A 144,179-nucleotide genomic window follows, 5' to 3' on the forward strand; every position below is an offset into this window, starting at 1 on the left:
GTTTAGAATCAGAATTTCTATATATCCTAGGAAAAGTTTCATTTCTTCCAATTTCGCATACTTAGCATAAAGGTTTGAGAAGTATTCCCTTATAATATTCTGAATCTTGGTTGTTTCTGTGGTAATGTTTCCATTTTCATCTCTGAGTTTATTTATTTGGGTGTGTCCTCTACTTTTTCTGATAAGATTTGCTGTCTGTCATATTTGTTAATACTTTAGAAAAACCAACTCTTGTATTGATCTCTATTTGTTTTTCTTTTTGGACACTAATTTGTTTAATTCTGATTTAATTTTAATTATTTCTTTCTATCTACTGGATTGAGGTTGATCTTGCTGCTCTTTTTCAAGGAGGTTCAAATGTCTCATTAAATTGATGTTTTCAGATCTTTCCAATTTGTTGATGTAGGAACTCAGAGCTATAAACTTGCCTCTGAGTATTCCTTTGCTGGGTCCCAGAGGAGCTGGTAATTTGTGTGTCCATTTTTGTTGAATATCATAAACATTTGAATTTCTTCTTATCTCTTCCATGACCCACTGGTGATTCATAATTCTGACTCCATGTGTTACAGGACTTTCTTTGGTGGCTTTTGGTGTTGAGTTCTAATTTTATTCCCTTGTGGTCTGAGAGAAAGTAGAGTATAATTTCAATGTTTCTGAATTTGGACGTTTGCTTTGTGACCTAAAATGTGGTCTATTTTGTAAAATGTTCCTTGTACTGCTGAGAAAAATGTGTACTCTGATGCTGCTGTGTGAAATATTTGGTAGATACCTGTTAAATTATGTTGATCTATGCAGTTGTTTAGAGCTGCGGTTTCTTCGTTGAGTTTTTGTCAAGTGGATCTATCTAGTGGGGATAGTTGTGTGTTGAATTCCCCAACAATTAATGTCTTTGGATCTATGTGAGATTTGAAGGAAATATAGAAATTCTTTGATAAATTTTGGTGCTCTGTTGTTTGGGAAATAGATACTTAAAATTGTAATATTCTCCTGAAGGAGAGATCCCTTAATTAGTATGTGGCAATCTTCTTTATCTCTTCTAATTTCAATTTGAAGTATATTTTATCGGATATTAGTATTGCAATTCCTGCCTATTTTGGAAGGACAGTTGCTTGGTAGATTTTATTCTAGCCTTTCACTTTCAAAGTACATTTGTCTTTATGGGCAAGCTGTGACTCTTGAAGGCAGCAGATAGAAGGAATTTGCTTTTTCATCCAACTAGAAAGTCTATGTCTCTTAAATGGAGAGATTAGTCCATTAGTATTTTGAGTTAGGAATGAGTGGTGTTTAGTAATTCTGCCATGTTACGCACCTTCTTGGGGTGTGTGATAACAGGGTTCTTCCTATGTTCTTGGATTCTGTTTGGGAGCAGTTTCCTGCCGTTTATTGTGGTCTGTTGGTTTTCTATGTGTAGGACATCTTTAAGTATCTTTTGTGGTGTTGGTTTTGTGTAGATATATTGTTTCAGTTTTTCTTTCCTATGGTAGTTTATTTGACCTTCTGTTATGAAGGAGAGTTTAGGTGGGTACATTATTATTGGTTCATGGTTGTTCGTCTTTAGGGCATTTCATACATCATTGCAGGCTCTGCTTGCTTTGATTGTCTCTGCTGAGAAACCTGAGGTTATTTTCATTGGTTTTCCTTTATAGGTGATTGATCTTTTATCCTTGACAGCTTTAAGGATCCTTTCCAGGGTCTGAATTGTTCCTGTTTGGATTATACTGTAATGGTGGAATGTCCAGTTCTGGTCTGGGTTATTTGACATTCTAAAAGCTTCTCGTATTTGAATAGGCCTAGCTTTTTGTATGTTTGGGAAGTTCTCTGCTAGAATCCTGTTAACTAAATTTCCTAGACCATTAACTTCTGCCTCTAGTTCCTTTTCTACACCTATTATCCTCAGATTAGGCTTTCTGATAATGTCTTTCAAGTATTGAATAGATCTATCATATTTCTTGGATTTGTCTTGAATAGTTGTATTTTCTTTATAATATCTAGGCTGAGCTCAATCCCCGAGTTTCAATCTTCTGCATAGTCTAACCTACTATCAAGACTTTCTATTTTTCTTTTTTTTTCTTTTCTTTCTAGTTGGTCAGATTTGATGACTTCAAATTATTTTTTGGAACTTTGTTTTAGGTCTTGTATGAACTTCTTTACTTCCTTAATATGGTGTTCAGTATTTATTCTGAAATCACTTAGTAGATTGATTATGGTTTCCTTTGAATCCCTTTACTTAGGTCAGGCTATATTCTGCATTCCCCTTGTAGTCTCCCTGGATTCCTTCAGCTGTTTGTTTATGGATTCCATGAAATCCTCTACTGATCTTTGTCTATTCTCATCCCCTTCACACAATTCCTGTCTTACTCTTTGATTAGCTTTCTCACACTCATGCAACTTCTATATTATTCTTTGACTCTTCTCAGACTGCTTACAGAATTCTTGTCCTTTATCTTTGAGTTCTCAGTCTGCTCATGCAATTTCTGTCTTTCTCTTTGACTGTTTTCAGCCTGGTCACACAATTTCTGTCTTTCCTTTTTCTGTGCTCAGCTTGCTCACCCAATTCTTGTATTAATCTTTGAGAAGCTTCCTCATGCTCACGAGATACTTGTAGTATTTTTTTTGTATAGGCTCAACATGCTTGTGAAATTTCTGTATTAATCTTTGGTTTGCCTCCTCTCACTGCCTATCATGCTCACACCGAGTCCTTTGCAGATTTTCAATCTTGTCTTTCACCATGTCTACCAGTAGAGCTTTTTGAGAACTCTCCTCGGAATTATTCATTAACTGTTCTCTCACCTGGTTATTATGAGTGGGAGTTGAGGTACATTGACTTGCCATTTTTCTTTTTTTCCAGCTTGTTCTGCCCATTTGGTATGAAAGTCACACCAATTTTGTGTTAGAATACTATTTTAAGGCAAACATCAACTAGAGTTCTGTCGTAGTGCAGTCAAAATGGCTGCAGATACAATCTAGTTCAACAGATAAAATCTATTCAACATCAAACAACTATGGATTAATGGGCTAAGAGCAGTAAAGAAGGACTTGGCAAACCAGAAATTACTAGGTTTAGGGTGATATAGGGGGGAAATAGGATTAGAGGGATGTGGAGAAGTAAAAGGATAGTGAATTTAACCAAGTCCTGATCTCAGAGAGGGAAATGGATTGGACAGAATGATAGGATAGGGATTAAAGAAAACAAGAAAAAAATGAAAAAAATTAAATTTAGAAAATTAAACACTTAAAAATTAGGTAAGCATATAGAAATTTTGTTAAGAGAAGGAAAGGATAGGATGAAAGGAGGGGTGGGATAGAAAGAAAACATGAAAAAATAAAAATTAAAAATTCTTAAAATTGGTTCCTTGAAACTTATATAGGTATAAAGAGATAAAACTGATATTAAAGAAGTTAAGCCTAAGAGATTGTGAATTGAATTATAAATTTCTAGATTAAGTACGTACACAATGGGTGATAAGGTCTAATAATTGACAACTGGTCTACCTAGAGATGATCAGAACAGCAATTAAGTGATACAAAAAAGAAAGAGAAAAAAAGAAAAGAAAAAAAAGAAAACAATGACCAAAAGGTAAAAACAGATGTTTACAAAGCACACACATAAACACCTAAAATAAGAATTATGAGACAAAAATACAATAGAAAACATTTACAAATAATAAAAATGTAAAAAGGTAGAAAAAAGAGTTCTGTGATGGAGAGGGTAGAAGAAAATCGTGAATCTCCCATGTGTACATAACTAGTCTCTTGGTGGAGTTTCTGGTATGTTTGTGTTGTTTGGTTTTTCTGTGGCTTGATTGCTTTCTTATGTTAGTTTTTTTGGGCAGGCAGAAAAATCCTCTATGTTATGCAGGATTTGGGGATCCTCCTCTCAGACTAGTTCAGTGGGAGGAAAATTGGCTCTGAGTATCACAAATGAGGGAGATAGCTACTTCCTCTAATTTAGAGATGGTGTGATGAGGTTAGGTTCTGGGTAGTGTTGAGGCCTTTCAGCTTTTCCCTGAGGGGGTAGCTCCTGAGACACTCACAGGGCCTTGCCTGGAGCCATGCTCAGCACTTATGTTTACTGAGTTTCAATTGTTTGTCTACACTGCTATAGAGAAGTGCAGCCTCTGGGTCTATTTAACCAATGAAGAATGTCACTTCTCCCAGGGAAAACCTCCTCTGCCTGGGCAGGGTGACTTTTCCCTGGGTGGAGCTGAGCCTGGCAGGGAAGCTCAGGTTCCTGTGACCTGCTAAATATCTCTCTTGTTTTCTTCCAAGACCTGATTTGGAGCTAGCTACTCAGCCAGGACTTTGTCTGTATCAAAGATGGAGATCTTCATTGGTGGGGGAATGGTGGTCTTCCCACCTCTGCTTCCTGAAAAGGGGTGAGGATGTCAGGGTTCTACGGTTCTACTCACACCACAGTCTTGGTTCCTGGGCCATCTCTGATCTGTGATCTGCACGATGAGGATTTCTGCTCCTTGTCAGTCCTTGCTGGTGGTGAGAAAAATCCGCCCCCATGTTTTTCTTGCACCTGTCCCAAACTCTTTCCGCTGGTATGCTGGTCATGGCCACCATTGCTGCTGCAGCTGTAGCTACCAGCAATTGCTCAGATCTGTCACTTTGCCTGGATTTTCCCACTCAGGCCACACTCTCTGTACTATGATAGTACACTTGGTGTGGTTCTCTATCCTAGGACTGTTCACTGGAACACTAAAACTGCTTTCCATGAGAGAACTTGTTTAGCCACCAGCTTTTCCTCCACAATCTTCCTCTGAAACCTAGAATGGAATCTTTCTATACTAGAGCTGCAATTACCACAGTCCCAAACTGTCTTGGGTTGCTTCCATGGACCAGGAGAGAGAGGCACAGGGCTGGAGAGTCTAGCTTCTTTGCCACTGCTGCCACCACCTTGGCTGTTGCTACCACCACAGGCTGGGCTGGCCTGCTTATCCAGCCTTGACCAGGGAGGCACTGTGTCCAGAAGTGAGTCTGGGGTCACCCTGGGCTGGGTCCAACACTTAAAATTGCAGAAACATGTTTGTTGTGCTGCAAGCCCGGCCTTTTGTAAGTTCCACTGCAATCACACAATCCCCAAACAGGGTTAGGTTGCTTCTGTGGGCTGGGGGAGAGATATACATCACTCAGGAGTCTAGGGTACTTCGCTTCTGCTACTGCTGCTGCCACCCCATGCTGGGCTGGGTTGCTTATGCAGGCCAATGAAGAGAGGCACTGTGCCCTGCAGCAAGTCTGGGGTCACGCCAATCTGGGCCTGATACTTATGAGGGCAGGTGCAGAAAGGTGCCCTTTTGTTGTTGTGCTTGGAGCTTGGGGTTGTTTTCTGCTGCTACTGCTGTGGCCTCTGTCCTGGGTTGGGCTGGGTTGTTCTTGAAGGCCAATGTGGAGAGACAGTGTGCCGCACATCTGGGATGGTTTATCACCACTGCCACTGCCACCGCCACCCACCAATGCTCTGTACTCACTGGCTCCATCTCAGAGCTGGGCTAGGCTCTTTATATAGACTGGGCTGAGTTGCTGCACCATGGGGGGGTCTTTAAGCTGGTTCTATGATCTGAGTGTTATGTTTGTATTCTCCGCGGTGGCACTGGCTCGTGGAAGTCTTCTTAGAGTCTTGGGATGCTTGTGGCTTGGTGGTCCCTGGTGGATCCGGAGCTGGGCTACTTAAATGGCTCAGCAAGGTGTCCTGCCTCTGGAGTGGCTAGGCATGTAGCCCTGCTGCCTGCATGGGTGGGGGAAGGGTCTTCCTACTTTATCTTCTTTGTATAGCTTCTGGAGTGTTTATTTTTTTCTTTTTTGTACTTTCTGTATCTCTTTAGGTAATCACACTTTTGTTGGTGGTACTCTTTTAAAGAAACTGAGTGTTCAAAGGCATACTCTATTTGGTTGGAGAGAGCTGTGGTGTCTTCCTACTGCTCCATCCCCATCTTGGACCTCTTCTGGGATAAAATTATTGAGCAAAATATTCAATGAATGAACATGACAGAAAAAGCAGCCATCATTATTTAAAGTGAGATTCATGATGAAAGAAAGGAAAACTAAAGGAACTTTTTATAGTAAACTCAGTCATTCTAAGATAAAGGACATTGCCATGTTAGCAAATATTGTTGGCTACACGAGCAGGTTAATAGTACATCAAACATTGCAAAGGTATAAAAGGACTGCGTTATTGTTGGACTTGTGCTAGAAATGAAGCTTAAATATTCTCTCCTTTTAGACTTTTCTTCCATCAAATATCACATATGCTTATAATTTGATTCCATGGAACTCAAAAGTGAAATTTGAGAGAATACATAGCCAAATTGACAGCAATGTCAACATAATTCCATGCAACCAATTTTCTTAGAAAAAAAATAAACTTTTTTATATTTTGATGACTAAAGTTTGTAGAAACTTTTTAGATTATGGATTACAGCATTAACAATTGAAAATTACTCCACAAAATTCTCAATCACACACTGTGGACCAGTAGAATTATGAAGAGCCCTTTCCCAGTATCATGTCATTTACCCAAATTATAGCACAGTCTTGTAACTCGATTAAGAGCTAGAAGCATAACTTACCAAGTTCTTGTGAAAGATTTACAGTATAAATGTGAAGAAAGTGAGGGAATATAGAGCTTCACTTTCAGAGGGAGAAAACATTTTACATTGTGTAGTTAGTTGCTTGGAGTTACATTAAAATGTAGGAAATAGAATAAGCCACTGAACTTGTGAGAAGGTAAGCCACTGACTTTAGAGAAACTGAGGACAAATTATGTTAGTTATGCATGAAAGAGTGGTGAAAAACATAAACTAGTACATGCTAGGAAATTGAAAGTAAATTGAGCCCTCCTGATGTGTGTCAAAGTAAACAACCAAGCAGAGCAGAAAACAATATCTGGAGAGAGAAGGGCTAACATCAGGTAGGTATTTCCACAGAAGTGGTCAGTTGCTTGCAGTGTGCCTTCAGGAAGGGACTGCAGTTACTCCATCATTGATAGAACCATAATATTTTTGTCATGATTACTCGTTTTATTGAACATCATCCCACCTTATGGCAAGTCAATGGTTCCCTGCAAGTACAAATGTTAAAAGCAAAGGTCGCATAGCATGCTCTATTTTTTCCCTGTCAGATTTCCTAATTCTGCTATTGTTCAGTGGAATTGAACATGGTTTGTCTTTCCTACCCTTTCTAACTCACATATAAAAGGATCATACTGCTTATATCAATTTGCCTGTGCCTACTTTCTGTCTGGTTTGATTGGTGCACTCACTGCAGTGAAGGTTTTATTCTTTTTATTGGCAGCTTGCATAAGAACAGGAAATCAGAAATTTTTATGTTATATTATTATATTATATTAATATGTTCTTTTATTATAAATTAAACGTAAAACTTGGTCTATAGGGCAGTAGAAGACCTTTCTTCATAATGATTCCTTCAAAGTCTCAATCACGTACTGAATACATGTAGTCATATGAAGAAGCTTTTAACACTCTCAAGTCATTTTTTCCAAAACTTACCATGCTCTTCCACATGGAGTATGAGGCTATAGGAAATACTTCAGTTTCTTTTTAAAATTTTTATTATAAAAAAATATTGTGCAGAGGGATTACTATTACATGAGTGAGGTAATCAATACATTTCCTATCGAGCATTGTTACCTCCTCCTTTGTTTTTCCCCTAAAACTCCTTCCAGCCCCACCTCCCCAACTCCCCATATACCCCCAAAATTGTAAACTTCATTTCAACATCTTGTACTTCTCATTGTTAAAATGTGTCAACCAATAAACTATTTCAGCATTTTGTTATTTTCCTTCCCTCCACAAATTAGAAATAGATATGCAAGATGCAGGGCACTGTCGTCAAATACACTAAAATCAGTGGTTATATTGGCGCAAGAACATACAAGAAAAATAAATAAATCACATAATACATAATATCAGGAAAGTGTGTCCCAATCTGGGGGTTCATTTCACTTAATACATTTTTATATCATCATATGTACATTACTTTTGAAATTTTCTGCTTTTCCTGGACTTACACTATTTATTGCAAATAAGGAAAACCATGGGACCTATGTTTCTTTGGACCTGACTTAATATAATTTTTCCAAGTCTTTCCATTTCCTAAGAAATGGGGTGAAGTCATTCTTTCTGATGGAGGTATTGAATTCATTTTTAAATGAGTTTTAGAAGCATAAATGGGGATAGGAAAAAATAGTGAATGTTGTGAAATAATTAGTTTGTCCAGCCTTGAATAAAAGTAGTTGTTTACAAGGTTGTCTTCAGAAAGGGAATATTAGCTGAGAAATATGCATCACTGTGTAGATAGGAAATAATGTGTAGAAACTGTGTCTAATCTTAAACAGGTAAACTTTAGCATCCTTTTAGAGGTATATCTTTTCTCAAAATACAATGATTAAAAAGGAAAAACACAGGCTATTAATGTAAAATCACTTAAATAAATGAATTCTGTTCAACAGAAAGATGATTTCCCTACAATATCTTTAATAATTTTGTCAACAGAGATTCTGGAAGTTGGTGGAGGAGAAGCTGGAGGCTAAACAAGCTCTCACATAGGAAGCAATTTTAGAGTTTCAGAGAATCACACCAAGTGTGCCATCAAAAGACGGAGAGTTAGGTCAGAGAGGGAAAATCCATGCAAGGAGAGAGATCTGAGCACTTGCCAGTAGCCACTGCTGCAGTGGCAGTGGTGGCGGCAGCAGCCAAATCAGCCATACCTGCAAAAGAGAGAGTCCGGGACGAAGGAGCCAGATGCAGCGAGCGGGAAGATTCTACTCAACATCAGCAAGAACTGACAAGGAGCAGACATCTTCATCCTGCAGTTCGCAGACCAGAGATGATCCAGGAACCAAGACTCGGTGTGAGTAGAAGCCTGACGTCCTCACTCCTTCTCAAGGAGCAGAGGGGGGATGGCCACCCCTTCCCCCAGCCCCCACTACAGGAGATCTCCATTTTGGATACTGACAAAGCTCAGTGGAGCTGCTAGCTCTAACTCAGGCCTTGAAAGAAAACTAGAGACCTTTAGCAGGTCACAAGAACCTAACCTGACCTGCCAGACTCAGCTCCACCCAAGGAAAACTCATCCAGCTTAGGCACCAGACCCATGAGTGGCTTTCTTCACTGGGTAATCAGAGCCAGAGGCTGCCCCTCCCTATAGCAGCATCCACAATCAATTGAAATTCAGTAAATATAAACCCTAAGAGTGGCTCCAGGCTGGCCTTTGTGAGTTTCTCACAAACTAGACCCCGGGAAAAGCTACTGTTTGCTAAAAGGCCTCAACTCTACCCAGAACCTAGCCTCATCACAGCATCTCCTAACTTGAGGAAAACGCCATCTCCCTTTTTTGTGACACTCAAAGCAGGTCTCTCTCCCATTGAACTAACCGGGGAGGAGAATCACAAAATCCTGGGTCAAGCAGAGCATTTTTCTGCCTGTTCAAACAAACTGACTTAAGAAACCAACCAAGGGGCGGGGTAAAAAAAGAAAGAAAGAAAGAAAGAAACCAACCAAGCCACAGGAAAATCAAACACCACAAGTAGACCAGAGATTCCAACAAGAGGCTGGTTATGGACACAAGAGAGAGACAGGATTTTTCCTGTCTCTCTCCCCTCCCCAAAAAAACAAATACCTTTTTTTCTTTTTACTTTTGTACCTTTTATAAAAAAATTATTTTCTAAAACTTTTTTTAAAATTTTTAATTCTTACCTTTTTTGAAAAAAATTGTTTTCTAGTAATTTTTTTCCTCTTATAATTTTTATTTTAGGGGTATATGTGTGTGTTTTTCTCTTTCCTTTTTTTTTCTTTTTAAAAACTTTTTTTTTGTTTAGCTCTACTGATCTTTTTTCTTTCTTTCTTATCCTTTTCACCTTTTCTTCTCTTTGGTTCTTCTATAGGTGACTTAATTGTTGTTCTGCACATCCTCAGATAAACCCATAGTCGATTATAAGACCTTATCCCCCATTGTGTACACACTTAATCCACAAATTTATTACTCAATTCAAAACCTCTTAGACTTAAATTCCTTAATAGCAGTACTACCTCTTTATATATATATATATATATATATATATATATATATATATATATATAATATTATATAATATTTCAAGTATTTTTATTTTTAAGTTTTTCACATCTCCTTTATATCCCTCCCCTTCTCTCATTATATCCACGTTCTTCTCTGAATATTTTGTTCTTGGTCCTGAATAATATTTTTAATTTTTACTTTTCTGTTTTTTCTGGTCTCTTTTTTCCCTTTCTCTTTCTTCTTTTTCTCTCTCTCTCTCTACTTTCATCCTATCTAACCTATTTCCTGCTTTGAGATTGGGAATTAGTTAACTCTCCCTGTGCCTACCCACACCACTCTATTCCTATTTTTTTACCCACATCTCTCCCTAAACCTAATAATTTCTGGTTTGCCAAATTCTTCTCTGCAGTTCGTAGCCCATTAATATATAGTTGTTTGAGGTTGAATAGATGTATCTGTTGAACTAGATTGTATCTGAAGACTATTGACTGTGCAATTACAGACTTTGGTTGATGCTTGCCTTAAGATAGTGTTCAGCACAAAACTGGTGTTATTTTCATACCAAATGGGCAGAGTAAGCCGGAAAAACACAAGAAAAATGGCAAGTCCAGGTATCTCATCTCCCACTCATGATAATCAGGGGACAAAACAGATAATGAATAATCCAGAGAAGAGTTCACTAATAGCTCTACAAATGCTGCTGGCAAACATGATAAATGAAAAGATTGAAAGCATACAAAGGAATCTGTATGAGCTTGACCGGGAGAGAGAGGAGGCAATCCAAAGGTTTATACAGGAATATCATGAGTGTGAGGAAGCTACTCAAAAACTGATACAGGATTTGTGTGAGCAGCTTGAGGATACTCAAAGAGAAAAGCAGGAATGGATTGAGCAGGCTGAGAACACTCAAAGAGAACTAAAGTAAACTTGTCCAAATTTAGAAACATTGAAGTTATACCTTGCATTCTCTCTGACCACAAGGGAATAAAATTAGAACTCAACACCAAAAGCCACCAAAGAATTTCCGGTAACATATGGAGGCCGAATAACACACTGCTGAATCACGAGTGGGTCATGGAAGATATTAGAAAGGAAATTCAAAAGTTCTTGCTCTTTAACAAAAATGAACACACAAATTACCAGCTCCTCTGGGACACAGCAAAGGCAGTACTCAGAGGTAAATTTATAGCTCTGAGTTCCTACATCAACAAATTGGAGAGATCTGAAACCAACATTTTTTTTTTTTTTGGTTTATGCAACTTTATTGAAGAAAGACAAATCAGTTACTAGCAGAGCTATTAGTGGATCACTCATCCATTTACAACTTGCATCATTTATTCAGTGCTGTATTAAACAGTGTATTGGAAGATAGATTAACTAATATCTCCAAGGCTCCTAACAATTTAAATGTAAATTAAAAAATGTTTGAGACTCTATTTTGGAACACAAAGGGTGTTTCTCTTCCAATTTCCATTATCTGTAGAACAAGAACATTCCTTTATTGACATGCAGATAATACATCACATTTTCTGTTCTGCTGATGCTATGAATTCAATACCAATTCTCCAGCCATATCAGTTATGAGCATAAAGTATATCATATAACCTCAAATCTCTAATAGTGGAAGGCTTAAACAAGAGTGAATGCTGCAAGAATGTTATTTCCTTTGATGTGACAACTGAGCATCCATCTCCCTCCCTCTCAGATGGCATCTTCAGCATGTTAGAGCAGTGAGGAATGGTTTAGTCTCATAACCGAGTTAAGAGTGAAGATATTGGCCACATAATACACATGCTCTATTTAAAAAAAATATTCTGAAGCTTGGGCAACTGTTCTCTTGTAGCTACTTTACAGTTTCTAAAAGCAGTTATTGTCCAAACCTGGAAGAACTTAAGTCTTCTAAGATGAGCATGTGAATGAATGGAGGGCGGTAAACAAAAAATAAAATAAAATAAAAAAAAAGATGAGGTCTGATAGAGTAGCAGCCGGAAGACAAATCAAAAAAGAACAATAATTTAAAGTTTATTCCAGCTATAATGCAGGTTATTCTGACTTTAAGGCAGTATCACATGGCATACTTCTGAGTCCATTCCCGAGATATTCTGTTGTACTTATTTCTGTCTGTTTTATAGATCCGTGCAATCTCTAAGACTAGGGGGTCATCAGGGTTCGGATCACATAGCAGTGAACAAATGGATAAAAGAACTTTAGAAATAGTTAAAGCAGGAGACCACTGTGACCTTAGAATATCAAGACAAATGCTGCCATTACTGTTAATATTTGGATGTTAAATTCTTGTTGTAAATGCAACCTTAGGTGGTTTGAAGGGGTAGTCTGTAGGAAAATGAATTGTCAAAAAGTATACACCGCCTTGATATCGGCTGTCATTAGGTCCCATAATTGTGGCTTGCCAGTAAAACATGTCATTCCCAACTGGACCTGCAGAGCACTGAGCTGGAGGATCGTGGGCCAAATCACTAAGTTCCTTATTCATCCGTTTCAGCGCCATGGTCTGTGCTTTTTGCTTGGCTCCTCACTCTATCTCGGTGTGTGCTCAAAGGGTCCGGCCAAAACTCATGATTATCCGGGCAGCTGGGGAAGGACTGTTTCTTTGTCTCACACTCGTTCTGCCAGACACAGGCACTTGATGTCGAGGCGAATCTCGCAAGAACCTCGTAGCCTGCTAACTGGAGTTGGAGCTCTGCAGTTGAAACCAACAATTTAATGAGACATCTGAAAAAGAGCAGCAAGTAAACCCCAAGCCAGTAGATGGAAAGAAATAAGTAAAATTAAATCAGAATTAAATGAATTAGAATACAAAAAAAACTATAGAAAGGATCAAGAAAACAAAGAGTTGGTTCTTCGAAAAAATTGACAAAATTGACAGATCCTTAGCAAATCTTATCAGAAAAAGAAGAGTACACACTAAAATAAATAAGCTCATCGATAAGACTGGAAACATCACCACAGAAACAACCAAGATTCAGAACATTATAAGGGAATTCTTCTCAAAACTTTATACTAATAATTTTGAGAACTTGGCAGAAATGGACCTTTTCCTAGCAAATATTGACATGCAAAAAGTAAACCAAGATGAGTTAAACTATCTTAACAGGCCCATATTAAGCATTGAAATAGAAACAGCAATAAGAGACATCCCATCTAAGAAAAGTCCAGGACCAGATGGTTTTACAGTGGAATTGTACAAGACCTTCAAAGCAGAGCTTACACCAGTACTACTCCAACTCGAATGAAATTAAACGTTCACTACCGAACACATTCTATGAAGCCATCATAACCCTCATCCCAAAACCAGGCAGGGACTCATCAAAGAAAGAGAAATATAGACCCATTTCTTTGATGAACTTTGATGGAAAACTTCTCAACAAAATTTTGGCCAATCGACTTCAACAATTCATCCAAAAAAATCATACACCACGATAAAACAGGTTTCATTTCAGGGATGCAAAGCTGGTTCAATATATGCAAATCAATTAATATAATTCATCACATTAACAGGAGCAAGTATAAGAACCACATGGTTATCTCAGTAGATGCAGAAACAGCAGTCGACAAGATCCAACACCCCTTTATGATGTTGGTTTTAGAAAAATTAGGAATTCATGAAACATTCGTCAATACAATAAAGGCTGTATATGACAAACCTATAGCCAGCATTATACTTAATGGTGAAAAACTATAGCCATTTCCTCTTAACTCAGGAACAAGACAAGTATGTCCTCTCTCTACTCTTCTCTTCAATCCAGTATTAGTATGCCTAGCTACAGCAATAAGACAAGATACAAACATAAAGGGGATTCAAATAGGGAAAGAAGAAGTAAAGCTCTCCCTCATTGCAGATGACATGGTCTTGTATTTAAAGACTCCAGTAGACTCCACTTCCAAATTACTCAAGCTGATTCAAAATTTGGCAAAATAGCAAATTAACCCCCCAAAATCAATGGCTTTTCTTTATGCCTACAATGAGAAAAGTGTGGCTGATATTAGGAAAGCAACTCCATTTGTAATTGCCCCACAAAAAATAAAATACCTAGGAATTAACTTAACCAAAGAAGTGAAGGATCACTATAATGACAACTATAAAAACTTGAAAAAGGGAATCAAAACAGAGCTTAGAAATTGCCAAAACCTCCCATGCTCCTGGATTGGCAAGATTAACATAGTGAAAATGGCAATATTTCCCAAGGCTATCTCTCAAAATTCCAACCTCATTCTTCAAGGAAATAAAAGAGGCAATCCAAAAATTCATATGGAATAATAAAAGACCCCGAATAGCAAAAACGCTCCTCAACGGAAAGATCACTATTGGAGGAATACCAATAACAAATTTCAAACTCTACTACAAAGCCATAGTAATCAAAACAGCTTGGTACTGGCACAAGAACAGACCTCAGGACCAATGGAATAGAATTGAAAACCCAGAAATGAACCTACAGAACTATAGCCATCTAATCTTCAATAAGGGAGCTAAAAAAATAGAATGGAAGAAAGAGAGCCTCTTCAATAAATGGTGCTGGCAAAATTGGTTAACTACTTGTAGAAAACTAAAGCTAGATCCTTATATAGCACCCTGCACCAGAATCAACTCCAAATGGATCAAAGACCTTGGAGTCAAAGCAGACACTCTGAAATCATTACAGGATGGAATAGTGCTGGAACCAGCCAACAATGAAAGGGACTCCTGATTTAGGGGGCGAGGACGGAAAAATAAAGACATAAGACAAAGGATGGGGTCGGGGGTCTGCAGCTCAAGACTGCAGCCCCATTTATTTTTAACTCTCCTTATTATATGCTATTGGAAGTCCTGAGGTAACCTAAGGTCACCTTAATGCAGAGAAGCAAGGAAAGTCTTTAATAAAAACAAGGGTGCAGAAAGAACAAGACAAGGTCAACTGATGGAAAGTAAAACAAATTCTACAGACAGAGCAAAGCAAACCTGAACACCTGGTGTTTTTCATGAAAGCCAGTTCCTTGTATGTGCCTTCAAGTGATCACAAGATTCAAGATGACCTTGGAGCTTTACTGTCGGCTCCCAACATCTCCCCCATCTTTATTTTAAAAAAGCAAACCTGCCTGTCTTAGGTTGGGTGGATCACCTTGTCTGCCTTACCCGTCTTTGGGAACTTCTTCAGAGCAAAGCTGAAGGCCCTGTCTTAGGTTGGTCAGACTGGCATCTTACCTGTCTCTGGCCGCAGTTCCTCTTGGGGGGAATTCATTTATTTGGAGCTTGATCTTATGTAGCTGGCTGGCTAAACTCATAAGAGAGTTTTGCAGGGCACGTATAATATAACTTGGCCCAATTCATCCCTTTTAAAAACTATTATGAGTTATGTATCCCAACCCCATGTTATTATGTATGGACCGTTTAATATTTCAGTAGGAGCTAATTATTTTAATGTTACCTGATCTTTTACTAATTGCTTATATAGCGGCTGTGGCTGAATGGGCTCTCGAATGCCTTGTTGACCAATCCCCAGTCCCCCTGAAGGTAGCAGTCCTTGATCTAAGAGTTGTCGAGTGACTATATCATTTGGACTAAACAAATAATCTCCCATTTTTCCATAATATCTTTCCCCAACAAATTAATGGGCAAATGATCCAGCACATAAGGCTGAAAAGTTCCATAATGGCCCTCATCATCTTTCCAATGGAGAATAGCACTGCTTTGCTGTGGATCTGTAACATGGCCAATTCCTTGTAAGGATGTGAGAGAGGCAGTAAGGGCCCAGTGAGAAGGCCAATATTTTTTAGCTATTAAAGATACATCTGCTCCAGTATCCAGCACGCCTTGAAAAGGCTTTTCTTGAATATAAATTATAAGTTCAGGCCTTCCTTGTTTTATATTTTGAATCCAAAATACATCTGAGGCCCCAAAATTTTTTGTGCCTCTTGAGGCAGAAGTAACAGAATTTCCAACAGAGATTAAAGGAACTAGGACCAGCTGAACGATTCTTTGCCCAGCAGAATTAGATATAACTCCAGTAGGCGCTGATGCCATAATTTTTATTTCTCCAGTATAGTCTTGATCTATTACTCCTAAGGTAATATGTAGGCCTCTCAATGGCAAGCTACTTCGGCCTAATAACAGACCAACAGATCCTTTTGGAAGGGGCGGAACTATGCCTGTAGGCAGAGCTTGAATTCCCATCTCAGGAGTTAATACTGTGTAGGTGGAGGAACAGAGGTCCAATACTGCACTTCCTGGGGTTGCTCTGTGGAGACTGGAAACCGTTTGTTATTGTTGCTGTTGGTTGCCAGCAGGTAGGCTTGAAGCTGTGAAAAGGACCGGGCTGCCCCATTTTTTTGTTGAAGGGCCCTGGCCCTTCTGCCAGTTTTCCGGAATCGGACGGCCATCACTATCAAAAGCAGATTTACAATCCCTGGCCCAATGTCTTTCCTTATTACATTGGAGGCATCTCCTTAGATTAGCTCCCTTTTTCTGATTAGGACATTGAGTTATTAGATGGCCCATTCGACCGCAAGAAAAACAGCTGCCAGGAGGTCCAACAATTCGGGGATGTCTTCCTCCATTTTTGCCTCCCCGGGTAGTGCGGAGGAATACAGTTATGGTTTGTCCCTGAAGTGCAGCAGCCAGTGTGAAGCCCTGCATATAGGATGGGCCAATGTCAGCACAGAGCCGAATATAATCAGTTATTCCTTCTTTTTTTCTAAATGGTCTAATGTTTGCTTGGCAAGCTGCAGTAGCATTTTCATATGCCAATTGTTGTACAAGAACCATACCCGCATCCCCATCTTGGATGAGATGGCCTGTTGCTTCTAGTAACCGAGAAACAAATTCTTGATAAGGTTCATCTGGTCCTTGTCTAATTTTAGAAAGATCCTCAGTCTTATTAGAGTTAGGAAGTTTCTTCCAGGCACGCTTAGCAGCGGCATTAATCTGAGCATGTGCACCCACAGAGTAATTTAACTGGGTATGGATGTCATTATACGCACCTTCTCCAGCAAGCTCTGCAAAAGTAGTAGGTATATTATTAGCCCTATTAACCTCTGCTGTGGCCTGACACTGTTCCACACATTCAGACTTCCTCAACAAGTAATCTCCTCCACTAAGACAAGCTCTAGCTAATTGTTTCCAATCATTAGGGCATAAAGCATCAGTATACAATGTTTCCAAAATTACCTGTGTAAATGGAGCTGTAGGTCCATATTGAGCGCAAGCATTTTTCAAGTCTCTTATTTGTTTAAATTGAATAGGTTGGTGAGTTCTTTGCTGGTTTTGGTCCTCCATTACAGGAAATAAATGAAAACCAGAAATATCCTCCCCTCGTTGAGCAGCCTGTGCTAATGAGAGCTGCCAGGCACTATGCCTGGGAGGGCAAATATCTCCTGTCCCAAGAGGGAATTCATCATTAGGAGGACTAGATAACTTCAAAGGCCTGGGCTGACTAGGCTGCGCAGACCGAGTAGACTGCGCCTGGGGAATAACAGGTGGAGGGGGTGTCGGATAGACATCTGAGTCCCCTAGAACTGTTAAAGAGGGCTCACAAACATTCACCCTTAAAGGGGGTCGTTGCGTTGCTTCAATCTGTGACAATTTTTTTATAACTGAATTTAACATTTCCTCAAAATGGACTGTTTTATCCTCAGTAGGCTCATCATATATTTTTTCCTCAGAATCTGAGTGATCTGACTTTTCCTCAGCATCCGAGCCATCTGACTTTTTCTCATTTTCTGACTCAATAGATTCAACTTTTATCAATTTATTTGATTTCTTTTTGGCAGCAGTATGCACAGCAGGGCGAGACTCGTTATCCTGTGCAACTTTCCCAATCAACTGATTAAATTTTATTTGTTCATGTTTGGGATCCAGACAGTCTCGAACTAAATTCCAAAGTGTAAAAGCATCCACTGTTTTTTTTTGTTTGTTTGTTTGTTTGTTTTCTTTTTTTCTGGGCCACTTACATCATAATGCTCCTGAATAATTTTTCCTATTTTTTGCCAAGTTTCGAAACCAATGGTTCCTTCCTCCAGGAACCGGGGGCATACTTCCTCCATAAAGTGAAAGAAATTTTTTAATTGACTCTGTCCAACTTTCACCCCTCTAGCTTGAAGCATGCCCTGAAGAGTCTGCACATATAATGTGCAGCTGTTTCTTTACCCCATAATTTCTTACTCCCGACTATACTATCATCCGCTCTTTTTCTGGACACGTCCTCTTACCTTAGCGGGGTCCTCTGCCTTGATCCCAGGTTTTCAGGTCCCTGTTTGGATGCCAGTTGCTGGAAACAACCGGCAACGAAAGGGACTCCTGATTTAGGGGGTGAGGATGGAAAAATAAAGACATAGGACAAAGGATGGTGTCAGGAGGTCTGCAGTTCAAGACTGCAGCCCCGTTTATTTTTAACTCTCCTTATTACATACTATTGGAAGTAAAGAGTTAACCTAAGGTCACCATAGTGCAGAGAAGAAAGGAAAGTCTTTAATAAAAACAAGGGTGCTGAAAGAAACAAGGCAAGGTCAACGAGTAGAAATTAAAACAAATTCTACAGACAGAGCAAAGCAAATCCGGACACCTGGTGTTTTTCATGAAAGTCAGTTACTTGTATTTGTCTTCAAGTGATCACAAGGGTCAAGATGACCTTGGAGCTTTACTGTCGGCTCCCAACAGAATAGGAGAAACCCTAGGTTTCCTTGGAGCAGGCTGAAATTTTCTTAATAGAGACCAGGAAAAATAACAAATCAAAGAAAGGTTGGACAAATGGGATTGCATGTAGTTGCAGAGATTCTGCATGGCAAAGGACATAGCTAGCAAGATCAATAAAAAGCCCACGGATTGGGAGAAGATCTTCATTAGCCATACAACGGACAACGGTCTTCAAATCTAAAATAGACTTGGAACTCAAAAAATTAAATTCCCCAACAACAAATCCTCAAAGAAACAACTGCCCAATAAATAAGTGGGCTAAAGACTTAAAGAGAAACTTCTCTGAAGAAGAAACAAGGATGGCCAATAGACACATGAAGAAATGCTCAACCTCCCTAGCCATAAAAGAAATGCAAATCACAGCAACATTAAGATACCACCTCACCCCAGTTAGAATGGCAAAATCAAGAACTCTAATAACAACAGATGCTCGAGGGGATGTGGACAGAAGGGAAACCTTACTTCATTGTTGGTGGGAATGTAAACTTGTTCAACCACTTTGGAAAGTAGTCTGGAGGTTCCTGAAAAGACTGCACATAGAGCTCCCCTATCACCGAGCAATCCCACTTTTGGGCATTTACCCAAAAGTTTACAAACAAGACCACACTAATGCTGCCAGCACAACTATGATTATTGTAGCATTATTTACTATATCTAACATATGGTACCAACGCAGATGCCCCCTCAGTAGATGATTGGATCAAGAAAAAGTGGAATATATACACAATGGAATTCTATGCCTCCATTAGAAAGAATGACATGGCCACATTTGTTAGGAAATGGAAAGACTTGGAAAAAATTATATCAAGTGTAGTAAGCCAAGCCCAAAGAAACATAGGTTCCATGCTTCCCTTATTTGCAATATATGTTATATGTATGAGTCAAGCATAAAAGGTCAGGTAAGGTGATGTCAGGAAAATGAACCCTAAGATATGTATTCAAATGTGTTTTTTTTCATGCATTTGTTTCTAATTCATTTATAAGATTATTTCTTTGTTGCTTCATATGTCCCTTCCCCACAGTATAACCCCTGCTTTCACTGTATTTGATGTCGCTATAATTTGTGCAGGGGAAGAGGAAAAACACGTTGTTTAAATAAGGATACATGTGGACCCGATGCAACAATTTGAAGTACAAGTTGTCATGTCGAAAACGAACTTTACAACTTTGGTGGGTAGGTGGGAAGATGGATTGGAGAGGGTGGGCAAAGGCTGGGAAGGGATGGGAAGCGGAAACAAAGGAGGAGGCTAAAATGCTTGATAAGAAATGTACGCATTATCTTACCCATGTAATTGTAACCCTTCTGTACATTATTTTCAAAATAAAAAATAAATAAAAATATAAAAAAAGATATTTAGGTAATGATAACAAATCAAGAATAATGATAATATATTGGGACTGGTCTTTTATTCTATTTTACGATAGTAATAAAATTATATTTCTAATGATTATATAAAATTACTCTTGTTTGGTATTTAATTATAATAAGTGATAAACATTTTTAAATCGTTTCCATAGGAAATCATTATTTTCTTAATGATATCAATTCTTTTGTAATTTCAAAATAATTAAGAAAATTATTCCAAGGCTGGTTTGTTCTAAGACTACATTTGATTTGTTGTTCAAGTTTTCATATGTTGGTAGAAATTAAAATTCCAAAATTTCAATGGATGTTGACATTCAGGAACATCTTCATAGATACTAATATTGGAGTCCCTTTAGTGGAATTGTTTTATTTTATTTGTTATGTTTACAAATAAATCAAGGTGATTGAAAAAAATAATAAAAATTTTGTGAACATGGCTATTGATTTTAGACCTATATGTGTCTGTTAATATTCATTTTCCATCCTCCTTGATGTCTGGGTTTCCTCTTCAGGAGAAAGCAACATGAAAGTGGAATATGAAACTTCAATGCAAATCTTCTCTTTGGAAATCATGCTAAATTTTTTCAGTGTTGTTTAAATAACCTTGGATAAATTTCAAGTTACTACTATGGTATTTTGTTAGAGAAGACTAAGAAGAACTGAGTGCTGGTGGCTCAGGCCTATAATCCTAGGTACTTAGGAAGCCAAGATGGGAGGATGGTGGTTCAAAGCCAATAAAGGCATGAAAGTCCATGAGATTTTTTTCTCAAAATGACCACCAGAAAATTGAATGTGACACTCTATCTTGAGCTAAAGTGTGCAGGGACAATTCCCAATCCACAGTGCAAACTCCAAGACAGACAAAAAGAAAAAAGAAAAAAAGAAGAAAAAATACACAATATTTCTGTGTAACATTAAAGGTCTACAAAGCATAATGTTTGGCAGAGTGTTTCAAGTTACTCACTGCCTGATGATGAGATGGCATTTTTCAAAGGAATTGTATAAAGCTTTGAAAAACTATAAAGTTCAGAGTCATTCCATTCAAAATTTTCCTTCAAAAACTCTGACAATTTACAAAGGCGTTCCCATATGAGAGAGAATGTGTGCTATTAATGTCCTTTTCCTACAAATATCTTGATTCTTAACAATATGTTATATACTCTCAAGAGTCTTCCATGAACTTCTTACTGACAGATATTTTTTAATATCTGGGAATATTGAGACCCCAACATGGAATTTGGAATGACTGTTTTGTCCTGCAATGACAGGGACAAAATTTCAAGGGATTGTCAAGGCAGATATAAAAGAATCAGTTTTTTTTTTTTTTTTTCTGATCTTAGGGGGATTCAAGCATCTTAACTATTTTACAAATGAATAACTGTGGCCAATTAGAAACACTCAATGAGATAATATGTGGAATTGAAAGGCATGCAAGCCATAAGCTAATCTTTCAGGACATTTTGGACATAGCCAAGTGCCCATTAATAATCATGCCTAAGTTGTTGAGTGAAGAAAGTAATCTGAGGAAAGGACTGTTTCCTAACTTCTAAATGTAAGTTGACTCCTCACAATATTTACCTTGGTATGGGAATAAGATGTTCCATTTCAGTTGTTAATAATGTAGAATATGATAAAAATATAAGAAATGTATAATAATATTTGGTCCCTAATAAAAATTTCCATCAATTTCTGTGTTCCAAAAAGATGAATGGGTAGGATTTTTTTTAATTTTATTTTTTATTGTAAAAATACTCTACATAGGGGTTACAATTACTTAGGCAAGATAATGAGTACATTTCTTATCAATCATTGTAGCCTCCTCATTGGTTTCCCCTTCCAATGACTTCTCATCCTCCCCCCGCACCCCCACCCAATCCTCTCCGTCCCCCTTCTCCCCCCCTACGCACCAAAGTTGTAAAGTTTGTTTTCGACATAAAGACTTGTACATCTCATTGTTGCAATGGATCCACCTGTATCCATATTTAAACAATTTATTTTTCCCCTTCCCCTCCACAAATTATACCGACATAAATAAAGTGAAAGCAGGGTTATACTGTGGGGGAGGGACATACATAGCAACAAAGAAATAATCTTATAAATGTGTTAGAAATAATCACATGAAAAAAATTTGAATACATATCTTAGGGTTCATTTTCCTAACATCACCTTATCTGAACTTTTCTGGTTGACTCAGACATATTTTATGGATGTTTTAAACCACCAAATTTTGCAACGTGTTTCTCAAGACACAAGATTCTAAATCATCTCAATGTTTTTATGTGCATTTAATCTGCAGAAGAAATCTCTGACTTCTTGACATTGCCTGTGGTAGGTAGAAATAGATTCTTGCAGTGTTATATACAATAGCAGCCAACATTTTTTTAGATAGGGGGGACAACGTGCACTTTTTGAAGATACCATATTTTGTATAGAGAATCTGTGATTTATTTGTTTGTTTGTTTGTTTGTTTAATGTCCTGTCCTGGGACCTGAACTCTGGCCCTGGGCGGTGTCCCTCACCTCTTCAGCTCAAGGCTAGCACTCTACCACTTGAGCCACAGCGCCACATTGGCTTTTTTTTTTTTTAATTTTTGCTTATGTGGTAATGAGGAATGGAACACAGGGCCTCATGTATGCAAGGCAAGCACTCTACCACTGAATCACCTTCCCATCCCCAAGAATCTGTGATTTATCTGACAAGAATACCTGCATCATTTGAGAAATTTTGTGTTATATTACTAAAATGTTCTAGGAAGATTAATCTGTAAGTTTGGATTGTAATTCAAGACCATTTCATGAAACCATATCTAATGAATATTTGTGTATAAACTGCCCCTTTTATTTATGCACCCCCCTCCATCATTTTGTAGTTCATTTGGCATTCATGGTCCACAACATTCCTATTGCTAAATGGAATAGCCTTTAAAGTATATTTTGGGAAGATCTACCTTGACAAAATAGTTTATTAGTAGTGAGGATTCTTATGTAATCAAAAGTGTTGAAGTATTTGACTACAGAAGAGGAAGTTTCACATGTGAGAATCTTGCTCACAATTATGATAGCCGTGAAAATGTGAGGGTTTCTGATTTGAGGCATATTTGAACACCAGGATATCGCCTGGTTTGCAATTTCAAATGAAGATTGGGATTCCACAGAAATATTTGAACAAAAATGATTTCAACCTTAATTTGTCAATGTTGACTTGGAACCTAGTGACTTAGGGAAACCTTCTTTATATGCTTTTAGGAACTGTCAAGAGATCAGAACTATTTCCACATGTCTATATATGTAATACAAATACATCTACTTAAGTATCTACATGTAACTTTATGAGAATTGAGAAGTGTATGTATCAATGTTCTACTTTGTAATGGAATCTTGTCAAAATGATGTACAGAGGGATTAGAATTACATATGTAAGCAATGAATGAGTACTTGTCTCCTCATATGTTCTTACCCACTGTTCATTTTTCCCCACCCTGTTTTTGGCCTAAAATCTCCATCTCCTCCCTCCAGGTGTCATGTTTCTTCCCAACGTGTTGTTTTGTTGGGACTGTTCTTGTTTAATTTGCCCATTGTTCTATGTCTCAGATTGAGATGTTGCCCTTCCCATGCCTAATTCTCATTAACTTACATATAATACAGTGTTGACCAAAATCAAAGACAGTGACAACATTTTTCCAAACATAGCAAAATAAAGGAAAAACGCAAGTAAAATGAAATGGCTTCTCATAGTATATTTTAAAAAATCAGAAACTAACTGATTCGTATATGTTTACATTGTTTAGCCTAATATTCTATGGTCTTATGTATATTAGTATTAAGCTCTTGTGATCCTCTTCTAGGACTACAATGGACATACACCAGGTTTTAGAAATAAGAGAAATCATGGACTGTATGTATGTTTGGGTCTGGCCCCCTTTAATTCATGTTATTTCTTTAAGTTTTTCAATTTTCTTACAAATGGGACTAGGTCATCTTTCCAATGGAAAATAGAATTCCATTATGTTTATACTCCACATTTTCTGATCCATTAATCTACTCTCAGGCATCTGGGTTGGTTCCTGGTTTTCCCTATGCAATCAATTTGACTGTGCCATTTTAATGGAATGCCGTGGAATCTAAATGTTGACTTCATTTGCATTGATTTATTGTCAGAGATATTGAGCATTTCTTCATATGTCCTTTGGCCATTCTCAGTTATCAGTGAGGTATTTCTTTAAATAGAATCCTTTTCATAGAGTAGGTTTATCATTTGGGATTTTGGGAGGACATTAACTTGTTGAATTTTTATTATATTTCAGCTTTATGACCCTTTGCTCTTTCTGGGTTAATGAATATATCCTCCCAGTCTTTTGGCTTTCTATTTACCTACTTAGCTATATCCTTTGTTTTGAAGAAGCTGTGCAAGTTCAACCAACACAGTTTGTCTAACATTTCTTTGACTTCATGCTTTTGTGCATTTGTAATAAGAAAGTTTCAACCTGTTCTAAGAGACCTAGTGTTTCTTTTTTTTTTTTTTTTGTCTGTCATGGGGCTTGAACTCTGGGCCTGGGCGCTGTCCCTCAGCTCTTCAGCTCAAGGCGAGCACTCTACCACTTGAGCTACAGCGCCACTCCGGTTTTCTGGTGATTTATTGGAGATAGGAGTCTCACGGTCTCTCCTGCCCGGGCTGGCTTTGAACTGTGATCCTCAGATCTCAGCCTCCTGAGTAGCTAGGATTACAGGCGTGAGCCACCAGCGCCCGGCTGAGACCTAGTGTTTCTCTATTGCCTCCATTCTGAGCATTTTCTTTAACTTCGAGGTCTGATTCACTTGGAAAGTGTTTTGACACAGGGTGATGTATAATCTAACTTTAAGTTTTTATAGGCATTTAATGGGTATTACAACAGTATTTATTGAATATTGATCTTTTGTTTTACTGCATTTATCCTGCTTCTATTTAAAGTTACCGAATGAAAAGTCATATTTTTTTTCTTAATAAGTGACATATAAAATATAGGTATCCTACTTTCTCTTTTTGTCTTAATTGGTATATGTGCAGTTTCATCCTAGAAGAGGATTGCAATAGCTTAATTGCTATGTATATATCAAGATTAGTGTAAGCAAAATGAACTCCAAGAAACTTGAGTTTTATCATTGTTAGTGTTTTTTTAAAAAATAGTATGAAAAAAAATTTCCTTTATTTTTTATAAGCTTTCTCCCTTGTCACTATTTGAATTTGGTAGCCTGTGGATTGATAAATGTTAATCTCAAGAGGTCAAACAAGGGAAACAAAAAAAAATTATAGAAGATATGGGTGAACGAATGCCACATAATTCCTCACAACATGTTGGAAATTGCATTTGCCACTGGGGCGGGGGAGCTTTGAAGCCGAATAAAGTGTAGAAAAAATGAGGGATAGGGTAAAATATGACCAGAAAACGATTCACTGCCTTATATATAAATTATAATCATTCTGTAAATCACATTGACAAGTTTAATGAAAAAGTAGAAATTGATGCATACATTTATTTTAATTTTCATAAGTTTACACATGGATATATATGTAGATCAGTTTGTAGTCTATATACAGATGTGTTGGTAGATCTGTTCTCTTAACATCCCTACCAGACCAGAAAAGGCCCAGGTTTCCCTGAGTTTATAGGTTCCCATAAATTAATGTTGAATTCATTCCTGCTCACTGACTCTGAAGGATAACCAAGACACACTTGAAATTATATTCTAGGTGTACAAATATATCCATAATCAGAAACTCTCCCATTTCAACATTCATAATAAATATGATCCACATTCTCGTATTTTTAACTTCCTTGTCTGTACCCAAATGATTCAATTCTATTTATTGGAGTTCTACCAACAATTTTTGACGAGGTGGATCTTCCTACGATATGTTTCAAAAAACTATTCCATTTTGCATCAGGAATGTTGTGGACCACAGTGCAAAATCAAGTATAAATATGGGGGCACATATATGTGGGGCAAATTACACACAAGTTGAATATGAATATAGTCATCAAATAAGATTCCATGAAACTGTTTTTTGTTACAATCGACAGTTACAGTCTGGTTGGAACATTTTAGAAATATATTGAGAAATTACCAAAAGATGCATAGACTCTTGCCCTAAAAACATCACATTTACAGCACAAAATCAAGCTACCTTCACAAATTACAATTCCCTCATCAAAAGAATACATTTTGAATGTTGTGTACACATATATTAACCTGTTTTTTGTGGCACAGGTTTTGGAAAGAACTCCAGTTTCTTTCTTTAGATGAGATTACATGTGGAAATCATTGAGATGGATGAGAAGCTTGTAACATAAGAAACATACTTCAGAATTTTTGTTGAAAAATCCCATTGAAATTTTAATCACCATTCTGTATAGAATAGATAATGTGTGTAAGGTTTGTATAAGAGGTCTAATATCATTATATTTTTATATCTTTATTAGGCTCTAAATTTAAAACAATATGTGAAATGGAAGATGATATTCACAGGCCAACTTAAAGAGTGTGAAAAATATAGTATCATTTATTGGCTATTGGAAAACATATGTAGATTTCAATTTGATGATTGAAGTTTCTATATTCCAACCTTACCATATCTATATGGAAACTGACATGGAGAAGTCCAATAAGGACATAAACACTGGAATTTGCTTCTGGATTCAAGGTAAGGGTGTATAGGTAGTAGATATCAAAATGAATTCATTTGGTTGAGTAAGAATTACAATATATTTATAAATTTAAGATGTAGATTGAACAAGGAGAAATGGTTTGAACTCATGGTTTGTTCACAGAATGATTCCTATGAAGAAATAAGAGAAATTATAATATGTTACTTTCTGTGGAGAAAACCCAAGTAGATATGTCAGTATTCTGCATATAAACATCATCAGTTATTTTTTAAAAATCATGCTTGTTTTTATTTCCATTTCCATTGAACTTTGGTCATTGTATACATACCCTCTCACAAATTATGTTTGAACACTCTCTGTCTCAACACACTCAAACTTTCATTGAACATTTGAAATGTGACCTTAGTTTCAATCTATTAGTTGAATGATTATTGTCCAGTTTTTGAAAGCTTAATCTAATTTCACCAATTCAAGCCTAGCTATGTGTTGGCACAGGTTCTGAAATATGTCTCTAGTAAGATATTCATGGATGTATCGTGCATCCAGGAAAATAGGAAGAAATAGTTCACGTGGTTGTATAGAAAATAAAATCCATAATGGTTTTACTATATAATGTTCTTGCAATGAACGTAAATCAATATGATATTTTGATCTCCATTTCAATATTTGTGAATGGATGCATAAAAACAAAGCAAAAGAGTCATTATTTCATGAGATATATGCTAGGAAAACATACTTCCTTTATGATAGGCAAGTAAAATATGAAAGGATACCATGTGAATACCTTCAGGTACAATTACAAGGAATATTCCATGGCTCAAACAAAAATTGGCTTTTCTGTTCTGTGTGGACAAAACAAATGCCATTGTAAAGTGACAATCACTTTGTGAAGTGGTGTCAGGTAAATATATTCAGCAGTGCAGGAAAAATAATTAACCTTTAAAAACACATGCGTGTTTTTAGTTTTTCACAGTATATATATTGGACTTTGAAATGACCATTGAAAATTTCCACTAACTTAGGGTGATATTTCTACCTTAAGATTACTTTTTCATATATGTATGGTTATGAGAATTCTATGTCAGAGCCATACTGTAATAACCCGGTAATTAACGTGGCCCAATATTCAGCCTGGGCACTTGGCCTGGGCTGCTCGAGGGGACAGGGTATCAAGAGACAAGTCTCACCACTCTACCCACCCGGCAGAGCTGGTGTTTGAGAAGCTGAAGTCACCGCACCACAGGGGCAGAACATCCTAATAAAGGAGTGGGACACGATTGGAAACGGGCGAGAAACACTGCCAAAAGGGGTCGGAGTGTGCTGTTAGAAGGGGTGGGTTGTCCAGACTCACATGGTGAGCTCCCAAGGAAGGAGAGGGGGAAACTTGAGGGAGGAGTATTAATGGTGGTTTCAAACCGTTAGTGGGGGAATTACTGCACCCTATATGGGTATTTATAAACCTATAAATGCTCAGAGGCCTGAGGGGGACATAGGGGAAAAACAGAGGCAGGATGGGTGGTGAGGAGGAGGTTGGGGGAGTAAGGAAAAAACTGAGGAGAGAGGAGTCCAGAGGAGACAGGGAATCCTGAGGAGACGGGAGTCTAGTGGAGACCAGAGCAGTCCTGTAGAAACTGTTAGTCCAGAGGACACTGGAAGTCCTGCGGTGGGGAGTAGGATAAAAACTAGAGGCCTGAGGAGAGTTTAGAGGGGGTTAGTACAGAGTTAGCACAGAGGAGGGGGAGGAGTAGGAGTGGAGGGGAGACTTCAGGAGTGGATAGCTTGCCAGATCAGTGCAGATCTGTGGAGGACAGGTCAAGCCTGGGGAGATAATTTGGGGCTTCCAGATGAAGCCATTGGGGGTTTCCTCAAGGGGCCATTTGGGGCCTTCTTCGGAAGTCATTTGGGCCACCTCTGGAGGCCATTTCGGATCTTCTTCTAGAGAGGCCTGTGGAGAGATGCCCCCCAGAGCAGAGACGCACAGGCCTGGGGAAAGTGGAGAGGCCTGCGATGGAGGAGGAAGGGAATAAAGGGGAAAATTCTTCTCCTTTGGAGGTTTGGAGCTTTTGAGCTTTGGTGGTGTGAGGAGTGGAAGTTTGCAGACCAACTAATAAAGATTGGGGGGTCAGGACTGTCTATCAGAGGCTTGGAGTTTTGGTGGTTGAGACAGCTCTTGGTTCTGGGTATCTATCCCAGGACAAGATAGACTCAAGGCCGCTTATGGGGTAAATAGTGTAAATAAAATTCTTAGCCAGGGGACAGTGGCTCATGTCTGAAATCCTAGCTACTCAGGAGGCTCAGATCTAAGGGTCGCAATTCAAAGCCAGTCAGGGCAGGAATGTCCGTGAGACTTTTATCACCAATAAACCCATAGAAAACCGGAAGTGATGCTGTATCTCAAGCGGTAGAGAGCTTGCCTTGACCCGAAGAGCACAGGGACAGAGCCCAAGCCCAGAGTTCAAGCCCCACGACAAAAAAAAAAAAAAAAAAAAAAAAAAAAAAAAAAAAAAAAAAATTCTTTTGTCCACCTTTCACTCTCTGTGCCTGGAAGGATTGTCTCACTTTCTGGAGGTCATAGTACACCAACATTTGGAATATATTGCATGGATCAAACCCAGGGTAGAGCTTTGACTATCAATGGCCCAATCATGGATACAATAGTCATTACCAAGGAAGACAAATAAAAAAATAATCCTAACTACCTGTGATTAATTTTTATCATGATTGTCTAAAGTCAAGAATTGAAGGCAGGGAAAATATCCTGACATTTCAATTCCAAAAATCATAATACTATGCCCTGCTTCAAATTTTGGGTCTTGAAACAGAATAAGCAAAAATACACAATTTCAGTTTGTACACACACAGAGAGACACAAAATTTGCATCTAAAAATGTACAGGTAACAGAAATATCTGATCACACACACAAATCAGTTCACATATATATAATGACAAAGATAGGGTTGTATAAATTTTTACCAGACAAATCAGCAAGTACCATCGTCTCTTACATTGTCACAGATTCTCTCATGAATTTATCGATTCTCTAGTATCATCCAATGTTTAGAAGCCAGAAAAATTATGATTCCATAACTGAGACATATTAGAATAAGGGAACAGAATTAGTAATGCCACTGAGTCACATTAAGTGTTCTAATAACCAAAAAAATAAGGAAATATCATTGCCTCATCAAACATTACCCTCTGAAATTCATAGTAGTATAAGTAGGGAATAAATAAAATCTAATTGGCTTTTATGTTGAAGGAAAAAAAATCAGAGATTTTGGAAATACCAGTCAGTATGTGGTACTGTTGATGGATATTGAATTATATTCTTGTCTTTGTTTATTGTTCTTGTTGGTCAGTAGGCTTGAACTTTGGGCTTGGACACAGTGGCTGAGCTTTTCAGATCTCTAATGCTCTACTGCTTGATGGATGGTGCCATTTCCAGTTTTGAGGAGGATAATTGGTTATGAGAGTGTGACAAATGTTCCTGTTGGGCTACCTTGAGCCTGATCCTCAGATTTCAGCCTCCTACAGGTTCCTAAGTGATCTCTATCAGGCTTCTTTTCTCTATTTTCCACCGTGTGATGATAATTTTTGGGGCTGTATGTTCCCAACCTTCATGGATACTGCAGGTCTAGGAGTAACCATGCTCTATAGTATTCGATTTTGAGAGGATTAATTCCTGAAATGAATCTGAAAAAATCCTTGACTTTTTTGATCTGTAGTTAGTTCCTTAAATGTCGAATGTGTGAGAGTTAGAATTGACAACTTTATCACCTGGCTTGGCTCAAGTGTGGTTTTCTACCCCAAAATTTATTTCTCATGACATACTCTTTTCCTCTTCATGACAGAGGATGAGAAACTCCCTAACCACAAGAATAAACACTTTCTGTTGATCAAATATTGAATTGATCTATTCAGTTTGTAAACAGGATGAATGAATTACAAAATTGTCATAAGACACAAGGGTGAATTTATCTATTCCTATTACTCCTCCTGAGTTAGCACTTCCTTCACTATATAAATTGCGAAATCATCCTTCACATAACATTGTAATATGATTGACATGCAGCAGATAAGTTAATACAATTCTTAGTATGCTTAGTCCCTTTTCATACGAAGAATATATGAGGCCTTATTGTGATGACAGGCTCACATAAATACAACTTGGTCATATGTTGAATCAGCTTTTTTTTCTGGACTGATTAATAAAGAAAATACATGACAATATCAATAAATCTAGAAACCATTGTCTCCTTTTAAATGGGTGAGGTCTCATATTGGCAATAAGACAAACTACATGGTTCCAAATTGAATAAATGCTTACAAAGAATTCCAAGCAAACCCAATTACTGTTCATTTTTCCTGTATTTGTCACCTTACAATGTCAGAGAGACTTGATGTTTTAACATTATATAAAAGAACAAGTTCATTCTAGCCATTAAAATTCTTTAAAGAAACTCACTAAGAAATAGCATAACTTTGTAGTCTCACATTTTATTTTGATTTTCAAATACATACCATATCCAATGTGCATTAATACTTTATACAGGAATGTGAAATTTGAAATCTATGTATTTTTGGCTGATTAAAAACATAGCTCTAAATATATTTCATTAATATGTATCTTTGTAAAATGCAAATTGTAAATCATCTCAAGAATCTCCAATTTTTTTTAATTTCAGAGATTTATTAATCAGTGTAATAAATCCAAAAAATCAACATAATTATGAAATGCATTTACACATGATATTTCCTGGCAAGTGGAAAACTGTGCAGATGGCTTCTGAAAGACTTCATTTTAAGTAGCTTTATTGTGAGGTTTTTGAATTTATAAGTCTGGACCTTCTTTCTTCAGTTTGCTATATAGTCCACATTCAGAAAGTAGAACTTGTACAGATCATCGGGACCCAGTTTGTTCCAGGGTTCTGGGTTATTCTTCCTGTCCCAACAGACATTTGGATTGAACAGGGCCAGGTGTGTCACATACAGGGCTGGATGCTTCTTGGCCTGATTGACGATCTGACAGAGGATGTTTGCAGCAGAGACCTGATAAACAAAACTTCCAGGCATGAGACTTAAGCCATCTGCAAACCTTAAACAAGGTAGTCATTTCTATATTAATCAATTTGAAAAAGAAGACATCATAACACACATGCAAGTATGTACATTTATCAATTAACAGTTGAAGTTACTGCCATTTACCTTATTATAATATATGTGAATCTTGAAAACATGAAAATGGGAAGAAGAAGGATTGGTCCAAAATAACACTGTTATCTATGGCTTCCCAGATTTAAATTGATTATATGAGAATGAGAAGAACGTTCAGATAAGGTAATTCTGATTTGAAGTAATTTGGGTGATTGCATTTGCTATGCATCCTAGGGAAACTATACTTGACTTTTCCACCAATCACAGGTTCACCAGTTCAGAAAGCAATCCAAAACTTTGTTTGAAGTGAGCAAAATATATGGGTACATAGAACATAATATTTGTTATTCATTTATCCCAATTCTTCACTATAATTTTGACAGACAATAATGTGCCACAAAACCCATCATTTTCTTTCCCTGTTGTTGCCAGAAGATTTGATTGTGCGCCAAACAAATCTTGGACTAGGATCTTCCAATGATTCTGCCAAAGAGAAAAATACATACTTGGTTTAGGTACTAGATTAGATTGGCCCTAAATTATACATTAATATTGAAAAATCACAATTTTGAAGGCCTTATGAGCCTACAAGAAACATTTAGCTGTATGATAAAGACTGAAAATATTGAGTTCTTAGCCATATGAAAAAACAAATCACTTAGATGTTTCACATGGTTTTTGATCATTTAGGACGGCATATCTTCATATATGTTATTGATGTTAGCATACAAGACATTCCAAGTTGAAAAAAAAAATTAATTTCACTCCTATTGGAAAAAGCTTACAACAGTACAAGATAAGTTGAGATTCAATAATGGAAAATGAAGAAAAACCAACAAGCTCTTTACCTTTATCCCAATCTTCCTCAAAGGAAACATATTGCCATGTATTTTCAGAATTCTTTCTTGTTTCTCGTTCCAAGTGATGTTGACTACAAGCAAACAAATCTATCATCATGTAGGATTTAAGTGCAAATGTCCTACATTGATTTGCATTGTGTTTCAGATACCAGGCCTATGAACAGAATTTAAAAATGATACAGTGATCTCAAACTCTTGGGTTGATATTATTTCTTTCATGAGGAACAAGTGCCAGGCTCCATAAATTGTATATCAAACTTTAGAAATGTCATTTGCACTCAATTTTGGCCTATGTTTACTCAAATAAGGTTTTATTTATATACAATTTATAAACACATAGTTAGGGTAATTGAAATTATTTTTGAAAATTTCCAAAATGGAGGGTCATCTCATGTGTTTTCTTTACAAAACACAACAGCAGAAATTGTTTCCCCTACAGCTCTGGAAATTATTGTATCCGTGTTACATGAAGAAAATAATAATTTTCTACCCACAATTATTCATATTCAAATATGTGAAATTTTTGATGAAATTAAGAAGGGCAATTTTGAAATCAGTACCTTAAATATAGAAAATAGATTCAATGCATTTCCCATGTCATCAGTTTATAACCATGGTATGAAAACTAAAGTATCCCAACTGAATTATAGGCTATATGATAATACAGTGAGTTGTCTTAACAAAATAATTTAACTTTTAACAATACCATTAGTTTACATTTTGGACATTATGCCATAGGGAGGCAAAGTAAACGACCTCTAATATTTGTGAAATATGGCCCACACAGTTTGACATAATGCCCACACAAAACACCTTGCAATTGTCCTGCATTGAATCTCTATTGTAAAGATGTATAAGACTGCATCTCTAAAAATACACAAGTTGGAATTTAATTGTCTTCCTTTCTATTCCATGCTGCAGAGATCAGAAGAAATACAAAATTTCTCTATGGCAATTCTGCTCACAGTCTCTCTCACATCTTTCACATAAATTTCCCACATTTTATTTTAAAAAATACTCGAATTTATCCATGAACTAAAGAAATTATGTAATATCAACCTGTTCCAATGAAATATTACCTGTCTATATTTCACAAGATGGTATGGGAACCTGAATGATCTGATTTTGTGATTTTTATCATAAGGACACTGCAATTACCTCTAAGCATCCATATAACTCCGAAAGAGAAAAATCAATATATTGGGGAACGTGCAGGTCTTCAAGTCTTCAAGGTTATTTCCATTATGAACTATAGCTTAACTCAGGAATCCCTATTTGGAAAATGTAGATTCAAATTATGACAGAATATTACTCTGGAATTTAACTTCTAATCTACTCTCAGATCCTTTTAGGTAGTTCTTTTTAATATTATGAAAATTATTCGTTCTAGTTTAAAAATTACAAATTTGAGTCAAACGGAACTGTTAGCTTGTGTTACCTTCTGAGAGTATACATCCATTTAGGCCCCTGATTTGCTTTCTTACATTTGAATCTAGAATGTGCCCATAATTATTATTCTTTTTCACCTTTCAATCTACCACATCAAAAGTCAAAGTTATAATTATCAAAAGTTACCTAAAGTTTCACATTCTAACAGGAGAAATCCTATTATCCTTTTCTGTCTGGTCCTGTCAATATACTTTCCATGATTCTAAAAAATAAAAAAAAATAGCATGAACTAGACCATTTAAAATAATTTCCCAAAACAAATGGATAAACATGTGTACCTTTTTTCATTGTGACAGGCAGATAAAAAATTATCTGTGAGAAAATATGTCTACTTCAAAACTACAGGTTTTAAATGTTGAGATTTCCTCAGCAATCGGGAAAACAAGCATGTTGAACCTATTCATCTCTAATGCATTTTGTTGCTAGACACCCGTGAATTGGAATGTATTGATATCTCTGTCTACAGATTAGGGTCACTTATAACAGGCTATAGAAATGTATAACTTTTGAGAAATGGCCTATTTTTCAGGAATTTTTTCTATATCATACCAAACAATTAGAGGATGATACATCATGACTACTTCTAAGCCAATTTGCAAAAGTTTTTCTAAATTATGGTTGTCTGAACTAACAAATTCTGAATTCCATTTTACAAGTATCTGATACCTATTGAAAATATGCACTTATCTGAAGGAAGTTTTGCTATTGTCATAGATATGTCATGATTATAAGGTCAGTATGAAGTATTATTTGAGTAACTGCTACTCATGAGAGAGTGTAGTTCAATAGGTAGTAAATTTCAGTAGTACAGTGTCTAGTGGCCATGATGCAGATCCAGAAGACATTAAACATATGACTGCTTTGACAGACTTAAAGGTGGCGGGAATATAAGTAAATTTCAAGTTCCCCAAAATGGAAATAGTCATTTTAAGTTTGAGGAAATAAAGAATTTGCATTCTTTTACTCATGGAACAAAACAGCCTAGTTGGAAAAAATTATAAGAACTACATTTGGGATGTTACAGTTAGAAAGTGAGATATGTCCTAGTCACATACACGAGCCAAAAAGATGATTTAGAAAGTGAGAAATGTCCCAGTCACATACACAAGCCAAAAAAATGATTTACATGAATAAGACATGTAAAGAGGGCAAGGGACTGTTACTGTCTCCTTCACTTAAGTAGATTCACCAAACAAGTCAGGATCTCTTCCTCCCCACGATGGACAATGTCCCACTAGAAGGTTTTCCACAGCAACTGCTACTTCTGTATAATGACTTCTTTGGGAGGGGCATCCATTATTGTTAAGAAGCTCATACATTTCACTTCCGTTTTATGAATGGATGGAACTCAGCCACACTTCCTCATATGACAACGGAAGATCTGACTTATGGCCTGAACCTAGAAGACAAAGTCCTACTTCCTTTTAATATTCATTGGTGGACTCCAATTCAGTAGAATAGAAATGTATGAGTATTCAATAGAGGAATAATATGAATGGATTTGTCATATTTTTCATTTCCACATCAACTACTGATTCTTTGTAAGTTGTTCTGCCTAGACATCAATACACTTTCTGTGGTCTATTTAGCCATGATAAATCAGTCTGTAAGTATTATGCGTTTTTTTCACTTGTTTACTTTCCTTACTCATCAATATTTTCATTAGGTTATAGTTTCGCAAAAAGACACTTTTAGAGCTTAATCGTCTTCTGTCAAACACGTTCCTTTGCCTTCATTGTAGATATGCTTGATCTTTGTAATACTTTTAATTCATATTTTTATTAATATTTATATAAAGTAAGGATTTCTCAAATCAACCATTCACAAGTTTAAATGAAAACAGCAAGGGAGAGACAAGTTCCAGATCAAAATTTTCATTTATATATCATATATTTTTTACATATACAAAAATTTAGGTTACTATATACTATAAAATACACATAAAAGATATAGATATATATCTGTAATGGATATATATATGTATATGTATATATATATAGGCTTTTTGCAGTCTTTCATCAACAATAATATAAAGCATGCAATTTTCCTGGTAAATAAATTATGATTATTGATTTTACAACTCGAGTCTATTGACAGATTTATGTAGAACACCTGAAATGCAGTTAGGTTTTAATAAAATATGAAGTTATTGTGCAAACTTTTAGAAAGATGGATTGAACTGTTTCTAATATATAAAGGTAGTACATAATATATGTCACATTTCTAGTATTATTGAGATTTCCTATCATTATTTTTCATAAATACTAAGACATTTTATTTAAAAATATACCAAAAATTTTTTGGTACACACTAAGGAAACTTTGAGTTTATTGAGAATTAAATATCTATGCTGCAATTATGTATAATCAGTGGCAAGATTCTTTATTAAATATCTAGAGTATATGAACAAACTACAGTAAAACTATTTGAGGATACAATAATGAGGACAGGATGTATTTTCTTTACAAATTTTTGTTTCAAATAGCTGTTTCATGAATCTCGAGGAACTGAAGCATTTCATTATTTCTATTGGTAGAAAAATATAACGTGGTTTAAAACAATTGAAACAATCCGACATGGGAAAAAAGAAATAGAAGACCTTGATTTGTCATTAAATAGAGTATCTGGAAACATCTCTAACTGAAACAAAAAAAAATAGACACTTAGGTACAGATAAAAGAAAGGATGGTATGGCAGTGTTTTATATCTCATGAAGTTAATCAGGCTCAACAAAGTGGAACTTCCCTGATGTAGATAGAAATTATTCCCATCAGAAGGCTTCTCAAAAGCAATGATCAGGTTTTGCAAGTGTCTATTATATGTATTTTCATCATGCTTGGGGTATAACAATCAATGTTCACTTCAGAATCATTTTCTTAGGATTCTAAGGAAATATTGTCCTTCTGTCAATTGAATCAAACTGTAAGATGTTATCCCACTTCTTATGCTTAAATGAACTACAATTCAACTGTACTAAAATTCAGTACATTTGATTTCTACATGGAATTTTTCCTGTTATTGATCAGCATGCAATCTGATCCTCATTGGAATTCCTTCTGTTAAGCCAACAGTGTTTTCTCTGCCTTCCATGTGTTTCAGTAGACTAGTATATACAAAAAAAAATGTTCTCCTTTCCCCTCCATAAATTATACCAACATATATTACAGTGAAAACAGGAATTATACCATGGGGGACAGACATACAAATCAAAGAAATATCTTATAAAAACATTCAGTAAAATAGTAAGAAAGAAAAACCATATGAATCCTTATCTTGGGGTTCATTTCACTTATCATCAACTTATCTGGCTGTTTGCTATTCTCAGATAGATACTAATTATTTCAAATAAGGGAACCCTACATTTCTTTGGGCCTGGCTTACTTCACTTAATATGATTTTTTTTCCAACCCTTTCCATTTCCTAACAAATGGGGCAATGTCATTCTTTCAGATGGAGGAATATAATTCCATTGTGTACATATTACAAATTTTCTTGATCCATTCATCTACTGAGGGGCATCTGGGTTGCGTTCATATCTTAGCTATAGTAAATAATGCTGCAATAAACATAGTCGGGCTGGTAACTTTAGTGTGGTCTTGTTTGTAAACATTTGGGTAAATGCCCAAAAGTGGGATTGCTGGGTCATGGAGGAGCTCTATTTGGAGTCTTTTGAGGAAACTCCATACTATTTTCCGAAGTGGTTAAACAAGTTTACATTGCCACCAACAATGTAGTAGGGTTCCCTTCTGTCCACATCCCTTCCAGCATCTGTTGTTGTTAGAGTTCTTGATTATAGCACTTAACTGGGGTGAGGTCGTATCTCAACGTTTTAGTGTATTATTTATTCATGTGCAATACTGTTTGAAAATAAATTTTATTTTCAGAAAGAAAGTTATATATAGAACCAATTTGCATGAACAATGGAAGACTGTCTGGGAAAAACAAATATTAATTGGTGATTGCAGTATTATGTAAAGCTGATGGCTAAAATTGGTATTCTGTATCGTGTGCTTATGGTACATGAGTATTTGTAAGTGAAATTAATAGATTGCTTAGCGTCAATCCCAATGTTATATTAGAAGATTGTCAGATATCTTTGACTCAAGTAAGAAAAATGATAAGAACATTTTATTCTAAAATTCTCATGAAATCCAAGTGCCAGGGACTCCCAACTTAATCCTCACTGTTCTAGAAGCTGAGATCTAAGGATTGTGGTCCAAAGCCATCCAATGCAGGAAAAGCCAGGTGATTCAACTCAAATTACCTACTATAAAATCTGAAGTTGAGCTGTGGCTCAAGTATTGGAGGGATCGCCTTCAGCTGAAGAGTGCAGGGATAGACTTCAATAACCAAAATGGACAAAAAATTCTCATAGGAAGAAACATTTTTGAAAATGCATCCTTGCATTTATCTGAAGTAAAGTAATACCATATATTCATGTGTCCCATTTCAGTCTGAAAGATAGAATGATAGGTTTCCTTAACTCCTTTTCTCCATATTTGATGCCATTCATTTGTGTGGGCATATTTTGTTAATATTCAATAAGCCATTTCCATTTGTTTTTATGCTTTTATTACTACGGTAGTAGAAAGCTCAACGTATTGGCACTGATGATTGTCACCTCATATGACGCATAGAGAAGAATATCTAAAAGGAAAATTTGAAATATTAATATAGATGCTTAGCTTCAAAATCGTTCCTGTTATTACATTGTCAAATTCACTATTTCATGCTATAATCAATAAAACTACGTTTTCATAAAAGAACTGTGTATTGATTGTCTATTTAATACACTCTTTTGGACTCTAAACTATACATTCAAACTTATTTTACATTTCTTGTTCTGAAAAATGCTAATAACATACTGAGAAATTACCTCTGATTTTATTATTACACATTAAATGGAAGAGAATAAAACTGCTATATCCAGATAGACAATGAATAATGAGAAAAAAAGATATAATATCCATTTGAAGAATTTTGCTGCATACAGAAAATGACACCAAGGAACATATCTTCTTTTTTTTAATTTAATTTAATTTCATTTCTGAACATACTGTACAGAGGGGTTACAATTACATGGGCAGGATAATGCGTACATTTCTTACCAAGCATTGCAGCCTCCTCCTTTGGTTTACCCTTCACATCCCTTCCCAGCCTCCCCCTCTCCCCCAATCCCAATCCTTCTCCTTCCCCCCTCCTTTCTCCTCCCCGGCAACGACGTTGTAAAGCTCGTTTTGGACATGACAACTTGTACTTCTCATCGTTGGAACAGGTCCACCTGTATCCTTAAACAACTGGTTTTTCCCCATCTCCTCCACAAGTTATACTGACATCAAATATAGTGAAAGCAGGGGTTATACTGTGGGGGAGGGACATACAAACCAACAAAGAGATAATCTTATAAATGCGTTAGAAACACATGCATGAAAGAAAAAAAAACATTAAAATCCATATCTAAGGGTTCACTTTCCTGACATCACATTATCTGACCTTTTCCGCTTGACTCATACATATACTAGATATTGCAAATAAGGGAAACCATGGGACCTATGTTTCTTTGGGCCTGGCTTACTTCACTTAATATAATTTTTTCCAAGTTTTTCCATATCTTCTAATACTAGGATAAGAAAAGAATAGTAGATGGAAGTTAAACCTGGCGGGCAGTCCATGCCATTATTACTTTTCAGTTGACACAGCACCAGTTGATCTGAGAGTCCTGGTGTCAGTTACTGAAATTGAGCATTTTTTGCCCTATCTCAAGGGAGACAGTCTAAAAGGTGAAAATTGTTGGTTAAAAACCCACCTAGTGGGCAATTGTTCTTCCTTCTTATGGAAGGGATACTGTTTATTTTACTGTTTATTTAGAAGATATTCCAAGATATGCCTTCTTTTTCCTCCTTCCAAACACTTTCTCTAGGTTATTTTTTTGGGTCTCAGATGTTTCTAGATTATGCAATAATGAACAGGTAATATCATTCTATCTTTCCCATGTCTGTTTTCATCGTATTTTCTCAAAACTGCAAGTGTGATCATATGTGGATCAGTATCAGAATGCTTCTTTTCCAATCAGTTTAGAAAACATTATCAAGCAAGTATATGCAAAAGTCACTGACATTCATGTTATAGGTTTGAACACCAGTAAATATTTATATTTCTTCTCTTTTGTGGTTCAGAGTCACTACACATGTGTATTAGGAGTTTTGATTCCATTTAAAAGAGAGTTCTAAAAACCAAAGTTTCCTTTTTTTTAAAAAAAAAAGATTTTCATTATAGTAATCTTATGCAAAATTTTGTAGCTGAGGTTGGGTGGCTCACACCTCCAGTCCTACGTGGCTGATACTTTTCATTGGTTGATCAAATCCATTCAAGTGGAACTCAAGTATTTTAGAACACTGAAAGCTTCTCAGTGTTTCAAACTAGAAGAGCTCTGGCTTTGAACAAAAAGGCCAGGAAGGGCCTTGAATTCAAGCAAAAGGACCTATCCAAAAGACTTTCTGGTCTGCATCAGAAGATACCAGTTGCAAAAAAGAGAATAATAAAAGATGACATTGATATTAAACATAAGTAACTATTTCAGAAAGTGTTTCTAACAATTTGAAATGCAATTGTGAATTAAACCTTCCTGTGATATGTTATCAAAAGAAGCACTACAAAATATGGGTAACATATTCTAGGCCTGGAAATATATAAAAAGTAACTAGCACTTGAAATCTATTTTTATTTGATATACTATGTTATAAAAACCTATAAAGTGTACTCCCCTCTTCCTTGATGGTTTTAATATGCTTATTCAGTATTAACTTTGAAAATATTCCAGATGACTAAGCATTGTTTCAGAACACAGTTTTACATCCACAGGTCTGATATCATTTTTCTCATGTCATATTCTGACACAGGTTTCACATAGTTTGTTTGATACATCACACAGTGCAAAATATTTCCTAGGTAAAGGAAAGTTTAAGATGTTCATATTTGCAAGCACTTCATTTCTTCATTTCTTGCTGGATAAACTTGCTGGACGAAAGTACTCTACCTTCCATTAACACTATTTCAGTGGCTGGAATATAATCCAACTACTATTTTTTTCAGGGAATTTTATTAGCGCAGGATATATTCTTCCCTAGATCAAACAGATCATGAAAACAAGAGAGATATAAAGTAGCTTCTTTGTAGCTATAAACAGTAGCATTGTAGTTCTAATGATTAGATGCTTAGAAGACACTGGTAGCACACTTCTACCAAAGCCTAGGACAATTCCAGTGATTTTTTAAAATAAATATCATAGAACTCAGAAATGGAAAATACTCTTCAGTCTTTAGACCAGAAGGAAACAATTGAGAGAAATGGTGTGGTGATAAAGGACCCGAGATCCAGAATGGGAAAGGATTATGTCATTTTTACACTAAGTATGGTCCCAGAAAAGACATTTGAAGGAATCACTGCAAATGAAATGTATATTTGATGGAAGGCCTTCGTGTTGTCTTTGGTGGGTTTACTTATCTTTAGCAGATACCTTAATGTGCACACATTACTTTTCACTCTTCCTAACTGTACCCATTTACGTTATTACTTTTGTTCTTAGATCTAAATATTACTCATATTCAGAACTTTTCTGAATATCAGCTGTTGTCTTCCTACAAGTTCTTTGTCATGTCGAGTTTTCTAGGATTAACGGAAATGTCAGGTCACTACACTATGAAACATTGTTTCTATCATGGGATGATAGCATGAATCACTAAATTTCTTTCCCAGTATTCTATCACCTCTCTAGATATATGCAATAGTCTTTGCTAGGATGCTCTTCAGCAATATTTCCTGGCAGATCTTAATGGAAGGAAGGGAAGAATTAAAGTATAGTTTGGAACAATGTCATTATCCAGTCAGATGACAATATATTTTCATAGCTTCCAGAGAAGTTTCAGGCATAATTTTGAACTGTGATCTGCAATGCACAAAACGCTATGAAATTTAGTAAACACTATATATGTATATATAAAAATAAATTTTTATATAACAATGGTTGTAAATGTCATCTGAATATTTCTGTGAATTTGTCTGCTTATCCTTCATATACACAATGAATACCACTGGATTAATTCTGGAAACAGTACTCACTTTTAAGGTAAAAATATGTATTGTGAAAATTCTGTGAATTCTTCATATCTGAAATAAGACTTCATATAAATTTAGTAATTGTACTCATATACTATACCCTGAGATAATATTGCAATTTTTTCATGTCAACATAGGTTATTTCCGAGATTTAATTACTCCATGATAACTCAAAACTTTAAACCACATAGTAAATATGATTTGCTTTTTAAATTATTCTTCTGGGAGGGAAGAATTATAATATTCTAGAGATTTGTCTTGAGAGAACATTTGCAGACACAGAGGTCAAAATATTTTCCATTTTTATCTCCAAATACTGCTTAAAGCATTGATTTGCTTCTTAGGGATGGATTGTGTTCATGAGTTCATGCCAATTTATTTATTTCTCTTAGGCATGTCTCTGAAATATTTGTTTTGACATACTACAGCCTTGTTTCACCTTATACCTCCATACTTGCAAAAATAAAAATCTTATATTAATTAGTTGAATCATTGATAGTCCCATTATTTTAACGGGATAAATTCAGTCACAGATGTGCAGTATGGCACCTTGCAAGATTATTTACAATAAATAATTTTTTACCCGAATCCTGCCTACACTATTGTTATCCTATCACTTAATTTGGATAACCACTAAGTGCTCTATCATCTGCACTAATGGCAAATATTGATGTCCCCTTCATTAGAGTTCTCAAGATATAGACATAATTAAAAATTTTAATGGAGTCAGTCTTGAGAAACTTTTCACTAGCCAGACAGTGGACAAGGATCTCATATTTAAAATAGACCCGGAACTCAAAAAATTAAATCTCCCAACAAATCCTCAAAGAAAAAACTTCCCAATAAATAAGTGGGCTTAAAGAGTAACTTTTCTGAAGAGGAAAGAAAGATGTCCAATAGACACATGAAGAAATGCTCAACCTCCCTAGCCATAAAAGAAATGCAAAAAGATATCACTTCACCCCAGTTTAGAATGGCTATAATCAAGAACTCTAATAAAACAAATGTTAGAGGGGATGTGGACAGAAGGGAACCCTACTGAATTGTTAGTGGGAGTGTAAACTTGTTCAACCACTTTGGAAAGTAGTATGGAATTTCCTGAAAACACTCCACATAGAGCTCCCCTATGACCCAGAAATCTCACTTTTGGACATTTACCCAAATGATTACAAACAATACCATCCTAAAGCTGTCAGCACAACTATGTTTATTGCAGCATTATTTACTATAGCTAAGATATGAACCCAACCCAGATGCCCCTCAGTAGATGAATGGATCAAGAAAATTTGTTATACGTACACAATGGAATTCTATTCCTCCATCAGAAACAATAACATTGCCCCATTTGTTAGGAAATGGAAAGGCTTGGAAAAAATTATATTAAGTGAAGGAAGCCAGGCCCGAAGAAACATAGGTCCCACGGTTTCCTTTATTTGAAATAATTAGTATTTATCTGAGAAAAGCAAACAGCCAGATAAGTTGATGTTAAGTGAAATGAACCCCAAGATAAGGATTCAATTTTTTTTCTTTCTTACTATTTTACTTAATGTATTTATGAGATATTTCTTTGTTGCTTTCTATGTCTGTCCCCATGGTATAGCCCCTGTTTTCACTGTAATATATGTTGGTATAATTTGTGGAGGGGAAAGGAAAACATAAATAGTTTAAATAGGGATACAGATTGGACCCATTGCAACAATGAGATGTATAACACGTTATGTCCAAAAAGGAACTTTACAACTTTGGCACGGTTGTTGGCGTGTGAGCAGGGGCTGGTGAGGGAGTGGGGAGGAGTTGGGAAGGGATTTTAAGGGGAAACAAAGAAAGAGGCCACTAATTACCTTACTCATGTAATTTTTAACCGTGCTGTATGGTATTTTCACAATAAAAAAATAGAAAGAATTTCTTACTATTGACGTGTAGAATTGACCTATTCATACAGATATGTGGCTTTCATAAAGTTATGAAAAGATATCATTCCACATCATTCTGAGTCTTTCCCTAATAACACTACACAATGTTACTGTTATTATTTTGCTAACTTTTTCATTTTTCACACTTCCTAGTGGAATCAAAACCATTCTGTGTTTGAACATAGAGGCAGTGTTATGTATGTCAATTCTTTTGTAATTTTATTGATGATTATTTATTACATCACTTTGATATTTTGCTTATGTTGCTATAATTCTTGAGTCAATTCATATTTGTCTTCATAACAGAACAAGGCATATCATATCACACTGTGAGATGCAACAGTTTAGGAAAACAGTAATAGAGAACAGGATACTTAATGAATTAATATAAAATTACGAATAAACTACTTCCAAAATTAGTAAATTTTCTTGGTTTTTCATATCATATCCTTTCATAATTATTGAATACCTGTAATCCTCGATAGTACACTTGGTTAATATATAAAATGTATTTCCAAAAGTGTTACAAAAATTTCTAGAGATTGTCCATTCACCATAACATTAAACTGGAAAATGTATACTGAAACAATAGAACTTGCACAATGATTTACTTAACAAGAAAATGGTAAGAAATGACAATGCAAGAACATATGTATTAGAACTACTAACAAGACAATATGTTGGATATGACCTGTAAAACTTTGGGAGGAAATTATGTATGGGAAAGAGAGAGACAAGAGACAAATGAGGGAAGGGCTACCATGTTCACTAAGAATTGTAATCATTATCTTTCTTATGTAACTATACCCACTCTCGACCTCATCATAAGCATAACATTAAAAAAAAAAAAGAAAAGGACTTAATCAGAGAAATGATGGAATGACTAGTGGTATATATCCCTTATTCAACTCCCATTCAAAAGGAGAAGAATGATAATATTTATTAGTAATTCTTTGAATACTACTGTGCAATTAGCTCCTTGTTGGATATACAAGACAAACAGAGACCAAAAGAATTTTAGGCTAATTAGCCAAGGGCTATCTTTAAAATTCTGATATATAGATCAATCAATCCTATGAATAACCCTTGTTAGTTATTTCCAGATTATAGGATGTAGGTTAAGGTCTTTTGCACAGGAAATACATAAATATGATTTTGTCATATTTCTTGGCATAAATCCCTCCAGTCCAAAAGGTACACATGATTTTGAAGCATTTTTTTTCATTTCCAAAACTAAATTTTAATAAATAGGAGATGTCAAAGATCAGAAGAGTTTTATTTTTCCCACCCATTCAATATGAACAATTTTTTGAAAGGACATGCTTTTCATTTGCAGGGAGTCAGACAATGGTTCTTCATAATTTCCCCAAAGCAAAAATCAAGTTTCTTTTTTTTTCTCACAAAAAGTTAAATCACTGTTCATAGGAATTGTAATGTAAGGGTACTGAATCTTCAATTAAATTACAGCGATATGTATATGTATGCTTTGCTGTGTGGTAAAAATCATCATAGTGTCATCACTTGATTATATGTTTCAATTTATGTATAACTTTATGTTTTATTTATTTATGTATTTATTTACTTTTCATTTTGGTCGTTCGTAGGCTTGAACTCTGGTTGTGGGCAATGTCCCTTGCTCTTCATCTCAAGGGGAGTGCTCAATGCTTGAGCCACAGCGCGACTTCCTGGTTTTTAGTTGTTTTAATTGGAGATAAGAATCTCATGTACTTTCCTGCTTGGGCTGGCTTTAAATCGTTATCCTCAGATGTCAGTTTCCTGAGTAACTAATCTTACAGGCCTGAGCCACTGGCGCCCGGCTGGTATAACTTTTTAATATGAAATAAATCATTACAAAATTTGATATATAGAATTTTCATACAGATATATATGCTCCATGTACAAGATGCACAGTGACAAATGAGCGAGCACTAACAAGAAAAATTTTCAACATGAATATACTGCTGTCCGGAGTTGTGACAGATTCCTGTTATAGGAGTTGATCATTAGTAAACTGACTGAAGTAGAATGAAAACTTTATTTTCCAGTTGTTACTAGTATTAAAGAGGGAACTTATGCTGAATATTTTAAGCACATGATTCTTCAAAACTCTGTTAGAATTAGCAATACAAAAAATATACTACATTATTAAATGGTGAAATTCATCAATTTTAAAAAATATTCTGCAGGGTGCTTCAGCTTTCTTTTGTTTTGGTGCTTTTGGTATCTGAACTTAGAGCCTTGCACTTACTTGGCAAGTTCTATACTTCTTTCCCTTAGTATCCATGTGCTTAGTCATGTCGTCAGCCTCTTTTTAAATTGGTTATTTTTGAGGTAGATCTCAATCTATGCTTTCCTATTTATTTTTGAGAGGATTCTGCATTCTGTCTAGGCACACCCCTGTTTTATAGGCTTCCTTATATTGCTGGGATGATAGGCCCAGGTTACAACTTCCATTTTTCCTTGGTCAAGGTAGTCTCATGGACTTTGCTGTCTGGGCTGGTGTTGAACTTTGATTCTTCCAATCTATGCCTCCGAAGAAACTTGGATTATATGTACCAGTTAGTAGTACTCCGGTATAGTTTGGGGTAACAAGGTCTTCATTTCATATGGAAGTAGCCCAGATTCACTTAAATACAATATTCTCCTTTCTATTTCCCAAGTACTGGATAGGCAATCACCACTAGGACTGGAATTATAATATTTGTTTTTGTTGTTTTTACTTTCGCATAACATATATGTGTGAGCCATCAGCATCTGGATCTGGATCTCTGGAACTCCTTGCTTCTCTTCTTCTCTCCTACTTTAATTCCTTCCTCTCTCCCTTCCTCCCTTCCTCCCTCCCTCCCTCCCTCCCTCTTTCCCTCCCTCCCTTCCTTCCTTCCTTTCCTCCTTCCTTCCTTTCCTTTCTTCCTTCTTTCTTTTGACTCTAGTCTGTCTCTGAACTTTCAAGCCTCCTGCCACAGCTGATGTACAAATACTGTTGCTGGGAAATTACCAAGTACAAACTCATCTTTCAATTATATTGTATGTATGTATTTTAATGTAAAAACACTGTACAGAGGTTACAGTTGCATATGTAAGGTAATAGTTGCATATGTAAGGTAATAGTACATTTCCTATTGAATGTTACCTCCTCCTTTGTTTTCCCCTACCATCCCTTTCCTGCCCACTTCCACAACTCCTTCCTCTCCCCACAAAGTTTCAAAGTCCCTTTTCAACATAGTGTATTGTACATCTCATTGTTACAATGTATCCACATGTATCCTTATTGAAGCATTTTGTTATTTCCCTTCCCCTCCCCAAAGTAGAAAAATGTATATAGAAGATGCAGGGCACCAGAATCAAATACACTGAAAACCAGGCTTATATGCTGGGAGAAGAATATACAAAAACTCAGAAAAACACATAGTATATAATAAATATATTACAAACAATAGCAAGCAAGAAAAAAACACTTGTATCTCTCTTGTATTCATTTCACTTAACATCATCCTATATGGTCATATGTACTTACTTTTTGAGTTTTTCTGCTTGTCTTAGATATATACTAGTTATTGCACATGAGGACATTAGGGAAACTATGGAAACTACCTTTCTTTGTGCCTGGATTACTTCATTTAATATATTTTTTCCCAAGGCTTTCCATTTTCTAACAAATGAAGTATGTCACTTTTTCTAATGGAAGCAGAATTTAAATATGTGTGTGTGTGTGTGTGTGTGTGTGTGTGTGTATGAATATATATATGAGTTTGTGTGTATGTGTGTATATATAGTTATATATACATATATATCACATTTTCTTGATTCATTCATTTACTGTGGTGCATCTGGTTTGGTACCATATCTTAATATATAATCCTGCAATAACCTAGGTGTGTTGGTTGCTTTAATATAGAATTGTTTGTACTAATTTGTTTAAATTCCCAAAAGTAGGATTGGAGGGTCATAGGGGAGCTCTATGTGTAGCCTTTTGAGGAACCCTCATACTACTTTCCTAAGTGGTTGTACCAGTTTACTCACAATAACAAAGCAGTAGGGTTGCCTTTTGGCCACATTCCCTCCCTCATCCATTGTTATTAGATTTCTTGATTATAGAAATTCTAACTGGGATGAGGTGGAATCTTAATGTTATCTTGATTATTATTTCTTTTAGAGCTAGAGAAGTTGAGCATTTATTTCTGTGTCTATTGGCCATTCTTATTTCTGCTTCAGAGACGTTTCTCTTTCAGACTTTAGTCTACTTATTTATCGGACATTTGTTTCTTTGAGGATCTTGCATGGGGATTTAATTATTTGAATTCTAATACATTTCATTTATTTATTTTTTTATTGTTCAGTCATGGGGCTTGAACTCTGGACTTAGGCCCTCTGCCTGCACTCTTCCGCTCAAGGCAGGCACTGTACTATTTGAGCCACAGGGCCACTGCTGGTATTTCTAGTGGCTTATTTGAGATAAATCTCACAGACTTTTCGTCCAAGATGGGTTTAACCATGATCCTCAAATCACAGCCTCCTGAGTAGCTGATTACATGCTGAGCCACCGGTGCCTGGCATCTAAGTAGTAAATTTTAGATATGATCCTCTGTCTGTGGTATATATAAGATCTCCTAGTTCATCGGCTTTTTATTGATCTTTCTATGTCCATTGCCATGGAGAAGCTGTGTACGTTCATGTCCAACCTTTCTTTGTGTTTTTGTTTCTGGGTTTTTATTTAAGAGAATTTTGGCCTGTTACAAAGAACCCTAGAGTTTCTCCTACTTCTTATTGTAATGTTTTCAGAATGTCTGCATTGACATTGAAATTTTTGATCCATTTGCTGTTGATTCTATTGCAGGGTGAAATAGAGATATCTATGTATTTTTTTCTGCACCATTTACAGAAGAGGCTGTCTTTCATCATTCTATTTTTTCTCCTGTATGGACATTTAGTTGAATATAGGTCTGTGAGTTCAATTCTGGTTCTTCAGTTCTATTTCATTGGTCCTCAGTTCGATGCTTGTGCCAGTGGTTTTGTTGTAGAGTTTGAAATTTGGTATTGTTATTCCTCCATCACTGTTCATTCTCCTAAGCAGATAATACTGCTTGAAATCCTGGAAAAGAGAGTTTATGGGTAACCCTAAGCATTTTCTATTCATATTGGAGAATGTAGAGATAAAGGAATCAATATGAGAAGAAACATATTACATGGCATATTAAAATGGAAAAATATGAGAATATAAAAAGGTTGAGTAATTCTGCCTTTCCAAACAGTGGCCAACACAAACCAAGAAAAAATCATGTTCTATAAATTTCCATGCATTTCCATAAGTGGTAACATCTGGAAAATGGAAGACTATTGTGATCAGAGCAATTATTAATGTTTACATTTTCTGATTCTGTATTTGGCTGTAGTCCAGGCATGAATCACCTGGAAAAGTAATTAAAGCCACTATAGTCAATGAAACTTGTATAAACAAAAATTTGGAGGAACCATAATTTTTGTATAATCAATAAATTCATAGGTGTTTACCTCAGAAAACTGTGATTTATAAGAATACATTTTGGAATAGTTTTTCAGATTGTTCCTTACCATTCTGACTACAATATTGCCAGGAAAGAATCAGTTCATTGAATCATTTTCCTTGTTACTTACCTTGTGTTCACATTTTGCCCCAATGTTCTTAGAACAAATTCCAAATATTAATAAATCTTTGAATGTCACTGACTACAATACAACTTCAGTGATTTTTTGTTTCCTCATAAGTCACACTGTCATATCAAACTATCTTTTACGAACACATACAATGTGCACTACATATTAGTAATTGTAGCTATCCATAGGCTACTTCTATGAAGAAAACCAATTGAAGCCTACCTCATCTGTGCATGGTGCTTAGTTATTTCAAATGTAGTGACTAAATTTATCTCTAATACTTTCATTGAAAACGGTATTTCTAAATTTATCTCTGTTACTTTCATTGAAAAATGTGTTAACAAAATTATCTTCTATGCAGTAGTCTACAATGCAGTAGCCCACACATTGGAGACAGAGAAAACAGCACCAGCTTACTAGAAGGAATCAGAATGAGGATCAGGTTGCAGGCTGGTCAAAAACAGTGAGGAATCCAACTACAAAACAAAGTACGAATTTTAATACTGTTGAAATGAATTGTACTTCATCGAAACAGAAGAAAAAGTTGGAAGTTTTCTCTTTTTTTTTGGAGGGAGGAGGTCCAGTCGTGGGGCTTGAAATCTAGGCCTGAGCGCTCTTCAGCTCTTCAGCTCAAGGCTAGTGCTCTACCACTTGAGCCACAGCGCCACTTCCTGTTTTTTTTTTTTTTCTGTTTATGTGGAGCTGAGGAATTGAACCCAGGGCCTCATGCATGCAAGGCAAGAGCAATACCACTGAGCCACCTTCCCAGCCCCCAAGTTAGATGTTTTCTTACACATTGACTCAATTGAGAAAAGCTCATGTTGGGCTCGAAATCTGGAGAGCAGGATTCTTACATGAATTCGATTTCTCCTATCACAAGAATGATGAACACATCCACAATAGAAACAAAACCTCATCTTTGCTACTGAGATGCCATCTGATGGGAATCGTTTCTATCTACCTGCTATGCTTCATGAGATATCAAGCATTCCCATACCTTCTTTTCTTTTACCTGTTCATAAGTGTCCATGATTTTGTTTTTGCTTAAGGATGTTGCCCAATTCTCGACTTTTTTTCCTTTCATGGTTTTGTTAAAATGTCTCAAACCTGGTTCTGTTGTTCTACACATAGCAATTTCTAAATTCTTTAGCTCTTCATGTTCACAAAGCAGTAATTCCAAACACGGAGATTTGAAAATCAACATTTTCATTTCCTTAGTATTTCCATACCAACTACTTATATTTCCAGGACTTTAATCAGGTACCCTAGATATTTCATGAAGGAACTTGACACTGAGTAGTACATACAACCAATATCCTTAAGTCTTTAAACTCTCAAAGTTTTGTGAATATTAATCCAAAACATTTGGTAGGAAATTGTTAAATAAAATTATTTATATTTATGAAAACTAAGACTTGGGAATCTACCTAATACTAGAAGAGTGACATATACAATGGACCACATGCGATACATCATTACACGTGTTAATTCTACTTTTTAGATCTTTGAGCAGTAACTATTTTTAATAATACCTAATTTCATGTGTTCTGTATAAGCCTGACAATTGAATGAAAGTTCTACAAACTAAAGTTTATATTCCAGGAAATTTCCAAATATATTCTATCACAAAGTTTTTGTTTTGTGTGATATACTAACTGTAATATTTGTATAAATATATGTGTATGTGTATATGTACATATATACATATATATGAAATAATTCCCAGAATATTTCTCATATACATATATATGTATATATACACATATTTCTTTTTTGCTCTTTTTATTTTTTTAAGTTTTGTAGGTCTTGGGGCTTGAACTCTGGGCTTGGGTACTATCCCTCAGCTCTTCAGCTCCAGGTGAGTGCACTACCACTTGAGCCACAGCACCACTTCTGGTTTTCTAGTGATTTATTGGAGGTAAGAGTCTCATGGACTTTCCTACCCAGGCTGGCTTTGAATCATGATCCTCAGAACTCAGCCTCATGAGTAGCTAGGATTAGAGGTGTGAAGCACTGGCACTTGGCTGCTCTTTTTATTTTATATTTGAAAGTAGTTGCTTTCAGAAATCTTAGTCCATTTTACTTGTACTTTATGTGAATATGAATTTAAGATGTTGAAGAACATCAGGGAAGGCAGAGGAACGTTTTTGGCATAAGTTGAATACATTCTGAAAATGTCTTGTTTTGAAACTACCTTCTAATAAACATGTTGATCATTCTCATTCCTGTTTATCAAAATAGACACTGTCATTCTGAGACAAAGTCTATCCTTACAAGAACATGGTCAACTTCATATCAGAATGAAAACACAGAACAAACATGAAACTTTTAAACAGCATGCAAACTGCACCGTAATCAATTTGCTTTAGTAAATTTGCACTGGTAAGATTTAGTTTTGTGATGTATTATTGTAATTGTTCATCAGGCTCCATTTATGACCACACGAATTTTCCTATTGCTCAAATGATTCATACTGTTTGTTTACCAAAGGTATCATTTACAACTCTTCCATGGCTGGCAGTAGGAAAATAGAGAAATTAAGAAGTTAAGAAAATAATAATATTTAAAGATTAATTAATTGTGGGTATATGGACCATAGAATGTATAATGCTGTCTAGGAAGAAGAAATAACAGGCCTTGAATATGAGGCTTGGGCATTTAACTTGGAGACTGGTTCTTGAATTACAGTCCTGGGACTTGAACTCATGGCTTGACATGTATTCAAGGCCTAGGACCACACCTTTTTGCCTGGGCCTTGAACAAATGGCCTGGCCCTTGAATTCAGGATTGGCCTTGAAAGTAGAGCCTGGGTCTTGAATTTGCCTCCCCAAAATAGAAATCACTGCAGCGCCTGAAATTTGTCCTGGGCCTTAAAATCAGGATCTAGGAGTTGAAATGGGGCCCTGGACCTTGAACTTAGTTTCTGGGACATGAACTGGGGTCCGGGGACTTGAACTCATATTTTGGCCAGAAACCCTTGGCCAGGGCTTTGAACTCACACCTTGGGACTTGAACACATAGCCCGCTATTTGAATTGGGCCACTGGACCTTGAACGCATGGGCTGTGAATTCAAATTGGGGCCTTGGCCTTTATTTCCATGCCTACAACTCTAATTTGGGGCCAGGCACTTTTACTCATGACTTTGGACTTAAACTCTTGGCCTGGGCCTAAATTCAAGGCCTTGGCTTAGCATTAATGTGGTACTTGAACTGGGACCCAGAACCTTAACTTACAGGAGTGGAGGGGACCTGGACTTAAACACACCCTTGAACTTATGCTCGAGCCTTGAAATCAGAAGGTGGAAGTTGGATTGTAGATGGAACTTTCAACTCGGGGCCTGGGATTTAAACTTCTGCCCTACACATTGAATTTGGGGCCTAGGCCTGAATTCAGGTCTGTGAAATGAATTCCTAGCCTGAGCTTTGAATTTGGGGCCTAGAACTTCAACTTTCTGTCTGGCTTTCAATTTAGGACAGGACTTGAACTTTCAGCATGGGAATTGAATGCAGTGCCTAGGCCTTGAACTAAGGTCTTAGGATTTGAATTCCCAGCCTTTGCCTTTAACTGAGGACAAGAACCTTGAACTTTTGACCTGGTTCTTGAACTCAGGGTCTGAGCCCTGAACTCAGCACTTGGGGATTCATTTTCAGCATGAGCATTGAAGTTGGGGCTTGGGACTCTATATATCAGCCTGGGAATTGAATTCAGGGCCTGGAGCTTAAAGTCCCAACCCTGGCATTTAATTTGGGGCCTGTGCCTTGAACTTGGGAACTGGAATTGGAACTTGGAACTTGGGTTGAACTCAGGTTTGGGGCTGATACTCCCATGCTGAGCCTTGAACACACAACCTGGAACTTGAACTGGTGTCCTGGATCTTGTACTGTTTGTGGGGCCTTGAGCTCACAGTGTGCAATTTAAAAATGGGGCCAGGGATGTAACAGAGCCTGGGCCATGAATTCTGCCTGGAAGTTGTACTTGGAACTTGTGAGTTGAACTCAGGCTTGGGACTGAAACTCACATGCTGGGCCTTGAACTCACAAATTAAGATTTGAACTGGTCTTTAGGCCTTGTACTCAGTGTCAAGGCCTTGAGCTCACAGTGTGCAAGTTGAACATGGGGCCAGGGATATTAACAAAACCAAGAACATGAACTCGTACTGGGCTTTGAACTCAGGATCTAGTACTTGACCTCATGGTCAAGGCTTAAACTCGGAGCCTGGAACTGGAACTCATAGCCTGGGGCTTGAACTCATAGGGTGGTACTTGAAATGTTGCATTGGAACTTGAACTCTGAGCTTGGGGCTTGAGTTCACAGCCTGGGCTTTGAATTTGCAACCCAAGTCTGAACTGGGTCCTGGGCCATGAACTTGGAGCCTAGGAATAGAACTCATTTTAGGGACTGACAGTCTTAACCTGGGCCTTAAACTCATAACCTGGGCCTTGAATTCACAGCCTTCACCTTGAACTCACAGCCTGGGCCTTGATCTTAGGTCCTGGTTCTTGAACTGTGTCCCTGGACCTTGAAATTGACAAGAAGAGGGTACTGAAACTTCATTTTGGGGTCTGGGCTTTGAACCCATGGCCTGGGCCTTGAACTGAGAACCTGGGATTTGATCTCTGGGCCTTGACTTTGAATTCATTGCCTTGCCATTCAACTTGTAACAGAGGCCACGAATTGTGTGCCTCAGCCTTGAATTGGGGCCTGGAACTTGAATTCATATACTGGGTCTGAAAATCTGGGCCTGGGTCTTGAACTCACAGCTTGGACCTTGATCTCACAATGTTGAACTACAGGAGGAAGTGGGGGCCTGTGCCTCCAACATAGGACCTAGGACTTAAACTCACAGCCTGGGCCTTAAACTTGAACCTGGGCTTTGAAATACATGCCTGGGAATTGTACTGCAGCCTGAGCCTTGAACTTGAATCCTGGACCTTGAACTTTCATCTTCACATTGGAACTGAGTCATGGGTCTTGAACTCAGGGCCTGGGACTTGAGTTTGCAGCCTCTGTCTTAAAGTCTTGGCCTGGACTTTAAATTATCAGACTGAAACATGAATTTGGGGCCTGGAACTTGACATCTCAGCACAGGAATACAATTCAGGGCTTCGGCCTTGAACTCATTGCCTAAAAGTTGAACTGTTGGCCTGGGCATTGAATTATCAGCCTGAGATCTTAATTCGGGGCTTAGGAAGAGAACTCACATCCTGGGCATTAAACTCAGACCTGGGCCCTGAACTCATGATCTGGGATATAAACAGTGGCCACTGACTTTCAATTCAAGGCTGGCCCTTGAACTCAGGGTCTGTGACTTGTATTCTTAGCCTGGAATTTTTACTTATGGTCTGGTACTTGAACTTTTAGCCTGGGATTTTAACTCCTGGCCTAGACTTTGAACCCTTGGCATGAGATCTGAACTCCCTGGACTTTGAACTAATAGCTGGGGTATTGAATTCAATGTTTATGACTTGAAGTCATAGATTGAGCTTTGAAATGTGGTCCTGGGACTTGAATTCAGGGTCTGGGCCTTGAACTCACCACTTAGGCCTTGAATTGCGGTCCTGGGACTTGAACTCATAGCCCGGTCCTGACACTCTGGACTTTAGCACTGAACTCCCAGACTGGGCCTAAAACTCACAACTTGGGCCTTGAATTCATGGACTGGTACTTGAACTGGGACCCTAGATTTTGAACTCAGTGTGAAAGGGGACACTGGAATTTCAAATTGGGGCTGGGGCCTTAAGCTGCTAAACTGGACCTTAAACTCATAGGCCCTAGTATCAACTTCTGGGCCTGGAACTAAAAGTTCAGGATTTAAACTCAGGACCTGGGTACTGAATTTTTGTCCTGGGAATTGAACTTGAAGCTTGGACCTTGAACTCAAAGCCTACAAGTTAAACTCAGAGACTGAGCCATGAACTCTCAGCCTGGTACATTAAATGAGTCCTTGGACTTTGAATTCAGGGCTTGTGACTTAAAATCAGGGCTTCGACTTTGATTTCAAAACCCAGGCCTCAAAATGCTGTTTGGACCTTGAACTGTTTGCCTGGGACTTGAACTTATAGCTGGGCCTGAAACTCTTGGCCTGGGCCTTAAGTCAAAGCCTAGGCCTTGAACTCATAACCTGGGGCATGATCTCATGGGCTGGTAGTTTAACTGAGGCCCGGGACCATGAAATCAGGGACTGAGGATTGAAATCATAGTCTGGGCCTTGAACTCAGGGCCTGCAACTTGATGTACAGACCTGTCATTTTTACTCTGGAATCCTTGGGTCGTTAGCTTGGGCAGGCCTGCTCAGGCATGCATGTCATCTATACTGTGAACTCCTGGCACTGTACATGCATATCCTGGGGTCCTAGGGTTTTTCAGTGCTGGCGATCCTGCTATTGAACAAGAAGCATCTTTATTGAGGACTCCTATTACTGTGCATGTGTACCCTGAAATACTTGGATCTGTTAGAAACAGTGAACCTGTTGACATGCAAGATGATCTGGATACACTGGCATTCTGTTTGATCATGAGCTCTTTTGCTATGACACCCTATTGTCTTTCAAAATTGAAGGAAGAGAAATAGGATAAATGATTAACAAACTTTCAGTTTTCCACACCCATAAAATTTCCTCACTACAAAGTAAGTTTTACACATGAGGCTCTCATTACAAATCAATAAAATCAAGGATTTTTCAATTTTATTTAGGGAATGAATTCCCTCAAAATGTACTGTTGTAGAGCATTATCCATGAGGAAAATCATGGGTACTTGTAGACCTCCAGTAAGCATGAAAGTTGGGAACAAACAAGCTAAAAAATTCCATCAACACAGTATAGATAACAGAGAAAAGACGCCTGATAGAGGTCACTTAGAATCCTGTAGAAGGCTGAGATCGGAGGATCAGGTTTTATGGCAGCCCATTAGATGCCTCCAGGAGGCTGTCATCACTAATTCATCACCTCAGAATTGGAAGTGGAAGTGTTGCTGACTTGGTAGATCATTAGCCTTGATATGTAGAGCTCTGGGCTTGCACCCAAGCCTAGAGTTCAAGCCCAATGATCACCACTAACAACAACCAGAGAAAGAAATGTAAAGCAACATACACTAATAATGTCCCACACTCATGGTATTTCCAAAATCTCTGAATTATTTTTACCGAAAAAAGCCCATTTCATTTTTATTCACTCTCTATTTGGACCATCTTGCATTTCCTCTTTGAAACTCAGAGAGTAATGTTGAGGCAGTGATATTTCCCTAAATTCCTCCTTAAGCTTTTTTGCTAGAAAACTTAATGTGACTTCATGGTAATATGAATCCTGTTTCCTTATGCTTGTATATATTACAGAATCATGTTTTTTTCTGGCTTCTAAAAAGTGGATGATACCAGAGAATTACTGAGAGAGTCTGTGGCAATATAGAAGACCATGTTACTTGCTGATTTGTGTCTTAAAGTTTTAATCAACCCTATATTTTTCATTATACATATGTGAGCAAATTTGTATGTATAATCAGATAATATTGTTACCTGCCCATTTGTAGATGCAAATCTTTGTGTGTGTGTGTATAGAAAATAGAATGCACTCACAATTTTTTCCTACTCTGTTTCTGCACCCATAAAGGGAAGCAAGGCAAATTACTATGATTTGTGGAATTCAAAACGAAGGAGATTTTGCCTGCCTACAATACTTGATTTAATTCAATCATGATAAACATTAATCACAGGTTATCCAGGATATTTTTCTTTAATTTCTTTTTGGTGATGAAGATTGAAACCATGATTGTACCATTGATTTCAGTTCTTACACTGGACATGTGGGTATACCTCTGGCATAGAGTTCTCTAAGTCAGACATATTTAGGAAAATAAATTGAACAATTAAATGCTAATTGAAGTTAATGTTCATGGCAAAGTCCAGTATTTCCATGCTCATACTGGCAGATAACATGCATATATCCTTAAATATTAGTTATTTTTTCTGGACTGATGAACATATTTACCTGATACCCCTTCACAATGTGATTGTCACTTCACAATAAAATTTGTTTTGTCTACATATAAGAATGAAAAAAGTTTATTGTTTTTAAGAAATTGCTTTTAATTGTATCTGAAGGTATTTTCATGCTATCCCTTCATATTTTACTTGTCTGTCTTTAAGCGTGTATCTTTGTTATGAAACATCTAATGAAATAATAACCCTTTGTGTTTTGTTTTAATGCATTCCTTCACAAATATTGAAATGGAGATCAAAAAGCCATTAGAGATATTGGAATTGCAGAGTTCAAGCCAAATGACCTTTGAAAAAGCCTATCAGAAGATGCCAGTTGAATAAAAGAGAATTTTGGGAAAAAAGTCATTATGGGTAGTAGCTATTATACACCAGTAAGCATTTCAGAGTTTCAGACAAGTTCAAATATGCCTGTGAATTGTTTTCTTCTTTCAGATGTTATCAAGAAAAAGTCTACAAAACATGAGTAATACATTCTAGTCATGAAAAGTTACAAGAACTAACTGCCACTTTTTATCTTTTTTTGTTGATTTACTATAATATCAACACCTATATTGAGTTTTTCCCTGTGTCTTGCCTTTACTCCGTAGTAGTAGTTTCACAAAACTATAAGAGGTTTATCATTACCTGAGAACATTATTTCATTTTCTCTTCACAATCCTTAAATTTCTGAGAACAGTTTTACATGTACAGGTTTGATATCATATACCTCGATGTCAAATTCTAAGGCACAGGTTTTACATACTTTTATATATGTTAAACAGTGTAAAATATTTCCTAACTAAAGATACCTTTATTAAGATCTATCTATCTATCTATCTATCTATCTATCTATCTATCTATCATCTCTCTCTTTCTCTCTCTCTATACATTTATATGTATATGTCTGTATGTATATATGTGTGTGTGTGTGTGTGTGTGTGTGTGTGTGTCTGTACATATAAAACCAAGCACGTACTTCATTCCTTGCTTCATAAATTTCATTAATGAGAAAAGTATTCTGTGCTCCAGTCACCTGTTTCAGGGGCTGAAATATTACAATCCAATTATTTGGAGAGGTGGGCTTGGAATATATTTAGGAAAGAGGATAATTATTTCCCTACAACAAACCAACCTTCGAAATAAGAGTGATGTAAAGCACTTCTACATAGATATACACACTATGATCCTAGTTCCCAAGAGTTAGACGTAAAAAAAAAATCACCAGCGTTATCCTTCTGTTGAAGTATAGCAGAATTCTAGTGAATTTTATGATGAAAATCATAGTTCTCAGAAGTGGAATCTCCCTTTCTCTCTTTGGGCCAAAAGGGGCATTTCAATTGACATAGCCTGGCTTGCATGTAGGGAGCTGAGGCGAGACTCCGCCCACTTGGTGCTTGGCGGGACGCCTGGGCTGTGCGTGTGCAAGAGCCAGGTAGAGTTCCCAGCCAATCCCATGACACCTGGTGATGGTGAAAGGCAGGCGACCAACAATAGAAAGACCCGCGTTCCGATTCTCATATATAAGCGGCTGTGTTTCGGGTGCATGCTCTCTGGCGCCCAAGCTCTCCTACAACTAAAAGGCTCTCCAATAAAGCATGATCTGAGAAGACTCCTGGTGTGGTGGTCGTTTTTCCTCGCTGGTCGAGTAGATGGTCACTACAACTGGTGCTGAAACCCGGGAACGAACCTGGGACGGGACCCGCGCGAGAGGCCGAATTGGAGCCAGAACTCAACACGCGGAGAGGAGACATCGGTAAATATCCCCCGGTATGCTGTTCACTGTAGATTTAGATATTTATTGGTTGCTTGCATTGCTTCTTTCCTTGTGGCTTGTCTTTTTGATGGTGCGCACTTGCCTCGAGGAGGGAGGGTTTGATTTAATCCAGGAAGGACGCAAAGTACTAACGCAGCATCAGGATAATCTATCAGAGTCAGCATACAGTAAGGGGGAGGAAAATAGGCCTAAAAGAAAAAGGGAAAAAAGACAAAAGGATCCTAAAGAATTAAAGCAAGAGGGGCTGCAGCCCTCAAAAAAGGAGAAGGGTTTCAGAGAGGAGGGGGTCTCAAAGAGACCCCCGTGCCCTTCTTTAAAAGCAAACCGGTTCTCAGCCCTACATGTGGAAGGGCAGGACCAAGAATATAGTAATCTTGTGAGTGACTCAGAGAAAGAAATGTTAGAGGAGGAGGGAGAGCAGCTCGATCCAGCTGATAGTGAAGAGTTAGAAGAGGCTGCGGCGGAGCACGAGGCAGACAGATATGGAGGGTGGCGCCCCCTAGGGGTGGGAGTACCGCAGCAGCCAGGGAGAGGAAACGGAGCTGCCCCAAACCCGTCGGCCCCCCCGCCGTGCCCGCCGGCAGGGAAGAGTCACTTTATAAAAGAAAAAACCTGGTCACGATTAGCGGCCGTCTTTCCAGTTTTTGAAAATCCCATTACTAATGAAAGAAATTTTGAGCCGGTTTCCTACTCCCAGTTAAAAGATTTAGTTGAGGCAGTCAGGACTTATGGAGTGATGGCTAATTATACCACTGCCTTGCTTCGAAGGCTAACTATTAATGCTATGATTCTGTGGGAGCAAAAACTGTTCAATATTTTCCTGAATTACTGGCTAAGCAGGCAATTTTGGGTATAAAGTATTGTTTGATGCACTTTGCAAAAATTCCAGATAAATTAATTATTCCATACACCCGTGAGCAAGTTGAAATTTTAGCAGCCACAATGGATATGTGGGCAATTCTTGTTTGCTCATTTCCAAATGTAATTGATAATCATTATCCTAAGCATCCTCTGCTTGCCATAGTTAACAAAAATTTAGTGTATTTTCCTGTTGTCACTTCAAAGGAGCCCTTGGCTGATACTCTAACCATCTTTACGGATGGATCAAAATCTGGACAAGGTGCCTTTTTTGTTCAAGGACACAAACAGCCGGTAGTCTTTAATTTTCGGCCAAATGTCCCACAGGCTGTTGAATGTTTAATTGTGCTTGAAGTTTTTAAAAGTTTTGATCAACCTTTTAATTTATTTTCTGATTCATTATATGTTGTAAATGCCGTTGCTTCTCTTGAAGTTGCTGCTTCAGTTAAGCAGGCCAGTACAATTTCTAATGTTTTGTTACAGATTCAATCCCTTATCTTAAACAGAAAACATCCTTTTTATATTGGACATATTCTTGCCCACTCTATGTTGCTGGGCCCGATGGCAAAGTGTAATGATTTGGTGGACCAGGCAATTCGGGCTATGGCTCTGGTTGCTGCTGATCCTGTAGAATTGGCAAAAGACTTTCATAGATTGTATCATGTACCTGCTAATACCCTTAGGAAAAGATATAATTTGTCCAGGCATGTGGCAAGAGATATTGTTAAAGCCTGTAAATCTTGTGTTACCTTTCTTCATCCTCCCCATGTGGGGGTAAACCCCAGGGGGTTGAGACCAAACGCCCTATGGCAAATGGATGTTACTAATCTGACGGAATTTGTTAAGTTGAAATATTTACATGTGTCTGTGGACACCTTTTCTGGTGTCATTCATGCCACACTCTGGCAGGAGAAAAGGTGTCTCACGTCAGAATACACTGCTTAGAAGCTTGGGCAGCTTGGGGAAAGCCCCTTAGACTTAAGACGGATAATGGCCCTGCTTATACTTCCCATGGTTTTCGCGCCTTTTGCGCACAAATGCAGGTTGCCCACACCACCGGATTGCCCTACAATCCTCAAGGACAAGGTATAGTGAAAAGAGCTAATAGAAACATAAAAGAAATGCTTCAAAAACAAAAAGGGGGAGTTGCTGAGTCCGCGTCCCCCAGGGAAAGACTTTCTCTTGGGCTCTTTACCCTTAATTTTTTAATTCTAAATGACAACGATCAGTCTGCCGCAGATCGGCATATGACAAGAGACTCCATGGATACTAAAGACATGGTTATGTGGAAGGATGTTATTAATAATAAATGGTATGGACCGGATCCGGTAATAACGAGATCCAGGGGAGCTGTTTGTGTTTTTCCACAGAGTCAAGAAGTACCTCACTGGGTGCCAATGAGACTGACCAGGCCGGTGGAGACTGCAGAAGAACCCCATCTTGAAGATGCCATCCACTCAGCTGATCTTCCTGCTGTTAGCAACAGTGCTAATAGCAATCCCTGTGATAGCTAAACCGATGATGCTGTGGGCTGTTACAATTTACTGACTGGATTGCCTCTGCGGTGTCCTTTTCCAAAGAGCGGGTGGGAGTCGGAATGTTTTTAGCCTGCTGCTTGGGAGGATGCGTGGTCTGCCTATGGTTGGTCTGTCGCCTTCGAGCCCAAACCAGAAGGGACAAGGTTGTTATTTTGCAAGCATTAGCCACTTTGGAGAGTGGATCCTCACCCCAGATTTGGCTGTCAGCCCTAAGAGGCAGTTAAGCCTTACCATTCTTCATAGCCTTAGCACCCCGAGGGATCAGGGGATCCCATTGCACCAGGACAGTTATGCAATTTGCAATTTGGGACAGGGTGCAAGGCAAGTGCACTGCACTTGAGGAGATGGTTCTCATCTCCTCAAGAAGAGCATGCTGGGTTGCAAGTGGGTTGATGCCCAAGATCCCACCTCTGCAAAAAAGGCATCGGACGGGCCTGGTCATCACTGGGGAAGGCGCGCCCCTCAGGCGAAGGCCAGTGCAAGGTCCTCTCATTAATGTCTTAGACAGAGGCCCAACCTCTACTCTTACCTGTTGCCATAAAACAAAGAAGGGGGAACTGTAGGGAGCCGAGGCGAGACTCCGCCCACTTGGTGCTTGGCGGGACGCCTGGGCTGTGCGCGTGCACGAGCCAGGTAGAGTTCCCAGCCAATCCCATGACACCTGGTGACGGTGAAAGGCAGGCGACCAACAATAGAAAGACCCGCGTTCCGATTCTCATATATAAGCGGCTGTGTTTCGGGTGCACGCTCTCTGGCGCCCAAGCTCTCCTACAACTAAAAGGCTCTCCAATAAAGCGTAATCTGAGAAGACTCCTGGTGTGGTGGTCGTTTTTCCTCGCTGGTCGAGTAGACGGTCACTACACTTGCTGATGAAGGACCTGAGATCATGAAAAGAAAAATGATTGTGTCAGTACAACAATAATTAGCACCCTATGTAGAGAAGACAGTGGATGTGACCATTGCAAATAACATGTCTATTTGATGAAGGGCTTCCTGCTATCTTTGGTGTGTCTTGTTAGTTTTCACACACACATTAATGTGTCCACATCAGTTATCAATCTTCCCAAGTGTACCCACTTATGTTATTCATTTTACTCTTGGATCTAAACAGTACATATATTCAGAGCTTTATTGAACATCAGCTGTTGTCCGCTAGAAGTTCATTCTCACATCCTATTTTCTAGTTTTGGTTGAAAGACTAGGCCACTATACTCTGAAATATAGTTTTGATTCTATCATGAAATTATAGCAACAGTGATTAAATTAAATGTCAGCTCCCCCAATTTAAGCATTAATCTTTGCTACAAAGCTCTTTAGAAATATTTCCTAGCAGTTATTTATAATAGGCAGATAAATATCAAATGATAGTTTAGAAAAATGATATTATGGGCACATGAACTTTCCTATAACTACACATTTTCAGTACCTTCCTCAGTATTTTCAGGTATAATTCCAACTGTAATCCACAATCTAGAATTATCCTACCAAATCCATTAAACAAAATGCCCTCCAATAGGATCAACATTTCATGCAATTAATAGGAATTATACTCACATGTTCTCTCCTTAGGTATATGCGTTATATGCATATGTGAGTGGATACAAAATCACCAGCTACTTTTATTTTCAGATGAAGGTAAATTTAATCATAAAACTTTATTCAAACTTCTAAGAGTTGGCCAATTTGAGGTAGCACTACATTTGCTGAATCTGAAATAATCTCCATTGTCTCTGAATTTCCTAGAGAGAAAATCCCCAAAGACAGTTTGCTTGGGGATCATCTATCTATCTATCTATCTATCTATCTATCTATCTATCTATCTATCTATCTATCTATCTATCTATCTATCTATCTATATCTATCTATCTATCTATATCTATTTCTATCTATATCTATCTATCTATCTATCTATCTATCTATCTATCTATCTATCTATCTATCTATCTATCTATCTATCTATCTATCTATCTATCTATCTCTCGATCTTTATACAAAATTTCCCAATGATAAACGTAGGCAACACCGTGTAATGTGACTCCATGAAAATTCAAGTATTTTACCTGGTACTGAATATAATTGGCAGCTTAAATTATATTTTTAGGGTGACAGAATAACAATAGTCTACATATTCATGTTAAGAGAATGGGTGAAAATGTAAAGACCAAATCGATATTTTCTTTTTTTTCAAATATTGTTTATATCGTTGATTTGCTTCTTTGCGATGAAGTGCATTAATTTGTATATGTTCAACCTTTCTATGTGTGTGTCAATTTCTTCATGTAATTCTCTCCCATTTCTGTTTCTGAATTTTTTGGTTTGACATGGTGCAATCTTGTTTCAACTCATGCTTCCTCAGTTGCGAAAATAAAAATTTTTGTTACATTATTTAGGGAAATATCTATCTTCCCATTATTTTAATGTGAATAATTCAAACATACATGTATGCAATTTGGCACCTTGCAATAATAATTAAAATAAATCATTTTTACATAACTACTGCCTACACTTCTTACTTCTTATCATGCATTTAAGATAACTATTAATTTCTCTAGCATACACAGAGTTTACAAATATTGATATTTCCTTTCACTAAAGTTCTGATGATATAGTAAGTTAAATCAGAGTCAGTCTTTAGAACCTCCTAATGCTGCACTGTTTAATTGCAATATTCACATCGACAGGTATTGAAAATGAATTCTACATTGTTCTATATCTTCCCTTAAGATCACTATGTACTGTGAATGTTATTACTTTACAAAGATTTGCATGTTTCACGCTTCTATAGGAAACAAAGTGATGTCACATCTTTTGTAATTACGTTGATGATTTTGGATCAGATTGCTTCAAATTTTTTCGAATATTTATATAATTCTTGAATGAATTCCTTTGAGTCTTCTCATCCAAGAACACAGATTGTTTCACACTGTGATGTGCAAGAGCTTAGGAAATGAGCAAATGAGGACAGAAGTAACATAAACTCATGAATAAAGTGCTTTCAAATGAGTAAAGTTTTATTATATTTCTTCATCACATCCTGATTTTTGAGTCTGAAATTCCTGGTGGTATACTCGGTTTTGTCAATGTGATATATTTGCAAAGTTTTATAAAACTCTGTGGAGGCTTGTATGTTCGCCAAGACACAAAGTGTGAAAAGTTAGACCGAAACCATAGAACTTGTTCAATGACTACAGTGACGATAATACTGTATGACAAATGACAACAGGGGATCCTGTGTAACAGCAAGACTCAAAAGACAATATGTTGAAAATGATCTGCACAACATTGGGGGTTAATGGGTATTGAGAAAGAGAGAAAAATGAGGAAGGTGGTAACAATTTCCACAAGATTTTGACTAATTACTTGTGTAACTATAACCCAAACTAGGTCATTATGACACTAAAACTTAATAAGAAAGAAAAATTAGATGTAAATAATAGAATTGATAGAAACACTGTTACATATCACATCTTCAATTCACTTTGAAACAGATAATGACAGTATCTATTAATTCTTTTAATTCTAATTTTCAATTAGCTTCTTTTTGCATATACAAGACAGCAGAAAATTAGACAATTGTTATTTTTAGAATTGTTGTGTCTCTAAGAAGTTCTATGAAACAATTGCATGAAAGCAAAAACATTTGAATACTTATGTTGGGGTTCATTTCACCTAACATGAACTCATCTGACCTTTTCTGCTTGTCTCAGACACATACTAGTTATTGCAAATCAGGGAAATCATGGGACCTATGTTTCTTTGGACCTGTCTTACTTCACTTAGTATAATTTTTTCTAAGTCTTTCCATTTCCTAACAAATGGGGCAATATCATTCTGATAGAGGCATAGAATTTCATTGTGTACATATACCACATTTTCCTTTCCATTCACGAACTGAGGGACATTTGGGTTGGGTCCATATGTTGGCTATGGTAAATAATGCAGCAATAAACATAGTTATGCTGGTATGTTAGTAAAATTTGAGGAGGGGAAGGGAAAAAAACAAGTCGTTTAAGGAGGGATACAGGTGGACCCATTGCAACAATGAGATGTAAAATCGTTATGTCAAAAACAAACTTTACCACTTAGGCTGGGGGCAAAGGGGACGGAAGGTAGGGGTTGTAATGGGAAGGAATGTGAAGGGGAAACAAGGTAGGCAATAATGCTTGATAAGAAATGTTCTCATTATCTTACCCATGTAATTGTAACCCGTCTGTACGGTATTTTCACAATGAAAAAAAAAAAACGGAAAAAAAAAGATCTCTATGAATATCCTAATCAGTTATTTCCAGATTACAGAAGGTTTGGTAAGGTCTTTTGCATGGAAGATATATAAATATGGTTTTGTTAACAGTGAATAGTATTCTGCCATTTATATACTACTTTTAGTACTAAATAAATAATTAATAATTTGAAGTTCTACAGAAATTTCATGTGGATATGTATGCTCCACTCAAAGATGCACACTGATAATGGAATGAGAACTTTCAACACAATTTTTAGACATGGATACAATACTGCCAGGATTTTGACAGAATCATTGTATCACAGGTGATCACTGAGTAAATGTGTGAAAGTTGTATGATAGCTTTTGATTGCAGACGTTACTCGTAGTAAAATACGAGCTACAAATACAGAGAACACATGCCAAGTATTCTAAGAATGTGATTTGTCAAAAACTCTATTGAACCTAGCAAAACATATAATTATACTATGTGGTGAAACTAATAAATTTTGGAAAATATTGCAGAGCCCAAAATAACTGTGGGCAAGTTGCATTTCCACTCACCGACACCACCCAAAAAAAGGGAATACTGAAGTCCCTGAGAAGTTCTTTAGCCAAGTATGAATCCCAATTTTAACACTATCTCTGTTACTTTCATTTTTTTTTGTCACTTGAATGAATTACTGCTTATATTAAAGTTGATAAGGTATACCTACATTTGGATGGATATTACACTATAATAAAAGTGTGTTGTGTTTGTTATTATTATTTTTTTCTTTTTGTCTTAGAGCACTTTAGTTTCGAAACCACAATGTAATCTTCCATTTCATAACACTTTTTTTTTTTAAATTATAAATCAGAATGAATTTGACAAGAATTTTTCAGGGGATTAAGTCAATCTGAATATTAATAAATGTGAACTTAACATTATATTTGATTTCAGTTTAATTGCTTTTTACTTTTCTGCATAAATCAAATTCCACCCTTGAGAATAGAAAAAAAGATCATCATTCTTTAACACAGTTTGGTCGACTTCGCATTTAGTAAGCATTAGAGTTTATTGTCAAACATTATATTGTCTATATCACCTTTCAATCCTCCTCATGTTTTCATTATCATCCAGAGAACAATACTTTCCCTGGAGATCTTAAAAAGAAGAAAAATTCTCACAATGCAATAATAGTCACATGTGATAAAGGTACCTCTACCTCATAAAGATTAATACAGCATTTGGATACCATATTAAGTTTGTTTTTGCTTTCTGTTGCTATTTTTCCTTCATTTTTAAAAATTGTATTTTATTTTATTTTGTGAACATACTGTACAGAGGGTTACAATTACATGGGCAGGATAATGCGTACATTTCTATCAAGCATTACAGCCTCATTTGTTTACCCTTTACATCCCTTCCCAGCCTCCTCCCCACCCCCCCACCCAATACTCAGCCCCCCCCTGCACCAACGTTGTAAAGCTCGTTTTCGACATGAAAACTTGTACTTCTCATTGTTGCAACAGGTACACCTGTATCCTTAAACGACTTGTTTTTCCCCATCTCTTCCACAAGTTATACTGACATCAAATATAGTCAAAGCAGTGATTATACTGTGGGGAAGGGACATACACAGCAACCAAGAGATAATCTTATAAGTGCGTTAGAAACAAATGCAAGAAAGAAAAAAAAAACATTAAAATAAAAATCTAAGGGTTCATTTTCCTAGCATCACATTATCTGACTATTTCGCTTGATTCATACATATACTAGATATTGCAAATAAGGAAAACCATGGGACCTATGTTACTTTGGGCCTGCTTACTTCGCTTAATAAAATTTTTTCTATGTTTTTCCATTTCCTAACAAATGGGGCAATGCCATTCTTTCTGATAGAGCCATAAAATTCCATTGAGTATATATACCACATTTTCTTGATCCATTCATCTACTGAGGGGCATCTGGGTTGGTTACATATCTTACCTATAATAAATAATGCTGCAATAAACATAGTTGTGCCGGTAGGTTTAGTGTGGTCTTGTTTGTAAACATTTGGGTAAATGCCCAAAAGTGGGATTGGTGGGTCATAGGGGAGAACTATGTGAAGTCTTTTGAAGAACCTCCATAGTGCTTTCCAAAGTGGTTGAACAAGTTTACATTCCCACCAACAATGAAGTAAGGTTCCCTTCTGTCCACATCCCCATCAGCATCTGTTGTTGTTAGAGTTCTTTTTTGCTATTTTTGCCATTATACCTGGAGTGAGGTGGTATCTCAATGTTGTTTTGATTTGCATTTATTTTATGGCTAGGGATGTTGAGTATGTGTCTATTGGCCCTCCTTCTTTCTTCTTCAGAGAAGTTTATGTTTAAGTCTTTAGCCCACTTATTTATTGGGCAGTTGTTTCTTTGAGGATTTGTTGTTGGGGGATTTAATTTTTTGAGTTCCAAGTATACTTTAGATATGAGACCCTTGTCTGTTGTATGGCTAGTGAAGATCTTCTCCCAATCCGTGGGCTTTCTATTGACATTGCTAGCTATGTCCTTTGCCATGCAGGAGCTGTGCAACTTCATGCAATCCCATTTGTCCAACCTCTCTTTGATTTGTTGTGTTTCTGGGTCTCTATTCATAAAATTTCGGCCTGAGCCAAGGAGATCTAAGGTTTCTCCAATTCCATCCTCTAATGTTTTCAGAGTGTCTGCTTTGACTCCGAGGTCATTGAACCATTTGGAGTTGATTCTGGTGCAGGGTGATATATAAGGATCTAGCTTTAGTTTTCTATATGTAGTTAACCAAATTTGCCAGCACCATTTACTGAAGAGGCTGTCTTTCTTCCATTCTATTGTTTTAGCTCCCTTATCAAAGATTAGATGGCTATAGGTCTGTAAGTTCATTTCTAGATTTTCAATTCTATTCCATTGGTCCTGAGGTCTGTTCTTATGCCAATACCAAGCTGTTTTGCTTACTATGGCTTTATAGTAGAGTTTGAAATTTGGTATTGATATTCCTCCAGCAGTGTTCTTTCCATTGAGGAGCGATTTTGCTATTCGGGGACTTTTATTGTTCCATATGAATTTTTCGATTGCCTCTTCTATTTCCTTGAAGAATGAGGTTGGAATTTTGATAGGTATTCCGTTGAATTTGTAGATAGCCTTGGGAAGTATTCCCATTTTCACGATGTTAATCTTGCCAATCCAGGAGCATGGGAGGTTTTGTCATTTTTTAAGTTCTGTGTTGATTTCTGTTTTCAAGATTTTAAAGTTTTCATCATAGAGGTCCTTCACTTCTTTGGTTAAGTTAATTCCTAGGTATTTTATTTTTTGTGGGGCTAATACAAATGGATTTACTTTCTTAATTTCAGTCACACTTTTCTTATTGTTGGCATACAAAAAAAGCATTGATATTGGGGGTTAATTTTATACCCTGCTACTTTGCCAAATTTTGAATCAGCTTGAATAATTTGGGAGTAGAGGCTATGGGATTCTTTAAATACAAGATCAAAGAGGGAGAGATTTATTTCTTCTTTCCTTTTTTGGATCTCTTTATGTTTGCATCTTGTCTTATTGCTGTATCTAAGCATTCTAATACTAGATGGAAGAGAAGTGAAGTGAGTGGACATCCTTGTCTGGTTCCTGAGTTAAGAGGAAATGCCTTTAGGTTTTCACCCCTAACTATAATGCTGACTGTAGGTTTGTCATATATAGCATTTATTGTATTGAGGAATGTTCCATGGATTCCTAATTTTTCTAAAACCTTCATCATAAAAGGGTGTTGGATCTTGTCGAATGCTTTTCCTGCATCTATTGAAATAACCATGTGTTTCTTATTCTTGCTCCTGTTGATGAGTAATATTAATTGATTTGCATATATTGAAACAGCTTTGCATCCCTGGAATGAATCCTGTTTGATCATGGTGTATGAAATTATGGATGAATTGTTGAAGTCAATTGGCAAAAAGTTTTTTTGAGAAATTTTGCATCAATATTCTTCAAAGAAATGTGTCTATAGTTCTCTTTTTTTGATGAGTCCCTGCCTGGTTTTGCAATGAGGGTTATGATGGCTTCATAGAATGTGTTTGGTAGTGCACTTTTTCTTTCAATTTCATTGAAGAGTTGAGGGAATATTGGTGTGAGCTCAGCTTTGAAGGCCTTGTAAAATTCCGCTGTAAAACAATCTGGTCCTGGACTTTTCTTAGCTGGGAGTTTTCTTATTGCTGTTTCTATTTCAATGCTTGATATGGGCCTGTTAAGATGGTTTAACTCATCTTGGTTTAGTTTTGGCATGTCAATATTTGCTAGGAAAAGGTCCATTTCTGTCAAGTTCTCAAACTTATTAGCATAAAGTTTTGAGAATTATTCCCTTGTAATGTTCTGAATCTTGGTTGTTTCCATGGTGATGTTTCCATTCTCATCTCTGAGTTTATTAATTTGGGTGTGTTCTCTTCTTTTTCTGATAAGATTTGCTAAGGGTCTGTAAATTTTGGTAATTTTTTCGAAGAACCAACTCTGTTTTGTTGATTCTTTCTAAAGATTTTTGGATTCTAATTCATTTAATTCTGATTTAAATTTAATTATTTTTATCCGTCTATTGGATTGGGGTTTATCTTGATGCTCTTTTTCAAGGAGGTTTAGATGTGTCATTAAATTGTTGGTGTCAGATTTCTCCAATATGTTGATGTTGGAGCTCATTGCTGTAAGCTTGCCTCTGAGTACTGCCTTTTCTGTGTCCCAGAGGAGCTGGAAATTTGTGTGTTCATTTTTGTTGAATAGCAAGAACATTTCAATTTCCTTTCTAATGTCTTCCATGATCCACTCGTGATTCAGCAGTGTGTTGTTCAGCCTCCATGTGATACCGCACTTTCTTTGGTAGCTTTTGGTGTTGAGTTCTAATTTTGTTTCCTTGTGGTCAGAGAGAATGCAAGTTATAACTTCAATGTTTCTGAATTTGGACAAGTTTGCTTTGTGGCCTAAAATGTGGTCTATTTTAGAAAATGTTCTATGTGCTGCTGAGAAAAACCTGAATTTTGATGCTGCTGGGTGAAATGTTCGGTAGATGTCTGTTAAATCTAGTTGATCTATGCAGTTGTTTAGATCTGCGGTTTCTCTGTTGATTTTTTGCCGAGTTGATCTATCTAGTGGGGAGAGTGGTGTGTTAAAATCCCCAACAATTATTGTCTTTGGATCTATGTGGAATTTGAGAGAAAGTAGTGTTTATTGGATAAATTTGGGTGCTCCATTTTTTGGCGAGTAGATATTTAGAATTGTAATATCTTCCTGAAGGAGAAATCCCTTAATTAGTATGTAGCAACCTTCTTTTTCTCTTCTCACAAATTTTAATTTGAAGTCTATTTTAACTGATATTAGGATTGCAACTCCCGCCTGTTCTTGGGAGCCATTTGCTTGGGAGATTTTGTTCCAGGCTTTAACATTGAAAATGTGTTTGTTTATTATGGGCAAGATGTGACTCCTGAAGGCAGCAGATAGAAGGGTCTTGTTTCTTAATCCAACTAGACAGTCTATGTCGCTTATTGTAGAGTTAAGACCGTTAAAGTTAAGAGATAGGACTGAGAGGTTTTTGGGAGTTCCTGCCATGTTTTCCGCCTTCTTGGGGGCTGCAAAAACTGGGTTCTTCCTATTGTTCTTGGATTCTCAATTTGGGTGCAGTTTCTTGGCCTTTATTGTGGTCTTGTTTGTTTTCTATTTGTAGGACATCTGAGTGTTCTCAGCCTGCTTACTCCATTCCTGCCTTTTTCTTTGAGTATTCTCAAGCTGCTCACACAAATCCTGTGGCAGTTTTTAAGTAGCTTCCTCATGCTTATGATATTCCTGTATAAACTTTTGGATTGCCTCCTCTCTCTCCCTATCAGGCTTATACAGAGTCCTTTGTATGTTTTCAAACTTTTCATTTGTCATGTTTGCCAGCATTGTTTGTAGAGCTATTTGGGAACTCTCCTCTAGATTATTCATTATCTGTACTCTCCTCTGATTATCAATATTGGGAATTAAGATACCCGGATTTGCCATTTTTCTTTTGTTTTTCAAGCTTACTCTGCCCATTAGAGATGAAAATAGCAGCATCAAACAGAATCTGAATTTGCACAGTCAATAGTCTACAGATACAATCTAGTTCAAGAGATATATCTATTCAACATCAAACCACTATATGTTAATGGACTATGAACCGCAAAGAAGAATTTGGAAAACCAGAAATTATTAGGGTTAGGTAGGGATGTTGGTAAAATTAGGAATAGATTGATGTGGGGAGACACAGGAAGAGTTAATTAAGTCCTAATCTCAAAGAAGGAAATAGGTTGAGTAGGATGAAAGTCGAGAGAGAGAAAAAATGAAGAAAGGGAAAGGGAAAAGAAAAGAGACCAGAAAAAATAGAAAAGTAAAAATTAATAATATAATGCAGAACGAAAACAATCTATTTAGAGAGGAATGCAAATATATTGAGAGAAGGAGAGGGATATAAAGGAGATGTGAAAAACTTAAAAATAAAAATGCTTAAAATATTATATAGGTATAAAGAGGTAGTACTGCTGTTAAGGAATTTAAGTCTCAGAGATTTTGAGTAATTTTGAGTAATAATTTTGTGGATTAAAGGTGTTCACAATGGGGGATAGGGTCTAACAGTCAACTACGGGTTTAGCTGAGGATGTGCAGGACGAGAATTAAGTCCATAAAGAAGAACAAAAGAGAGGAAAACGTGAAAAGGATAAGAAAGGAAATAAGAAAGATCAGAAGTCTAGTATAGCTAAACAAAAAAAACAAAAAGTCAATTAAAAAAGAAAAAAAAAGAGAAAGAAAACAAAAAAAGAAAGAAAAACGCACACTCACGTATCCCTAAAATAAAAATTATAAGAGGAAAAAAAAGTTACCGGAAGACAATTTTTTTCCAAAAAAGGCAAAAATTAAAGATTAAAAATAGTTTTAGAAAAGTAAAATTTTTTTTATATTAGGTTCCAAAAAGAAGAAGAAGAAGTAGAAAAGAAGAAGAAGAAGAAGAAGAAGAAGAAGAAGAAGAAGAAGAAGAAGAAGAAGAAGAAGAAGAAGAAGAAGAAGAAGAAGAAGAAGAAGAGGAAGAAGAAGGAGAAGAGGAAGAAGAAGAGGAAGAAGAAGAAGAAGAAAGTTCTTCGATTTTTTTGGGAGGGGTGAGAAAAATCCTGTATCTCCCTTGTGTCAGTAATGAGCCTTTTGTTGGAGTCTCTGGTCTGCTTGTGGTCCTGTGGCTTGGTTGGTTTCTTAAGTCAATTTGTTCGGACAGGCAGAAAAATGCTCTGCTTTACCCAGGATTTTGCAATCCTCCTCCCAGGCTAGTTCAATGGGAGGCAGATCTGCTTTGAGTATCACAAAAGAGGGGGATGCAGTGATGAGACTAGGTTCTGGGTAGACTTGAGGCCTTTCAACAAACAGTAGCTTTTCCAGAGGGATAGTTTGTGAAAAACTCACAGAGCCCAGCCTGGAACCATTCTCATGTTTTCTGTTTACTGAATTTCAATTGATTGTCTAGGCTGCTAGAGGGAGGGGCAGCCTCTGGCTCTGATTACCCAGTGAAGAAAGCCACTCCAGGGGCTGGAGCCTGAGCTGGGTGACTTTTCTCTGGGTGGAGCTGAGTCTGGAAGTTCATGCCACCGTGAAGTTCTTGTGACCTGCTAAATGACTCATTTTATTCCAAGGCTTGAGTTGGAGCTAGCAGCTCCGCCGAGGTTTGTCGGTATCCAAGATGGAGATCTCCGGTACTTGGGGGGGGTGGTTTGGCCTTCCCTCCTCTGTTCCCTGAGAAAGAGTGAGAACGTCAGGCTTCTACTCACACTGAGTCTTGGTTCCTGGGTCATCTCTGGTCTGCGACCTGCAGGATGAAGATGTCTGCTCCTTGTTTGTTCTTGCTTGTGTTGAGTAGAATCCACTCGCCTGCTGCATCTGGCTCCTTCATCCCGGACTCTCTGTGGCTCAGGTATGGCTGCTGTGGTCGCCGCCACCATCGCTGCTGCCGCTGCTGCAGCTGCTGTCAAGAGCTCACATGTGTTTCCTTGCCTGGATTTTCCTTCTCTGGCCTGACTCTGTCCTGTGATGGCACACTTGGCGTGATTCTCTGGCTTAGGACTGTTCACTGGAACTCTAAAACTGCTTTCTATGAGAGCATTTGTTTAGACTCCAGCTTCTCCTCTGCCATCTTCCTGGAACTCTTTTCCTTCATTTTTAAAAAATCATTTTCTTCAAAAGATGCAGCACAGAGAGATTACATTTATGTCATTAATGAGTGCATTTCTTGTTGAGTTCTGTTATTCCTCCTTTGTTTTATTCCTTCTATCCTTGCCCTACACTATCTTCATCACTATTCCTCCAACCAAAAGCTGCAAAGTTTATTTTCCACATAGTGTCTAGTGAATATCATTATTCTAATGGGTCATTCTGTATTCTTATATCAGGATTCTTTTTTTTTTACTCTACTGCCTCCCCATGACAACAATCAATATACAATATGGGACCAAAATTATGTAGAGTGACAGCAGGAATATACCATAGGAGGAAGAATATAAAGTAGAAACAAAAAATATGCTATATTCAAAATTAGAAGTAAAAGATAAACTGTTCTGAGCCTATTGAGTTTCATTTCCTATAGCTTCATTTTATAAACTAATATATTACTTTCTTTCTTTCTTTCTTTCTTTCTTTCTTTCTTTCTTTCTTTCTTTTTCTTTCTTTCTTTTTCTTTCTTCCTTTCTTCCTTCCTTCCTTCCTTCCTTCCTTCCTTCCTTCCTTCCTTCCTTCCTTCCTTCCTTTCTATATCAAAGTAGAGAGCTTTGGAGCTTTTCTACGCATCTGATAAAGTTATGATAGATATATGCTAATTATAGCAAATAAATTATCAGTTTTGTGTTGATGGATTTGAAGGTCCAATCGGAATAAGTCTGAACATAAGGGACAAAACAGAATTTTAAAAATTATGAAGAGATAAAAATTATCTCGAGAAATACATTCAGTAGATACTGTTAAGGTTTAATGCCATAAAATTATTATCTGCTGAATTACATCTGTCATATAATTTAGTTGAAAATTTCAAAATCATACACTTCAACTTATTTTCATGTATTTTGATATCATTTGTTCCTGTCCTTTGATGATAATTAAAATAGGAGGTAATATTTGTGCAAAACCAGTTGACTAAATAAAATGCATTAAGTGTGAAGAAAAAAGAGAGCTACCGAAAGCTTTGTATCTTTTTTATAATAATTTTTTTTATTTATACTACAAATCTTTCAATCTCTTTCAGAGAATGATGAGAAAAATAATAATCTGGTATAATTTTCCTTCAGATCAATGCAATATAGGGTTTTCAAAAACGTTTTTTGATAACAATTTAAAAAATACTTTTGTTCATTTTTTTCTTACTTGAGTCAAAGAAAAATAACAATCTCCTTGTGATGTTGGGAAAATGAACCCTAAGATATGTATTTAAATGTTCTTTTTTCCTTCATGAATTTTTTTCTAACGCATTTATAAGACAATTTCTTTGTTGCTTTGTATGTCCCTCCCTCACAGTATAACCCCTGCTTTCACTGTATTTGATGTCAGTATACTATATGGAGGGGAAGGGGAAAAACATGTTATATAAATAAGGATACAGGTAGACTCGTTGCAACAATGAGAAGTACAAGTTGTCATGTCAGAAACGAACTTTACAACTTTGATGGGGTGGGGAGGATTGGTTGGAGGGGAGGGGTGAAGGGATGGGAAGGGTAAACAAAGGTGGAGGCTACAATGCTTGATAAGAAATGTACTCACTCTCTTGCCCATGTAATTGTAACCCTTCTGTAAAGTATTTTCAGAATAAAAAATAAAAAACAAGAGTTGATGTTAGGCGAAATGAACCCCAAGGGAAAAAAAAGTAACAATGTCGTTGTGTATAATTTGGATACATGCTAAGAACCCTATTAGCTGTGCATTTTGAAAGAACTGAAGTGCAGTAATCACAAGCTATGCAAGTCACTTTAGTTTTATCAATTTTACACATGAGTTCAATCACTAATTATTACTTCTTTTCCACATAGAATTTCTCATTGTTCATAAAAATCGGGGTTATGCCTTTCTTTGTGAAAATAAAATTTCTTTCAGACAGTATTCCACATGAATAAATAATACATTGAATACAGTCCTGTTGATAATTGGACTGATACTTCATGCATATTTTCTGAAAATCTACCATATGAAAGAAAGTTGGAACACTGTAGTTGGGATATAGTTAGTTATGTGAATTCAGAAGGTGATCAGCAGACATGGTGGTTTTGAAAACAGGTTATTTCTTATGATGTGTTTATTTATAAGCAGCATTTTACATATTGAATAATATAAAAATTGTCAAGTTTATTTTTACTGTGAAACTACTATACAGATGGGTTACAATTACACGAGCAAGTTAAAAAGTACATTTGTTATCAAGTTTTGTTGCCTCCTACCATCCCTGCCATCGAATTTTTGATGCAAACTTTGAACATGAGTACAATTCTTTGATTGATTCAACAATGATACCTACATGAATCCTAGAAAAGATCCCTGTCTTTCTCCTGTTCTTCCTCCTCCTCACCCTCACACTCTTTTCCTTCTCCTCATTCCCTTCCTCTTCTTCCTTCTCCCTTCTTGCTGTTCCTTCTCCTCTCTCCCCTCTTCCTACTTTCCTCCTTCTTTGTTACTTCTTCCTATTCTTCCCATTTCCCTCTTCTCTTCCTCTCTTCCTTCCCTTCCTCCCTCTCTACCTTCCTAGTTCCTGTCCTGCCTTCCTTCCTCCCATATTTTCTCCCTCCGTCCCTTCCTTCCTTCTTCCTTCCTTACTCCCATTTTTCTTTTCTCCCTCTCTAAACTTCCTTCTTTCTTCCTATTTTTATTTAACATCCATCTCCTAGCACCCATCCACACATGATTTCCTTCGTTCCTTTCCCCTTCTCCTCTCTAATGCACCTAAATATGAAGATTTGAATTTAAACTCCTGGCTTGGGAATTGAAATTGGGGCTGGGATTGGAACTAATATTCTGGGCCTTTAACTCCAAAGCCTAGACTTGTACTCTTGAGCTGAAATTTGAATTCATATCCAAGGCTGGAAACACTGGGCCTGAGCATTGAACTCATAAGGTGGGCTTTGAACTAAGGGACAGCACTTGATTTCATGGCCTGGGAATAGAATTCACAGGCTGTTCCTAGAACTAGTGCTTAGGACCTGAACTCTGATCCTACACATTTTACTCATAGCCAGGCATTGAAGTCAGATGTGAACCTTAGACTCAGAGCCTAGGCCTTGAATTCATGTCCTGACATGAACTTGTGACCTGAGATTGAAATAGGGGCCTGGGACCTGAACTGGGAACCTTGCCTTGAACTCATTGCCTGGGACTTGAACTCACAGGCTAGGCTTTGAACTCCAAGCCGGTTCCTTGACCTGTCTAGGCCTTAAATGTTGGGCCAGGATCTTGAGCTCATTTCTGGGTCTTGTATTTGTGGCCCAGGCCCTGAATGTGGGGCCTGGGAATTGAACTCACAACCTGAGCCTTGAACTAGGGGCCTAGGGTTTGAAGTAAGTTCTGGGCCTTGAATGAAGGATCTGGGCCTTAAATATTGGTCCTGGGCTTTGAATTTGGAGACTGGACAATGATCCTGAGATTCTCTGTGCTCAAGGCTTGTGGTTGAACATCCACTGGAGACTCAGCTGTTTTTCTGTGTTTGTTCATGGCTGAGGAAGGCTTTTTATTTTACTTTTAGTTTTTGAATCACGAATCTACTTTTTGCTACAAGAGAAGTCAATCCATCGGGCTCTGTATTTCTCCCATTTTTTTTCACCTTTATATGTAAGTATTTCCCTTGATGTGAAGATGGGCTGGGAGGCAGGATGTGTGTAATGTTTTTGTGGGAAGGCTGTCTACACTTGTATGCTTTGTACAGAAAGGCAGGAGAGGGCATTATCAGGCTTTCCAGCCTGTCGGGGGATAAGTAGGTGGACACGGTACAGAGACAGGTGTGCACAAAAAAGCAATAGTGATAAAGCCAAAGTATGAATCACACACAGGCATAGAATTGCACCCACCTAGGGCTGAGAGAAGCTTCTAAAACCAGGCCTGGTTTTGCATAAGGTGTTCTATACCATGCCAGCTGCTTTTTCCTCCAGGTTATGTTTGAGGGATTGAAATTGACCCCAGACCTTGTCCACATACACTTCACCTTTCCATGTTCAGAGTCGAGACTGCCCTGCTCTGGGACTATCAAACTGCTCCCAGAATTACACCACAGGATTTGTTATATTGTTGTTTTATTTGTTGTTGTTGTTTACATGTTTTCATCAATATCAAGAAATACCATGGTTGCCTGAGATAGGCCCTTTGTAAAATGGAAGAATCTCATATTTTCTTTGCTTCATTTTCTTCCTCATCTTCCCCACCTCCCCCTCCTTTTCTTTGTCCTGCTGCTTTCTGGGTGGGAAGGCCTCTACATGATTTTTTGATTGTTTGTTGGAACTGTTTTCCTAAGGATTTGCATGGAACTCTCAGATTACTCCCTTAGTGAAGCCAAGTGAACAGTGGAAGCTGATGGTGGCAGGGCAATTTTATTCTTTCAGGTTCCCTTCCATGACATGGGTCGGGCCTGACATGGTTGTCTTTCTGTTACCTAGGGTAATGGAGTCTCAGGGATTGTAAATGAAAAAGCCATTCAAGAACAAGAAAGGAACTGAAGGAAGAAGATGGAGGAAGTAAGAAGACAGAAGGGGGAGGAATGGAGGAAGAAAGGATGGAAGGTGGGGAAGAGGGATGAAGGTGGCAATGGGAGAGGAGGGAGTGGAACAAGGAAGGTGGGGAAAAGGGAGGCCAGAAGGAAAAAGAGAAGCAACGAAGGGGAGAAGGAAGAACTGAAGGGAAGGAGAAGGGAAAAATCGAAGATGAAAGGAAGGATAAAACAGGCTAGGAAGGTGGAGGAGGTATAATGGTAGAGAAGGAAGGAAGGGGGGAAGGATTAATGGAATAGAAAAAGGCAAATGAAGAAAGTTAGGAGGAGAGAGAGTGGAAGAAAAAGAGAGGAAGCATGGAAGAAAAGAAGGAAGGGAAAAAGAAAAGAGGGCAGGGAGAAAAGAAGGAAGAAGGGAAGGCTGGAAGAAGGAAGAAGGGAAGGATGGAAGAAGGAAGAATGGAAGTAAGAGAGGGAGGAAGGAGGCGATGAAGGGAGGGAGGGAGGAAAGTAGGAAGGAAGGAAAAGAAGAAGTAGGGAAAGGAGGATAGAAGACAGAAGGAAGAAGGGAAGAAAAGAGTGAGGGGAGAAGGAATGTAGGAACGAGGAAGGGATATGAGGAAAGAAGGTAGTAAAGGAGGGAAGTAACTAGCAAGGAAGGAGGGAATAAAAAATGAGAGCGATGAAGAAAAAAGAAAGGAAGAGAGGAAGAAGGGCAAAAAGGCTAAGATGGAAGCAAGGAAGAAGGGAAAAAAAGGAGGAGGGAGGAGTTGTGATCATGGTACATTGTGGAGGGAGCTGTTTGGTTCACAGTCCTCACAGTTTCCTCCTGATTGGGGTGTCTGAACTGACTTGGTTTCCCTCCTGTGTCTCGCTGGCCATGTGGGATGTCCAGGGAACTGGATTTTGATCTTGGGCATCTGAGACCTAGTGCCTCACAAATACCTGTAATAATCCCGGCTGTGTATTTGTGTTAGGGAATTTAAAGGCTAATGACTCACAAGTTCAACTCCTGGCTATTCTGTATTGCCAGGACCAGGCCAGCCAGGCTTGATCCAGCCCCAGACGCTTTCTGGGCCGGAGGATGGACTAGAATATATTTACATAAATCCCATTGAGAGGAAAGGGAAAACAGGCTGTTACTGGCCAGCATTTGTTGGTTATCTTCTCCACAGTGTTCTCAGGGCCTCGTTTGAATTATCCATGGTGCCCTAGGTCAGGGTGGGAGTGGAGGGGTGGGGGTTGGGGAGGACAGGGGGATCCGTAGCAGCTGTCCTCCTCCTCTTTGTCTTTGTTTTCCTCTTCCTGTTGCTTTACTTCCATCGATCCCGAGTACATGGGCACCATTGGATTAATATTGGGGAAAGGCATAGATTTATGCAGCAGCCATTTCAGCCATAGGGGGCCGGGGACAGCCGGAAGCCCTGTGCCAGAATCAGGAATCCCTGCGGAAGAGGGTTGGAGGGAGGTGCAGCGAGTGGGGCATTCACAGAAATGGAATGAGATTTAGGTCTTTGGGTCCCATCCCAAGAAAAACACTTTTTGTGCTGACCTCTAGCAAAGATCTGACCTCTCTCAGAAAAGATGGGTTGGTCGACTGGTCAGATGGTGGGTTATTTGGTTGGTAGTTGGGTTGATTGGATGGTTGGGGGCTGGCTTGGTAGGTTGGTTAGTTAGCAAGAGAAACTTTTTTCTCATTTGATAGCTCATATAAGAGTCTCTATGAAACGGGTCCAGGCTTGTTTCAAAAAATGATATTCGGATCTCAAACTCCTTCACGGATATGATTTTATACATAAAGAACCAGTGCGACTCTCCATGAATTTTTTTATCATATTTTAGAAAGATACATGTATTCAGAATTTTGGCCTCTGTCTATGCAAATGATGTTTACTTATATATATTTGATGAATGTATGCAAAGCGTGATAGAAAAGGTTACTTAAAAACATCCATAATGGGGGCTGGGAAGGTGGCTCAGTGGTAGAGCGCTTGCCTTGCATGCCTGAGGCCCTGGGTTCGATTCCTCAGCACCACATAAGCAAAAAGAAAAAAGCCAGAAGTGGCGCTGTGGCTCAAGTTGTAGAGCACTATCCTTGAGCTGAAGAGCTGAGGGACCGTGCCCCGGCCCAGAGTTCAGGCCCCATGACCAGACCCCCCAAAAAAATCCATAATGGTAGGTCATCGCAGAAGTTGTCTTCTTTACAAAACACAACAGCAGAAACTGTCTCTTTTATAGCTCTAGAACTTACTATAGTAATGTTAAATTAAGAAAAAATTTAACTTCTACACACAGTTCTGTCAACCTTCAAATACTGTGAAGCTTTTTTTAAATCAAACTAAGAGCAATTTTGTAATCAATACCCTAGATATAGAAAGAGACACAATGAATCTCTTAATCTTATCAGTTTATAACCATGCCTGAACTCTAACGGATTCAAGCTGAATTAATATGAAATGATAAAAAAGTGGAAAATTTAACCTTTAATAATGTCAGTAATTTACATTTTCGCCATTAGGTAATGGTGAATGAAAGGAAACCACCTCCAAAGTTAATCCACTCTGGCAAACATAGTTTAAAATAATTGTCCAACACAAAACATCTTGCCTGTGCTCTTCTCTAGAAAAATACAAGTTGAACTTCCACTGTCATAGTTTCAATTATATTCTGCTGAGATTTCAGAAGATATACAAATGTTTGTCCATGACATTTATTCCCACACACTCTCTTTCTTAGAATTGACATAATTTTCCAACATTTACCTGTAAAAAGATACCAAATTTTATCCATGAATTGAAGACTCTATGTGGTGCCAACATTTTCCACTGAAAATTACCTTTCTACATTTCACCAGATGGTATGAGAACCAGTAGGACCTAATTCTATGATTTTTATCATGGGGACATTGTAAGATAATCTCATGATCAACAGATTACTCCAAAAATTAAAAAAAAACTATATTGGAGAAAAAGCAATATATTGCAGAAAATACAAATCTTTGCTGTTATTCATTTAAGACCTAAAGAATACCTTAGGAGTCCCTATTATGATATTGAAGATTAAACTATGACACATTATTACTGTGCAAATTACCTTCTGATGTACTCTCACATGTTTAAAATTTCAGAGTGTAAGTACTAATACTATCTAAACTGTACTCTCTGCTCTAGTGAATATAACTTCTGTGAATCAATAAATGAAGAAAAGAAGGTGAAGTCGATCAAGTAAATCAATTGTCAAACATGTGTAGCCTCTTCCATTGTGACTGGCAAGTAAATATCAGCAAGTCCTGTGGGGAGCAAAATTCTCAAAGAAAAATGATTACATATTTCAAAAATAGCTATCTTAAATGTGATTTCTTTAGTAAAATGAAAAGCTAACAAGTAGAATATATTCATCTCTAAATCTTCGTGTAGCTAGACACATGTGAACTGAAATACATTGATTTCTTGTATTTCACAGATTAGGGTCACATATAGCAAAAAACTGAAGTTATAAGCTTTTGTACTCAACAAGTTCTATAATTTTCAGTCTTTTTTTCCTTCATCATACACAACCAGTAAAGGAAGAAACAATAAAAGATAATATTTGAGTGAATTTGGAAAAGGTTTTCTAAATTACATTTATCTGAATTAAACAATTCCATTAACCCTTTAAAAATATCAAACACCTATTAAATTATACTCTCATCTGAAGGAGGATTTGCCATTCATCTACAACTATCTTGATTCCTACTAGGATTATAAGATCAATAGGAAGAATTATTCAGATAATTGCTGCTTAGAGAACATATGTACCACAAAGCTAAGGAATCTTGTGAGTCTTGAGAATCCAAGTGTGAGAGTGGGGCTGCTGTTCAATAAGTAGTAAATTTCAGTAAAACAGTGTTTAGTTGGTCATGAAGGAGATCCAGAAGACACATAAACATAGGACACACATAAAAGTTATGGGAGTACAAGTAAATTTCGAGGTCACCAGAATGGAAATTGCTATTTTCTGAAGTGTGGGGAAGTAAATTATTTTGATTCTTTTATTTATTGAACAACAGGGCTAACTTGGGGAAAATTTTAGTAAATACATCCTGGGATGTCATTTGTAGAAAGTAAATAAGCCATAAAGAGAGAAATGTCCCTGTGACATTAAAGAGCAAAATAGATAGCATGTATATGTAAGATGTGGAAGAAGGAAATAAGGGCAACGAACTGTGATCTGTTTCCTAAAGTTAACTGGATTCACCAAAAAAGTGCAATATCCCTTCCTCCCTATGATTGAAGATATCCCATTAGTAGGTTTCTACAACAATTGATATTTCTGTGAAGAGTCACAGTGGGGTCACAGTTATTGTGATGTAGCCAATAATCCTCACCGCAGAGCAAAGTCAGCCCTACTTCCCTATATGAAAACAGAAATGGTTACTACCTGCCTGAACCCGGGAGACAACATCTAACTTTCTCTTACTATACATTGTTGGATTATAATTCTGTGGAAGTCAAACACTGTTTATTGACTTCCCACACTTATCTTTATATGTATGTATGTGTGTGTGTGTGTGTGTGTGTGTGTGTGTGTGTGTGTGTTTGAATGTGTATATAGATACTGTTTAGAGAGGTAACAGTAGTAATATGGACAAGATAATGAGTCTGTTTCCTCTTCTGCATTTTTAACTTGATTTTTTACGTCCTTGATTTTCCCTTACCATCCATTTCCCCCCTACCTAACCAATTCCTCCCTCCCCCATCCAATATTGTAAGGTTCATTTTCCACATAGTATGTTATAGATCTCATTGTTAAAATGGGTTGTCCAGCATTTTTATATTTCCCTTCCTCTCCCCAAATTAGAAAAATACATATACAAGTTGCAGGGCACTAAAATCAAATACGGTGACAACCAGGGTTATTCCATGAGGAGAACATACAAAGAAACTCAAACAAAAACGAAAATTACATAGTACATTATAAGAAGAGCAAGAAAGTTTAAAACTTCTTCCTCTTTATGGGGTTCATTTCAAATTTTCAAAGTTTCCAGAAGGAATTTTTATGTATATATCATATATTTTTAAAACAAAAATTAGTTACAATATAATGTAAAAAATAAACATGGAATACATAGAGACATATCAGTGAATGTGTGGGCTTATGTCTATGCATATAGATTTTTACGCTGATGTTACATTCAATCAAAATTGTATAAACTACCTGCAAATATCCTGGAACATAAATAATAATTGCATCTTTTTCATTAAAGCCTCTGTTGACCGGTTTATTTAGAACCAATGAAAGTCAATTAGGAATTACTAAAAATATGATGTAATTATTCAACCTTTTAAAAGTGGGAGTAAAATGTCTACTGATTTATAGAATTTATTGTCTAGTATATGTCACTGATTTAGTATTAGGTACACTGCCAATCATTATTTTTCATAAAACCAAGCAATTTTGTACCAAAATCTCCTACCAAAGATTTTGGGTTTATACTGAGGAAACTTTGGGAGTGTGGAGAATTAAATATGGATATTAGAAATATGTATTATTCAGTGGCAAGTTCCTTCATTAACTATCTAGTGTATATGAACAAAAACTGCTTTCACTGTATTTGATGTTGGTATAATTTGTGGAGGGGAAGGGGAAAAACAAATCGTTTAAATAGGGATACAGCTGGACCCATTGCAACAATGAGATGTACAAGTTGTTATGTTGAAAACGAACTTTACAACTTTGATCGGGGGGTGGGTAGGGGGACAGGGGGAGGATGGGAAGGGATGGGAAGGGGAAACAAAGGAGGAGGCTACAATGCTTGATAAGAAATGTACTCATTTTCTTGCCCATGAAATTGTAACCCCTCTTACAGTATTCTCACAATAATTTTTTTTTTAAATGTACGTATTACCTACTCCCCTCTGTACAGCATCTTTACAATAAAATAAAAATTAAAAAAAGAAATGATAAAAAAAACTGTTCGGTATTAGAATATTAAGGACATCATATTGTGGGTTTCCAAATCTGACTGTTTGGAATTACTATTTTATGAATCCTGAGGGACTGAAGCATTTCAATATTGTTATTCATATGGTTTGAGACAATTTAAGAAGACCGACATGGGACAGAATAATTAGAACCCTGTTTAGTCTTTACATAGAGAATCTGGCAAACTTTCTGAGCAATCCTAATAACACGGACACAGGTACTGATAAAAGAAGAGATGGTCTGGTAGTGCTTGATATCTCCTGAAATTAATCAGACACACCAAAGCAAAGCAGGAGCCCTCTCTGAAATACATAGAAATGATTCATATCAGAAAGCTTCTCAGAAGCAATGATAAGATTTTCTGTCAATTTTGGATGTGTTCATCATCTTGTGAGCTCAGGTAAGAACCAGGATCTCAGAAGTTTTGTACAACATGTGCTTTTGTCAATAGAGACAATATATAACACAATATCCAACTCTTTCTTCATATGATAAAATGATCTGAAATACATTTTAACTCTATTAAAATTCAGTACATTTGAAGACTAGATGGGATTTTCCCTGTTATTGATCCGCCTGCAATCTGATCTTCATTCTCATTCTTCCTCCTAAGCCAGTGATATTTCTCTGTCTTCCTTAGTGTTCCAGTAGGCTACTATATACAATTTACTTTTGTTAACACTATTTTCCAGACAAGTAAGAGAGATAAATATAGAAAAAAATGTTTTAAAAATTCAGCACATTGTACAGATGGAGTAGATTTCCACTGGTTTTCTTCATATATGTTGCCTACTGATAGCAACAATTAGAAATAATTAGGGCCCATTATATATGTTAGGAAAATACAACTTGATATGACAGCGTAACTCATGAAGAAACAGGAAACAATCAATGAAGTTGCATTCTAGTCAGTGACATTGATACATTTATGAACATTTGGAATATGTATGAAGAATATTCAGTCAAAGGATTCACACAGGCTGAGTAACAGGGAAAGTGATTTAATAAAAAATTTCCTTTGTGGAAGTACTAGACTCAGAATGACAGGCAAGAATCTGAATAACTGTCACAAAATAAATACTGAGAAATCACAGTGTTCTGAGGTAAATATTCATAAAGTGATTGGCAATAGGGAATATTTGGACCCTCCAAAATCGAGAATGAATCTATTTCGCACTGATTATACTGGCTTTCAGTTCCTTAAACAGAAGTCTACCACAGAGTCTGAAAATGTAGTCATTGATAATTACTCTACTCACCACAAACAGGCGTCCATTTCCTGCCATGAACACTTATGGATCAATGTAGAAATATATGAGAAAATATCTGTTTCTTCGATTGTGTTGGTCATTGTGTGGAACTGCAGAAACAATAATTTTATATTCTCACAATTTTGCATTTTAATGTGCCTTGATAGGTTTCCCCTTATATTAATTCCTGGACACGTCTATAGTCTCTACACACTCTGATATGAATATAAAATGCTACAGTTTACCTATAGATGTGCAGGAATTCATTAAGTATTAGCATTGAATCAGTCACAAGAATTCTACTCATTTTCAAAGGTTTCTGCAAAGATTACACCCGGTATTTTATATTATTCAACATGAAAAATAATGCTTTCTGAATATGAACAAGATCAGAAACAACCTGTTTTCAAAACTACCATGTACGGTGATCATCTCATGAATTTGCATATATCACCTCTCTCCTAAATACAATATTCTGACTTCTTTCACATTGTAGATCTTCCTAAAATGTGCCTAAAGAACCAGTCCAATTAGCAGCAGAAATGTTTTAATGTATTATTTATTCATGTGCAATACTGTCTAAAACTAAATTGTAGTTTTAGAAAGGAAAATATGTATTACACCAGTTAATATGAACAATTAAAGATTTCATGTGCAATACAAGTAGTGCTTAATGATTGTACTCATTTATAAAATTGATGTATAAAATTGGTAAGATCTTGGGCAGGATTTGCTTATGGCACATCAGTGCTTTCAAAATGTGTAGGAAGTAGAGATCTTAGCATTTATCCTAATTGTACAATAGAAAAATTTAATTTAACTTTGACTCAAGTAAGAAAAAATAGTCAAAATCATTATTCCGAAATTCTCTTGAAGCAGTACTTTAAATTCCCAACATTTCATTGATCTCAAGCAAAATGCTATTGGATATTTGAGATTCCCATCACTCCTTCAAAGAGTAGAAAGAGAGAGTCTTCCTCGACTCAATTTCTTCTGCATTTTTCATGGATTTTGTTTGGTGGCTTATTTTATTAATATCCAATAAGTAATTTCCATCTCGTCTTCATCATTTTATTACTAGGGCAGTGGAAATCTCAGAGCATTCGCGATTACTTTCACCTAAAATTAAGTGTAATAAATAATTGAAAAATAATTTGAGCTATCAATATAGATGCTTAATTTTGAATTCCTGCCTTTTATTACAGTGTCAAATTCATTATCTCATACTACAATGAATCGGTCAAACACTGTTCAAGTCCATTAAGTCAATTAGTTTTGAACCAAAGTGATTTGAACAAAGATTAAGGTCTTCAATTTTAATCATCATCAAAGTACAGGAAACAAAGGATATCAGAATGCATACAAATATGATCTTACAATCTTCACCCAACTTACATAATGGTTGTAATTAGGCAGGTAATAATTTATATGAGGTAATTATGCTGAAGGAGTACATAGTGAATATATTTCTCAAGGCAGGATTTAACTCATCTTAGTGGACTGGGGAAGGAAGTTTCAAATTCCTGCGTGTGTCTCCTGTGTTCAGCCTTGTTTGGATTGTCCCATCTACATTATCAAGAGACTACTTATCATTTATTTTCAATAATTAGTATATGTTTAAGGTAACCTTACCAGATGAACAGAAAATCTCAAAAATGTATACAGATATATATGTATCTGTATATATACACATATATGTATGTGTATACATATATATAAGTATAAAATATAATAGCAAATGAAATTTACCCAAAATATTCACATATGGTGTTTTTAATATTTGTTGTTCTTGTGTATACTGTACTATGTGAGTTTCTGTTCCTATTTTATTTTCTTCCTCCTAATGTAGATCCCTTTTGTCACTGTATTTGATTTTAATACCTAACAAAGATATCCATAGGGATTGTTATAGAAAACAGAATTTTAAAAATAGTACATGGCTAATTTGTCTAAAATTCTTTTATGTTCTGTCTTGTATATCAAACAAACGTACGTAATTACAAAATTGCAACTAAAAGAATTATTAATAGATGTCTTTCTCATCACGTTGAAAGTGAGTTCTTTATGTGATAAGTAACACTTGATTTTCCATCAGTTTTATAATGTAGTTCCACCTTTTGTTATATTTCAATTTTATTCTCAAGGTGAGATCCAAATAGGTATCATTAAATCAGTAAGGGATTGAGTAAAATTCTTGTGTTACATATTACCGCTTCCTCATTATTTTCTCTCTTTCCATATCCAATATCCCAAAACCCCAGTTGTAAAAATCATATCCAACACATTGCCTTTTCATATTGCTGTTACATATGCTGTTACCATATTGTTGTAACACTAGTGATTGCATAAGTTCTATGGTTTAGGTATACCTTTCAATGTTATTGTTATGGTGAACAAACAAAGCTTTTGGAAAGGTTTATAACACTTTTCTAATACATCTCATTCATAAGCCCAACTGTACTCTCAGGAATTACAGACTTTGAAAAATTATATCAGAATAAGATATAAAAATACAATAAAACATTACTAAATTTGGAAACAATTTATTCATGATTTTATAGGAATACTCTACTTTTACACATTTCTTGATCTTTAGCACATCTAAGTGTGAAGAGATATGTATTCTTTTGATGAGACTGACATGAATTGACTGAAGAGTTATAAAACATATGCAAAATTTTGAAATGAGATAATAGAAAAGTCTTCAATATGCTTACAAAAGATATGTCATGCATATTGTTGCCTCTCTGTTTAATTAGAGAAAAGCTTTATTTCATTAGGATGTGTGAAAAATGCAAATGTTTGTAAAGTAGTCCCAGTCATAATATTAAATGATAATAGGGAAAATGTACAGTTAGCTATATTTTCATAAATATATGAATGTCACCTCTCCATGTGAGTATATCAATTCAACAGGGCAATATGAGGGATTCCTGAAGGCTGACTTCTGAAAGACGACATCAATATTTGCAACCCCTGAAGATATTAGAGAACAGAGTGTTTATCTTAGTGTATTAGAGGAAGACAGTAGTGTAGGCAGGAATTAGGTAAAAGTATGATTTATTATAAATATTATTGCAAGGTGCCATACTTCACATTTGTATGTTGTATATTGTATGTTACAATAATGGAAACATCGATGCTTCCCTAATTAAGAAAAATTCTGTTTTTGAAACTGAGAAGGTATAGATTGAAAAAAGTTTGCACCATGATCAGACAAATACTTCAAAAACATGGGTATGAAAGAATTGCACAAATAAATTAATATGAACATGGAAAGGGTAAAGCATACACATATGAACAGATTTCATCACAAATAATTAAGCAATGATTTAACAATATTTGAGACAAAAATGGAAAGCATCAATTTGGCTTCCATATTTTCACAGGTCCTCACAACACAAATCTCTACACTATTTTTATTCTTCCCCCCAAGAAGTGTTATAATTGAAACAGCCAATTAACTTTGGAATGAGGTTATGATATTTGAATTATCATGGAGTCACTTTAAATGGTGTTGCCTGAGACAGTAATTGGGAAATGTCATTTGCCAAGCAAACTGACTTTGGGCATCATTTCTCTAGGAAATTTTGAGAGAAAATGGAGGGTGTTTCTCATTCAGAAACTGTAGTTATGACTAACATTGACCAACTAGTAGAAGTTTGGATAAAGTTTCTAAGTCAATTTATCCTCATCTGGAAGGAAACTTAGATGGGGAATTTATATACACTAATACAGTGTTATTCTTGTCAGGTGAGAAGCATATAACTCGTGCACCTGAAGACAAAATATGTGAGTAAGATTAATAACTACATGAAATAAAGATCCTATGGAATGTCATCTAAACAGTCTGTATAGTCCCCGAGGAAACTTGCATTGGAAGCCTTCCAATTAATCATCACTTTATTCCATACAAAAATTAAGTAAACAATTCAAAAAAATAATACAGGGAAATAAAAATATAACTAATTTTTAATTGTTTTGGGACTTTTTTCTCAAATGGTGTTTATTCATGAAATATGTTCTTTATTCAGAATTGTTAATGACTATTTGCTTATTGGCGATTTAGCAGTTTTTACCAATTAGGTGATTGTAAATCCTTCGTGATTACCCAAAGTGATTGATTTTTTCTTTACTTGATTCCGTACGCTTATTTCTCATTTTCAACTTTATTTCCCATATGATTCTAAGTAAATCGGCTTGTTTTATGAATTTCTATCTGCAGACACTCCTCCTATGTGGTAGCACTGATTATTGCAGAAGAAGTTAAAATACATTCCTATTGTTTTCACAAATCAAGGGCATTGATATGTCTCCTCTAGGTCCATGTTTAGAAAAATGGTGACATGAAGAAAATAGATATCATATATAAAGACATAGTATCTATATATAACTACTAAATTTATTTGAAGTTCTGTTTTTTTTTATTGTGAAAATACTGTACAGTGGGGTTACAATTACATGGGCAAGAGAATGAGTACATTTCTTATCAAGTATTGTAGCTTCCTCCTTTGTTTCCCCTTCCCATCCCTTCCCATCGTCCCCATACCCCCCACCTGATCCTCCCCACTCCCCCTCCCCCGCCCTCCCCCGCACCAAAGTTGTAAAGTTCGTTTTCGACATAACAACTTGTATACCTCATTGTTGCAATGGGTCCACCTGTATCCCTAAACAATTTGCTTTTCCCCTGCCACTCCACAAATTATACGGAAACAAGAGTATGTCCCAATAGAATTGAAAACCCAAAAATGAACCCACAGACCTATAGCCATCTAATCTTTGAAAAGGGAGCTGAAAATATAGAATGGAAGAAAGACAGCCTATTCAGTAAATTGTTCTGGCAAAATAGATTAATCACTTCTAGAAAACTAAAGCTTAATTCTTATATATCACCCTGCACCAGAATCAACTTCAAATGGATTAAAGACTTCAGAGTCAAAGCAGACACTCTGAAAACATTACAGAATGCAATAGGAGAAACCTACTGGCACAGGCCCAAATTTTCTTAAAAGAGACCCAGAAACAAAACAAATCAAAGAAAGGTTGGACAAATGGGACTGCATGAAATTGCAGAGCTTCTGCATGGCAGAGAAATAGCTAGCAAGATCAATAGAAAGCCCACGGATTGGGAGAAGATGTTTTCTAGCCATATAACAGATAAGGGTCTCATATCTAAAATATACCAGGAACCCAAAAAAATAAATTCCCCAACAACGAATCCTCAAAGAAACAATTGCCCAATAAATAAGTGGGCTAAAGACTTAAAGAGAAACTTCTCTGAAGAGGAAAGAAGGATGGCCAACAGACATATGAAGAAATGCTCAACCTCTCTAGTCATAAAAGAAATGCAAATCAAAGCAACATTGAGATACCACCTCACCTTAGTTAGAATAGCTATAATCAAGAACTCTAAGAACAACAAATGCTGGAGGAGACATAGATAGAAAGGAACCCTACTGCATTGTTGGTGGGAGTGTAAACTTGTTCAACCACTTTGGAAAGTAGTATTGAGGTTCCTCAAAGGACTCCACGTAGAGCTCCCTTATGACCCATCAATACCATTTTTGGACATTTACCCAAATATCACAAAGAAGACCATACGAAAAATACCAGCATGACTATGTTTATTGCAGAAGAAGTATTATCTATTGACTATGCTCTGCTTCCAAAGAAGCCAGGTGGATAACTTCTAATATTGTAAATCAAAATGGTTATCTTATGTCTTGATAGTATATCAGGGACGGAATAATGGAGGAATGTTGTAGAATGAGGTGAGGTCCATATGAAAATGTGCAAAACGGATAAAACATAAAAGCATATAAGTAGAATATTGCATTTTCCTTCATTTAAATTACATTTCAAAGATAGGGAAGACTTAGAAGAATGAATTTTTTTGATATCCATTCATAGCTCCTTAGAAGGATGAACTCTTGCTATATTCTTGTAGAGGTATCATCAGATGAGAGGAACTGTCCTTCCATTCCTTCCATTTATTTTTAAATTTGAAATATAAAATACAGGAGACTGAAAGAAATCAAGTAAAATTAGACACACAGGGTTTGGAAAGAGCAATCTTCTTAAAAGAAATAAAATACATATAGCCAGGTAAAAGATCTAACTCAATTGAGTTATATAGTCTCAAGCTTAAACAGAAAAGGATTTAAGCAACATCTTGTTATTGAAAATTTAAAAAAAAAAATAAGGAGTTTCCTAATTTTTTTCTTTTCTAGTGCATTGAATTATTGATTTTGCATAGAGAGACTAAAGATGAGATTAACAAGCAATTAAAGCTTTGAAGAGTGTGAGCTGAAATACAATGCAACAGAGAATGGCCAGAAAGAGCAGTTAGTGGAGCAGACAGATGTGCTGGGTAATAGAAGAAGAGCCAAGATAAGTGAACAGGAAAATATAAGGCTCTAGAAAGAGTTTGCTAATTTTTAGAAAGAGTTAAAGGACACACATGCTCTGATGAGGAATGCCTGGGAAAGGAAATGGGCATTAGGCAAAAAATAAAATAAAATAAACAGAAGAGCTAAACAAGAGTGAAAAGTCTGTCACAAAGGTACACTGAAGTGAAAAATGAGAAAGAGAAGCTACTAGAGGAAAAGGCTGAACAGACTACCAAGATCCTCACCAGAAATGTACTGCAAAAACAGCATGTCCCAATAGAAAAGGTGGAGAAACAAAAAACCTTTCTCAATAGCACCATTGAGAACTTAAAGGAAGAGCAGAACAGCAAACAAAGGTGCTGTGAGAAGGAGCAGTAGTTGGAAAGTCATTAATTCTCCTTGACCCTGGTAAAACTCTTGAAGATTATGGAGGACTTTGATAAGGAGAGTGGGATCATGAAAGCCAGTTTCCATGAGAAAAAAAGAGAAGGATGTCTTCAAGCTCCATAGTGAGGTTCAGAGTACTTAATAGGAGTTAAAGAAAGTAGAGACCTGGAGGTTCAGGGAAATAATCAAGCTGATCAGGTAGCTTGGGAAGCCATTTTAAAACCAGTGGGGTATCTAGAACTACTAGTCATTATGGTTAAAGAAAGGAGAAAAAACAGTAGTAATGAATGTGAAAATGTGGAGACAACTTATAAAAACTGGTTACAGGTATAATTTGTGGAGGGCAAGGGGAAAAACAAATCGTTTAAATAAGGATACAGGTGGACCCATTGCAACAATGAGATGTACAAGTTGTTACCAACTTTACAACTTTGGTGGGGGAGGTGAAGGGAGGTAAGGAGGCTATGGGGGGAGGAAAGGGGAGGGGTTGAAAAGGGGAAACAAAGGAGGCAACAATGCTTGATAAGAAATTTACTCATTATCTTGTCCATGTAATTGTAACCCCTCTGTACCGTATTTTCACAATAAAAAAATAAATGAATAAAAATCAAGAAATTAAAACAAAAAAATTGGTTACAGCTCAAGGCTTCTGTTTATATATGGCTATCTGAAACTCTGGCAAATTTTCCCAAGCTACTGCCTAAAATTGTCTTCAGTACCAGTTTGGACTAACACAGACAAGCCTATGTAATATATGCAGAAAGTTGTCAACATGTAAAAGATAGAAAGCTGGAACATTTGGAGAGGGCACGTATGAGAGAAACCTCATTGGGTGAATTTTGGGAAATGGATTTCACAAAGCCTGGAAAGTATGGTTATCAGTATCTGTTAGTACTAGTGGACAATTTTTCAGGCTGTGCTAAGACATTCCTGACAAAACCTGAAATCACTCAAGTAACAACTAAAATGTTACTCCATGAAATTATTCATCGATTTGGTTTACACTTACAAGTGCAGTCTGACAATGGCCTGTCTTCATGACCAGTTACACAAGAAATAACTAAGGCCCTATGAATACATTGGAAATTACCTTGTATTTATAGACCTCAGAGTTTATGGCAGGTGAAAAAATGAATAGGACCTTAAAGGAGACTTTAAATAAATTACAGACCCTTTGCATGATTCCGAAAGCCTCTTCCGTCTGCTGTCCTTCAAGCAAGACGCATCCCTTATGTTACAGGATTCACTCCCATGATTATAATATGTGGTAGACCATCCCCTGTGGTTGCTAAACTTGGGGAAGCTATACTAATGGAAATGTCTAACCACAATCTTGTACAGTTGCATTCTTTTCAACATGCTCTTTTATGTTACTATCCTTTGCTAGCTGTAGCCACCGGACTTTGGAGAAAACTCAACCCACTGTTTCTTGACTGTACAGTTGGTGTGGATGAAAAGGCATTGTGATCCTGAATTGGAACCCAAGTGGCAAAGACCTTATTGGGTAAAGCTAACTAAACCTTCGGCTGTTAAAGATGCAAGAAAACAGCATTGGATCCACACTCTCTTTTAGCATGCTGCCAAAGGGTCAGGGTATGCTGCTGGAGGGCGTGGGGTATCAAACCCCAAATGGTGATCTCTCATGAAGTGATTGGGCAGTCAGCAGTTTGGGAAGTTAAGGCTGAAAACTGTTAGGCAGGAGACCCACTGGAGTGGGGGAAGTGTACAGCCTATATATGGGCTTTGTGTTCACAGCAATGGAAGAGAAAAGAAACAGGAAAGACAGCAGGAGGGGAAAGAACTGGAGAAGAGGAAGTTGAGAAGTGTCAGGGGGGAAAGGATGGCAACTGGCCATTGGGGAAGAGTAGGGCAGACCTGTGGAGAGTGGTGAGGCTGAAAGAGAATAAATCAATGGTGGTTAGAAAAAGAGAAAGACCTGCAAGGAAGGACAGGTCAGTAGATAAGGAGGGAGTAATGAAAAAAGGAAAAGCCTTGCCTTTGAATTTAGGAGATTTGGAAATGATTTTGGGATTGATGGTTTACAGACCAATTATCAAAGGGCATGGCTGCCCATTGGAGGTCTAATGTTGGTTGGTCGAGGCTGCTCTTGGATCCTGTTATGTAGCCCAGGACAAGGTAGTCTCCGACCTCTTCCTAGTGTAAATAAATTTGTTTTTTTTTTTAATCTTAAATTGCCTTGATAGATTGACTTGTGTTTTAGAAGTCATAAATATACGAGTTCAGAGAAAGTGCTTGAAATCCCAAAGGCATGAATTTTGTAAAATATTATAAAATACAATGGAAAACAATGGGACACTGATTTCAAAATGGCATGCAATGTCACAATATCATGTCATAATAATATTTTGATATTACAATTATTTGAAGATGCCATAATAGTGATGAGGTCATAATAGTTTTGTGATACCGAAGGAGTTGGAGTGGCACTATGATATATCCAAAGACCTGTGTTGGCACAAAATATGTTGAATTCCAAATGAGTTTCTGATGTTAAAATGGGCTGCAATGGTCATTACATCTTGCAGTGTGATGTCACAATAGAAATGATGTCAAAGTGGATTTCTGATATCACATTTAATATCTGAAATATGAGTTCAAAAACAGATTATGAGTTCACTAAGGATCTAATATATTACAAAAGCAGCATATCACAAAAGTTATGATGACAGAACTGGCTTTTGATTTTACAGTGGGTTAGTCATATCACAGTGACATTGTGATATCAACAAGGGGTTCTGATATCAACCACCATGCCAGATTTGAAATTGAATGAAATCACAGAATAGGCATTCACAATGTCTATTATGTCAAACTTACAAATGTGATGTCATAATGTTGTGTAGTCATTTTAGTTTGGTAATATCACAATGAGCAGATGGTTTCATAATGAAAATTTGTCAAACTGCTGATGATGTCACAAAGGATTTGTGATGTTACAATGACATATCTGATATTAATTGTTCTTAGTTCACAGTGAGAGTATGGCTATGTAAAGGGACTGTAATGTCACAGAGTCCATAGTATTTCTCAAAATTGCTAAGATGTCATAGTACTTTGGGATGTCACAATGGGATCATGATATCACCACAGCAATGCAATATCAAAATGGGTCTGTTATAATGGTGATGAAGTGACCATGGGTTTGTGATGTAACAATGTTGCTAATATCACAATGGCATGTCCGATATTAATAGCTACTAGTTAACAATGAGGGTACAAGTTCAAGGAGAGAGGTAGTACTCCCATAATAGGTTTGTGAAAACACAATGGAACAGTGATATCACAGTGGTAATATAATGTCACTATATTATATCATAATAAACTTTTGATGTAACAATTACTTGGTGATGCCACAATAGTGAGGAGGACACCAAAATAGGTTTGTTCATTCACAATGCTTCATGATGTCACATTGTCATGCCTTATCTCAATTCTCATTATCTCACAAGGAGTATATGAGTTCACGAAAGTACTGTGATGTCTCTAAAGGAATGTGTTGTCACAAATGTTATGATGTCCTAACAGGTTTGTGATATCACAGTGGGACATATGATCATGGCAGTGTGATGTCACAATAGTCATGATGTCACAGTGGATTTTTGATAACACATTATACCTGAAATATAAGGTGAAAAATATGTGAAATATGCAAGACAAAAAGATACATGGATTCCATAGTTTCACTCATTTGTAATGATTAGTAAATAACTGATAGGCCTAGCAGATAAGAATAATGGTTTATAGCTGTGTAAAATGAGATGATGCTGAGCAAAATGAACTCCAAGATATAGAAACAAGAGGTTTTTCTTTGTGATTGTTGTTTTTAATGTACTATGTGATTTCTTTTCTTTGTGTTTCCCCCCTATGGTTTATCCCCTGTTGTATTTGATTTTGGTATGCTTTGTATTGCATATACATTTATCTGAATTAGGCAAGGGTAGAGGAACAAGAAAATGGTGAGACAAACGACAAACGACCAATGGTCACAAGGCAATATGTTGTGAGGGGTATTGGGCTGGAGTAAAAGTGTGAGAGAAATGTGGGAATGAGTAACAAGTTTGATAAATTATGTATAAACTACCTTATAGTTACTGTAACCCTTGGTATATCACCTTGACAATAAATTAAATTTCAAAAATTAGCTATATAAAATATAATTTCATTGTATTGATATTATTCTCTGTGTGTTACCTTTTTTTAAAAAATAGTACTATTGGGATGGGGCCAGGACCAGGCTGGGGGATCCGGCGTTGGAACAACACAACCAACTCCTCCCAACTGAAGTCAAAAGCTGAGCATACGCCTCAGCAGAGGGGAGAAAAACAGAGAACTGCACCCCTTGGGAAGCAAGTCTGTGACAACAAAAGACCTTCAGGCTCAGGACAAGAGAAGCCCAAACCCGACCCATATACTCTAGGCTGGCAATTGGGCAACACAGGCCACCAGCACCTGATAGTAGACAGGAGCTCAGGCTGGTAAGGTGGCTCAGCAGTAGAGTGATAGTCTTGGGTGCAGGAGGCCCTAGAACTGATTCCTCAGCATCACTTAAGTTGAAAGGGTCAGAAGTGGTGCTGTGGCTCAAATGGTAGGGTGCCAGCCTTGAGCTGAAGGGCTGAGGGACAGCACCCAAACCTAGAGTTCAAGCCCAAAACCGGCCAAACAAACAAACAAACAAAAAAAAAACACCAGGAGCCCATGGCAGACTCCAGCATCTGGGAGAGTGCATCCAGAGCATCTGATCTTGCCAACAGCACCCGTAGGAGCAAACAGGAGCAGACTAGGCTGCTGAACCCTTCCAAAGGTGGGAATTGCCAGCGATCTACAGCAGAGAGCTGAGAATCCTATGTAGATCAGACCAGCAGCTGGAGGTAGGCCACCAACAGAACCCAGATCAGGAACAGACTGTCTCTACCAGTACAAAATCAGCAACCAAGCAAAGACAGACACAACAAAACAAAATTGCAGATTAGTCTCCATTAATCCTCAACCCCCATGCGAAAATCACAGAGAAAAATTACAAGGTTTACCACCAGCCAGGAGAGCAAGCTATCCATAATAGCCAGCAGCCACGCAGGGGAGAGCCCCAGTGGGAGCAAAGCAGGAATGGAAGACAAAAGCTACATCCAATGGATGCTGGAGGCAATGACTCAGGAAATAAAGTGAGAAACAGACCAGAAATTGAAAGAACACAAGGATGAACTATCACAAGAGATACAGGATATCAAACAGGAGATGCATGCAAAACTAGAGGCAGCAGAAACCTCAGTAAGAAATGAGATAAATGCCAAATTAGAGGCAGTACATACCTCATTAAGAGGTGAGATCAGTACTTTGAGAACCAATATCAAATCCATAAAGGAGTCCATGTGCTCCATGCAAACCACAATAGAAGCCACGGTCAACAGAGTGAATGAAATGGCATGTAGAGTTTCAGACACAGAAGACAGAATACACCAACTGGACCAAAAAGTGACAGATATGGAAAAATCACTCAAATTAAACCAAAGGGAAATTCAAGAGCAAGCAGATACTGCCAAGGAATTTAACCTTCATATAATTGGAGTGGACGAAGGTGAGGAATTTCAGAGCAAGGGAATGCAACACCTATTCGACAAGATAATAGGTGAAAATTTTCTTCACTTCCAAAAAGAACATCTTACCTACATAACAGAAGCATATAGAACACCCAACAAGCCAAATCTCAGGAGAAACACTTCTAGACACATTATAATAAAAATGAGAGATCTGAATAATAGAACAATCTTGTAGGCTGCAAAAAGGAAGAAGTATAGAAAATGGGGGAAAATTAGAATCATTTCAGATCTCTCCACACAAACATTGAATGCAAGAAAGGCCTGGGAAAGTACCATACGAGCCCTGAGAGCCAATAACTGCCAACCCAGACTGATACACATGGCAAAGGTAGCATTCATATACGATGGAGAACTGAAACTTTTTAATAGCAAAGAAAAACTAAAGGAATACATAAACATTAAGCTAGCATTACAAAGAATATTAAGAGGGGGGACACAACCTGAAGAAAAGAACCAGGAATTGAGACCTGCACCCAGACAGGTATTAATCAAAGTCAAACTGAGCAAGCACAGGAGGAAAGGAAAGAAGAAAAACATATAGTAAAAGAGGGAATGAGAGGGACAACAATGCATCTCCCTATACTTTCTCTTAATATTAATGGGCTTAATTCACCAATCAAAAGAAAAATAACTGCAAACTGGATCAGAGAATATGACCCTTCATCTGTTCCCTTCAGGAGACCCACCTCTCAGCCAAACATACAAACTAATTCAGAGGGTTCGAAAAGGAGCTACCATTCAAATGACCCCAATAAGAAAGCAGGTGTAGCTATCCTGATATCTGACAAAATAAACATTTCATTAAAATCAGTACAGAAAGACAAGGATGGAGACTACATATTAATACAGGGAACAATCCAACAAGAGGATATTACCATCATCAACTTATACGCCCCAAATATTGGTGCACCCAGATATGTTAAACAAATACTCTCAAACTTACAGAATAAAATAGATCCCAATATGATAATACTAGGAGACTTTAATACACCACTCTCACCAAAGGACAGGTCTACCAACCAGAGGATTGGTAAAGAAGCTCCCGAATTAAGTAAGAACATACTTCAAGCGGAATTAACTGACACCTACCGAGTATTTCACCCTAAAACAACACAGTACACCTTCTTTTCAGCAGCTCATGGAACTTTTTCCAAAATAGACCATATCATAGTTCATGCAAGGAACTTAAGCAAATACAAAGGGATCGACATAATCCCTTGTATCCTATCTGACCACAGGGGAAACAAGCTAGGTCTCAATAACAAAGCATAAAGCAGAAATTTCTGTAATACATGGAAATTGAACAGCACCCTCCTTAGTAATACATGTGTAAGAGAAGAGATCAGAGAAAAAATAAAACATTCCCTACAACTCAATGAAAATGAAAACACCTCCCAAAGAAACTTGTGGGACACAACAAAAGCAGTACTGCGGGGCAAATTTATTACCCTTAGTGCCCACATCAAGAGAATGAAGACAGACCAAGTAAATAATCTCATGTTACAATTAAAACAGCTAGAAAAATGAGAAAAAAATGGAACCTAAAGTTACTAGACGGAGCCAGATAACCAAATTAAGAGCAGAGATTATCCATTTATAAAATCAGAAAATTATAGCCCAAATTAACCCAAAAAGCTGGTTCTTTAAAAAAAAACAAAATAGATTGCCTGTAGGCAAGATTAATTTAAAAGAGAAGAGAGGAAACCCATATTAACAGGATTAGGGATGCCATGGAAAAAATCACAACAGGTACCGAAGATATCCAAACCATCCTAACAGACTACTTTCAAAAGTTATACTCTCTAAAATAAAGAAAACCTGGCAGAAATGGATGCATTTTTAGAGAAATACATGTTGCCCAAACTGACAAAGAGGAAGTAAACCAATTAAATAAGCCAATATCCTGTATCTCGTTGTAGGCAACAAGATACAGGAAGCTATCAAAATTCTTCCAACAAAAAAAGCACAGAACCACATGGATTCACAGCAGAATTCTATAAGACCTTTAAAGAAGAACTAATACTCATACTCCTCAAGATCTTCAGAGAACAGAGGAGGAGGGAGCTATCCCAAACTCATTCTACAAAGCCAATATCACACTCATCCCGAAACCAGGCAAAGACCCAACCAAAAAGGAGAATTACAGGCCAATTTCCTTGATGAACACAGATGCAAAGATCCTTAACAAGATTCTAGCTAACAGAATCCAGAAAAACATAAAAAATCATACACTATAACCAGGTAGGCTTCATCCCAGAGATGAAGGGATGGTTTAACATACATAAGTCAATAAATGTAATCTGACACATCAACAGAGCCAACCTCAAGAATCACATGATTATCGCCAGAGATGCAGAAAAGGCCTTTGATAAAATTCAACATTCATTCATGCTAAAAGCTCTGGAGAAAATAGGAATAGAAGGAACATTTCTAAAAACAATAAAAGCCATTTATGACAGACCAATAGCCAATACTGTACTTAATGGGGAAAAGCTACAAAAATCAGGAACAAGGCAAGGATGCCCACTGTCTCCTTTCCTCTTCAATATAGTCCCTGGGACCCTTAGCCATGGTAATAAGGCAAGGAAAAGACATTACAGGGGTCCGCATAGGGAAAAAAGAGGTTAAACTATCCTTTTTGGCAAATGACATGATACTATACCTTCACGATCCCAAAACTCCATCCCCAAACTCTTAGAAATCATAAATCACTTCGGCAAAGTAGCAGAAATTAAATAAACCCACAAAAATCAGTTGCCTTCCTGTACACTGACAATGTACAAGAATAGAGGGAAATAAAGGGAGCAACACCATTCACAATAACCTCCCAAAAAATAAAATACTTAGGAATTAACCTAACCAAAGATGTAAAAGAACTATTTAATGAAAACTATAAAAAGTTAAAGAAAAATTGCAGAAGACACTAGGAAATGGAAAGACCTCCCATGCTCTTGGATAGGCTGACTTAATATAGTAAAGATGGTAATACTGCCCAACTTAATATACAAATTCATTGCAATTCCTATTAAAATCCCAGTGACGCACATCACTGAAATACAGAAAACAGTCCAAAAATTCATATGGAACAACAAAAGACCTTGAATAGCAAAAGCAATTCTAGGGAATAAAGACAACATGGGAGGGATATCCATGCCAAACTTCAAACTCTACTTCAGAGCTATAATAACAAAGACAACATGGTACTGGCACAAAAACAGACCTGAAGACCAATGGAACAGAACAGAAGAACCAGAAATAAACCCACAGGCCTACAGCCAGCTGATATTCGACAAAGGAGCCAAAGACATACAATGGAAGAAACACAGCCTCTTCAATCACTGGTGCTGGGAAAACTGGGTGGCCACATGCAGAAAACTAAAAGTGGACCCCAGCCTATCACCATGCACCAACATCAATTCAAAATGGATTAAAGACTTTACCATTAAACCTGAATCTCTGAAACTACTGCAGGACAGAGTAGGAGAGACACTTGAACTAATAGGCACAGGAAGGAACTTCCTGAACAGAGTCCCAGGGTCACAACAAATTGGAGAGAGACTCGACAAATGGGACTACCTTAAAATAAAACGCTTCTGCACAGCTAAATCTATCACAACCAAGCTAGAAAGACAACCAACTAATTGGGAAAAATATATACCAGCAATATATCAGACAAGGGATTAAAATCCAGTATATACAGGGAACTCAAGAAACTAATCCCTACCAAACCTAACAAACCAATTACTAAATGGGCATGGGAACTACAGAGGGACTTCTCAGATGAAGAAATAAAAATGGCAAAGGATCACATGAGGAAATGTTCATCATCCCTGGTTGTGAAGGAAATGTAAATAAAGACAACCCTGAGATACCACCTTACCCTAGTCAGAATGTCCCACCTCCACAAATCAGCCAACAACAAATGATGGAAGGGATATGGAGAAAGAGGAACCTATTACACTGCTGGTGGGAATGTACACTTATACAACCAATTTGGAAAGCAGTCTGGAGGGTCCTTAGAAAGCTAAAGATTGACCTCCCTTACGACCCAGTCATACCACTTCTAGGCATCTACCCTGAAAAACAGGAACCAATATACAAGGACACGTGCACCTCCATGTTTATTGCAGCACTGTTCACATAGCTAGGATATGGAAACAACCCAGATGCCCCACCACAGATGAATGCATCCAAAAATTGTGGTATCTATACACAATGGAATATTATGCAGCCATTAGAAATGACAAAATAATGGCATTTGCAGGGAAATGGATGGAGCTAGAAGGAATCATGTTGAGCGAGGTAAGCCAAGAGCAAAGAGACAAATGGTACATGATCTCCCTGATAAGTGGATGCTAAATCCAAAATGTTAGGTGAGAAGACAAAATTAACAGGACTTAAGAAACAAAGAACTCCCACTCATCTGGCGGAATCACTACTAAATATCCCCATGCTGCTGATCACATGTACGGTGTATATGTGTACACCGTTATATGTTATAGACTGTGATAGACAATTTGCTCCAGGAAAGTTAGAATCAACTTGTGACTTTAAATGAGCATCATTATTCCACAATACTGTGAAATTTGGGAAATTATGTAATAACTTAATCACAATTAAAAAAAAGAACCTCGGGAAAGGTAGGGAGGGAAAGTTTGGTTGGGGGAAATCAATGGAGGGGGTAACAATGCTCAATAGGAAGTGTACTCATTACCTTGCTCATGTAACAGTAACCCTCTGTATAGTGTCTTTACAATAAAAAATTGAAAAATGATACTATTTAGTATCTAATTTGAAATATTTACCCCTTTTTTATCAGCGGGTCATCAACTTGGACATGATCAAATTATACAATATTTTCACAGTATACTTGTCACTATTTTGAAAAAATATGACATTTTATAATTGTCTCATTGTAAACCAGAAAACTCATAACTTATAAAAGCAAATAAGTTGTGAAGAGGTCAGAATATATATGTACTTTAAAATTCCAATTACTACTAACTACTCATTTTCAAATTCTGAACATTCAGTACCAGAGAGATTCAACAATACCTGTTTGCATATTATGTAATTCTGAAATAGATGACTTTTCCTGTGGGGTGTTACATATTGAGAAGCCAACAGAAAAATAGCCATATTCTGGTAGAGGACAAAACTCTGAAGCAGCTGTAATAATTAATTCCTCAAGAGTATCATTTGCTCATCAGAGTAAGCTATTATTTCTTTGAATATCAATACAAAACTTTTATGACATAAAGTCATCTTAGCTCAATAGTTTCCACTTTGCAAGGTGCACCTTATAATTCCCTTAATTCACATAATGACTAGTATATCATTATTGTTAAAAATACTATAGCTCTGCTTATGTGATGCCCTTTCTATACTAAACTTTGTTGCATCATTTTTCCCCAGTGGTTTTCTTGAGATCAGAACATTTGCAAATATTAGTTATATTTATATGTTTTAACTATCTTAGATATTCATGCGGCTAACATCTGAAGATCATGGTCCAAAGCCCACCCAGGTAGGGAGGTTCCTGAGTCTCTTATCTTCAATAAACTGCTTAGAAATTAAAAAAAAAAAACAAAAAACGAACAACATACAGAAGTGGCACTACGGTTCAAGTGAAAGAGAACTAGCCTGGAGAACAAAGAGGCTCAGGGATATTGCTTAGGCCCATAGTTCAAGCCCTAAAATAACCAAAAAACTAAAACAAAAACAAAAAATAAAACAAAAATAAAAACAAACCCCAAACCTAGCATTTTTCTTATTGGATTCAGAGGCACAAAACTAAGGAAATTTCTTCCTGTGTTACATATTGGTGGAGAAGGACCAAGGATTCACACAAATACTCACTTGATTTCCTGTTACACCAAACCCTCAAAAAATTGCTTTATTTCTAAATCAATAAAGTAATATCCATTTGTTGGCCACTCTCTCTAGATTATTCACTTTATCATTTTAGAAATGAACTGGAATTACCTAAATTCTAATTTTACAGGCTTTGAACGAATATTATAGGAAAATAAAATGCCAGAATCACTTGTGAATTTGCAAATTAAATCCTCTACTTAAAATTTTTTTGTAGTATCCTATAGAATATTCAATTACAAATGAACCCAAAATATTTATTTTAAATCTGAATTATAATTTAGCAAGGTCTAAAAGTCTTGTATTAGATGAACTTTTCCATTTCTCCAGGATTAAATTTTGTAATCCTTCATCAATTCTACCTCAAATTTTTGGTTGGGAATCATTAGACATTTTGCAGCTAGGAATGTTCTCTAATGAATAGAGCATATAAAATGCAAATGAGAATTGGGAAATTGCATTTCAGTAGTAAACTTGATTTCTTAAAACGTAATGACAACGTTAGCCCAAACTTCCCACTCTGTATCCTTTCTTGTTTTGTTTATTTTACTGAGACCAAATTACAATACCTTGTCCAGTGAAGGTATCACATTGTAATTGCACTCTCTAATCTCCTGTTTTAGGCTGAGTGCTAGAATTCCAGGCTTGTGTCATTGTCCCCCCATAATTTGTTCTTTTTTTATCCAGACATGTACTAACAATTCTGAACTTCTTCAATGATCTTCTGTTGTCTCTTTTTCCCAGTCCTCACTTTATAATTATTTCTGGGTAGATGTAGTTGAAGATTCTCACTTTTATGAGATGAACTTTGAACATATACAACTGGGTCATGCATTTTATGAGTTTAACCTATCAACTGATTTTTATTCTGAAAGTAACTATGCAACTTTACATTGCCAACGTGCAATGACCTGTCACCTGCCCAATTTAACCCTGAAACTTGCCCCTTATATACAAAAGCAGTTCCCATGGTTTTATAAAGCTAACAAAATTATTTCAATACCACTAAAATCCAGTAAATAAATAGAGAAATGATTAGGTATCCTTTTCAAATGTTTTCTTTCAGAGCTTTTCCCTTTAAAATTATTATTATTACTACTACTATTACTATTATTATTTATTTTTATTGTGACAATACCGTAAAGAGGGGTTATAATTACATGGACAAGGTAATGAGTACATTTCTTATCAAGCATTGTCTCCTTCTCCTTAGTTTCCCCTTCCCTTCCACCCCCGCTCACCCGGCCAAAGTTGTAAAGTTTGTTTTTCAACATAACGACTTCTGTTACAATTATTGTTATTATTTTAAACGTGATATACAGAGGGGTTACCATTATATAAGTCAGGTATTGAGGACATTTCTTTTGAAAAGTATTACCCCTCCCTCATTTTCCCCTAGATTTTTTGTTGTTGGTGGTGGTGGTGATGGGGCTTGAACTCTGGGATTGGGCGCTATCCCTGAGTTCTTCAGCTCAAGGCGAGCATTCTACCGCTTGAGCCACAGCACAGCGCCATTTCCAGTTTCCTAGTGGTTTATTAGAGATAAGAGTCTTACGGAATTTTCTACCAGGGCTGGCTTTAAACCATGATCGTCAGATCTCAGCTTCAGTAGCTAGGATTACAGGCGTGAGCCACAGGCTCTCGGCTCTCCTAGATTTTTTAAATCTTTCCCTCCCCCCCCCTAAGGTGTATGATTCAATTCCAACACAGTAATTAGTGAGTATCGATGCTGAATTACTTCATCCTTTCTTAAATTATTTGTTGTACTTTTTGTTGCTATTGGAGACAAAGATTAGTAATTGAAGATTTCTGCTATAGATTTATGGGTAAGTACTTTACAAAAAAATCCCTTGTGTCCCTATCTTGGGGTTAATTTCTCTTAATCTTATATGGTCATATAAACCTTTTGACCTTTTCTACTTGTTCCAAACATATGCCAGCTATTCCAAATAAGGGAACCATAGAACCTATGATTTTTGGGGTCTGGATTACTTCACTTAATTATAATTTTTCAAAGTCTTTCCATTTCCTAACAAATGGGGCGATGTCATGCTTTCTGATGGAGGGATAGAATTGCATCTATTTTTTTCTTTCTTGCAATTGGTTCTAGCGTATTTATAAGATACCAGGTGTTTTTTTTTTTTTTTTTTGTTATGTTGTATGTTCTTCCCCCACGATAAAACTCCTGTTTTCACTGCATTTGATGTCAATATAATTTGAGGAGGGGAAGGCAAAAAACTAAATGTTTAAGTAGGATTGCAGGTTGACCCATTGTCACAATGAGATGTATAAGACATAATGTTGAAAAATGAACTTTACAATTTAGGTGATGCAATTGTGGGGAGGAGTGTAGTTGTGAAGGGTGGAAGGAAAGGATGGTAGGGGAAAAACAAAACAAAGGAGGAGGCAATAATGCTTGATAAGAAATATACTCATTACTTGTTCATGTAACTAACTGCTCTGTACAGTATTTTCATAATAAACTTATTTAAAAATTTCCTACTGGATTGAGGAGGATTTTTTTGGAAGGCCATTTAATAGAGTGATTTTCTATACATCATCATTATTTTGGAAACAAGATAAGATTTTTCAATTTTCAAGATCAATAACTATATTATAAAAGCCAATTCAATTATATTCTTATAATTTTAAATTTTTTCATTTATGTGTATTATATTTTTGTTGTGTTTGGTATTGATCACATGGAGTTTTATATGCTAAGCACAAATTCACCAAACCCTACACTTCAGAAACAGAAGGAGAGAAATAAATACAAGTTGGCAGGTGTTTCTGGAGATGTCATAGTTTATAAACAGCAGAATACATAGTATAGCAGTAAGTTTATCCACTAGTCTGACTTCTAAGACTGTTTATGTGCTATTTTAAAAGATATTCTAACATTTGACACAGGGTCTGAACATTTTCAGATGCATTGTCTCTGATTCATTCCTCCATGAATTTGATCCTTTTAGTAATTATTAATTGACTTTCTTACTATCTCTGCTCCGTACCTATGTAATATTCTCAGATTTTGTGGGGAGAAAGTTTACATGAGGACTCTCTAATATTCAAAATCATTACATGATTCTAAGACACATTTTCTATTGTTTTTCAAAGTTTATACTCATTCTGAGAGTTGTTTCATTTGTGCATGTGTGTGTAGACATACAAGTGCTCTGTGTGTGTGAGTATGCTTGTATTTATGTATGCAAAAGACTCAAGCTTTTTTTTTAATGTAATTTTATTTTATTTGAGAAAATACTGTACAGAGGGGCTATAATTACATGGGCAGGGTAATGCATACATTTCTTACCAAGCATTGCAGCCTCCTCCTTTGTTTACCCTTCACCTCCCTTCCCAGCCTCCCCCCTCCCCCCACTCAATTATACCCGCCTCCCCCCCACACCGACATTGTAAAGCTAGTTTTGACATGATATTTTGACTTCTCATTGTTGCAACTGGTCCACCTCAATCCTTAAACGACTTGTTTGTCCCCATCCCCTCCACATGTTATACTGACATCAAATATACTGAAAGCGAGGTTACACTGTGGGGGAGGGATATACAAAGCAACAAAGAAATAATCTTATAAATGCGTTAGAGACACATGCATGAAAGAAACAAAAACATTAAAATACATATTTAAGGGTTCATTTTCCTAACATCACATTATCTGACCTTTTCCGCTTGACTCATACCTATACTAGATATTGCAAATAAGGGAAACCATGGGACCTATGTTTCTTTGGGCCTGGCTTACTTCACTTAATATAATTTTTTCCAAACCTTTCCATTTCCTAACAAATGGGGCAATGTCATTTTTTCTGATGGAGGCATAGAATTCCATTGTGTATATATACCACATTTTCTTGATCCACTCATCTACTGAGGGGCATCTGGGTTGGTTCCATATCTTAGCTATGGTAAATAATGCTGCAATAAACATAGATGGGCTGGTAGCTTTAGGGTGGTCTTGTTTGTAAACATTTGGGTAAATGCCCAAAAGTGGGATTGCTGGATCATAGGGGAGATCTATGTGAGGTCTTTTGAGGAACCTCCATACTGCTTCCAAAGTGGTTGAACAAGTTTACATTCCCACCAACAATGAAGTAAGGTTCCTTTCTGTCCGCATCCCCTCCAGCATCTGTTGTTGTTAGAGTTCTTGATTTTTGCTGTTCTAACTGGAGTGAGGTGATATCTCAATGTTGTTTTGATTTGCATTTCTTTTATGGCTAGAGATGTTGAACATTTCTTCATGTGTCTATTGGCCATCTTTCTTTCTTCTTCAGAGAAGCTTCTCTTTAAGTCTTTCGCCCACTTATTTATTGGGCAGTTGTTTCTTTGAGGATTCGTTGTTGGGGGATTTAATTTCTTGAGTTCCAAGTATATTTTAGTTATGAGACCCTTGTCCGTTGTATGGCTAGTAAAGATCTTCTCCCAATTGGTGGGCTTTCTATTGATCTTGCTAGCTATGTCATTTGCCCTGCAGAAGCTCTGCAACCTTATGCAATCCCATTTGTCCAACCTTTCTTTGATTTGTTGTGCTTCCGGGTCTCTATTCAGAAAATTTCGTCCTGAGCCAAGGAGACCTAGGATTTCTCCTATTCCATCCTGTAATGTTTTCAGAGTGTCTGCTTTGAGTTCAAGGTCTTTGATCCATTTGGAGTTGATTCTGGTGCAGGGTGATACATAAGGATCTAGCTTTAGTTTTCTACATGTAGTTAATCAATTTTGCCAGCACCATTTACTGAAGAGGGTGTCTTTCTTCCATTCTTTTGTTTTAGCTTCCTAATCGAAGATTAGATGGCTGTAGGTCTGTAGGTTCATTTCTGGGTTTTCAATTCTATTCCCTTCTAAAACTTTTATTAATCTTTAATTTTTGCCTCTTCTGAAAAAATAATTGTTTTCCAGTAAATTTTTTTTTCTCATCTTATAATTTTTATTTTAGGAATATGTGAATGAGCATTTTCCTTTCTTTTCTTGTTTTCTTTCTCTTTTTCTTTCTTTCTTAATTACCTTTTTGTTTTGCCTAGCTCTACTGAACTTCTGATCTTTTCTTCTCCCTTTCCCATCCTTAAAGTTTTTCACATCTCCTCTATGTCCCTCTCCTTCTCTCAACATATTCACATTCCTCTCTCAATAGACGGTCTTTTATTCTCTATAAGAACATTAATTTTTACGTTTCTATTTTTTTCTGGTCTCTTTTCATTCCCCTTTCCGTCTCTTCTCTTTCTCTCTCTCTCTTCTTGCATCCTACCCAACCCATTTCCTGCATTGTGATTAGGACATAGTTAACTCTCCCTGTGCCTCCCCACACCAATATATTCCTATTTTTTACCCACATCTCTCCCTAATCCTAATAATTTCTGGTTTTCCAAATTCTTTTCTGCGCTTCGATGTCCTTTAACATATAGTTGTTTGATGTTGAATAGATGTATCTTTTGAACTAGATTGTATCTGTAGACTATTGACTGTACAAATGCAAACTTTGGTTGATGGTTGCCTTAAGATAATGTTCTAGCACAAAACTGGTGCAATCTTCATCTCAAATGGGCAGAGTAAGCCGAAAAAACACAAGAAAAATGGCAAATTCGGGTATCTCAATTCCCAATCGTGATAATCAGGGATTAGAACAGATAAAGAATAATCCAGAGAAGAGTTCCCAAATAGCTCTACAAACACTACTAGCAAACATGATAAATGAGAAGTTTGACAATGTACAAAGGACTCTATATTACCGTGATAGGGAGAGAGAGGAGGCATCCCAGAAGTTTATACAGGAATATCATAAGTGTGAGGAAGCTACTCAAGAACTGATACAGGATTTGCGTGAACAACTTGAGAATACTCAAAGAGAAAGGGAGGAATGGCGTGAGCAGGAAGAGAACACTCAAAGAGAACTGCAGGAATCCCACAAACGGGAAGAAAGGCAACTGTAGGAATCCCACAGACGGGAGGAAGCTAATCAAGAGTAATTCAGGAATTGAGAGACCAGGTAGAGAATACACAAAGATCACTAAATGCATACATGGAATCCATTAACAAAGAGCTGAAGGAAGTCAGGCAGACCACAAAGGAAATGCTGAATGGAACCCAACAGAAGGAATGGGAATCCAAAGAAACCATAACCAATCAACTAAGTGATTTGAGAACAAACACTGAACACCAAATTAAGGAAGTAAAGAAATTCATACAAGACCTAAAACAGAGCTTCACCAAAGAACTTGAAGCCATCGAAGCTGACCAATTAGAAGGAAAAGAGATAAAAAAAACAAAGTAGAGAGTCTTGACAGCAGGTTAGACCATGCAGAAGATTGAATCTCAGCGATTGAAGACAGCCTAGATATTATAGAGAAAGAACATACAACCATCCAAGACAAGTCCAAGAAATATGATAGGTCTATCCAACACCTGGAAGACACTATCAGAAGGCCTAATCTAATGATAATGGGTGAAGAGGAGCACCTAGAAACAGAAGTTAATGGTCTAGGAAATTTGTTTAACAGGATCGTAGCAGAGAACTTCCCAAACATACAAAAAGATAGGCCTATTCAGATACAAGAAGCTTTTAGAACCCCAAATAGACCAGATCAGAATAGGACATCCCACTGTCATATTATAATCCACACAGGATCAACCCAGACCAAGGAAAAGATCCTTAAAACTGTCAAGGAGAAAAGGTTAATCACCTATAAAGTGAAACCAATTAGAATTACCTCAGATTTCTCAGCAGAGACAATCAAAGCAAGAAGAGCCTGGAATGACGTATGCCATGCCCTAAAAACAAACAACTATCAACCACGAATACTGTACCCAGCTAAACTCTCCTTCATAACTGAAGTCCAAATAAAAACCTTCCATAGCAAAGAAAAATTGAAACAATACATCTCCACCAAACCAGCCCTACAAAAGATTCTTAAAGATGTCCTACACATAGAAAACCAACAATACTGCAACAAAGGCCAAGAAACTGCACCCATACTGAGAATCCAAGAACCTTAGGGAGAACCCACTTTTCGCAGCCCCCAAGAAGGTGGATAACATGGCAGGAACTCCCAAATACCTCTCAGTCCTATCTCTTAACCTTAACGGACTGAACTGTCCAATTAAGCGACACAGACTGTCTAGTTGGATTAAAAAACAAGACCCTTCTATCTGCTGCCTGCAGGAGTCACATCTTTCCCTTTAAAAACAAACACATTTTCAATGTTAAAGGCTGGAAGAAAAGCCTCAAGCTTTTATTCAACAGTCTTGTTCATGACGGATATTCCATCACTTGAGCCATGCTTCCAATCCAGCTTCTGGCTTGTTAATATAGTTTCTCAAAGATTGTTCTGCCGGGCTGGGAACGTGGCTCAGTGGTAGAGCACTTGCCTTGCATGGCAGAGGCCCTGGGTTCGATTCCTCAGCACCACATACGCAAAAAGAAAAAAGCCGGAAGTGGCACTGTGGCTCAAGTGGTAGAGCGCTAGCCTTGAGCTGAAGAGCTGAGGGACAGCGCCCAGGCCCATAGTTCAGGCCTCACGACCAGACCCAAAAACAAACAAACAAACAAACAACAAAAAAAAAGATTGTTCTGCCCACGCAGACTGCAAACTGATATTCCCAGCTCCTTTACATTCTTAGGTTTTATTTTTCCAGGACTATCAATTTTAAAACTGTAAATATTGTTTTTGAGTTTGCAGTCTAAGGTGTAGCCCAGATTTTTAACTCAAGAATCCATACATATTTTGATTATTCACTGTTAGTAATGTGATCTGAGCCACCAGTTCATTGCTGGTAGAAACCCTGTTCTCTCAACATGGCCTTTTTTTTTTTTTTTTTTTTTTTTTTTTTTTTTTTTTTTTGCAGTTAAGTCCAGACTCTTAGATCTGACTTGCTTTGGAACCAGAATTATTATTCCATTCCACCTTTTATGAATTTGTGTGATTAGTGACCAGATTTGGAGCCAGGAGATGAACAAAATTGGCCTCATCCTTCATGTTCCCCTTATTAGTAATGTTTTCTGTACATTACTCCCATAGACTACATGCTGAAATTGTTTCAATGTTGCCTTAATTGTAGAAACTCCTTATCCTTAAACACAAAAATCCTCTTTCTTCTATTTTTTCTCCTACTTTTAACTCACGTACCCTTGGGAAATACTACACAACACACAATGCACAAACAAATGTTGTTTCTTTTTTGTATATATTTTATTTTTAAAATACTGTACAGTGAGATTACAGATAGATGAGCAATGTAATGAGTACAATTCCTATGGAGCATTGTTACATCCTCCTTTGTTTATCCCCTACCAACACTTCTCTCCCCATCTCCCCAACTACTTCCTTCCCCCAAGCTCCAAGTTGTAAAATTCGAATTCACCATAGTGTCTTGTACATCTCATTGTTACAGTGGGTCAACTTGTATCCTTATTTCAGCATTTTGTTATTTCCCTTTCCCTCCCCAATATAGAAAATTGTATATACAAGATGTAGGGCACTGGAATCAAATACAGTGGAAACAGGGGTTATACCATGGGGGACAAAAATACAAAAGAAACAAAAACGTCACACGGTACATTATAACTACATTAAAAACAACAACAAGAAAATAAAACTACTTGTGTCCCTCCATTTATCACAGCATTATTTACCATAGCTAAGATATGGAACCACCCTCAGTAGATGAATGGACCAAGAAAATGTGATATTAAGTGATGTAACCCATTCCCAAAGAAATTTAGTTCCCATGGTTTCCCTTATTTGAAAAATTAGTATACATATAGCATAATGTTTTCAGATGAGCTAAAGAGCTCAAAAAATATGTACGGATGACCATAAAAAATCGTTTAACTAGGGATACAGGTGGACCCATTTCAACAATGAGATGTACAAGTCGTTTAGTCGAAAATCGAACTTTACAACTTTGGTGGGGGGGGAGGATCAAACAGGGGGAGGAAGGGGGGTATGGGAAAGGATGGGAATTGGAAACAAAGAATAGGCAACAATGATTGATAAGAAATGTACTCGTTATATTGCCCATGTAATTGTAACACTTGTGTACGGTATTCTCACAATAAAACAAAATATGCTAAGTGAAATGAATCCCAATACATGAACACGAAAGGTCTGTCTTTACTGTTATTGAATTAAATGAAATGTGAATTTATTTTTTGTTGTTGTTGTTTCCTTTGTATGTTCTTTCCCCTATAGCATATTCCGTGTTGTCACTGTATTGGATTTTTGTATCCTGCATTTTCTATATACATATGTCTAATCTGGTGAGGGGAAAGGGAATGGGAATTACAAGATGCTGAAACAAGGACACAAGATGACCTATTGCTAATAAGATACCCTGAGGACATTATATTGGAAATTAACTTTCCAACTTGGCTAGATGAGGGAAAGGAGGTGAGGAATGATTGTAGGAGGTATGGGAGGGAAAGGATAGTGGGACAAAAACAAGGAAGGAAACGATTAAAAATGATCAGCAAATAATGCCCTACTCATGTAACTGTAGCCTCTCTATACAACATCTTAATAACATTTTCTAAAAATTGAAAAAAAATATGGAACACCCTCCCACACACACAATTAAATTCTATGCCTCCATCAGAAAAAAAATGACACAATCCCATTTGTTAGGATATGAAAAGACTTGGAAAAACTATATTAAGTGAAGTCAGCTAGGTAGGCCCTTATTTCCAATAACTAGTATACGTCTGAGACAAGCAGAGAAGGTCAAAAGCTATGTACATATGACTATATAAGATGATCCTAAGAGAAATGAACCCCAAGATAATGACAGAAGGGGTTATACCTTTTTTTGTTGTTTATAATGTACTTAAACTGCATATGTGATTTTTTTTTATTGTTTTGTATGTTCTTCCCCCATGGTATAACCCCTGTTTTCACTGTGTTTGATTCCGCTGCCCTGCATTTTGTATATACAATATTCTAATTTGGGGAGGGGAAGTGAAAAAACAAAATGTTTAAATAAGGATAGAGGATGACCCATTGTAACAATGAGATATACAAGACAGTAGGTTGAAAACGAAATTTACAAATTTGGCGCGGGAGGGAAGGGATGATAGGCGAAAAACTAAGGAGGGAGTAACAATTCCCAATAGGAAATGTACTCATTACCTTACTCATGTAACTGTAACCTCACTGTACGATATCTTTACAATAAATAAATAAATAAATAAATAAATAATAATTAAAAGAAAAAGCATCAAACTGAAAAAAACATTTTCTAGGTAGCTTTTCCATCTCAAGAGAAAGCCATAGTGAGACAGTTATAAGAAAATTTCCAATAAGAAATATACTTTTTAATAGCTCTGAGTAAAGAAGAATGCATTTCCCATTAGCTAATTATTCCCATTACTTAATGAGTTTATGCATATAATCAGGTGATAATTTGGCAGGCCTTTGATAAAGGTGTTCAAGATAGAGACATAAAATTAAACTAGAGAATTTCTAATGATCCACCTGTATATTTATGGGACTATAAAAAGCAAAAATTCAAGTACCTCACAAGTAGAGAAATTTTTGAAAGTATGCATGATACTAAAGATAGTTTTTTTAATTTTAAATCTTATAATCATTGTGTACACATTGTGTACATGTTGATATTTTGTTGAATTGGGAATTTCAGTGTATATAAAACAACAAATTAGACATATTTGATCATTAAAACAAGTCCTCAGAATAACATTGTCAGCTTTAAACGAAAATTTCCATTAATTCAATGCTGAAAGTACATTTTGAATGACTATGGAGAATTATGGAGCACGTAGAAATTTAAGGAAACATTTTTTTCTCTCAGTTCATGATCTCTGAAATTAAACTACACCAATAACAAGGAAAGCTGTATAAATTAGATAAAATGCACACCAAGTATTTATGTTTCGATTATGAATTAGGTTCTGAGAAGTGAAAATGATGATATAACCAACCAACAGAAATAGCTAATGAAAAATCTACCCATCTGGCCAAATTATACCTCCTTTTTAATATATTAAGGAAATAACAAGTGTTTAAATTATAAAATATTATAAACTATCCAAATATATAAATATTAATGCATACATTCTGATTTATACTTAGTGTTTATTATTTTCATGAGCAAATACAGTTTTTAATAATATTAGCTATTGGTAAAAATCAATATTTTCAATACATTAGTTTTCCAATGACCATAATGGAAGTGAAAATAAGAACATTGAACTAACTTGAGGTAAAATATGAGGACAAATACATTACGTGTTGATTCTTTTAATAGTTTATAATTTCAGAAATAGGATAAGGTATATATTTGTACTTATTTTTGCAAAGTATAACATTTCAAATGCATATGAAATAGAAAATATTTATTTAAATTAAAAATATATATTTAGCAACAAGTTTGTACATCCTTTAAAAACTTTATATTATAAAATTGAACACACACACACAAATAAAGTAACGACTCTATTTACTCAACATTTTTCTTACTAAAAGTGATAGCCCTGAATTCTCATTCCCAGGAAAGTTAATTTTAATTTATGCCACTATCATACTCTATTCAATCAAATACTTTAAAATAAAATAGGTTATGAAACTCTTATCTCCCATAAACAAAGAGAAAACAAAGTGGTGCTGTGGCTCGAGTGGTAAAGTGCTGGCCATTAGCTGAAGAGCTGAGGGACAGTACCCAGGCCCAGAGTTCAAGCCTCATGACCAATCAAAAAAAATAAAAGGAAATAAAAATATTAACACTGATGTCTCCTGCGAAATTGTCTTGGAATTCTCATTGCTTATCCTGCTTTTAATATTATAATTGTTTACAAAATTATGAAAATTTCGTACTTTCAAAATAGACATTGGTTTGTAAGCCCAAATTATATACAAAATAATATTCTATAGTCCTTTTACTTTCCTTAAAGCCTTGAATGAAACCTGTTTTATTAGATTAACAGTGGATGTTTACATCAGTTAAAATTACAAGGTGGTAAATTTGAATGATGTCAAAGTTTAAATGCCACAACAAGGGTTAATTATCCATCTGCTAGTGATTAATATGATTTATAAAGGAAAGTAAAATTGAATGTTTTATTCTATGACATCTTGATAGTATCAATTGTTTATTCAGATAGTATAAGAGTGCCTCCAAGTGACATGTGTCTAAATTTCATACAAAAAATTAAGGATACAATCTAAGATTAAGTTTTAACATTAAAAAGCTAAAGACATGTTCTCATTCTTTTTCTTTGTGTTTATGTTCTACTCATATTTATGCTTTTGGTTGTAAATTATTATATGAAAATAACTACCGAACTAATTACCCAAGTCCACTCTCAGAACTGTAACTATTTTTTCAATTTTGTTTTGATATAACATTCACCTCAATGGTGTGTACTTACGCCATTTCAATTATATTTGTAGAGTAGAACCTAGCTTGACAAGTTATGTTAAACCCAATTTTTAGCACTGTTACAATAATATACGTATTTTTTAGCTTTCATACTACAACAGGAACAGAACAGTTATTTTCCACCCACAAATTCCTAAGCAATTACCTCATATCCTTGTAGCAAAGGTAACTTTAATGTGTAGGATTAAATAATTCTCAGCTTCAATTTTTGGGGATTTTTTCCAAGGTCATCCTGTTAGTGAAATATGACAGCCCAGATAGGAATTTGCAGTCTTTCAAATGTCCTTACTGGAGTGCCCCTAAGAGAGCTTGCATCATACCCTAAACAAAAGCACTTTTAGTTAGGCATTTCTAAAAACCTCAAACTCTAGTCCAGTACTAATAGTTTATGTCTGAAATCCGAGCTGCTCAGTGGCTGAGCTCTGTGGCTTGAGATTGGAATCCAGGCCAAGGTCAGAAATATAACCCCAGATTATTTTCAAGTAACCAGAAAAATGCCAGAATAGAAGCTTGACTCAAATGATACAGCACTGACCATGTGTGAAAAAAGCTAAGTGAAAATACAAAGCACTGAGTTCAAGTCCCAGTATCCTCAAATTTAGTAATACCACATAAAAATTTCCAAATCAAACCATTTCAGGCAAAGGTGGTCACACAATTGAGGTAGTAAGTTCTCAATGTGAAACTATTTTCGAATTATCCCAGTTTTCATGACAGGGTTCTTAAATCAGCAGAACAAAATTAATGCTAAAATTTCAGGACAATAAAACGTATATAGATTTGCAAATATGAGATCCGCAAAGGTAATCTTTGTAGCAAACGCTATTTCAAAACAAGTTCCATTTAAATATTATTGTTTCCATTGTTTTACCATCTAATCTGTACTGTGTTTTATCATTGGTTTTCCCCTTGCATATAATTTCAATAATCCAGTCACCTCTTCCCTCAACTATGTGTTATCGACTGTATTCTTTCCAATTTGTATTCATTTTTCAACTTCTCAATTGCATTTTATAGCCACTTTTCCCCCACTTCTTTTCCTCAAGTGCAACTTTCTTGGAAAGTGATAGTCAGTATTGATAACAAACCTTAAAATTCAGTATCTAAGGTGCAATAGGATGGCCATATTGAGAGTACCATGAATTTCAATAGATATATGGACTTCTGTTTGTATGTAATTTCAAGTATTACTTTTTAAACCTTTGAACATAATGCTAATATCTACGGAAACATTTTGTTCTAAAATGAGTAGCGTTCCCGTTGAATACTTATTTTGACCTATTTAAAGTAAATATTAAGTTTGGAACTCATTCTGCAAGTTCACCCTTATTTCCTCAGCATATACTCCACTTATTAAATCAAAGTGTGGCTTAACTTCTTTGTCAAATGCTACTCATTCAAGACGGTTCAAGGAGCCCCATCTTTTTTAGTGCTTTCACTAACTGCCAATCTGAGCTCATGTCAGAATTTCATTAGTAGAGTATTTACTCAGTCTCAGATCATTAATGAGGTTTCAAGTAAGATCAGGCTGACATTCATTGCTATGGGTTCAGTGAAAATGACCTTCTGATCCAAGTTCAACGTTCAATCACTCTGATCCAAGTTCAACGTTTACATTTTAAACAAATGACAATACTCACTTCAGAGCCCATTTAACTTCTGTGAATAAATTTTTGACTGAAATTTAAATTTTTGACTGAAATTACACATCTGAGTGTAAAAATAGTTAATAAAATAATACCTCCTATATGTATATAGAAGGTCTTGTTCCTGAAATAAGTCAATACATATTTTACAAATGTGTATGTATATGTACTTCAAGTGGATACTTTGACAAATTGATTTTACATTTCAAAGTCAGTATACCAGTGTATCATTAACCAGAATTATCTGTCATATTAAGGCAAACAAAGAGAAAATGAACATCCTTCAATAGCTACACTCTGTGCTTATTAAGATTTTGAGAAGCAACATCATTTACTGAAGTGTGTAGGTGATAGAACAAATTTAGTAGAGAGATAGGTTAAAGAAAAAGTTCTAGATTTTCATTATCGATGTTAATAGAGTTACCAGTGCCAACATTTTATTATATAGCATGAAACAAACCAGTGAGAAATAAGTTCAATCATAGAGAATGATCAAAGGGGACCATTAGTATAGTCTTTAGCTTATTAAAATCTTCGTGTTGAGTGTTGTGATTTTTATTTAAATCATATATTACAATCACTAGAATAAGAACCTAAAGATACGTTAGTGTTTGTGTAATTGCAGGGTTAAATGACAGTGACAATAAGAAAATTGGTCAAAGGAATTATTTTTACCTATGAAAGGTTTTTAATTCTTTTTTTATTGTGAAAATACTGTACAGAGGAGTTACAATTACGTGGGCAAGATAATGCGTACATTTCTTATCAAGCATTGTAGCCTCCTCCTTTGTTTCCCCTTCCCATCCCTTGACACTCTTCCCCTGTCTCCCTACCCGACCCTCCCCCCCACGAAAGTTGTAAAGTTCGTTTTGGACATAATGACTTGTACATCTCATTGTTACAATGGGTCCACCTGTATCCCTATATAAGCGATTTGTTTTTCCCCTTCCCCTCCAAAAATTATACCGACATCACATACAATGAAAGCAGGGGTTATACTGTGGGGGAGGGATATACAAAGCAACAAAGACATAATCTTATAAATGTGTTAAAAACAATCGCATGAAAGAAAAAAAAACATTCAATACATATCTTAGGTTTCATTTCCCTAACATCACCTTATCTGACCTTTTCTGCTTGACTCAGACATATACTATATATTTCAAATAAGGGAAACCATGGGACCTATGTTTCTTTGGGCCTGGCTTACTTCACTTAATATAATTTTTTCTAAGCCTTTCCATTTCCTAACAAATGGGGCAATGACATTCTTTCTGATGGAGGCATAGAATACCATTGTGTATATACGATATTTTCTAATCAAACAACATTGAGATATCACCTCACTCCAGTTAGAATGGCTAAAATCAAGAATTCTAACAACAACAGATGCTGGAGGGGATGTGGACAAAAGGGAACTTTACTGCATTGTTGGTGGGAGTGTAAACTTGTTCAACCACTTTGGAAATTAGTTTGGAGGTTCCTCAAAAGACTCCACATAGAGCTCCCTATGACTCAGCAATCCCACTTTGGGGCATTTACCCAAATGTTTACAAACAAGTCCCTCTAAAGCTACCAGCAGGACAATGTTTTTGTAACATTATTTCCTATAGGTAAGATAGGGAACCAACCCAGATGCCCCTCAGTATGTGAATTGATCTATGAAACTTTAAATGTATGTATATTCTTAAAATTTATGTTAATTATTGATTCTGAAATATAACAATTTCTTTCAGGTGCAGTTAAATATTCAATGTCTTTCTTAAATGAGCAGAATTCATTAAGTGTAAAAGTCCTCACTTGTTTCACTAAAATATTGTTTTGTGATTGTGTTATGGCATAAGTGTGACACAAAGGGAGAAGGAGATATTGGGAAAAATCTGGGTTCATTCTCTGAATCTTAGGCCTCTGGAATGAGTGTTTGAGGAGAGAGAACGAGGCTTTGATTTGAGAAGCATAAGGAAAAAGTCCCTTTTGCCCTGATTCCAATAGCCCCATCTAATGTTTTAATTATTAAGAACAGAATATTTGTCATGGCATTATTCCACCTAGCAAAGGGTAGACAATTGTAACTTAAATGTTATTGTTAACTTATAGCCTGAACAAAAAAGATATTCAAGTATTATAAATTCTTGTGGTCCCAAACATCAATTGACATCAAGTAAAGGAGAACACATGACAAACTTATATAATCATAAAATGTCCTATCATTATCATATCATATCAGTATCCACAAAAGGACAGAAATTTTCAAACATTCATAAACAAAAAATAGTATCATAACTGTATCTTCACAGATTATGAAATTTTATCCAAATGTATGGTTTACCTTACAAAATAATTTAAAAACAATAAAAATATTTTATTGTGATCATAACTAATATGGAAATGCAAAGGGACAATTTTATTGGCTATATTGGAAATTTTTAGATGTGATATTGTCTTTAATCAGCTGTAAATTTATGTCAAAATGAGGTCCAGATTGAAGAATTTTTAACCTTAATTTCATTTTATGGTTTTATGTGTCTATTCACATTTCCAAGCACTTACTTTAGGTACTGTTTAAATATCAAGCCAATCATCAGGGAGCTAAAATGATACATAAAATGAAACGGAAAAGTTAAAACAGGTAGACAAATGCCAGCAAACGTAGTTCACACTTGTAATCAGTACATTTGGAGACTGAGTTCAATGTCAGGAGTTCAAAGTCTATTTCAATAGGAAAGTCTATGTTACTAATCAGTAAAAAAGACAGAGGGAACTGTTTTAAGTAATAAAATCTTCGAATTGAGTTGAAGCCCTTGGACTAGAACTAAAATTAATATATACATACATGCATACATACATACATACATACATACATACATACACATACATAAAGGTAGTATAAAGAATGGGGGAAGATCTTTACTAACTATGTATTTGACAGTGGCCCAATATTCAGAATATTCAATGATTCCAAGGCACTATACCAATAAAAATTTTAAAACCTTAATAAGTGTGCAGATGAGAGCGGGAAATATGGCTTAGTTTTAGAGTGCTTGCCTAGCATTCATGAAACCATGGATTCGATTCGTCAATACCATATAAACAGAAAAGACCATTAAAGGCGCTGAAATGGTATAAGTGTGCAGAAGCAGCTTAGCGACAGGTCCAGGACCTGCATTCAAACCTCAGGACCGGAAAAAAGGGGTGTGTGTGTGAAGGATCTTCTGAGGAGAAGTAAAAAGAGTCAGTAAACATATAAGAAAATGCTCAACACCTCTAACCATAAAGGAAAAACAAATCAAAACTATATTGAGATTCCATCTCACCTACTAAGATTGGCAACACCAAGCATAGAAGTAAGAACAAATGCTGAAAAGACTGTGTGGACAAAGACCTCTATTACACTGCTGGTGAGAATGTTAGTGAATGCAGACACTTTTCGAGAGTGTTTGAAGATTCCTCAAAACTTTTACCATAGATCTACCCTATGATCAATTGATAACATTTATGGGCATCTATTAAAAATATTAGAAATCATACTACATCAGAGCAGTAGATATACAATACAGACATTTTCAAAACCCAGTTCATTGTTGCACTACTCAAAATAGTCAAGTAGTCAACTTATGGTTAATGTTACAATGGATGAGAGGAAAAAGATATAGATAGATAGATAGATAGATAGATCGATAGATAGATAGATAGATAGATAGATAGATAGATACCTTTATATATAATTTTCTTTGTATGTATGCAAACAATGAATTTACCCATCTACCAGAAAGTATAATATGTCATTTTACAAGACATGAATAGACCTAGAAAAAACAAACATGTCAAGTGAAGTAAATCACTGTCAGAGAGGCAAATGACAGGTTATTTGGAAATCATGTGGAAATTAGGTGTAAATAGAAATATACTGAATGTATATACTAGATTATAGGCATATATGCACAAGTTAACTAAAGGATGGTACTCTGGGAAAGATTTAAAGGTTGTAAGTTCTCTGAATAACTAATGAACAATGTAACAAAAGGAAACAGAAAAACACTATCAACAGTAATCTTTATTAGCCTCATTTTACTTTATTTTTAAAACTACTAGTTTTCATATTAAGATTCAAATTGCTAAATATATATATATATTCTTTACTGTAAAATTTATATTGTCTTTCAAAATTTAAAGTTAAAATTACAATGAGAAAATGTCAAATAATTATGCTGAGAATATAATTATTTCAGTATACATGCATCCAATATTTTATTGCACATAAAATAAAAATGAACAACTAAACATATTTAAAATCTTCAAATTTGATGGGAAGATAAAAGTGTGTTTATAGTCATTTGACAATTTCTTCAATAAAACATATTAATACATATTTTTATTGTAAAGATACTATAAAAGGGGTTACAGTTACATGAATACGGTAATAAGATACATTTCCTCTTGAGAATTGTTACCCTCTCCTTTGTTTTTCTCCTACCATCCCTTCCCTACCCACTTCCACAACTTCTCCCTCTAATCCAATAAAACATATTACATGATTATACTACACAAATAAAAAATAATTCCTTTAAGGATGAATGCAATTCAGTGGTTCAATTAGCTTTGGGTCCAGTTTCCAGAAACACATACACACAATCACACACACATCACCACCACCAACAACAACTTCTTTAAAATCCTAGGAAAGAAGATCTTGTAGAACAAACAAAGATGCAGCATTTTCGAAGTATTGCAAAAAATATGACAAAGAAATATGACAGTTCAATTACCCACAGCTATATCCTGCACTGTAAATTTCAATGATGTCATAAGTTATTTTATAATAAGAAATATGAATGATTTATACATATTCAATACAGATAACTTTCAGCATCAAGCTAGTTAGTGGTCTTCCATAAACTAGCAATAATATAATTACACATTTGGTTAATTTCTCTGGTGATTTTGTCCTAATTCTTTCTAAACTGTTCATGTCTCAAACATAATAAGCTCCAATTAAAACATTGAAATAGGGCTAAGAATGTGGCTTAGTGGTAGAGTGCTTTCCTAGCATGCATGAAGGAAGCCTTGGGTTCAAATAAATAGAAAAACATTGAAATAGCTATATAAATTTAAGGCAGTGTTAACCATTTATTGGAAATATACTGATAAAAATGTATTATTATTAAGAAATATTTCAAATGACTTGAGAACCTTACAGATTAATTAGGAAAAGTTCTCATTTTCATACACATATGGAGGAAAATGGATATATTAATCACAAGATACAACTTAATGTTAATAATTGATCATTGAATCTATGCTGTTAAGGATTCATAATGGACTCTCAAAAATGTTTGGAGTCAACTGAGCAAAGTGTTTTATCATATATGATATTTGAGTTGGAACATACTGAATGTGTAGGATTTTATTTTGTTTTCAGAAGGAAAAACAAAAAAGGCATTTAACATATTTTTAAAGAACTAGAAGTAGAATGTGATATTTATCTTTTAGGAAAAATACCAGACATATTAAAAAATCCTACTCACGATTTCATATTATTTTCCTGTTAGGATTCTAGGCCTTAAGTCATCTCACTTAACACTTAGAAATATTTCTAGAAGAACTTCATCGTTTTCTCATTTGAAGAAATTTCCTACATAAGATACTTATTTTTCTAATTTTCCAAAAGCTGATAATCAAATTGAATGAAATCACTTAGGTTTTCTGCCATTATGTTTGTTTAGTTGTTCTGAAGTTTTTTTTTTTTTTAAATTTATATTTGAATGAAAAGAAAGTTGCAAATCTGGAGACTTATTTCAAAAGCTGTGTTTTAGAACGATCCATTATTTTTCTTCACATTGCAGTCTTTTATCTTGTTTAAGCAAATAAGTTTTTAGATTTACCTTAGGTTAGTCATATTAGATACTTTTAGTTAATAAGAAAAAAAAATCAAGGATAATCTTACACTAATTACTGTAGCTTCACATGCTAGAATTCAATATTTGACATATCCAGAATTATTTGCTCACAAGAATAAAAGGAAATACTCTATAAATTAACAAGATATGCAACAAGTTATTACAAAGTGTTTAAGACTCATATTAAAATTTCAGTATCTCCTTCAGAACTCATGGTCAGTTATTTTTAAATATGCACAGAATTTACTGTACACATCCAAGATAATTTGCTGAAAATCTCAGAAGAGATGAAAGAAGCAGATGAATATATGCTTGTACTAGCACTAAGTGAATCTGTTCTGAAAGCAACTTGTTTTTGAACTATTTGGTTTTACAGAGTATATAAGTTAACATACATTCCAAGGAAACACTCTGACAACAATTTTCCAGGAGACGTGTTCTTTACCACTGAATAGTTGCAAGAAGTGCTCTTAGCTCCAATTCTAATGTTTGGAAAACTTTATCCTATTTTCTTATATAATTATGATATCAGTAGCAATGTATTTTGAGGAGTTCAATTAGATTGCTAGGTTATATAACATTTTAATGCTATTCCTTTCAGATGTGTTTTTTGAATCACCCATAGTTCTAAAGTGAGAATATATCATTTTGTCTGATTTTTATAAAATATTAGAATTAGCTCCCCTAAATTTTTGCTATAGAAATAAAGATATATGGAGACTATCTCATTTTAAATTTTCAGTCAAATAAATGATCTCATCAATTACCTTCTATCTTATGTAATTTAATAACAATCACTGAAAACCATCAATCAAGTGAACTTTTATATGTACAAAATATTTCACCAATATAGACTAGTATTTTTTTTCTCAGTAGGAAGATTAGAACTAGAAATATGGAATCCCAGGGACAGGAAATGGTGCCTTGACTGAAAAAAGCTCAGGGTCAGTTTCCAAGCCCTGAGTTCACGCCCAGGACCTGCAAGGAAAACAAAAGCTTATAGTTTATCTGAAGCAAAAAAATATTAACCCCGCAATGTTCATTCACTTCTGTGATCCTAACTACTCAGGAGGCTGAGAATAACGGTTTAAAGACAACCTGGACAAGAAATACTTGAATCTTTTAACTTTAAGTAACCAGAAAAGAGACAGAAGTAAAGGTGTTGCTCAAGTGGAAAAGCAAGAGTACTTAGAAAAAAACAAATAATTACAACAAAACAAAAACAAAAACATGAGCTAAAGGCTTGACTTAAATATCAGTGTACTGGCAAAAATAAATAAAGACATTGTATTAAAAGAGTAGGAAATTTATGAATCTTGTACACTCATATTTTTCTTCAGAATAACTTATCTTTATTATTCATACAAAATGTGAAAAAAAAACATTGAGACCTAGATAGCTTTAAGACCTCCTAATATTACACCCAGTAAGAACTTCCATTATAAACATAAATCTGTTTGTAAAGGGTAAGGTCTCACTGCTCATTTCTTCTTAGCCACAGAGTTATTGTGACCCTTGTAACCAGCAATATATTTCATCTTTCCAGGAGACATTATTCTCTCATAAATTGTAATTATTTGAATGAAAGTTCTCATTTTGCTTTGAACCTTAAAATATCATGATTTAAACTGGTGACATATTAATAGAAGTATTAATTGGGAATGGAAGAAGGCAACAACAACTCTGAAACTTTCCTTAAATTGTTTCAGAAAAACATATTCAAACATTACAATAGGTTTTAGGGTAATTCACCTGTGTTCTTTTAGCCTAAATTAATATTCCGTCCTTAATTCCTGGTCTAATATCAGACAATGATGCCTTCCAAATGAAGCATTCAGAAGATGGATTTCGATGACATCCCTTCCCCACATGTATATGGATTGTAAAACAATTAAAACCTAAAATCAGGAAATTCAGAAATTGAAAAACTAGTGCATTTTTCCATCGGCAACCATTGTTGTACATTAAAGTACAGCATGTGGTTGTGATTTAGGATAGCAGTCCTGACAAAAGATAGAGCACTCTGATAGGATAGAGAGCAAAGCTGGTCTCCTATTTATCAGCAAATGCATTACTAATCTCACACCATTAAACCATAGATCGATTATACTATGAAAGAAAAAGAATTGTGCTAAATACGGTTCTGTGGTATAACAAAGGTATTAAAAATGTAAGCTCTTGTGGGGCTGGGAAGGTGGCTCAGTGGTAGAGCGCTTGCCTTTCATGCATGAAGCTCTGGGTTCGATTCTTCAGCACCACATAAGCAAAAAGAAAAAAGCTGCAATGGCGCTGTGGCTCAAGGGGCAGAGCACTAGCCTTGAGCTGAAGAGGTGAGGGACAGCACCCAGGCCCAGAGTTCAGGCACCCCCCTACCAGAACACATCCCCCACCCCCACCCCCACCCCCGCAAAAATAAAACCTCTCAAAATTTCCTATCATGACATCCTTGGGTATATGGCCCAATTCTATAGTGAAATTAACTGTAATGTTTCTATACTTCTCAGTCAAGCAAACTTGTCTTTGAAATAAAGAACTAGCTAGACAAAGAACTGCAAATGAGGACCATAAATAATAGGTGACATTTGTAACTCATAGAGATACATAGTGTCAATCCATACCTGTGTTAAAATTCTGTAATTTTGGATCAGAGAAAGCAAAACAGTAGCAACAAACAGAAAGCAAAATAAAAGTGTTTTATACTTAAAATGTACTTTCTTTAAACATTTTGAAAGAAGGGAAATTTTGGAATATATTTTATTGACTATTGTTTCCTAAAAACTCTGTGTGTGTGGGTGGGGGTGTACAATACTGGGGCTTGAAACTATGGCCTAGGCACTGCCCTTGAGCTTTATTACTGAAATCTGGTGACATATTCTTGAACCACACTCCACTCTCTAACGATCTTCTATAACATCAATTGATCAGGCAAGAAGTAAATCTGTATTTTTAATTTTAATTAAACTTTAATTTATTATAAAGTACTTTGTTCTACACGTTCAGTATGATCTACAATATAATATCTATGAGAGTTATAATATCTATTAATTTTGATATCTATGATAATTGTATATGTGCATAATTATCAAGTGTGGAAATGAAGGGTGATCATACAGGTGTTTCCCCAACCCAGCTGATAGTGGTTCAACTTAAAACTTTTTGGATTTGTAATGATGTAAAAATAGCTACTGAATTTAAATTATAGTTCAGATTTTGAAGAATTTCCAACCCAGGCTAGTAATATATGGTCTGATACTATGAAGAAGCCGGACAGCCAGGCAGCAGCAGCAAGGCACAGATCCCAGTCAACCAGCCACAAAGATTCTCATTGTTATGAATGATATGTTTAACTTCCATTGATTTATCAAGGTGTTCCTCTGAGTGTCCAGGAATACCTGTATTTTCAGAAAATATAATTCTTTGATTTTTAACAGATAAAGAATATTGAATCTTCACATTAACAAGACAAACTTTTCACAGGAATTTTTCCTTGAAATTTACACTAATATCTGGAATTATGTAAATGTCTGAATGATTGTTGGAAGTCTCATTTTACAAACCTAAAGGGAAAATCTGTTTTTTGAATTTACTTTTTAGAATTCGCTCAACATCCTGAAATATTTATTAAAATAATTGGAACCATTTAATAGCAGAATTTTCAACAGATGTGTTTACTTTCCATGAAGAATTAATGAAGTAGCAGATTAAATTAAAAGTATTTTCTTTCTGTCTGGATAATGGTGAAATTTTCTTACAGTTCTAAAGACTACATTCTTATTTTCAAAAAGGGAAATTAACTAACTGAATCCCACAAGTAAGGAATCTATATGCCAGTAAAAGAGTATATAAAGAGTATATATATGTATGTGTGTGTGTGTGTGTGTGTGTGTGTGTGTGTGTGTTTGTATGTGTGTGTGTATATACATATATATGTGTGTGTATATATACATTTGTGCATATATATTCAAATATATTTATATAGAACTACAGAACTACAAAGCTTAAATACAATATTTTATAAGCAGGACATCTTTTCTCCTCAAATATCCTTGATAAGACTGCTCAATGGGAAAACTTCTCAGATAAAGCTAAATGAAACTGTAGATACATTGGGAAAAAAAAAAAACTGTTACTTTATCTTGCCATCAATAAACTATTATTGTAGAGAGAGTTGAGATGATGCTTAATCTTGTATAAACATGTATGTATTTTTGGATTCCAATATTGGGAAAAAATTTTAATGCAGTAAGTAGCAATAGCTATATATAAACATATGTATATATGTATTTGTCATTGATAATTATATTACAGAACAATTCATTGTTAGCTGTAAATATGATTATGTATTGAAAAATTAAAATTTAATAAGATTTTTATTAGCCTATATTTGCTGTAAGAGAAGTTAATAGAGAAATTTCTTTAGATGTATTCATCTAAGGAAATTAACCATTAACCCCCACTCACCTCAAAACTTCTATTATTTTCCCTCCTTTTCCCCAACTCAAAGAATAATTAATATATTTTAAAATAAAATACTTTTTAACCGATATGAAAGATCTTGAAAATACCACTCTTTATTAGATATTCTAATACAGTGCATAATTATATACACATATATGCCTGCATGTATGTTAAAAATTACTTCCATTAAATATAGCTCAGTATATATTATCTATTACAAAAAGTTACTTTTTTAAAAATGTTTAAGACATGCATGGATTTTTTGTTTTCCTTTTTTTTTACGTTTTTATTGTAAAAATACCGTAAAAAATGTGTTACAGTTACATGAGAAGGTGAGTACATTTCCTATTGAGCATTGTTGCCTCCTTCTTTGATTTCCACCTCCATCCCTTCATTCTCACCCCTCTTATGAAGTGCTAAAGTTCGTTTTGAGCATAGTGTTTTGTATATCTCATTGTTACAATGGGTCAATCTGTATCCTTTTTTACGTTTTTTGGTTTTTCGCTTCCCCTCCACAAATTGGAGTAGTGTATATATAAGATGCAGGGCACCAACATAAAATTCAGTAAAAACAGGGGTTATACAGTTGGAGGGTGGAGAATGCCCAAAGAAAAAAATCACATTTCACATTATAAATTCATTAGAAAAAATAGCAAGAAAGAAAAGATATTTGTGTCCCTATCTTGGGGTTAATTTCTCTTGACATCATCTTATATGTCATATGTACATAGATTTTTATCTTTTCTGCCAGTCCTACAAATGTCCTATTTATTGCAAATAAGAGAAACCATGGACCTATGTTTCTTTGGGCCTAGTTTACTTCACTTAATATAATTTTGTCCAAGTCTTTCCATTTCCTAACAAATGAGGTGATGCCGTTCCATGCTATTTGATGTAGTCCTAGAATTCCATTGAATGTATATACCACATTATCTTGTTCCATTTATCTACTGAGGGGCTTCTGGGTTGGTTTCATATCCTAGCTATGGTGAATAATGCTGCGATAATCTAGCTGTGCTGGTAGCTTTAGTATGGCCTAAAAGTGGGGGTTGCTGGGTCATAGGGAGATCTATATGGAGTCGTTTGAGGACCTCCATACTGTTTTCCGAAGTGTTTGAACAAGTTCACACTCCCACCAACAATGCAGAAGGGTTCCCTTTTGTTCAAATCCCCTCCAGCATCTGCCATTATTAGCGTTCTAGATTATACCCATTCTAAGGAAGGTGAGGTAGAATCTCAATGTTCTGCATGGCAAAGGACATAGCTAGCAAGATCAATAGAAAGCCCAAGCAATAGGAGTTTTTCACTAGCCATAAAATGGACAGGGGTCTCATATATAAAATATACTTGGAACTCAAAAAATAAATCCCCCAACAAGAAATCCTCAAAGAACCAAACGCATAATAAATAAGTGGGCTAAAGATTTAAAGAGAATCTTCTCTGAAGAGGAAAGGAGTATGGACAACAGACACATGAAAAATCCTCAACCTATCTAGCCATAAAATAACGTTTTTTGTTTTCTATGCTCTTAAACTGATCAAATATTTTCTTTACTTCTTTATGCTTTTCTCTTTCACTAAAACTGATTCTGAAGGTATATATTGTACTCCTGTTTTGTAGCATAGAATGACTTTGAAAAAGTCAATACTTCTTTCCTAGAAATACAAAGACTCTTGAACTACTTTAAGCTAATTAAATTCATTCCATGATACCCTTTATTATTACTTAATTCCAATTTCTATTATAGAGCCAATAATTCATTCCTTGCTTTCAATCTTCCAGCAGAAATTATTCTTCAAAAGGGCTTCATTGTGATAGTAACAATATGTATAGAATTCATTTTTTCTTTGTTTAGATATTACATAAGTAAATTTGCTCATATTCATACCTTTCTTCATCGCATTAGCCCATTTTATCAAAATAGTCTGTTTGCACGTCTTTCTTAATATTATGCATAGCAGATATTTTGCTTAGAGCTAGTCATGTCTGGCATTTGATATATATTATGTTCTATATAATGACTTAATATCATCACATGTTCCTTTTGAACTCCAAAGTCTTCCACAAAAAAGAGATCACACATTCTCCTTCTTTTCTGTTCACCATACAAATACAGAATAATACAGAAAATACAGAATTCCTTGTGGTCACTCATAAGTAAATGCAATTCAGTGACTTACTGATTATCCTAATTTGAAGAATATTTTGTTTTTCATAAAAATGTCAGTATTTAAGATGATTATAATCATGGTCACTTCATTTTATAATGCTTTGTTTTCTAAAACATTCTTCATAGGCACTATTTAATCTGATTTCGTAATATTCCCAAATCAATACTCAACATAAGTAGTATTCAGCTTATAGAATAAATTGAACAAATATATTATTTCACACGTGGAAGTTGAAGGGCTAAATTTTAACTGATGGTTGGAGTGTAAGTTTTAGTTTATATGAGGTAGCTTTACCTGTTTCTAAAAATTATTTTTGTTATATTATTCTGAATAATTAGCAGGGACATTTTGGTTGAAGTCATAGGAAGATTTTCAATAACTCTTTAAGATGACAGTTCAAAGCAACACATTATATTTGGTAGTGTGATTTGTAGATTCAAAGGTAAAATAATAAAATGCTTTATTTTTGTCCTTTTTATTCTACATTTGTTCAAAAATTATAGAAGTAATCTTACTCATGTAACTGCAACCCCTCTGTGAAGTATCTGTGCAATAAAATAAAATTAAAGATAATTACAGAAATATCATATACAAAAGCTAGATCTAAAATACACTGGGGCATAATAAATTATACAGTCTCTAGGCTTTCGTACACAGTGAGACCAAAAGAGAGGAACTCAATGGCATTATGCTTATGTGCATCTGATCACACACAATGAAATTTATCCATTTCCTCCAGGAAATGGACAGAAGATTTTTTTTCTTTTTTTCTGTTGTTTGTTTTTAATTTCTTTATTTTTGTCTTCTTAGTTGTCTATTTGTCCTTGGAAGTGTAAGAGGAGGCACAAAGAGTGAACAAAAGTAGATAAGTGTTCATTATGTTGAAATGAACTATATAATCTGTGGTTGGGTGAGAGAGAAAATTTTCTAGAGATCAAGGGAAGGAGCCACATTATCCAAAAGTAAATGTGCACTTTGTCTAAGTAATTTGAGCCCTTCATTTATAATATTATTTAAAAAAATACAATCAATAATTGAACAATGGAAGGAAAGATTATTCTCAAGAACAAAACCAAAATAATAAATATGTCTTACAGAGTTCATCATTATCTTCCTCCTGCAAAAATGAAATGCATATTGACAAGTCATAGAAAAATAGAATAAGACAAAATTTTAATTTTTAATTATACAGCATACAAACATCATCATTATTAATGAGAATTTTGAATCATTTCTTCTTTTATTTCTGATCATGGTGTTTAAGACCATGGGTCTGGGTTTTTCCCTGCTCGCTTCAGCTTAAGGAGAGTGCTCTACTTCTTGAGCAGTTCCAGTTTTCTAGTGTTTTATTGGAGATAAGAGTCTCACAATGTTTCCTTCCCTGGGCTCACTTTGAACCGTGATCCTCAGATCTCAGCCTACTGAGTAGCTAGGATTACAGTTGTGAGCCACTGGTGCTGGGCTTGAGAATTCTGAATCATTTTTATAAAGGGTGATGGACAGAAAATGTAATTTGAAATACAATAGCAGGGCAAATCACTTACATAAACCTATGACAATTTATAATAAAAATAGGTATGTTGGAGATATTTACTGTAAGGTAATACTTTCTGAGCTTCGTCTGAGGTTTTCTGATGCAGAAAGAAACAGAGACAAAATCAAAAGAAAAGAGACAAAAATCAATTGCTGAAGAGTCATACAATGAGAAGGAACCAAATCCTCACTGAAGGTAAAATCCTCACTTAGGAAAAGCTTTGTGATGTATGTTATACATGAGATAAAATTATCAGTGTATCTAGGAGATAGTAGGGTATTGACCATCAAGCATAAATTACTAAGAGATTAGTGGTTTCAATTCATCAATTCAATAATAATTAAGATATTCTAGTAGTCTTAATTTACTGAAAATGATTTTACTTTAACATAGGAAGGCCACATATAGTTTAATAAGTTTAATATGTTTATTTTTAGTCGTCCACTCCAAAGGGATTTTTAAAAAAATATTTATTTTTTAATGTGAAAATACTGTACAGAGGGGTTACAAATACATGGGAAAGATAATGGGTACATTTCTTATCAAGCATTGTAGCCTCATCCTTTGTTTCCTCTTCACATCCCTTCCCAGAGTTCCTCTGCCTCCCCACTCAATCCTCCCCCACACACACAGCAAAGTTGTAAAGTTCGTTTTCAACATGACAATTTATACTTCTCATTGTTGCAACGGGTCCACCTGTATTCTTATTTAAACGACTTATTTTTCCCCTTCCCCTCCACAAATTACACGGACATAAAATATTGTGGGGGAAGGACATACAAAGCAACAAAGAAATAATCTTATAAATGCATTAAAAACAAATGAATGAAAGAAAAAAAAAACATTTGAATATATATCTTAGGGTTCATTTTCCTAACGTCACCTTATCTGACCTTTTCTGCTTGATGCACACATATATCAGATATTGCAAATAAGGGTAACCATGGAATATTTACGCCTGACTTTCTTCACTTAATATGATTTTTTTCCGAGTCTTTCCATTTCATAACAAATGGGGCAATATCATTCTTCTGATGACGGCATATAATTCAATTTTGAATATATACCACATTTTCTTGATCCATTCATCTACTGAGGGGCATCTGGGTTGGTTCCATCTCTTAGATATAGTAAACAATGCTGCAATAAATATAGTTGTGCTGGTAGCTTTAGTATGGTCTTGTTTGTAAACATTTGGGTAAATGCCCAAAAGTGAGGTTGCTGGGTCATAGGGGAGCTCTATGTGGAGTCTTTTCAAGAACCTCCTTACTACTGTACAGTGGTTGAACAAGTTTATACTCCTACCAACAATGAAGTAAGGTTCCCTTCTGACCACATTCCCACCAGCATCTGTTATTATTAGAGTACTTGATTTTTGCCGTTCTAACTGGGGTGAAGTGGTATCTTAATGTTGTTTTGATTTGCATTTCTTTTATGGCTAGAGAGGTTGAGCATTTCTTCATGTGTCTATTGGCCATCCTTTTTCTTCTTCAGAGAAGTTTCTCTTTAAGTCTTTAGCCCACTTATTTATTGAGGATTTGTTGGTGGTGGATTTAATTTTTTGAGATCCAAGTACATTTTGGATATAAGACCCTTGTCCATTGTATGGCTACTGAACATCTTTTCCCAATACCTGGGCTTTCTATTGATCTTGCTAGCTATGTCCTTTGCCATGCAGAAGCTCTGCCACTTCATGCAATCCCATTTGTCCAAACTTTCTTTGATTTGTTGTGTTTCCAGCTCTATTAAGAAAATTTCGGACTGCATCAAGGAGACCTAGGGTTTCTCCTATTGCATCCTGTCATGTTTTCAGAATATCTGCTTTGACTAGGAGCTCTTTGATCCATTTGGAGCTGAATCTATTGCAGGGTGATATATAAGGATCTAGCTTTAGTATTCTACAAGTAGTTAACAAATTTTGCCAGCACCATTTACTGAAGAGGGTGTCTTTCTTCCATTCTATTTATTTTTTCCCTTATTGAAGATTAGATGGCTATTGGTCTGTAGGTTCATTTCTGGTTTTTCAATTTTATTCCATTAGTCCACTGGTTCGTGTGCCAGTACCAAGCTGTTTTGATTACTATGGCTATATAGTAGAGTTTGAAATTTGGTATTGATATTCCTCAAGCAGAGTTCTTTCCGTTGAGGAGCATTTTTGCTATTCGGAGATTTTATTGTTCCATATGAATTTTGGATTGCCTCTTCTATTTCCTTGAAGAATGAGGGTGGAATTTTGATAGGTATCACATTGAATTTGTAGATAGCCTTGGGAGGTATTGCCATTTTCACGATGTTAATCTTTCCAATCCAGGAGCATGGGAGTTTTTGCCATTTTCTAAGTTCTGTTTTGATTTCATTTTTCATGTTTTTAAAGTTTTCATTATAGAGGTCCTTCACTCTTTGGTTAAGTTAATTGCTAGGTATTTTTTTTGTGGGGCTATTACAAATGGAGTTGCTTTCCTAATTTCAGCCATGATTTTCTCATTGTTGCCATACAGAAAAGCCATTGATTTTAGGGGTTAATTTTATACCCTGCTACTTTGCCAAAGTTTTGAATCAGCTTTATTAATTTGGGAGTGGAATCCATGGGATTCTTCAAATACAAGATCTTGTCATCTGCAAAGAGAGAGAGTTATATTTCTTCTTTCCCTAACTGGATCCCATTTCTGTTTTCATCTTCTATTATTTCTGTATCTAGGCATTCTATACTAGATTGAAGAGAACTGGAGAGAGTGGACATCCTTGTCTTGTCCTGAGTTAAGAGGAAATGGCTTTAGTTTTTCACCATTAAGTATAATGCTGGCTGTAGGTTTGTCATATACAGCCTTTATTGTCTTAGGAATGTTCCATGGATTGCTAATTTTTCCAAAACCTTCATCATAAAGCGGTATTGTATCTTGTTAAATACATTTTTCTGCATCTATTGAGATAAACATGTGGTTCTTATTCTTGCTCCTGTTGATGTGATGAATAATATTAATTGATTTGCTTATATTTAACCAGGTTTGCATCCCTGAAATGAAACCTGTTTGATCGTGGTATATGATTTTTTGGATGAATTGTTGAAGTCGATTGTCCAAAATTTTGTTGAGAAGTTTTACATCAATGTTTATCAAAGAAATAGGTCTATAGTTCTCTTTTTTTGATGAGTCCCTGCCTGGTTTGGGGATGAGGGTTATGATGGCATTATAGAATGTGTTCAGAAGTGAACTTTCTCTTTCACATTCATTGAAGAGTTGGAGGAGTATTGGTGTGAGCTCTGCTTTGAAGGCCTTGTAGAATTCTGCTGTGAAACCATCTGGTCCTGGACTTTTCTTAGCTGGGAGGACTTTTATTGCTGTTTCTATTTCAATGCTTGATATGGGCCTGTTAAGATGGTTTAACTCATCTTGGTTTAGTTTTGGCATGTCAATATTTGCTAGGAAAAGGTCCATTTCTGCCAAGTTCTCAAACTTATTAGCATAAAGTTTTGAGAATTATTCGCTTATAATTTTCGGAATCTTAGTTTTTTTCTGTGGTGATGTTTCCATTCTCATCGATGAGTTTATTTATTTGGGTGTGTTCTCTTCTTTTTCTGATAAAATTTGCTAAGGGTCTGTCAATTTTGATAATTTTTTCAAAGAACCAACTCTTTGTTTTGTTGATTCTTTCTATACTTTTTTTGGATTCTAATTCATTTAATTCTGATTTAATTTTGATTATTTCTTTTTGTCTACTGGATTGGGGTTTATCTTGCTGCTCTTTTTCAAGGAGGTGCAGATGTCTCATTAAATTGTTCGATTCAGATTTTTTCAATTTGTTGATGTAGGAACTCAGAGCTATAAACTTGCCTCTGATTACTGCCTTTGCTGTGTCGCAGCGGCGCTGGTAATTTGTGTGCTCATTTTTGTTGAATATCATGAACATTTGAATTTCCTTTCTAATCTCTTCCATGACCCACTCGTGATTCAGCAGTGTGTTGTTCAGCCTCCATGTGTTACCAGACTTTCTTTTGTGGCTTTTGGTGTTGAGTTCTAATTTTATTCCCTTATGGTCAGAGAGAATGCAAGGTATAACTTCAATGTTTCTGAATTTAGACAAGTTTGCCTTGTGGCCTAAAATGTGGTCTATTTTAGAAAATGGTTCATGTGCTGCTGAGAAAAAACGTGTATTCTGATGCTGCTGGGTGAAATATTCGGTAGATGTCTGTTAAATCTAGTTTATATATGCAGTTGTTTAGATCTGCAGTTTTTCTGTTGAATTTTTACCGAGTTGATCTATCTAGTGTGGAGAGTGGTGTGTCAAAACCCCAACAATTAATGTCTTTGGATCTATGTCGGATTTGAGGGAAACTTGTGTTTCTTGGATAAATTTGGGCGCTCCGTTGTTTGGCAAATAGGTATTTAGAATTGTAATATCCTCCTGAAGGAGAGATCCCTTAATTAGTATGTAGCAACCTTCTTTGTCTCTTCTCACGAATTTTAATTTGAAGTCTATTTTATCTGATATTAGTATTACAACTCTCACCTGTTAATGGGAACTGTTTGCTTGGTAGATTTTGTTCCAGGCTTTAACATTGAAAATGTGTTTGTTTTTATGAGCTATGTGTGACTCCTTAAGCCAGCAGATAGAAGGATATTGCTTTTTAATCCAACTAGACAGTCTATGTCGCTTAATTGGAGAATTAAGACCATTAATGTTGAGAGATAGGACTGAGAGGTATTTGGGAGTTCCTGTCATGTTATCCACCTTCTTGGGGGCTGCGAAATCTGGGTTCTTCCTATGGTTCTTGCATTCGCAGTTTGGGTGCAGTTTCTTGGCCTTCATTGTGGTCTTGTTGGTTTTCTATGTGTAGGGCATCTTTAAGAATCTTTTGTAGGGTTGGTTTGTTGGAGATGTATTGTTTTAATTTTTCTTTGCTCTGGAAGGTTATTCATTTGACCTTCAGTAATGAAGGAGAGTTTAGCTGGGTTCAGTATTCTTGGTTGATATTGTTTGTCTTTAGGGCATGGCATACATCATTCCAGGCTCTTCTTGCTTTGATTGTCTCTGCTGAGAAATCTGAGGTGATTCTAATTGGTTTCCCTTTATAGGTGATTAATCTTTTCTCCTTTACAGCTGTAAGGATATTTTCCTAGGTCTGAATTGATCCTGTGTGGATTACAATGGTGGAATATCCTATTCTGGTCTGGTCTATTTGGAGTTCTAAAAGCTTCTTGTATGTGAATAATCCTGTCTTTTTGCATGTTTGGGAAGTTCTCTGCTAGGATCCTGTTAAACAAATTTGCTAGACTATTAACTTCTCTTTCTAGGTGCTCTTCTACACCCATTCTTCTCAGATTAAGTCTTCTCCTGCTGTCTTCCAAATATTGGATAGATCTATGATATTTCTTGGGCTTGTCTTGGATGGTTGTATATTCTTTCTCTATAATATCTATGCTGTCTTCAATCCATGAGATTCGATCTTCTGCATGGTCTAACCTGCTGTCAAGACTTTCTACTTTGTTTTTTATTTTTTTCCTTCTAATTGGTCAGCTTTGATAGCTTCAAATTCTTTATTTAAGGTTTGTGTTAGATCTTGTATAAACTTCTTTACTTCCTTAATTTGGTGTTCAGTGTTTATTCTCAAATCACTTACTTCATTGGTTATGGTTTCTTTGGACTCCCATTCCTTCTGTTGGGTTCCATTCATCATTCTTTTGTGGTCTTCCTGACTTCTTTCAGCTCTTTTTTTAATGAATTCTATGAATGCCTTTAGTGATCTTTGTGTATTCTTATCCTGCTCTCTCAATTCCTCTATTACTCTTTGCTTTGCTTCCTCATATTCGTGCCATTTCTGTAATTCTCTTTGAGTGATCTTAGCCTGCTCACACCATTCCTGCCTTTCTCTGAGTATTCTCAATCTGCTCATGCAAATCCCATGTCACTTTTTGAGTCATTTCCTCATGCTCATGATATTCCTGTATAAAACTTTTGATTGCCTCCTCTCTCTCTCTATCACACTCATACAGTGTCCTTTGTAGGTTTTCAATCTTTTCCTACATTGACATTTTGTTTGCCTCCATTGACCTTTTGTTTGCCTCCTCTCTCTTCATATCATGCTCATACAGAGTCCGTTTTATGTTTTCAATCTTTTCATTTATCATGTTTGCCAGCAGTGTTTTTAGAGCTATTTGGGAACTCTCCTCTGGATTATTCATTATCTCTTCTGTCCCCTGTTTATCATGAGTGGGAGTTAAGATACCCGGACTTGCCATTTTTCTTGTGTTTTTTTTTGGCTTACTCTGCCCATTTGGGATGAAAATAACACCAGTTTTGTGGTAGAACACTAACTTAAGGCAAGCATCATCCAAAGTCTGCATTTGCACAGTCAATAATCTGCAGATACAATCTAGTTCAACAGATACATCTATTCAACATCAAACAACTATATATTAATGAGCTATGAAATGCAACGAAGAATTCGGTAAACCAGAAATTATTAGGTTTAGGGAGAGATGTGGGTAAAAAATAGGAATAGAGTGATGTGGGAAGGCACAGGGAGATTTAACTTAAGTAAGTCCTAATCTCAAGGAAGGAAATAGTTTGGTTAGGATGAAAGTAGAGAGAGAGAAAAAAAAGAAGAAAGAGAAAGGGAAAAAAAGAGACCAGAAAAAAATAGGAAAGTAAAAATAAGAAATATTATGCAGATTCAAAAAGTACATTGATATAATGAGAGAAGCGGACGGATATAAGAGTGATGTGAGAAACTTAAAAATAAAAATACTTGAAATATTATATAGGTGTAAAGAGGTAGTACTGCTATTAAGGAATTTAAGTCTAAGAGGTTTTGAATTGAGTAATAAATTTGTGGATTAAGTGTGTACACAATTGGGGATAAGGTCTAATAATCGACTATGGGTTTATCTGAGGATGTGCAGAACAACAACCCAGTCACATAATAAAGAATGAAAGAGAAGAAAAGGTGAAAAGGATATGAAAGAAAGAAAAAAAGTTCAGAAGTTCAATAAAGCTAAACAACAAAAAAATTTTAAAGAAAAGAAAGAAAGAAAAACGCACAAACACACATATACCCCTAAAATAAAAAAATTATACGAGGAAAAAAATGTTACTAGAAAACAATATTGTCCAAAAAAGGTAAAAATTAGAAATTAAAAAAAATTAGAAAAAAAAATTTATAAAAGGTACAAAAAAAAAAAAAAGAAAATATAGTTCTGTGATTTTTTGGGGAGGGGTGGGAAAAATCCTGTATCTCCCTTGTGTTCATAACCAGCCTCTTGTTGGAGTCTCTGGTCTGCTTGTGATATTTGATTTTCCTGTGGCTTGGTTGGTTTCTTAAGTCAGTTTGTTTGAACAGGCAGAAAAATGCTCTGCTGTACCCAGGATTTTGTGATCCTCCTCCCAGATTAATTCAATGGGAGGGAGATCTGCTTTGAGTATCACAAAAGAAGGAGATGGCTGTTTCCTCAAGTTTGGAGATGCTGTGATTAGGCTAGGTTCTGGGAAGAGTTGAGGCTTTTCAGCGAACAGTAGCTTCTCCCGGGGCCTAGTTTGTGAAAAATTCACAGAGCCCAGCCTCTCTCAGGGTTTATGCTTACTGAATTTCAATTGATTGTCAAGGCTGCTAAAGGGAGTGGCAGCCTCTGGCTCTGATTATCCACTGAAGAAAGCCACTCCAGGGGCTGGCGCCTGAGCTGGGTGACTTTTCCCTGGGTGGAGCTGAGTCTGGCAGGCCAGGTTAGGTTCTTGTGACCTGCGAAATGACTCTAGTTTTTCTCCAAGACCTGAATTGGAGCTCGCAGCTCTGCTGAGCTTTGTCAGTATCCAAGATGGAGATCTCTGGTACTGGGGATGGGGGGACAGGTGGCCTTCCCTCCTCTGCTCCCTGAGAAGGAGTGAGGATGTCAGGCTTCTCCACATGCCGAGTCTTGGTTCCTGGGTCATCTCTGGTCTGCGAACTGCAGGATGAAGATGTCTGCTCATTGTCAGTTCTTGCTGGTGTTGAGTAGAATCTGCTCATCCTCTGCATCTGTCTCCTTTGTCCGGGACTCTTTGTGTTGCAGGTATGGTGGTCTGCACTACTGCCGCCACCACTGCCACCGCAACATTGGCTGGTGGCAAGTGCTCAGATCTGTCTCCTTGGGTGGATTTTCCCTCTCTGGCCTAACTCTCTGTTCTCTGATGGCACACTTGTTGTGATTCTATGGCTTAGGACCGTTCACTGGAACTGTAAAACTGCTTTCTATGTGAGAGCTTGTTTAGCCTCCAGCTTCTCCTTCGCCATCGTTGTAAAACCTCTCATCTCCAAAGGGATTTAAAAAAAAAATATTTAGTGCTTCAGCAAAACAAACAATAACTTTCCTACAATGCTGATGATAATAAAAAATACTACAGATTTTTTTAAAAACAACAGTATTTTATCACAGAACTAAATCTGTGATTCTTCAACCCATGAAGAAATCTTGTGGGTAGGTATATGATAGAACATGGTTTTATTGTCAGAATTTGTAAGATGATCAAAAGTTTAATGGTAACTTGAGCATACCCTGTCTCCAAAGAACACCAAAAAAAGAGCAACAACTAAATTGAAACAAAAAAGCTCTCTAACACAGGCTAAGACTGTTTGCTTCATAATACTCAGATTTAAAACTTACCCAATGTCTACATCTAGTAGCGAATGGATAAATATTTATGACACAACCATACAATGTAATATCACTCTATAAGAAAAGATATTAAATTAATAATATATACAGAACTATAAACAAATTTAAGGAATCTGCCTATGATTCCATTTGGATGTCATTTAGGAAATCAAAATTGTAAGAACAATGAGTTAATCACCAGTTTCTAGACTGTTAGGTGAGGAGAGAGTAATTAGGGCATTTGTAAACTTTTTTGAGATGATGAGAATTTTCTGTATCTCAAAAGTTTGGTACAATGGTATACATTGTCAGAGATCACTTACATTCACAAAACAACAGGTAGGTTGTTTGGTTTTTTCTTTTTCTTATCTTTCTTTCTTTCTTTCTTTCTTTCTTTCTTTCTTTCTTTCTTTCTTTCTTTCCTTCCTTCCTTCCTTCCTTCCTTCCTTCCTTCCTTCCTTCCTTCCTTCCTTCTTTCTTTCTTTCTTTCTTTCTTTCTTTCTTTCTTTCTTTCTTTCTTTCTTTCTTTCTTTCTTTCTTTCTGTCTTTCCTTCTTTCTTTCTTTCAGTCTTTCCTTCTTTCTTTCTTTCTTTCTTTCTTTCTTTCTTTCTTTCTTTCTTTCTTTCTTTCTTTCTTTCTTTCTTTCCTTCCTTCTTCCTTGGACTTGAACAATGGGAGCTGTCGCTGAGCTCTTCAGCTCAAGGTTAGTGCTCTACCAGTTTGAGCCATAGCACCACTTCAGTTTTTCCAGTTGTTACTTGGAGAAATAGTCTCACAGACTTTTAGCTACTCCCGAATAAGTGACTGTGCCACCTGGTAAAGGTGTATTTTATAACAAATGAATTTTAACCCAATCTGAATTTTATTTTTAATTATAAATTTAATTCGATTAAATTAGACATATTAATTATTAAATTAAATATTAATTAAATTAATAAATATAATACTAATGTAAATATTTATTTATCAATGTGACGTACAGAGGGGTTAAAGTTACAGTTAAGGTGCTGAGTATATTTAACCTTAATATTATAACAAAAATATATAGAAGAAATTGTAATCACTTATTTTTTGGTACAGCGGTATTTACTATCAAAATATCTTCTAGCAATTATTTTAGGGTTTTATGCATATCAAGATAATTTTTTAACCAAGATTAAGTCACAGTGTATATTTTATTTTATAATTGTCTTCTTTAAGTAAATTTCATGGAGATGAATGGCTGAATAAAAAAGCCCTTTGACAGCAAAGTAGACGCCCTATATTTATTTAAATAATTATTACCATATTTAAATGGCTTTTAGGTTTCATAATCGTGAATGAATAATATTTTTATTGTGAAAATACTGTACAGATGGGTTACAATTACATGGGCAAGATAATGAGTACATTTCTTATCAAGCATTGTAGCCTCCTCCTTTGTTTCCTCTTCCCATCCTCTCCCCGCCCCCCCACCCAATCCTCCCCACTCCCCCCACACTCTGCACCAAAGTTGTAAAGTTTGCTTTCGACATTACAAGTTGTACATCTCATTGTTGCAATGGGTCCACCTATATCCCCATTTAAACGATTTGTTAAATATATAAATTTTTATATGGACAAACCAAACACACTTGTCTATTGATTTTTTTAGAATAAATTCTTGCATTTTAACTTTCAGAATATAGATTGGGCATATTTTTTAATATCAATACATATTAGATGTATAAATGGGGGAATTCATGGTGACATTTCCATTCTTATATGCAATTTATTCTGATAAAATTTTCTATTTTCTTGCATGCATAGAAAGCATTTCAAGCAAATTCACACAATTTTTTTTCTCTCCATTGACAGTCCCCACTCCCAATGATGTCTACCACTCTACAAAGCTTGCATTACTTTCTTGTAATTTTTTTATTTTGTTCATATTAATTTTATAAATTAATTATGCATATATTTTAATCTAATTTGTGGCCTGTGAATTCATTTTTATTCTCAAATATTATAAAAGACTATACTTCCACTAACATTTTCTTTAATACTAGAAGATTATTTTTCCATTCTTACCCAATAATATTATCTTTATCCTTGAATGTAGCAACTTTCAACCACTAATTCTAGTCATTAAGAAGGTTCAGGTGTAGCATATATTCAGTTACCACATGTATCCCATAAAATCATTTGGTACATAACACGACAGACACATATGGTTTTTGTTAGCTGCTTTGGATTTGTCTGTCTGTGATGGTAATTTTGACATGTTGAGTCATGATGTTCCAAATATTCAAAAGGAACTTATCAGTTGAAAAGACTTCCCACTTTGATCAGTCAATAGTTATGATATAGTTGACATCTTAAATTGGACATTTACTTTTAATTTTTTATGACTACTTAGGATAGATTTAAATATTTCCATACTTTATTTACTTACAGCTAGGGGTATTTTTCTTCAGTTTCATTTCCACCCTCGAGGAGATCTTCCTTGAACTCTAGCACCTCAGATTTACTGCAGTTTGAGTCAGCATAGTATTTTCTGCTATTACTTAGAGAACAAGACTGTTTTTCTCTCCGTTTGCATAGTATTTTCTGCTATTACTTAGAGAACAAGACTGTTTTTCTCTCCGTGTTTTCTCTTACAATCATTGATGGGACAGAAGGCACTTTCTTCCTCTAATGGCCATCTCATTTGGCGACTACTCTTTGGATTTCCCTAATCTCTGCACCATTCTTTTGAGGCAGAGCAATATTAATAGCTACAATTATTTCTATTTGCAGTTCTAACCCTAGGTCACTTAGGTCTTTTTAAAAAGTATCAATTTATTTTCTTTCAATAATTAGAATTTTCCATATTATAATAAAATTTAACAATAATGCAAAAAAGGGCAATAAGACCTAATTTAAGTATTTTGCTAATGGGACATGAACCAGGTTCTCCAGTGTGGGTCTATCAACAAATAGATGAAGATTTATTTAAATATTTAAATTTATTTAAATAGATGAATAAATTAATTTTTTACATGGGTTGCCCTTGGGAAATGTTTGTAGTAGCAACCACATTAATCTGAAAG

The 144,179-nt window shown here is 36.1% G+C and overlaps 1 protein-coding gene and 1 pseudogene across 1 annotated transcript; both read right to left on the bottom strand.

Annotated features, from left to right (window-relative positions):
- Positions 1–12,106: 12,106 nt before the first annotated feature.
- On the bottom strand, positions 12,107–13,087 carry LOC138829972 (ubiquitin-conjugating enzyme E2 D3 pseudogene; annotated as a pseudogene).
- Positions 13,088–16,297: 3,210 nt separating this feature from the next.
- On the bottom strand, positions 16,298–74,197 carry LOC138830001 (endogenous retrovirus group K member 5 Gag polyprotein-like). The gene is made up of 3 exons (XM_070026477.1): positions 74,027–74,197; positions 32,740–32,905; positions 16,298–17,904 (listed from the first exon to the last, which is right to left on the bottom strand). Exons 1-3 carry the CDS (start codon positions 74,195–74,197, stop codon positions 16,298–16,300), a joined length of 1,944 nt encoding a protein of 647 aa, XP_069882578.1.
- Positions 74,198–144,179: the final 69,982 nt, after the last annotated feature.

Source organism: Dipodomys merriami, unplaced genomic scaffold (genome assembly GCF_024711535.1).
Source record: "Dipodomys merriami isolate MVZ:Mamm:240054 unplaced genomic scaffold, mDipMer1.0.p SCAF_18, whole genome shotgun sequence".
NCBI lineage: Eukaryota > Metazoa > Chordata > Mammalia > Rodentia > Heteromyidae > Dipodomys > Dipodomys merriami.

Excerpts from the sequence above, each read along its gene's own strand:
- LOC138830001 (XM_070026477.1), bottom strand. The coding sequence starts at position 74,197 with ATGGTGGCGGCGACCACAGCAGCCATACCTGAGCCACAGAGAGTCCGG. Across the intron at positions 32,906-74,026 it reads CCCAGGAACCAAGACTCAGT|GCCTGGTATCTGAAACACAA; the intron begins GTGAGTAGAAGC and ends TTCTGTTCATAG. Across the intron at positions 17,905-32,739 it reads TGAGGAAGATTGGGATAAAG|TTCGAGACTGTCTGGATCCC; the intron begins GTAAAGAGCTTG and ends TTTGGAATTTAG.